The sequence below is a fragment of the Liolophura sinensis genome, chromosome 6 (genome assembly GCF_032854445.1).
Source record: "Liolophura sinensis isolate JHLJ2023 chromosome 6, CUHK_Ljap_v2, whole genome shotgun sequence".
Lineage (NCBI taxonomy): Eukaryota > Metazoa > Mollusca > Polyplacophora > Chitonida > Chitonidae > Liolophura > Liolophura sinensis.
In genome coordinates this window covers 60054091-60180452 of record NC_088300.1, presented here as the reverse complement: position 1 = coordinate 60180452, position 126362 = coordinate 60054091, and the positions used below count along the sequence as shown (strand labels likewise).

General features: G+C 37.5%; 6 protein-coding genes across 9 annotated transcripts; 3 read left to right on the top strand and 3 right to left on the bottom strand.

The window, feature by feature from the left end:
- Positions 1-6913: 6913 nt before the first annotated feature.
- LOC135468317 (retinoic acid receptor alpha-B-like) lies at positions 6914-26738 on the top strand. 2 transcript variants are annotated; one of them, XM_064746502.1, is made up of 7 exons: positions 6914-7038; positions 19410-19577; positions 20019-20160; positions 21231-21496; positions 23328-23556; positions 24717-24941; positions 25331-26738. In XM_064746502.1, exons 2-7 carry the CDS (start codon positions 19440-19442, stop codon positions 25570-25572), a joined length of 1242 nt encoding a protein of 413 aa, XP_064602572.1. In that variant the 5' UTR covers positions 6914-7038; positions 19410-19439; the 3' UTR covers positions 25573-26738. The 2 variants fall into 2 exon arrangements, with proteins under 2 accessions (XP_064602572.1, XP_064602571.1); XM_064746501.1 differs by lacking the exon at positions 6914-7038 and adding an exon at positions 12716-12781.
- A 9826-nt stretch (positions 26739-36564) lies between these two features.
- Positions 36565-46967, bottom strand: LOC135467448 (retinol dehydrogenase 7-like). The gene is made up of 6 exons (XM_064745221.1): positions 46617-46967; positions 45603-45729; positions 44732-44817; positions 43957-44139; positions 41545-41682; positions 36565-40970 (listed from the first exon to the last, which is right to left on the bottom strand). The coding sequence occupies exons 1-6, from the start codon at positions 46909-46911 to the stop codon at positions 40621-40623; spliced, it is 1179 nt and encodes a 392-aa protein (XP_064601291.1). The 5' UTR covers positions 46912-46967; the 3' UTR covers positions 36565-40620.
- Positions 46968-47124: 157 nt separating this feature from the next.
- LOC135468920 (ER membrane protein complex subunit 10-like) lies at positions 47125-52801 on the top strand. Its single transcript, XM_064747411.1, has 7 exons — positions 47125-47207; positions 48289-48346; positions 49017-49132; positions 50059-50157; positions 51004-51185; positions 51499-51595; positions 52239-52801. Exons 1-7 carry the CDS (start codon positions 47127-47129, stop codon positions 52311-52313), a joined length of 708 nt encoding a protein of 235 aa, XP_064603481.1. The 5' UTR covers positions 47125-47126; the 3' UTR covers positions 52314-52801.
- Positions 52802-58165: 5364 nt separating this feature from the next.
- Positions 58166-62957, bottom strand: LOC135466720 (FGFR1 oncogene partner 2 homolog). Of its 3 annotated transcripts, none has more exons than XM_064744370.1 (4): positions 62655-62957; positions 61288-61438; positions 60351-60599; positions 58166-59347 (listed from the first exon to the last, which is right to left on the bottom strand). In XM_064744370.1, exons 2-4 carry the CDS (start codon positions 61420-61422, stop codon positions 59000-59002), a joined length of 732 nt encoding a protein of 243 aa, XP_064600440.1. In that variant the 5' UTR covers positions 61423-61438; positions 62655-62957; the 3' UTR covers positions 58166-58999. The 3 variants fall into 3 exon arrangements, with proteins under 3 accessions (XP_064600440.1, XP_064600439.1, XP_064600442.1); XM_064744369.1 differs by lacking the exon at positions 62655-62957 and adding an exon at positions 62342-62593; XM_064744372.1 differs by lacking the exon at positions 62655-62957 and adding an exon at positions 62066-62095.
- A 2264-nt stretch (positions 62958-65221) lies between these two features.
- Positions 65222-99760, top strand: LOC135467402 (prolyl 3-hydroxylase 1-like). The gene is given in 18 exon segments (XM_064745176.1): positions 65222-65737; positions 68749-68901; positions 77485-77665; positions 78900-79025; positions 87016-87149; positions 87698-87790; positions 88362-88586; positions 89242-89307; positions 89739-89883; positions 90546-90633; positions 92912-92984; positions 93278-93375; positions 93377-93632; positions 96529-96645; positions 97277-97424; positions 97637-97751; positions 98626-98698; positions 99149-99760. Coding segments are annotated over 18 exon segments (3219 nt in total).
- Positions 99761-117151: 17391 nt separating this feature from the next.
- LOC135467401 (probable formaldehyde dehydrogenase AdhA) lies at positions 117152-121108 on the bottom strand. Its single transcript, XM_064745175.1, is given in 11 exon segments — positions 117152-118618; positions 118824-118973; positions 119195-119209; positions 119211-119288; positions 119290-119379; positions 119628-119678; positions 119680-119747; positions 120001-120157; positions 120159-120223; positions 120226-120271; positions 121052-121108. Coding segments are annotated over 11 exon segments (912 nt in total). The 3' UTR covers positions 117152-118483.
- Positions 121109-126362: the final 5254 nt, after the last annotated feature.

Genomic DNA, 126362 nt, shown 5'->3' with positions numbered 1-126362 from the left:
GCGTTTGTATCGCATATGCTTTTCATTGTAATATTATATGTTTTAGGTGAATACCCGTGCTTGAAGTTATGGGAAAGTGGTTGAGTGCATGTACACCTATGTTGTTATGTTGTATACGTATACATATATACAAGGTCAAATGTTCTTGAGGTGCAGCCATACATAACATATATACACAAATTCACTGGAAGCATTGCATAGGAATTCGGCCTTGTCGATCTTTCGCTGGTGATTCGCGTAAACCGAAGCTCTCGTTGTTTGAAAACGTCCTGTCCCCTATACCCCCGGCTGTGTAAAGTATACTATTCCTGTCTAAATTTTAATAGGACACCGGCTATTGTCAGGGTAGGGCCGAAGTGGTTAGCGTGCGGCCAGCGCGGCACAATGATCCAGGAGCCTCTCACCAATGCGGTCGTTGTGAGTTCAAGTCCAGTTCATGCTCTCTTCTCCGGCGGTACGTGGAAAGGTCTGGCAGCAACCTGCCCAGGGTCATGGGTTTCTCCGGGGCTATGTCCGGTTTCCTCTCACCATAATACTGGCCGTCGACATGTAAATGAAACATTCTTGAGTACGGCGTAAACACATCAATCAAATAATAAATAAACAAATTATCCGTCTATACCTCAGGTGGTATGTATTTTGCTTTATTCAGAATCTTCCAGGCCTCCTCCATCCATACGTAAACCATAAAGCTGTCGTATAAAAAAAAATTCACCCATGGCGTTACACCCCAACAATTCAACTAAATAGATAAATTCGGCATTATCAAAACTCGGCCTGAAACATTTAATAATTATCACATAGAGTGTACATGGGAGCGCTATTATATAGCATTTATATAGGTTCTCGGCTGTTTTGTTAGTGTTTCTGTACACTAGTCAACATTTTAGTGTATTTACCTAGCTTAAGTATAGCCATTATAGATATACATAATGCATTGCGGTTCAATGTATATACGCGACCATGCAGTCAAAAACTTATACAGTGCGAAGTTGTAACAGAGGTTAAAAAAAAAGTATACGATTTATTGAATTCTTACTGTTCAATGGTATGACGTACAGCTGGCAAGTTTCGTATTTGGCCACTTTCGCGAACGCGCTGCATGGTTGGTTATATATAATTGTGTCGTTTTTCTGTTTACAATCAGGCTATAGGCTTGTGTGTGCTTAGTGTGTCATTATTATGCGTAATTATTTTGCGTAATTATTTTAATGATATCTGTACACATGCACATAGCTGTATAACTGATTGACGCATTATGTTCCTGTCGTTTCAACAACTGTGTACAAAAACATATACAAATGTGTACAGCATGCAGGTACAGATTAATGGTAGCATGTACAGGCACATTTATGTGTACGTTGCATACCACTTCTTTGTATACCTGCATCTTAAATGTGTATCATATTCTACGACTGTGTGGTACACATATCTGCTGACATTGCGAGCCATACACAAAAACAAAGACATGCACGTGTTCCAAAGAGTTGGCTACAAATTTGCATTTGATGATATCAAAAATACCCAGGTCGATTGTATAGACACTATCCAATTTCCACGAGCACAGATTGAATAGAAGCCTCGCTTGCCCCTCGAATTTCGTGTCAGAAGCCTGCATGTAACTGCCAATATAATTAAATGCTTATATATTTAATAGTCTTCCATCTTTTGAGTCTAAATGCAGAACCATGTGAGAGTATGGCTGGTAATTATAAGCATACATCCATATTGTAAACAGCCTTTAATGCCATTTCTGGTCAATTGCGTTTAGAATCATCAACGGAATATTCGTGTTCAAATGAATCCATGCATGTCCATTAAAGAATCGATCGTTCCAGCATAAATTCTACATGTATTCTGTAAGGTCTATCTATATATGAGAAACGTGCGTTGCATGTATATATGCATATAGTCAAACATATGGACGCCATGAACGTATAGACCCAGCAGACAACGTCGTGCAATCTGATAAATTTACAAATATGTCTTGGTAAGTTTCAGCATAACGTATATGAATTCAGGTTTACCGACACCCTCTGGCCCAATGCACAGCTGTATACTCGGAATCTTTCTGTACCAGTATAAATTCATTTAGGTTGGAGAAATTTCATTGTCAACATATAATCAGGTTTATTGGGAAGACTTCTGTTGCTATAATTTAAATTCAGATTCTTTCTGTTAGTATAAACTCCGATTGGCTGAAATCTTTCCGACCTAGTGTAAACGCAGGTTCGCACACTGGGGAATCATGGGTGGCATTTTAAAATTCATTTTCACTGAGAAACCTTTGATGTCAGTGCAAATTCATTTCAACTCAAAAACATTGGATGTCACTGAAAATTCATTTACACTGAGAAACCTTTGGTGTAACTGTAAATTCCTTACCACTGAGAAGCCTTTAAAGTCGAATTTTCGTTTCCCTAAAAAAACCTTTGGTGTCACCGTAAGTTCAAGTTCAACGGAAAACCAATGGTGTCATTAAAATCCAGGTTGACATGAAAACATTATGTGTCCATTTCCCGAAAAAAAACTTTCTTGCTACATATTTAATCTTTTTATAGCACCAAATATCAATATTTTATTGATGTTGTATTATAAAATCTACAAAAGCATCAATTTGAAAACAGCTGCAGTCGAGGAGATCCGCTCACAAGACGGAGACACGTTGGTATACTGGCAACCTTTACACTGTGGCAAAATCCGTCCGCACAGCGGAGAAAAGGTTTGGCTACAATGTTTTAAAGATGTTCAGGTCATTTTATCAGTTAGCTGAAGATCATTGCTGATTTTGTGGAAAAAAAAGACAGCGAACTGTTAGATTTTCCACTATTATAGTCTTCAGATTTCGATTATTTATTTATGTTAGATACTCAAGAATATTTCACTAACACTACTGCGGCCATCATTATGGTGGGAGGAAACGGGCCAAAGGGGGAAACAAACGAACATCCATAGGTTGCTAACAGACCTTCCCACGGCTGGAAAGGAAGCCAGCATAGGCTGGACTTAACTCAAAGCGAATGCATTGGTGAGAGGCTCCTGGCTGATTGCGCCGCGCTGGCGTACTAACAACCTCGGCCACCTCGGCCCAGATTTCTGAAAATGCTTTAGTGCTCAGTCATATGATAACGTCAACTTCTACCAGAAAAAAAAAAACAAACAAAAAAACAAAAAAAAAACCATTGCATAGGCTAATACATGGCCTATAATTTGTAACAACACAGTCAGCATTCATCATTAACATCACTGACAAGTTGATCTCGGTGAAGTCACTTGATATATTCGTTAACAATGAACAACACAGAAAAGTTGCAATTCTGAGAGTTTATTCTGTAGTGAATATGCAGCATGCCCTCCTCCAACATACACACACAAAAAGAGGGGACATGGGAGATAACCGCATCCCTCGAAATATTGTCAGTTTTGGTAGGAGCTGCTTCCCTTGAGTTGTCAATTGCTGAGCGGCATGTGTTTGTAAAAAGGGGAGTTACTTTAAGTTGTGTTTATGAAAAATTGGTGTCTTCACGCAGTCTGTGGTTGTTGAAATATTTAATGGGGGGAGGGGGGCGACATGTGATGTTTTTTTGTGACCGACGTTTGTTTAATGAGGTTCAGACGTAGTAAGTTTAAAGGTGAAGAAAACTTAAAAACATGACACCACAGGCTGAAAAGAGCACATTTTTTTCTATCCGGTGGTGCCTGCTGCATAATTTTGCGACTTTTCCTCGCCATACACGTAAAACCTGAAATTGGCAAAGCTGGCATAAATAGCTGAGTCCATCGCGTCCGCCATCGTTAACACCCTGTAATTTATGCTGGGTATGTGTTGCCTCTCAGCCAATCAGAGTCGTTAAAACTGCCGGCTTGTTCGTGTACACTCGGAACCTACGTTCAACATTCCGGATTCCCGATCGTCAAGCGGAAAACGAACTGTACTGTTTGCAACCCTCTGGGAAGAAGCGTTCTACCGGAAATGTGCGAACTGCACTTCGGCGGTTTCCGACAGCAATTCTCCTCCTAACACAGAAGACTTTAGAACTAGGCCTAGTTCTTAGGCAAAATGGAGTCGCCCACAGCGGATTTTGGCGCTGACTTTATTTATAATTTATCAACTTGTGGTACATATTAGAATTTTTTTATGGCATGCACATGCGAGGAAATACATACTCTTTTCAATGGTTTTGATTGATACTTAAATTTTCTTCTCATTTAAATATGCGACTGCATGCCAAAATGACCTCGGAATCAGTACGGGGAAAATATGAAGTCCTGCAAGCTTCCTAGTATAATTACATTTCGTGAAAAAAACTATGTAATTCAGAAATTAACAACTATAAGGCCTTAACAAATGTATATTTGCAAATACCCGTGTTCGGATACAGTATATATCGGGTGGACATAAAAAAAAAATGGGCCGTACTTTGATGCTGCATTGCTCCATTATCCTTTGTTCAATTTTTCAAGGTCATAGCTTGAGTAGTCTGTACACAGGGTTAAAATGAAAACATAGCCTCAAAAACGCACGTTCCGGTGACCACATTGCATCACCTGTCAGATGTCACGAGATACATGTCTCTTGAATAAATACTAATATATAAAATAACAGTAAATAATTCAACCAATAAATAAATCAATCAATTTTAAATCAATCGAATTAAAATCTTTATTGTACTTCAGGATGCTTGGGGGTAAGAAAATTTATTTTCTCATTATTTTTTTGTACATATACATATTTTTTGAACACATGTATACAGATTGGGAAGAATTCTGTTCGTGTTTGGTGATCACTGAATCATTTAGGCCTAAGTTGTATATGCTATTTGTGACAAGCTTTGTAAAGACAGTATCTCTTGACGTCTGTAAACAATTTTCATCATTCTTTACTAAATGTGTGTCTGATTACTAGTATGTAATCTACATTAGTTTCTTACTGAGCTGGACATTTCTCCAGTAGCTCAGGGGAGGCGGAGGCTGATCTGGCCAGCAGGTGTCTCCTGGGTCTATAGCTTCGGGGAATCCCCGCTTTTGCCATGAGTCATAATAGACACAAAAAATAAATAAATAAATAAAAGTTTAACTTAAACGGCGTGGGTGAAGAAAACGATCCTCCCAACGTTCCTGCATAGGAAAATGCCTGTTTTTGAATCGCTGTCAGCGATATTGTATCCGTTGGATTTGTATAATGTTCAGTTTCCCAGATTGTATAAGTATTTCTGCAAAGTTTTCGTGATGCTGTTTTGTACGAGGCCATACTGGTTGCTAGCGAAGTAGCAAAAAGTGACTTTTCCCCCAGTGCATTGGGCGACCATTTTGTTTTTGACAAAAAAAATGTCACGTGACCCCCTACTTCCGACCCGTTTTACAGAATGCATATTTAGGCTACAGGAATGCAGAATATGGGATTAAATGGATTTGCTAAATTATTTTTAGTGAATGGAGCACATAGTGATTTCATGCACTGAACAAATGTATAAGCTGAGCAAACGCACATAACTTGTCAGCAGCCGTTTATCGAAGGGTTTGTCATTCAAGGGGAGTAACTCGTGTATTTAATTGTCACAACAAACGGAAATACGCGCCTATTTTCTTTCAATTTTGCCGAGCTGAATCCAAAATAATTATGCCTTTAGCTTTTGCATCCCATTAACAAAATGTTTAAACATTATGAAATGATAAGTCGATAATGAGAATGATTAAAGAGATGATAACTATGGGCATTTTAAAACCTCTGTTTAAATTTTTTTCCAAAATTTCTAAATTAATTAATTTTAAAACATGCAAGCAGGATTAAAATGTTCTGTTGACACATCAAGCAAGATACTCCCTGAAGCTATCTTCCCAGTGGATATATTTCTGATAGGCTAATTTGCACCATCTTGCGTGCATTTGTTAAAATACAAAATCCAGGAAAGATAGTCTCGGTTACCACGGCAACCGACAATGTGAACAAGTTGTTGTTGGTCAGGTCTATCTTATATCATTACTACAAAGCTATTGGGCAAGTTTTATGCAAATTGCAGACGATTTTGTAAACTGGTCTAGACGACGGAATTGAGCTGTTGGAGTTTGTTTAGGGGTGGTATAGGTCTTTGCTTGCCTCCGTCATTACCTTGTCAACAGCCTCTCTCTGTAGCGTTTGTTATATTTATTTATTTATTTGTTTGATTGGCGTTTTACGCCGTACTCCAGAATATTTTACTTATATGACGGCGACCAGCATTATATGGTGAGAGGAAACCGGACAAAGCCTTTGGGGAACCCACGACCATCCGCAGGTTGCTGATAGACTTTCCCAATTAACTCTGGGGAGGAACCCAGCAAGAGCTGGACTTGAACTCACATGCAGTGACCGCATTGGTAAGAGGCTCGTGGTTCATTACGCCGCGCCGCGCCGCGCCGAGCCGGAACACTACTTGCGGAGGCCCGGCTTAGCCAGGTGCTTACACCAACTTCAATGTGTATGAGTACATCTATATTCGCATATGTCTACAACTTTTAAGTATAGGTCATGATATGTCATTTCAGTGCGGAAGCCCCGATGCTGTTACCCGCACTTCTATTTATGCAAAGCGTCTGAAATTAAACCTATATGTATGCTATCCTGTGCACATACCACCTTAGGCAAGAGCAGGAATCGCATGCTTTTGTTGACATAAAAGTGTGTCGGGCGTCACGTGGACCAAGAAGCCAATCAGATTAGAGGTGACACCTGTTCACGTGAGATGAGAAGGTGTGACGCAAGGCTCGAGCGAATGACAGCAGAACGAAAGTTTACGGGAAAGTCCACCTCAAATTACCGAAGTTTGTTCCCCTGAGGTAAGTAGATGACGAAATTTCAATAAAAAGAACTTTGTTTTGCGATGTCATCGCCACTAACACACTGCATTCTGGGCACTCACTAAGGGTTTGGTGGGTCACGGAAACTGAACATCCGACAATAAGCTGTGTTTGATCAGACACACTGAGGTGAAGAAATCTTGCTGCCGCCTACGCGCTGTGTCAGGTTGCACGACATGAACAACTCGACCTGATGTGTGTGTATGTGTTCTTTTTAATCTTATATGATTGTGTAAAATTAATATCTCCCTATTCAGTGGATATTGTCCATCATTGTTAACTTTGCAAAATTTACATGCATGAAAGTTCCATGCTGACAGTGAAATGATTGTAGGCCTACACAGTTCAAGTGATAATGATACACTTAAAAGAAAAGGCAACCCTGGACCAAATGGAAATGTGCATCAATGAAGGATCTTGCTTAAGGGTTAGATAGCATACCCATTCATTCTTGTGATGTTGCATAACAGTTAACCAAGATATTACTGTTCGAAGTAACAAAATCATTCGTATAGAGAAAATCAAAAGCGTCACAGTGTTACCAGTTTTAGCCAATGAAGTGAGAGTTATCTATAGCTTGAAAATGCACCTGTTTCAGAACAAAATGGTTAAGGTTGTTTGGGTCTGTTTCCAACTCTACTATGAAGCAAATATGATTATGTTATATGTTGTCTTTTAAGGCTGTACCTGTAATTGTATGTACAGGCTGTTTCACCCAACATACTCCGTCATAGCCTACTGTAGAAGGGGATAGGGGATGGTGCTAACATTGTTAAAATAAAAAACCAGCGCTGGGCCTTTCAAACTGCACACAGATGCTTTCATGTTTCCTGAATCAATTCTGATTGTTTGAAACATTGATAACGGAAGAAAAACGGTAGAATTTAGTGATCAAACATCAGAAAAAATCTGCTCCACTATGATCGAACCACTGTTGACCATGTGATGTCATGGCGATACATTTCCTGGAAGCCTGTGAGGCTTCTTTATGTGTACAACACAGACAACAGGAGACAATCACTATACTTTCACAGCCTATTTTGAGATTATTCTATGGCCCAGTGTTTCTTTGTGACAGCAGTAACACAATTAATGCAGGGTACTGTAAAGTTACATACTTGGCCTAAAAATGTCACAAATTGAGAAAATATCGACCACGTTTCTTCAAAAACACCCTTTGATTACGGTGGTCTCCATCACATAGTCGTATGGGTTTTGCTAATTTAGCCTTGCCTACTAAAATGAAAGTCCAAACGACCAGTCTTTATACCCTCTCAACAAATCCAAAAGAAGAAATTCAGGATTTTCACTGCCGACATGCAGAAGTTGTTGTGTTACTTGCTTTTTTGAAACAGCAGGCTGTGATGCATACTGTGGGGAGCCGCTGGCCTTTGCCCGACAATGGCCACTAGGTGACAGGGCGGCCCTCCAGCTTAGTCCAAACCTCGCCTACATGCCGTTGTGCACACATAACACCCCACATCATGCTGTATCTTGAAACCCATAACGGGAACTCAGGCAAAATTTAAATTGGCATTTCTATGTGTTGCCAATTACTGTTTCCGTTCAGTATAATTAGAGCCTTATTTATGTTTGCAGATGAATCTAAAGATTAGCTTGATAGTTATATATATTAAGCGGTTTTGAGCGTCAGATTGTTCTTGTCATTGCAACTCTCAATCAGCTGTAGCCAGTAGGCCTACCGCACATCTTAACAATAAAAATGTACGGTCTGTGGACTGTGAAACCACGGCAAATTCTCCATGGGTATTACCGTAAGTCCATGGATGTCTAAATCATGTCAGACAAACCAAACAGGAGCTCGTATGTGTCATCTACAGTGGCCGGTATGTGATTGAAAATAGGTCATTGTATCGCCCAGATGGTTTGATGTACACGTTTTTCCAGGACCTAATACAACTCCAATATCTTTAAAAATATTTGTTGTAAAACTCGTATATGATTTTCATGGTGCTAATTGAGAGGTGTACACGTAGAGGTAATTATAGGTTTAGTCATACGATAGCTCCAGGAAAAGCACACAGTGGGTAGGCCTAATGCATGGATTTGTCAGTGCTTTGCAGGGCTTTTCAATACATAATCCCGGCAGATCTTTACGGCATAACGTCACTCCACCAGGGCTCCATGGCTGATATGATAGGCAGATGGTCCAACTTTAACTTGTTTTAAGTGGAACTAGTTAAAATAATATTTTTTTAAATGCAGTTTAACAGGGTGTGCACAGTCCTTGAAACTCCTTGAAAGTGCTTGAAAAATACAATTTCATTTTCAAGTACTTGAAAGTCCTTAAAAAAGACAAATACTCCTGGAAACTCTTTGAAAATCTGTGTTTGTCCGGAACTTAAATATTGTCTGCTGACCGCCGAGTTTGTACATCGGGAGCTCGCCGATAATTTTCCCATAATCAGGGCTTCCGCTTGCACTCGCCATTGTCGTAAATTTAAAACCGTTTTTTGAAATAGCGATAAAATTTGAAAAAATGCGAATGTTTTTGGCGACAAATGTACTTACTTGAGAAAAAAACGTTATACAAACTCTACGATGAGAGTTTTCCGGGATTTTTAGCAGATTTTCACAACACAGTTTTATTACTTGTCATGGTTACTTAACAGAAATCTACAAAGGGTGTTCAGCATTGTCGCAAGTTGACTTACATTAAATAACGCTTGAAATCAAAGAATGAGAATCATGGCATTTTGGGGAATGCCTTTCATCGCCAATTGTAAAAAAAAAAAAAAAAATTGTCAAGGGAAATAAATCAGGGTAGCGTTACACCTGTAAATGAAGTTACCTCCCATGAAAAATGTAAACTTTTCCACTTAGTAAACTATTTTTTGGTTGGATCCGAAGTAAATTAAATGTTTCAGAAAATGTCCTTTTACATAAATGTGTACGCCGTCTGGTTTTCTCCTGTCAGACTGTGTTACACCAGTGTACTGATCATAATGTTGTATTTAAATAAACTGAATGTACAAATTAATTTCGTAACAAATTTTGCTGATTGAGGAAATTACATTTTACTAGGATCCTACAGATAGGTTGAAAAAAGGATTGATTTTTGTTTTCAAAAAACAAAAACATGCTGCCAAGCATTGGTCCATTATTTTGAAGGCAATTGTTCTAAATGTAAGGTTTGATAAACTCCAGATATAGCTGGAAGGGACAAAACTGATTCTAGCAGCTACACCAGTGCAGATAAAAACGAATTACAGAAGGAGACCTACAAGAGTCATGGCCACTAAGGAAGTATTGCTAAAGAAAAATAGTATTTACTGCAAACTCTGATAAGTGGCTAAAGTGACTGGCTAAAAAAGTGACTGAACCAGGGGAAGCCCTGCTTAATGATATCTGGCGTTGATTTTTTTGACTGAGCCAAGGCCGGGTCTAAGAATGTGTGGCATTACAGCAGTGAAGGGCAGATATTTCCTGCAAAAGCAAGCGCACTATTTAATATACATGCATGCAAATTAAAGCATCTATAATTCAGCCTTAAAATATAGCCTATAATTTGCACCATGGTATGGTTAAACTAACCTTGAGAATGACAAAAAACTCCTGGAAAACTTCTTGAATTTCATTTTCATATACCTGTACGAACCCTGTTTAATACTAACATGGCAAACATATTGTGTCTGGGGAACATTTGGTAAGAAAATGTAGGTGTTGGGGTTCTCCTTGATCGTTTTGTCAAACGTTCATACCATGCAGTAGTGGCTGCATGTTTTGTGCTCAGATATCACAGTGTAGACTGGCAGATATATAGTATATACTACTATAGTTTGTATATACTTTTGTCAGGTTAACAGAAACATCTGTAAGATTAAAGATTGACCTGATGTCTGTATAAGTCCAGTGACATTTGAGTCCTTTTTTCTCGTCAGAACATTCTCAAAAATTGGCATTGGCATTGGCATTGGAACAATTCTAATTTTTCATTATCATTATTATATTTCAGCATTCTGAAATTATAATTTTGCCTTTTGTGACCATCTCAGGCAAAAAAAAAAAAAAGAAGAAGAAATAATGAAATAATTAACAAAGGGTAAAATGGCAAGCAGGTTTTGATAGGAAACTAGGAATCTAGTGTAATTGGCCTTGATTGACAGTGGCATCTGGTGGCTTTGACTAATTGTTGTTTTAGCGAGTCAGCAATAGAAATATATACATCCTTATTGGGGTTAGTTAAAACGACACACCCATGAATCATTCATGTAATGCCATTCTTCATTCATATTGTTCCCGCTTTTTGAAATTCAAGCGACTTAGGGGAATTGAATCTCACACTTACATAATTATAAACAAGCATTTTCGTTGCCAAACTGCTATGCACTGAGACTGACGTTCAGTGCACAATTTGTACATTCCATAATATTAGATCAGAGTAGTCATGTGACAAGGAGGTAACACAGTACACTCGTTGACAGCTGATACACGATAATTCCTGTCATGTACGGGTGTGCATAGTTGTCAAGTTGACATATGTACCTTAATTCCAATGAAGGGATATACTGCAGGGTACAAATTTATACAGAGGATTTCATGATCTACTACTGGCAATTTGCTGCTGTATTTGAGTAGCGAATGTTGCTTTGTGCACAACCCATGTTTTCCATATGCTGGCATGTCTTCCATCTTCTCATTGAATGTCAGGACATCCACATGTACATGTATACACCATGTGACATTAATTACCATATACACCATGTGATGTTAATAACCATAGTAACAATTATTCATTTCAGAAAAAAAGACATGTCTTCCTTGGGCACCTAAATTAATCAGGGACCCATGCAATTGTGAATAATAATGAAACTTGCACCAAACCAATTTATTGGCCACATTTGGGTGATTGCTCAGAAAACATGTTGCAAACAGAACAATCTCAACAGCTGACAAAATTCCATGGCTCAGATAGAAGCGGCTAGCATCTTAAATGTATCAAAGAATTTTTTTTTTTTTGCTAGTTTAAGCACCATCTGTTATAAATTGTGTACAAACATTTGTCGTCTTTTCAAATTATGCAAGTTTCAGTTGAGTTGGACGGCATACAGGTTGCAGGGCGAGACAAAATCTGACACTTATTCATAGTTTCAAGAATCCACCTTATTAGCAAGGAGCTGCAAGTAATAAATTAAAATAACATGGAGCTAAATGGGTGAAATGCTGATTTTTTTTGCCATTTTCTAAAGTTTAATGCGCTACAGGGAACTGAATCTACATTGTATCATATTTGAAGTATAGATATTTCAGATTACTTTTACAGAAAGAATTTCACACCAAAAATCTTTTCAAGACATATGTCACCTGAGTTAAGCTGGCTTTGGTTTCACATTCAGTAATGACATGTGCCACATGGGTGGAAGCCAAGAAGTTTTAACAGCAAACATTCGACTGTGCAACTGGACACATTATCAAAACCCCCTGCTTACTGCTGCCGAGATCCTTCAAAAAGCGAGAGCAGGCGAATCTACAAATTCCCTGTCCAAGGTTGGGCTTGAACCCTCATCTTGTGTGCCCTAGAGACTGAGCAAGCTGCACTGTATTAAACCACTCGGCCACAGCCTTCTCCATAGTTTAAGATAAGATGCCGTTAAATTGTAATTGTCTGAAGTTACAAATATTCTAATACATATGAATGTAGTTGAATTTTTTTATGGTGTAACTTGACAAAACTGACCATTAGAGTTTGATGAAACAGTAAACTTTGAGTACTCTTCCACTGAACAGTACATACATAGCCCTTTGATCATGTCCTTGTTCATGACCAGGATCTAATTGTAACACATTTTAATTACAGCCGTGCCATGGGCCACCATCCAGATACTCTACACTTCCATGTGTGATGTCATCATCATTTTAGTCATCCACTTTAAATACACATGTAGCATTTTGTGAAAACAGGACTTTACACTGATAACTTACCGTAAGTATAAATGCACTCAAGTTCATGTATATTTGTAATTAATGTACATATAACATTATATACATAATGGTCTGTATTTATTTATTTCATTGAAGTTTTATGCCCTACTCAGAATATCGGTGTATACATTTTACATGTGGTGGAGCTTTTGATCCAAGTACATGCTTGCTCATTGTGTGTGTATATAGACAGTTTTGCTGGCTTCATCTGTGGACCGGCCATACTTGGGAAGGTCAGAAACATGTAGAAGGCTGTGAGTTTCCCACAGGCCTGATCTGCCTGGTTTACCTGCCACCAAAATACTGGTTTCCATTGTACAAGTGAAATATTCTTGAGTACGGTGTAAAGTGTACATGTATTTTGTTTTGCCTGTTGCTTGCTTGTACATGTACATGTATGTATAATGTTGTCATAAATTTTATATTTGTCAGGTTTCTTATTTTTGGCCTATTGAGTCATGTGTGACCTAAATGCTGTCTATCTGTATATCAGATATGGCACACACCCTAATTCCTCCACCTTTTCGGATATGAAAGAGTAACTTTCAGTGTAATTTGTACACATTTTTAAGTTGTTTTTTGGAAACTACATTGGTTGGATTGGGCAATTTCAAGGGTTTACAAAAAGTGTAATTTTATCAGTCTTACACAGAATAATGCCTTCGAAATATGCTTGAATAAACTTCTAGCAAAGATACGAAAAGTTTGAAGAATTACAGTATGTATACATTAAATGTGACATTGTGGCACCTTCATGGCACACTGTAGGTATCAGATGAGACACATGGCAACTGCCAGGGCTCCGTCAGGTGTGGTGCATTGCGACACATATGGCAAGACAAGAAGCATTCATGCAGCAAGCCTGTGACTACATTGTGAAGGTTGACATACTGGATTAATTAAGTCATGCTTGCTTAAGTAATTTGAACAGAATACAAAATAAAAAAGATGAAACAATTTCCTTTGAGAGCAGCAATGTGAGAAAGAATAGATTAAAGGACAAGTTCTGTTGCAATCCACTTCATGTTCATGCATACAGGATATTGTGTGTGAAATAATTTTGACTTACATATACCTAAATAATGTTACATTAAGTGATGAAAGAGCAACTAGGTCAGGGCTACAGCTTGACGTAGGTTATGCAGGTATTATTCACGCTGGTAGAACCTTTCTCTCTTGCAGCATGTATTTTTACAAAATACAGTTCAGATTTACCCCGGTGGATACCTTCCAACAGTTCAGTGAAAAGTATTTTATATAAAATTTTGTAGATGACTGAAAGTTTTTGGTTTTTCATTTTACTTGATTATGTGAGGTCTACTGATCATAAAAAAGGTGTTTCAAGGTTTGTTTGGAAGTTTTAGTACCAAAGGTTATATTTTCTGACCTTCACTTTATTTGCCTCCAAAAGTGCACTTCTTTCTAGATCTAATACAGTACACTTGAGATTTTCTGTTTTGTTAGCATGCTTTCAGAGGCAAGCTTGGTTGTGCATTTATTTGTTCAAACCCATTGATCACTAGGGCTAATTCCTGCGTTCTAATGTACTGTCTCACTGTAAGCAACCTTGCAATGATCCAGACAGGTCTTATACAAAGAGCATCACTTAAAACATAGGCCAGTGTAATTATCTGTCCCACATACTGATTTGAAATATAAATGTACATGTGCCATATATGGTACCAGTTCTTTTAATTGCTTTTAATTTGTTGAATTGCTAATAAGTAGACAGACATACATGTACATGTAAATCTACCAAATCAAGTCACGTTAAAATGATCCAATGAAGGCAATGTGCTCACATGTGTATATAACTAAAACAGTTTTTGCTGCTAATGTATTCCACCCATGACATTTAGACAGCCACAGAGGAAACTTGAGTATTCAATTAGGACATGTGTATGTACCCACTAGTAGACCTTGTTATTTTAGCTGGTACCTTGTCCAAATACAAACTTCCATGCCTGTAAATAAGGTCTGTAGTTTGTACATCCAGAATCTACTGGCTGTTGTAATGACATTTGTTTGGAATTTGGGATATGTGTACAGTGTGAGATGGACAGATTTTAAAATAACTCTATAACATGGCGATAACATGTCGCAGCATTCACCTGATAGAAATTGCATAAAATGCACAAAACACTGTGTTTTAAATGTGTATATACAGTTGCATATTGTTGACATGAATTGTTCACTGAAGTGTATAGTTTGAGCATTTATTTATTTATTTATTTAGTTTATTAATGCGGTTGTTATTTTATGGCTAGACAAAATGAAGCGCCAGAAGAATAACACTTTTACGTTCTATGCTTAGTACATGAACCTGACAAATTTCCTGACCTAAGGCTGCAGTCAATCCAGCGAGACCTAGCCAAGGTTATGTTGTTGACCTTGATCAGTAGTCAGGACCTGGTAGGTATTGGCCAGAACAGTATTAATTCTACAAGGTACTGAAACTCCCTTGAACACAGCTTGATAATCTTTATGGAGAAATGCATGCATGGACAGTTTCCTGTTTTTATGGCTAATTGCCGTACTTAGAAATCTACATGTATACACACATCTTAGAAGTGAAAAGGGGTCTCCGTGGCTCAGTTGGTTAGCGCGCTAGCGCAGCGTAATGACCCAGGAGTGTCTCACCAATGCGGTCGCTGTGAGTTCAAGTCCAGTTCATGCTGGCTTCCTCTCCGGCCGTACGTGAGAAGGTCTGCCAGCAACCTGCGGATGGTCGTGGGTTTCCCCCGGGCTGTGCCCGGTTTCCACCCACCATAATGCTGGCCGCCGTCGTATAAGTGAAATATTCTTGAGTACGGCGTAAAACACCAATCAAATAAATATAAGTGAAAATGTTTTGAGTAAGGTGTGAATTTAATAACAGTTGACTGAAAGTTAATAAGAAAAAAAAATCATGTATGAAAACACTAAATGAAATCAGATATCCTTCAAGTGTATGCCTAAATATGATGTTTACAATGATATACATGAAAGTACTTTTAGATTTGTTTTATGTAATCTTACATGTATTTCATACATTTGATAACAGATATGATAGTTTAATTGATCTACACTTTTTACATCAGAGAGCGTGGCATCAGTCAAGTGGTTAGAGGTGCTTACTTTTCGGTCTCTAGGACACATGTTGTGCAGGTTCAAACCTGGCCTTGGACAGGAAGTTTGCTGATTCTCCTGTCCTCACAGCTTGTGGGTCCTTGGTGACAATAATAGGTCAGCAATGCTTGTGTGGTCGTTTGCGGAGGAAAGTTTGTTGAAGAAAGGTGAAAGTTTTGTTTGATTCTTTCTGATTTTCATCAGTTTTCTTTTTTTTTTTTTTATTGGTATAGCGAGACCATATATAGAACACTTTACATGTACCTTGTTGTATATGAATATCCAGGCATCGGGTATAAATGGTTGTAGAGTTTACGACTCACATAGATCTCACATGTGTATGGTTAACCGTTTACCTTGTACCACCAGCTACCTGTACATGGTAAATGGGTCAACCCACAGGTAGAGTCTCTGAAGGGTTGATATACACTACCAGTATGTATTGAAGCTGTGTAGGTCATGACATACATACATACTTAACATTGAGTTTGGCCTGGTATATATACATGTAGCTCTGTCATTATGTATACAGGCTGGGCAGTGAATGTCCATTAAGTAAACTGTCAGTCTTGTAGACACATATGCAGCCTGTATTGAGATCCTTGCTCCCATTGGACATAGTGCCCATGTATAAGCTTGGGACGGGGTGACAAGATAGCTAGTGTTAACGGCAACTGTATGCCCATGATGACAAGGCTAATTTGCTAGAGCCCCATTGTTAAAGGTAGGCTTATTACTTTAAGTGTAAATAGACTACATCTGCTTGATTGAAGACATTATAGTACAACTTTTAGACAGACTTTTACAGTTTTACATGTATAGGCCCTTTAAAAATTGTCTTCTACTGCAGTTTTTGTTTTCTGTAGCCCTAGTTTACCTATTTAATGTTCTGTTTTAGTACCTAAAGCTACATCTCTGCAGTTGTTTGCCTAACCTAGTTGTGAATATAGCTCATGCACTGACCATAATTGAAGCCTGCCATGTTGGATGCACGAAATACAATCATTGTTGTGCACTGAGCTGATACAAAAGATTAACTGGTGGAAAATTGCTGTGAAGGTTTAGTGCTAAAGAAAAAGTGCTACTTGTGTACTTCAGCAGTAATAACAGCTGAAATGAGACGTTTCTGTATTATATATAGACGCGCAATTTACATCTCAACTATTAAAGCAAAAAAAAAGAAATGCATGATGGTAGTATAGATGCATATAATATGGTCCACTTAAGCCAAGCATACTGTTAAGAAAAACTGAAGGAAAAAACTAATACTACAACACATGCATTGAATGTAATTTGTTTACATTGAACAGAGAAAAGAACAATTTTATATTTTAAGGACCAACTTTCTTAATATCAAAAACTTATGCTATTAAACGATGAAGTTTCTTTGAAGTGGGATAATCTTACAGCAATCAGATAACATATCAGTTATTGGGATTGTTTCACTGCACTGTGATACATAGAGTCATATCAGCCTTTTTGTTTTTATCAGCTGGGTCTAAAGTGCATATATTTCATTTGGCTTCTTCAGTCATCACTTCAAGATATTGCTCAAGTATATACAGGTATAGTGGCGCATATAGAATTTTATAGAATGTAGGTGGTGATTATATGAATTGGATTTCTGAAAGTTAAAAAGTACTTCATTGTTGTAAATTTCTTAAGTTCCTAAAGCTGCCTTTTGTGAACAGGTTAATAGGGGCTGTGTTGGTCATTGTCTTGTTTGGCAATTAAAGCATGGCATCGTCATGTCCTCAATACACAGGTGATCACTGCCTGGCGGTTAAGTAACACTGACACAAATTTGCACAAGACATATTTGCATATTGGGCAGACCGTGAGAGCTGAAAGCTATGAGGCTTGTCAGGTATCTGCATGGCAAAGGACATTAATTAAATGTACAGTTACATGTATAAACTTCATGCACCACTGTTATATAAGTGAAAGTTGTTTTATACAACATTTATAAATACATACAAATGCATTAATTCGTATGCAGCCAGATTGTGTTTGTTCAGTTTAAAAGACTATATAATGTTCATTTACATAGATTTTTTTGTGATTGTCCATTTGTCATGTACATGTATATGTAAGTACTCTACTCTATGCTTCATATACTGAATTTTATAATTATGAAAAACACAAATTCATTTGCCCTTGGAAGTCACAGTCCAAAATCCTTGCTTCATTGGGCGATAAGCATTTTTCAATGGTAAAAGTTGTAACTATATACAGTATGAAGATAGGAGACTTTTACCTCAAATGACCTGCCAACTAAGGGAAAGAAAGACCACATGCAAATCAGCTACATCAAAGTCTCCCAGGCATTTTGATATAATGTAGATAACAGAAACCGTGTTTATGATAACCCAGTACTGTCATGGATGTGTATGCATATCATACACAATGTAGGCCACAAGAGGAGGACAGCCATGACTTGGCTTGCATCTGAATACATATTGTTAGATTAAACAAACCAAAAACTTTTGCATGTGTAAGTTTACATTAGCAATAAGCAGTAAAAATATAAATAATGTCCATGGAACACGTGCAAAGAATTGTTTATTAAGTCAAGTAACCGTAAATGATAAAAAATATTCTGTTTAGATTGGTTACTGTATAAGCTTTTTGTGCATGATATTGCTATTAAGTCAATTGCTCCAAAGAATGTTAGGAAACTTTGTCGAGTATTTGGCGTACAGTGTTTTACACCAGGTTGATGTATTTGATTTGTGAATTTTTTTTTAAATCAACTATTCGGTTGTACTGTGAAACACATTTCACTTGTGTGGCAGATGTTAAGCTTATGGGTGGAGTGAACTGGTCACCCTCTGCTGGGATATACTGACAAGTTTACAGTATTTATTAAATCTCACAAGTGAACCAGGAGGAAAGAATTGAATTTGAGCATGTGGAAAATGTGTATTTTCCTGACCAATGTAGGCTTCACAATGATTACAGACATGTACAGTGTCATGCCTGTAATCTGATTACTGGTTGCAATACTGTGTACTATTTTATGGCTTTTTTCTCTGAAAATGCCATTATGGACACCCTGATTTCATTGTACCTATAGAGTGAGGCATGCTCTCCATTTCCAAACAGGTTACATTGTAGGCTTTATCAAAGACAGCATATTGCATGATTTTTTGCGCTGTGCCTGAAATAAATTCCGGCTTATCATCCATTTTTACATTGATACCTGTACCTTAAATGACCTAAAATTTCACCTTTCAAGATGCATTTTTAGAGGCAAATAAATGTCACAAGATAATATTTTGGGGGCTGAAACGCACAGTTGTCCATTAGAGTATCGTCCCATTTTCTAAACAAACCTCAAAATATCCTTCTAAAATCAATAGAACTCGCAGAATCTAGAAAAATGGGCAAGTTAGTCTTGGGTGAAATTTATGATCATTTACAGTCTTAATCCTCATGTTCATGAATAAAGCTTTTCCTGTTTATACCTGAAAGCTTTATGAGTATTTAGGTGATAAAGTTGTGTTTGCTTCTGTCATCAGACTGATGTTGTGGACTGACCCTCTGTTACCATGGTTTTGACATCAGACAGCGCCAATCTGGTGCCAAGCCCAGAATCTTCTGCCACACCATTATTACCTCCATGCCGCATTTGTGAGGAGAAGGCTTCAGGCCTTCACTATGGGGTGAACACATGCGAGGCATGTAAGGTAGGTGTATGTTGGGAAGGCTGAATTCCTTGGTACAGATATTTACTGCCATATGCTAGGAATAAAACCAGTGTGTCTATTAATTAATCATATGATAGTGTCAATATTCCCTGCCTTGTATCTGAAATATAAATGTATAGTGAAAATAGTGTTTTTAATTTAATACTGGCCACACTGTACTAGTGTAAGTGAGAATTGACCTTTTTTTATCAGCAACACACGTGTACAAAACACAAAACCAGTTTAATATCATTTGATATTTCCATTTCATGATGCATTTGAAAACAGAAATTTGATCATTCTCTGGAGTATGATGTCAAATGTGAAATATATTTCTGGTGACTTGGAAGATAAAAAAACATACATCATTTTTTTCTGCAATGAAATTTGCATTTTCATATGAATTTATGTGTTTATGATGAAACCATTTTGTTTCAACAGGGCTTTTTCAGAAGAAGTTTGAACAGGAAAGTGCCGTACCGATGCTCAGGCAGCAAAACCTGTAATATAGGACCTGGCAAAAGAAATAGTTGTGCTTACTGTAGGTTTCAAAAATGTCTGGATTGTGGTATGTCCAAAGATGGTGAGTTTGTGTTTTCTTTCTGTTGTGGTGAGCTTGTATTTAGACTGACATTTCACACCTTTTTGTTCATTTGATTTATTTAAATGGCGATAAACACCATGCTCCAGAACAGTTCAGTACATGACAACAGTCCATGTTATGTGTGGCGGAATTGCTGTGCCTATTTCCATGGTTACTTATCCATGTTATGATAATAATGGTAACACAGGGTAACAATGGGTATGATAATAATGGTAATACATGGTAACAATGGGTGTGATAATAATGGTAACACATGGTGACAGTGGGTATGATAATAATGGTAACACGTGGTAACAATGGGTATGATAATAATGGTAACACGTGGTAACAATGGGTATGATAATAATGGTAACACACGCTGACAGTGAGTATGATAATAATGGTAATACATGGTAACAATGGGTGTGATAATAATGCTAACATACGGTGACAGTGGGTATGATAATGGTAATACATGGTGACAGTGGGTATGATAATAATGGTAACACATGGTGACAGTGGGTATGATAATAATGGTAACACATGGTAACAATGGGTATGATAATAATGGTAACACACAGTGACAGTGGGTATGATAATAATGGTAACACATGGTAACAATGGGTATGATGGTAACACGGTGACAGTGGGTATGATAATAATGGTAACACACGGTGACAGTGGGTATGATAATAATGGTAACATTGGGTATGATAATAATGGTAACAATGGGTATGATAATAATGGTAACACACGGTAACAGTGGGTTTGATAATAATGGTAACAGATGGTAACAATGGGTATGATAATAATGGTAACACACGGTAACAATGGGTATGATAATAATGGTAACACATGGTAACAATGGGTATGATAATGGTAACACGGTGACCGTGGCTATGATAATAATGGTAACAATGGGTATGATAATAATGGTAACACATGGTAACAATGGGTATGATAACAATGGTAACACGGTGACAGTGGGTATGATAATGGTAACAATGGGTATGATAATAATGGTAACACCATTGATCTTTCAAATCATGTAAAATTCCTTTAATATCCAGCCATTAAGACCGGGCGATACACACACGAGAAAAGAACCCGCGACATAGAGGAAGTAAAGAGGCTGATGGGAAAGGAGGACAAAGAACCTATGTGTATAGACACGCCCATGTCTGACTCTCCGTGTTGTAAGTCCATTGTCAGAGAGGAAGACATTGAGGTGGAGAGTATTGTGGAGCTAGTGGTGAAGGCCAGTACACAGTTTGATATCCATGCCAAGCTCGTGGAGTCCAAGGAGGATTTATTCCTCAAACAACAAGAATATTATGTGAGTAATTGTGTGAATTAAATGCCGTTAACTGGTTTTGGTTGGGGTTTCTTGTGCATGTGTGTGTTAAGGGGGGGGGAGAGGAGACGATTTTACTCTGTTCAACCTTGATATACATAATACATAATCATAATAATCTAATACAGGGGCTCCATTTAGATGGAGGCGTTAGCACATCAACATGGCAAAATGACCCAGGAGCCTCTTACCAATGTTTTTGCTTTGAGTTCAAGACCAATGCTTGCTGGCTTCCTCTCCGGCCGTACAGAGGAAGGTCTCCCAACAACCTGTGGTTTCGCGAATTTCTCCCAAACTGTGCCTGGTTTCCTTCCACCATAATACTGGCTGCAGTCGTATATGTTAAATATTCTTGAGTACGGCGTAAAACACCAGTCAAATAAATATTACTTTAAAGGAGAAGAAAACATAAAAATGATGCCAAAATCAGATGAAAGAGTGTCAAAAGCTTTTTGCAAATATGATTGTTAATATTTTTGGGGAATTTTTTTCCCAGAGAAAATGGTATTTGAAACTATTTTTGTATGGTGGGTTTTGGGACCAACTTTTGGTATTTATTGTTGTTGCTTAATAATGTTCTAACTAAGGATGTGATGCTTATGTAATAAATTTATTTGAATGTAAATTTGTAGCGTATATTAAAACATATGCATTTAAGCTAAATTTTGATAATATTTATGAACATATTAAAAATATAAGTATGATCCAAATCGAGGTTTAATACATGGGTTAGCTGAAAAGAACAAATTCTAGTGCAATAATATTTGTTAAACCTGTCTCACATCCTCACTGATGACATTATTAAACAAAGGCTATAAATACCAAAAGATGGTCCCAAATACCCACCGTACAAAAATTATTTTCAAGCGCCTTTTTCTCCTTAAGGAAAAATCGGAAAAAATATTGAAGGCCACATTTAGGAATAACACTTTTCAATACCATTTAGGAATAACTTTTCACACTCTTTCATCTGAACTTTGATCACAGAGTAACACAAGACATATGTTTATTACCATTCTTGAACAGGGAATTTTAAGGTTTCTAAATGTTCTCAGAACCTTAATACCACCTCCCTGAGACTTGCATTTCACAGTGTGGGAACAGTTCACCATTAACTCACCATATGTCTGTTGATTACTTTGCCCCACCCCCCAAATACTGAACGCGATATAATTTGAAGCCCGTTAAATTATATGTGCCTTGACCTAGGCTAAATTGTGAGGAGGATATATTTTCATGTAAATTACAAGGCAGGTAAAATGCCAACATGTTGGCTACGGGGTGGGTGGGTGGGGGGGGGGGGGGACTTCAGTAGACTTTTTGGTGAAACCACACACAGTTTCAGACATAGATTTTTTCTTAAAAACATGTTTACATCAGCTGTCAGATTCAACTGCGTGCATGTGGTGCATGCTTCAACAATGAGATGGCTACACGCACCATCATAATTTCACATGCATTTGTGCATTCAGAAATTTGCACCCCAAGTAGTGTGTGTCTATTTCCCAGATGTCTACTCTATACAGTCTGAAAGTGTTGACATTGGGCACTTTTGAATTCTGAAACTGGTGTTATAAGCATGTAGTAAAGCTCTTATACAAAGACAAAATTGAAACTGTAAAAGTTTATACTGTAAAAGAATTATTAAGATGTTTTCTCATTGGTCATTTAGCAAATACTGTCCTTACTGTATGAATGATGTTAATGGAGAACAGTCTGCTGGAAAGTATGGTATTAAGTAAGAGTTGTCTCCCTTTAATTTTACCTGACCCTATTGACATGTTGATAAACTTCTGACTGTTCATGTTCACAGGAACATTATAAACTGAAGGGTCAGATATTTGGCACACTGAACACTTTATCAAAGCAAGAATACCGAGCATTTTACGAAGCAACAGGGATTGATCTTGATGACAGACGGCAGATGGTGAAAGGGTTGACAGTGGTCATGGAACAAGGCATCATGAGATATATACAGTTTGCCAAGGCCATTCCCGAGTTTGAGACCCTGACACTGGATGACCAGGCCTCCCTTATCAAAAGTAAGATCATTCCGGCAATCCTGGTAAAAACTGCTTGTAAGATCATTTAGCTCACTGGTATGAGATACACACAGTTTTTACATTGTGAGACAAAATTGCGAACATAGATTTAATTTCCAAGACTAACACAACACCAGGCACTTCACAATTCTCTCCACTCAGAGCTGAAACCAAAATCATGAAGAGCTGGATTTTAACATGCTTCCATTTCTGTCAAGATTATAATAGTTGCAGTAAGCCAGGGCTGAGGGTCAAGAAGTGTTTGCTTATATGACAGTGGTGAGCTATATGGTTGGAGAAGTGTCGAAAGTAAACTGCCAGTCTTACCAAGGTATCTGACAATCCTTAAGATCAATCCACTTGGACACTTAAGGTGAAACAGCAAGAACTGGATTTGTACACACGCCGTCTTTAGCCAGTGGCAGAATAGTTGCTGTGAGCCGGCTTTAAGCCATCTGCGCCAGGGACAAATGTAAGATGTAAAGATGAGATCTTACAGAAGTTATATCTGCATACTGCTCAGACTGTTCATCAAAGTTTTGAATGGAAAACCTGTGAGCCATTTTAAAGGAAAAGACCTCTAAAAATTGAAGTAGGCATCACTAAATAAACCACATAAAACCATGCATAAATATGTTTTCATTTATTCGTTTACATTTTTGTGAAGAGAATTAAAGGCGTTCAAAAATTTGCATTATAAGATGGGCTTTATGGACTATACTATCAGAGGTTGGGAACTCTTGAAGTAACAGGAACCTTTTCCAACTCTGAATGTCGTAGTAACTCTTTTTACCCATGAGTAAAAGATTACTGAAATAATGTTAAAAAAAAATTCCCTCCTTGTGGTGAACATCAGGAAAAATGGTGATGTGACGTCAGAGTTCCTAGATACTGTCAGTATAGCTCATAAAGCCCCCCATAGAATTGAAATATTTGAATGCCTTTCAATACTCTTCAAAAATCTTTAAAAAAAAATTTAAAAAAAGCAAATGAAAGTATTTTTACACATAGTTTTCAGTTGTCTGTATGATGAAACTTACGTCATGTTTTAGCTTTTTATTACTTTAAGTGCTTTGTCAAGGAACACACATATTGTATAGTTTTCTGCCTTGTAAAATCAGCCTGCATAATTTCCCATGTGTGATATTGATGTGTTGTAGGTTCCCGGTTTGAGTACTGGTTCTTGTGTACGTACAGGTGGATGAACTCTGACCTCCAGGTTGGCATCTCTCCCACGGGCCAGTGTTACCATGTACAGGAGATCGCCCGTGTCTGGGAGATAGACTTTGTCACAGAGGTGTTTGCCATGTCAAAACGATTTCAGAACCTGAAACTCTCCCTGGAGGAAACATCATTACTTAAGGCTATTGTCATCACATTTACTGGTGAGATCAAAGTAAAGTTTTAGTGGGTGTTTAATTATGCTATATGGTTTTATTATGATCCATATCTATAACTTCACAAAAAACTCCTCTAATTGGTCTTCTCAGGTGGATGAATCAATCAGAAACAAGTAAAAACAAGTGACTCTTGAAAAATGCTTATATAGTATTTATCATATATTGTGAAGTGTATTGCAAATAATCTTAGTTGTTAATTTTCCAAGTCACAAAAATGGTGCACAAATTTCTCTGTTGTTCACTATATATATGTATATAAAAGGATAATTTGAACAATAGAGAAATTTGTGCAGCATTTTTGTGAGAGAACAATGAATATGATCATTAATGACAGTCATGAAGAGTAAAATTAATGAGGGTGTTCACTGTTTTAGACCGATGTACCTTGGGGAATGACAAACAGGTGGAGGAAATCCAGTGGAAATTAGTGCTGTGTTTGAAACACTATGTAGAGAAGGTACACCCGGAGGAGAAGCTGAGGTTTGCTCGTATCATCGACCGCATCACAGCTCTGAGGGACTTGACTGAGTGGAACTATAAGCTGGCAAACAGTCTCAAAATGGAGTGGCCAGAAATTCAGGGATCACCTCTGTTGTATGAAATCCTGACCTTGTAATGACAGGTGCAGAGAGAGAATCAGAGATAGGTCAGAAATACAAGGAGCACCTTTCTTGTTAGAAATGCTGACATTTGTAGTTATGGGTCTGTATAGTGAATCCAAGATCAGGGATCACTTCATTTGTACAAGATCCTGACCTTGTAATACTGGGTCTGGAAAGTGAATCGGACAGTGGCCAGAAATGCAGGGATCACCTCACTTGTCCAAAATCCAGACCTTGTAGTGATTGGTCTGGAGGGTGAATCGAACAGTGGCCAGAAATACGGGGATCACTTGTCGTGTATCGAATCCTGGCCTTGTATGTCCAGGGCTGCGAAGTGAATCAGAGATGTTTAAATGTACGCCAATTTGACAGCTACAGAACCAGTTTAAAATGTGCTTGATTGGCTAAGACCCAGTTCTGACCCTGCTCAAAGGAAAGCTCAACATGGGCATGACAATTGTTATCGGTGACTGACATCTGTGTGAACGAGAACCAGATGTGAATGTAATTGTTGGGAACAAGAAAGCGAATGTTCTTGTGCTGACGAAATGGATATTATTACAGGGTTTTTTACACTACATGGTGCCTTTTGAGAAAAAAGCCGTTAAAATATATTTTCACAACATGTATGTATACATGTACAGATGTAGATGACAGCTGTGTGTAGATTCAATTGTCGTAGGTACTGGAACATATCTATACATATATGCACACACATGTATTCCCAGAGCTGTGATTTTATGTATTTTCTGTGTGTATTTGGCGAGTGATGTTAGTATGATGAACCAGGTAAACAGTGACAATCACTCACCAAATACAAAGTAATGACAGCTGAAATTGCAAGACTTCAGAAGCCTGGTGAAGTGATGTATGTGTATTGTGGCTGGCTTGGAATGGTGCTCTATAGTATGTGTGATTATTTGCTTATTCACTGCAAAGGAGTTTGTCCAGAAGTATTCCAACACAAGGCAGGTTCTGAACTAGGTGTGAACCGCAATGATGTCCAATATTATGATTCTGCACGACAGACGAAAGAACTGCCCTGAACTGAACTTCAGGGTAAAATGTAGGGGTGGTCCAGTGCTGGTCTGGACATGCTGTTACAAACCTGGTCTGCACATGCTGTTACAAACCTGTGCTGAATATGCTGTTGCAGGCCTGTGCTGGATATGCTGTTGTAGGCCTTGCTGGATATGCTGTTGCAGGCCTGTGCTGGATATGCTGTTGCAGGCCTGTGCTGGACACGCTGATGCAGGCCTGTGCTGGACACGCTGATGCAGGCCTGTGCTGGACACGCTGATGCAGGCCTGTGCTGGACACACTGATGCAGGCCTGTGCTGGATATGCTGTTGCAGGCCTGTGCTGAATATGCTGTTGCAGGCTTGTGCTGGACACACTGATGCAGGCCTGTGCTGGATATGCTGTTGCAGGCCTGTGCTGGGCACGCTGATGCAGGCCTGTGTTGGATATGCTGTGTCAAACCTGTGTTGGATATGCTGTGTCAAGCCTGTGTTGGATATGCTGTTTCAGGCGTAAGCTGGATATGCTGTCACTTACCTGTGCTAGAGATGCTGTTGCAGCCGGTGCTGGATACGATGTCATATGCCAATGGAAAAATGATGGGCTGTGGGTTGAGAGTTGATTACATATTATTCCTGAATCCATAAATTCCCTCCATTATTTTCACTTTTTTCATGATTGGAAAAAGCTGATTAGAGGAAGACCTGTCTACAGTAAATGTACATGTATATCATATTCTTGTATTCTATGTTATAATGATCAAGTAGGTAAATCCATCATATATGTATCACATTGTAATTGTATGCTTGATTGGCTAAGACCCAATCAACATTACATGTGAACATGTGGCAATTTGACTAGGCCTAATTTGACTAGGACCAGATTTCATATACTGGTATCCCTGTTTTTATGAAGTTTTCCAACTATGTATTAGGTTGTACAAGCAGATCTACTCATCATGGCTGTCGGTGTAAATGGTGTGTTTGCTTAGATTTGTTTGTTGTGGGTTGGGGATTCAGTAAGAGTTGAAGTAACAATGACTGTCAGGGGAAATAACTCTCAGAGACTGGGTAGAAGCCACTCCAGCCAGGCCATATCCAAAGTAATTGACAATTATACATGTACCAAACACGTGTACAAGTTTACATGTACTTCAGAATCAAATCTGGCAATGGCCAGGCTTGTTAGACCAATCAGTGACCTGTGTCAGTAAGTGACAGCATTGACAGAAAAGTACATGTAGCTTAGAAATTTGTCTGATGCAGTGTGCATGACTGGCTGTTCAAGAAAATGTGATTTTTTTTTATACCATACTGTATTCTGTTGCTATAATCAGCTGTAAAATCATAGTATCTTAAAATCATTGCATCTTCAAAGTGCTAAACATACATGTGCAAATGCATAAGTCAGCTGAATTCATTCACATATGCACAATTCTAGGTGCTCAGGACTGACCTTTGTTATGAGCATGAAGTCTTCATAGTGCAAAGGTAATACACATGTACTGTTACAAATTCCTTAACAACACTTCTTTAAACTTACACTTTGATAAGTCTAGATTGTTCTCTGTCACATGTTTTCATATATCTTTATTTCTAAGTTGTTATTTGTTATATATATATACATATATATATGCATGTAGACAGAGACCAAGTTTCAATTATAGAAATCAGGATTTAGTGTAAATGTTCAAGATGAATTTCATTCAGCCATAATCATTCATTCATTCATTCATTTATTCATTCGTTCTGGATGAAATCAGATTTTAAATCATGAAAAATGAATCAGATAGATGTACTGTACATATATGTGCAAGTATTGTTTACATTTAGTTGGCAGCTGTTTCCCTATTTTCTTTTGTGTAAGTACATACAGCACCTAGCAGTTCAAGTTAAATTGTCAATACTAAGAAAACCCATCTGTATTTGTACATCATATTACCAAAACTAGAATTGAATAGAGATATGTTGTGTTCCTTTTGAAGACTAGTTCAGGTAATCAAGACCATAGCCGTTCCTTTAATTAAACATAATTATGGCCAGTTTTCTACCCTTGTAATAGGCATGGGAACCCTTTAGTAGGTCAGTTGACATTAACATGTATGTGTTGTCAGAATCATTTTGACAGTATTAGTTAATCAAAAAAACATTTTGACATTCAGAATAATTGAACAAGAAAAATGTTTTTCCTGAATAAAATACGGAATACTGATTTAGTTTCATGAGAATCCAGTCTTGTATACCGTTGCTAAAATCATAGCCATTAACACAGTCCATAAAATGATAATGTGTATTGTAGAAGTTCTTAGCCTCGAAACAGGCATAGAAACAAAAAAACATGGTTTCTTTTCTAGCGACACTTTAGTCGTTCAGTTCGAATGGGTCTGCCAGCAGCATTATATTACATGTACATTACATTAACAAACACAATCCTGTATAGTCATATCTACTTGCAATCAGACATTTGCATTTGTTGACACTTAGCTCTGTCTCCAGGAAAAACAGCCATTTCATTGAATGTCCTTTGCTCAAAGATTAATTTGTAAGGATGGTGAATTTTGAAACTGGTATTTTTTGAGGAAATGAGGAAAAGTTGTAGCAAGGAATCTCTCTCATTGATTCATGTACAACTATGTGATCAAATTTTTTATAATACCGGTTCATTTAAATTCTTGCTATGATGGCCTTAACATGAACATAGAATAATATTGTTTAAATTTTGTTTCCAATCTTAAATATCCTTCTGGGCTGGTTACCCATTGTTGTTTTTGTTTTGTTTTGTTTTGTTTACTTTCTATTAGATACAGTGGAAATTCCATAATAAAAACAGATTTGTGCTGTTTGTACCGTATGTGAGTGATTATGTAAATACTGGTATAGTTGGGTGTAGATTTATGCCGTATGTGCTTTGATAGATCGAGCTACAGTAGCAGAACTCTTAGTTTAAAAAGGCTTATTTTGTATATGAATTAGAAGTGACAGCAAGGATTTACACAGCATTAAATAACATAATTTGAAAATAAAACTAAATTTCTTACGTTTTGATAAGTCCTGCTAGTAAAAATCAAACTTTTGTCAACATTTTTAAGTTTTAATGCCTTTTGTCTTGTATGCATATATGGACTGTTATACATGTATTTAACAAAAACCAAAAAAAAAGATTATACATGTACAAGTCAGATAAAACCTAAATTGCATATAATATTTTCTGATAGTAGTTAAATGTTGTATTTAACAAAGTGAAGACTGTTGTTTATACCCAGAGATTTCTATCTTCCTCTGCTACATGTATGCATGTGATTAATAATGTCCTTTGACAGGAATAGTATTTATTTATTTATTTGATTGGTGTTTTACACCATACTCAAGAATATTTCACTTTTGTGAAGGAGGGCAGCATTATGGTGGGAGGAAACCAGGCAGAGCCGGGAGAAATCCATGACCATCCGCAGGTTGCTGCAGACCTTCCCAGCATGAGCTGGACTTGAACTCACAGCAACCGCATTGGTGAGAGGCTCCTGGGTCATTTTGCTATGACAGGAATAATAAACAACAATAATAGAGACCTAATCATAAATAAGAATCAATACCTTTGATGGTCTTTCGGGATTTCCCAAAGAAAACTTTTTCAAAACCCATTCTTTTCACATGAAATAATTTGTGTGCATGTTTGATTGTTTCTTGGAGAAAATTTTTATGTGATAACTTTGATGTATATTTGTATAGCAAAGGCATTTTAGTACCTCTTTCACTATTATATCCAATGTAATAGTCAAGATTAATGGACAAAAACATGCATTTTGAGAGATGACATTTTTCAATTTTCTGTGAGGTGCATGAATGGTGGGTGTCGAAGGCCGGATGGTTGACATACAATGGTTGAATCCCAGCCCTGGGCAGGGAACATTAGAGATTCTCCTACACTCGTTTTATGAGGGTTCCCCACGAGCAGAGCCTGGTTCTCTTCCACCATAACATTGGCTGCCTTTGCATAAGTGGAACATTCTGGAGTATAACAAGCAATCAGATGAATAAAGCTATAAATTGTGGGAGTCTTGGGATAATAAAGGGAGCATAATATATGCGTGCTGTAAAATATACCTCGCATGCCTGGGTTTTCAGATATGTCGATTTGTTTTTTAAAAAAATTGTTGCTGTATAAATAAAAATTTCTGTCATTTATATGGGTTTTTTTTTATTTGAAATAATAACTGGCTTGGATAAGTATGCATGTTTTGGTGTGTGCAATGTGTCCTGTGACATACATCTACATAAGTAAAGTTTATATATTTTAGTTTGCCCTAGATAATTAAGGACTATTACATGTACTTGTACATGTGTAATGTACAATTGAGAATGTAGCTACAATTATTACTAAAATTGTTATTATTGTTAGTCTAAAACACGTCCATTAATGTCAAACATTATTGTTAAGAATAAAACAAATACCTAATATTGGTAGGGTGTGAATATCATTTTCTGAAAATCAGGTTGTTTACATACCTTCATGTGCCTTGATTTGAAGAGATCCTAAAACAGATCATGCAAGAAGTTTCATTGGTGTGTAAAGATCTGTTGTCTTAATTTTAAATAAAAGGTTAATTTATGTGAGTATATTTGAGCAAGATTGTTGTGAAGGTAATTGTTTTCTTCTTTTCTCATGGGAATTTGTAAGCAAACTATCAAAACTGGAAAAAGAAAATGTAGGAGCCACAACAATGTACATGTGGCATGATGTTAGGAGATTGTTTTGTTATACTTCATACTATATCAAAAGATATATCCTTGTTTCCTGTGATCTATTTTGCAAATATGAAACACATACAGATTTACACATTTATGCAGATATTGTTGGTTGATATACATTTCCATGTAATATTCATGTGGTAGCCTAATGCCACGTCATTTTGATATCTTGTTATATGCAGGAAAAAAAATCATGTTTTGTCATTTAACATAGACTTTACACCAGTTATGTTTCACAACATTTGTTGAATTTGTTTTTCTGATTGTTTTGTATTGACTGGATTTTATAAGTATCGTAGGAAAGTGTTATCAGATGTGGGTGCATAATTTAGCCGTATATACATGAGATCAAGGACTTGAATAAAAAATATATTAATTGGATGACAGCTCAGATTAGCTTTAATGTTGTAGTTGTTGTCAACTAACAATGTATTTATTTTTAAATTGATGATTAACACGATGTTCAGTTATTTATCACTTACCCTAATTTTTCAACTGCTTGTGGAACCAATATTTTGAAACATTCTGAGAGAACTAAAGTATATAAAACCAATTGGCGCAGCTTTATGAAGCTTGCATGTTTAGTGTCATAAATTAATCATTTTAACATCATTTTGATAGTAATTGTAGGCTTAAATTCCCCTGAAAATAGCTAATGCTTAGTGGTTGAAAAGGTTCAAGATTTACAGTATATGACAGGAGGCAGGTTTGTGGGTGGAGGAAACCAGACTGTCCTGAATCAATCTATGCCATTCACCAGGTACTGGTACTTAGCAAAGCTGGGAAAAGTCATTCATCAGGAGGTGAAAAAAAAGACACCAAATTAGTAGATCACAAAGCTGAGCTGAATAATTTAGCTAACCTCAGAACTGATGAGAACAGTACCCACCTCTGTTTACCGAGATGTAAGTCAAAAGGTCGAAATGTCGCGTATTTTGGAGGTAGGATTTTGACAACTGCTGAACCATTTCAAAAAACTGTGGAAACAAACATTTGGTGGAGGAAGCTGGCGTGCCAGGAGTACACCATCAATCCTTCCCCAGGAACAGGACAAATGTTCTGACAAAAAGCTGTTGCCAAACCATCATACAAGTTGTGTTCTTAGTCAGTACATACAAGTACCAGTATATCAGGTACCCAAAATCAGCTGATACATTTGACATGTAGGAGACCATGATCAACGTAGAATCAACTTGTTGATCTTCAGTGGATTTAAATTTATGCCTCATCAGTCTCAGAATGGAAAGACTCAGTTCGCCAAAGAACTATGCCACATGAGGTCAGAGGTTTAAATCCCGATGGTTCAGTTGCACTTTCAATCAAGAGATTTCTAAAGTACCCAGCGAGTCTCTTAATGCTTGGATTTTGACACAGAAATATTCTTGATCAGTAGGGCAACACACCCCAGTCAAATGAACAAAATGTATGGCACAAAAGTATGGTACACTGTAATTTTTGAAACAATGTAACAAGTTATTTTTGCTTTTATGCCAGTTTGAAACAATGAACACTTTGTTGACTGATTTCCTACTCCATTCCCTAGCTCTAAACTCAACCAAATGTGATTTATTTTGAATAAACCAACAATACAAATACAATCATTAACTTTTATTTTACAGTACCAAATATTACATTTTGTTCACATTATTTTGTGAGATGACTGGTAAACAAAACTTGATTCACCATTTTTATTTTTAAGACACTTGACAATGATGTGTGCCATAGGTATCCATGCTGATTTTTGTTTGAAAACACAACTTATAAAATGTAGTTTAAATTCATGAAATGCTTGATCTGTACATCATTTGTAAACCACCCAGGATAAATATTCAACAGTTACATAAGCTTAAAACAAAGTAAATAACATGTTTATTGTAGCTGAACTTTCACATACAGATACATAGCTGTTCTCAATTTCCAGGCTTTTCAAAGCCTGGAAAAGTTCAATTCATTTCCAGGCTTTTCAAGGCCTGGGGAAAGCTAAATTCAATTTCCAGGCTTGAATGCCTGGGAAAGTTACCTTCAATTTTCAGGCTTTTCAAGGTTTTGGGAAAGTTAAATTCAATTTCAGCCTTTTCATGGTTTTTATTATTTCATGTTAATTAAACTACATCACTGAAAATCTGCATTTTTCTCCTACAAAGGAGCTACAATTCTGCAAAACAAATGCAAATCAAACACCATATGGTTGGTTAAATATGAAATCGTTTTTGTATCTTTTTTTATTAAATTTTTGAATAATATATCAGTATTTTGGAAGTTCCTAAAGTTTTTAATTTTTGCAAAACTCATTTCCTGGCATAATTATATCACAATTACACCTTAAAAACTCAGTGGCTTAAGTGATAAATTTTGTTTTTCATAAAAATCAATGTACATTTAGCCTGTATAACACATGAAGACAATGTGACATTGTTATCAAATGCTTCACCCAAATTGCTATCATTTAGAAAATTTGAACAAGAAAATGTTTACTGACAACATATTTATTCATTGGGATTTAGCACTGTTATATTTCATTTAAACACACAATGAAATAAACCACTTGCTTGAGCGAGTAACTGTCAAGCTTTCCCACAAGTGGCACACAGACGGTAGAGTCATGTCATAAAAGTAGACCTTGCTACGTTCACAGACTGAATTTTATTCACAACCGGTACTCAGAAATTTTTCCACTCACATGAACAGTATACCATCTACGAAAAGCCAATTAGGGTTGTAAGTAATTTAATTTCAACCTGAAGATTGACAAACAAACAAAGTAAATGAATAAAACTACTAGTGTCCATGTCTGAAATCGGGTGTATTATTACACGTACATGTATAAACTACAGGTCAGGTAGGGCATTTCCCAAATGGCAATAATACAACTTGTCAATGGCTAGTTTTGTGGCTGATTAAATGTCAAATACTGTACAAAAACCTGACAAACATCCCACACATCTAACATGCGAGTACTGTCCCAGATTAAGACAGGGTTAGGGAAACACAAACATTGGGCATGCATGCCACACAGTGCTAGATTTGCGAGATCAAGTGGAAAGTGCACTGTAAATACATGGCATGCAAACCAACAAGAAAGAAAGAAAAACAAAACATCCATAAAACAAAATCAATTATACACATAAAATAGAATATGCAAACAAAGCCATATTCAATATAAATTGCACATACATTAACACAGGCATTAATTTTAATTATAATAAAAATGCAAAAGAATAAAGCCATCAAAAAGTTTTGAACAAATATGTCATAAAAAGCAGAGGGTTTTAGCACTGTCGATGATCCTGCGTAACTCATTTTTAGTTTTATTTTTATTTTATGAAGAGAATTCAAAACATGAAGCTTAAATTCCTAGAAATGTTGTGTATTTGGTTCACAAATGAATATAATCCATTTATTCATGTGTACATTTTTACCTCATAAACATGATGCTTACATGTGCAAGCCATGGTCAAAACATGGTTTTATTTTAGAACTGAAGATGATTTCATGCTTGCATCTTTTCAGTGACAAAATGTTAAATACTAAGATATGATTTGCTCAGGTGCTTTTACAAATTAGTTCAAATGCCAGTTGGTGTCATGATTATTAGTACATAAGTTTAAATGTAACTTCACTGACACTGTCAATTGCTACTACTTGATGGGGAACACAAAAATAGTACACACAACGTAATATAAATGCTATAAACAAACAATAACTGTTACCTAATTCCTCAAACTTTTCACATATGAACAAGCACCTTTCAGTGTAATTTATGCACACTTATAATTTGATTTTGGATACAAAACTACATTGGTTGGATTGGCCATTTTCAACGCTTCATAAGAAGCAAAATTTTACAGACCTTTAACACACAGAACAATGCCTGCAGAATATGCATGAAGGAACACTTTGCAAACGTGTGAGAGGGTTGAAGAATTACAGTCAGCAAAACTAAGCAGCAAATTTTACACTAGCACAATAATGACAGTCATAATGAGACAGAGCGCCATTTAAGGGTGCTACATTAAAATATGCCGTTTATTAAACCTGAAAATTAGTTTAGTTTCGCTCCCTCCCCTTCTTATCCACACCCAAAAATGTGGGATCAATGAGGCATCACATGGGGTACCTTTTTTTATTATAGAATCACAGCATGTTATAATCTCAGAATTGTGTGGGCTCTGAGTGCTAAATACATGTACCCGGTACAATGACTAGGGTTACATGGGACTGAGATTATAACTGAACAGGGACTGTTTACCCTCATTCTGAATCCTCTGTATCCCTACACTGCTACCTTCCTCTTGAGATCAGGTGCTACAGAGTGGGGCATGTGGTAAATTCTGTACAGCCACAGAGACAGAGGAGAAGACAGTACAGCTGCACCTGTACTGTTGATCTTAAGGATTTGTAAACAGCAGCGGAGGTATTAGTGTAAGCTTCTTTGACCAGAAACAGAATGGCTCTGATTATTTGTGACACTAAGTCACTATGCTATTGTGATGTGTGTGCATACCTGCCCATAAATAAAGAAGAAAAAAAACAAAGAAAAAACAGTTACAAATGAATTTCTAACAAAAAATGAAAAGGTGATGCTTACATATTTAATGAAGTATGTCACATAAGTGTTAAAAAAATCATGGAGCAAACATTTTACTGATGGGTTTTCATCAACACACTGAAATCCTCTCTTTCTATACTAAAAGATGATACAAACATGTATAGTTTTTTCTGTCTGCAATTTTACATTTGTTTGTTCCTTTCAAAAATAATTCCTTTGCAATATTTCACCAGCCGCATATTTTAAAAATAACTGGTGCGTTATATATAATTTAAGCAAAACACAACTGTTTTCGTTTCTCTCATTATAAATTCAGCTAATTCAGTATGTGTGTAGTATACATGCCTGACCAAACTGCAAGCATGTATTCAGTGCTTCTCTCAGTTTACAATACACACTGATTTTCTGACCGAACATTTTGAGTGAGTGCTTGGGGTTTAACGTCGTACTCAACAATTTTTCAGTCATATGTGACGACGATCGAACATTTTGACTGTACTTGTTTCTGCAAACATCCACCACATGTAAGTGTGCCAAATATTTTATTTGTATTTCTACACACATATTAACAATGAATTTACATATATATATATATATATATACATATATATATATATATATATATATATATATATATATACATATACATATATATATATATACATATATATATATATATGGGGACACTGGAGAAATTCAGAATCTGACAATCATTTTCTAACACAACCCTAACACACTCAAACAGCAAACATAGTGAAATCATCCAACCTGTGTCAATGCAATGTAATACATACAGTATCCTATGTCCTTCAATAAAAAAAAAAGTTACCCTAAATTAACTAAAATTTTGTTCATGACTAAGTTGCTCTTTTTTCCGGATTCTTGGAGTTCTGTTAATTTTAGAAAGATGCTTCCAGAGGATGATATCCTACTGGGAAATGTAAATTTTAGCACCAGAGATAATATCTCATGACATTTATTTGCCTCAAAAAATACTCTTTTGTGGTCGCATTTGTAAGATTTCAAAATTTTTGCTTTCTCCTAAAATGATTATCTACATCACCCCTTTTGTTAGCTGTGCTGAAGATCAAAAAGGAGAAAAGGCTATTTATAGTCAGAAAACACTCAGTCTTAATCAGTGCAGGCAGTGCTTTCCTGTTTTTACTTGACTGATACAATCATTAGAAGCCTAAGCTTCCTTTAAGTATTATAATATAGTAGAATAATGTCTGCTTGAACGGAACCCTGTTTCAAAATAAAAACGGGTGTCTATCTCTTCCTGAAAGGAACTGTGTTTCAAAATAAAAACCGATGTCTATCTCTTCTTGAACGGAAATGTGTTTCAGAATAAAAACTGGTGTCTATCTGACAGTCTGTCAGATATGTCCTTATCTTGACTACACCATGCGACTTAGGAAGGAAATGGCAAAGTAGCAGAGGAGACATGTTTGTTCACCGTTTGAATCTAAGGGCAAACAATGGAAGATTAGAAGTAGAGGAACATGCACAATAATAGGGTAAAAACTAAAAAATTTAAGTAAATTTTGGCCTGTATAGCTTTAAACAATTTGGCCTGTATAGCTTTAAACAATCCTGTATTGGCCTGTATAGCTTTAAACAATTTGGCCTGTATAGCTTTAAACAATCTCACTTTCTCATGAAATATATACAACTAGCCAATCTAATGATGTCAAAGGTAAATCTGTGAAAATAATACCTCCATTTCAAAAAGTTTAAAACCACTGATAATACCTTAAAAAATACTTTGCAGCAAACAAATTAGGAAAAATAAATGGGAGATCCGAAATAAAAGAACAAGCATGTACAATCATGTAATAAAAAATGAACGCATATTAAGTAAATTTGAACTGTGGAGTTGTAACGACAGATACCTGCAGAACTGAAAATTGAAATAAGTGATGATTGTACAGAAATGACACAATTCATGGAAATATTGCGAATAACGTAAAGAGGTTGTACACAATACCACTTAGAGTCTATTGTAAAACAGTTTCAAAAGTGAAGTGACAGGCTAAGCTGTAATCACTGCATGTCAAGAGGGGACTAGTACTGGTTTCAGCACTGTTTTCTGAGTGTAATGTGAACACACAGGCTCTAATTAAAACCTACCTAGGTACATAGCCTTGGAAGAAAATAAGTGTATTATACATGAATCAAAAGGAGGATAATCCATTGCACGCTGATATTTCTAACAACAGTATCTTAATACACCTGTACAAATGTGAATGAATTAAGGGGTTTTAAGTTCATGGCATGTCGTGCTAATCATCAAAACCCATCAATAACGTGATCTCGGGCAAATTCCACAAAGCCATATCTAACATAAGTCAAAATCTGAAATATGATCTTAAAGTTTATATTTGGGCTTTAGAAGTTAAAAAAATTTCGGTCTTTGCACGGCAGGCAAGTGCATGGGAATCAGGATGAGGTGCACTTCAAATTTTGCATTCACATTTGTTCATCATTTTTGATCCATTTGACTCATTAAAATCTTAATCTTAAGTCTGTATGTTGTTTCTTTCCCCACAGGTCTCGAATCTGTAACGGATAATTTTTTTTGTTATTAATCTATATTGAATTTGCATTCACATTTGTTCATCATTTTTGATCCATTTGACTCATTAAAATCTTAATCTTAGTCTGTATGTTGTTTCTTTCCCCACAGGTCTCGGATCTGTAACGGATAATTTTTTTTGTTATTAATCTATATTAAATTTGCATTCACATTTGTTCATCATTTTTGATCCATTTGACTCATTAAAATCTTAATCTTAGTCTGTATGTTCTTTCTTTCCCCACAGGTCTCGGATCTGTAACGGATTATTTGTTATTAATCTATATTGAATTGAAGGTGAATATGCCCTACTTTTTTCAATAGTTTGATTTAATTAGTTTTCTGTGTTACTGAATACGCAAAGATACCAAGTACATGAGTTCATGTATTTCTTGGGTGATGATAAAATTAAGAGTTACTCCAGTGTCAAAATGTGTACATCTTAGGGTGATCTTTTATGGATCGAGATCTGACTTCATGTGAACACAATATCAGAAAAACTAAGCATCTGGCTTCTGTCAGTGTGTACTTGGCACATTGTAACATGTACTACAGTGTATCAAAATTGTTTACACTTCATTAAGGGCTCATACATACTGAATAAAAGGTTCAAAAAGGTTAAACAATGTGCTATAAGGCTAGCATTAAAATGTTAATTATCTGGACAGTCAAAATTTAATCAAAACACCTCAACTTGCAATGGCCTTGGACTACAATGCTCAGCTCCTAAGATTCACACAAATGTTATCTGGAAATGTTTGCACATTACTTGAAACTCCTCAGTGTGTGACGCTCTCAATTGTACAGCTAGTTAGCTCAGGTCACACAAAGTTATCATGACACTTTCCACCTCTCAAACAACATAATGAGCTTATTAGCAGAAACGTGGTGTCTGGAAATTGTGGCACATTGTCATAAATCAAAAACAACATGTGAGCCTCTCCAATGTTATGCTGAAAACTGTTCCACATCACTTAAACACACCTTGATACATGATGCTCTCAAACCAAATGTTCAGCTAATTAACTGTAGTTACACAAATGTTATATGGACGTTTTAAAGTACAAAACATATGATAAAGCACGTGTTTGATTATAAAACATATTGTAAAGATGATTTGAAGCATAAAATTGTGACACAGTCAATGAGATTTTGATTTTGTGACACACATAAATATAATATGCGACACAAGCACTGTGGTATCCATATGAAAACCTGTGACACATGGCACATTTTACCTGGAGATTTACATGTAATAACGTACATGTATAATATGGCTAGCCCAGCATAATGACCCAGGAGCCTTTCACCAATGCAGTCGCTGTGAGTTCAAGTCCAGCTCTTGCTGACTTCCTCTCTGGCCATAAGTGGGAAAGTCTGCAGCAACCTGCGGATGGTCGTGATTTCCTCTGGGCTCTGCCCGGTTTCCTCCCACCATAATGCTGGCTGCTGTTGTATAAGTGAAATATTCTTGAGTACAGTGTAAAACACTAATCAAATACATAAAAATACATAAATATAGTATGCAAATACAATACAGCATTGTTTGATGTAAAACTCTCCTAGTACAGCACATGATATCGTGAAGTACATATACAATGCACACATGTACAATACAGCACTGTTTGATGTAAAACTCTCCTAGTACTGCACATGATACTGTGAAGTACATATACAATGCACATATGTGTAGATGTACTACATAGACCCCTATGGGAGCATTTTACAGTGACACTTCTACTACTTTTCAAAGCACAATACTTAAATAGCTTATAATTCACACACTGTATGTCATAATGATGACCCAAGTTGAAAAATGATTTGTGTTACCATTGTGTTACAGGTAACTGACAAAAACTGTCACAAAGATAACTGTTGTATCTTTACTTAACATCATCTTTCCCAAGTGTGTCAATTGTTGATGACTTTGTAATCTATTATTCCTTTTCCCTTGTGGCCTTCTGAAAATACTCATTTTTGACTTAGCACTAAAACTAGGTAATACATCCTTTCAACATGTAATGTATGAAACATTAATAAACATATTATTGTTAACAAATATGCATCAAAGTATCTTACTTAACTTACAATTATATACAAAAGGATACCTTATTAATATACAGTGTCAATGTACACAATCAAAACACACCTGTGTTTTTCCCTTTACTGTAGATCACACTCTGTTCTGGCTTCGCAGAGTTTTTGGCAGGAGCATTTTGGGAATGAAGCCGATAGCTACGGACAGTTTATCGCCCAGCCAGATGGGCAGTAGTGGATACAGGCATATCACGATCTCTGCACCCATCCCACAAGGGTAGCGCTCTCGCGGGCGTTTAGAGAGCAGCGCGCTGCGCATAGAGCGGATGACTGGACTGAGATCTTTAGGGAAGCGTGGCACGGCACTGATAATGTTTGAGTAAGTGGAGTCTAAATATTCTCTACCATAGGTGAGCTGAGTGGCCTCGCCCAGCGAATTCCATATCTCCTCTTTTCTGCTGCGTAAAATGTAATCCTTCATATTGCCTAAAAACAAGACGAATTTACACAAAAGGAGATGAGGTATTTGGCAGGAAAAACAATTCAGCGGAATGTACAATTCATGAGGAAAAGAGACCCATGTATGAAAGACTGAGACTCTTAACAGAATAGAATCTAACTCATGTGTAGTTAGATAAAAACAATGTTTGTAACCAAAACCAAAACATACAATTACAGAGTGTTTGGAATATGTACGTCATTAGGGTGAAATCTGCATAATGGACATTTATCTGTTTATCAATATGATCACTGTTTAACCAGTAGTATTTTTTACTTCTACAATTTTCACTTCACTTCTTTTATTGGTGGAGGAAACTGGAGTTGCCCGGGCAAACCACCTTTGACCTTTGACAAGTTACTGACAAACTTTCTCACAAGTGATGTACTTATGTGCACAACACACTATGTTGATGGCAGACAAGGCTGGGCACCAGTCCACACCTTTTGTGTCCCAGCAAGTGAAAAGCACCATAATAGTCATACAGTACCTGCAGATGTTACAGACTGATGACAAATCTGCTCTCCGCAGCAAAAGTACAAGATCAGACTGTAAACTAACCAGTGGAGAATCCTGTAGGTTCTATCAGGGCCACATGCACCCCCCATTTCCTCATCTCCAGTCGCAAGGTATCAGAGAAAGCCACCAGCCCATGTTTGGACATAGCATAGGCACCATTACCTTCTACTGGAACACGCCCTGTAACAGTGATGCAAATGCCATGGGTGCAAATATTAAACTAAGTGCACAGAATAATGACAATGGCTCCAAAATACATATATGAGAAAATATCTGTGTATTCAGAACAGTTTAAGAAAAAATATACAAAATCTTTGTTAAAAAAGTTGTTCAATTAATCATTCTTTAAATAACATGATGACACAATCCAAATGCTCGGACTCTTTGTAGCACAGTACCTGCTCTTTTCTCGTCCTACAACCTGGAAGATGGCACTGGATGCTAAGTACTTGGCAAATTGAACCATTTACCTTTCTGATCTCTAAGAGTTTGGCATTAAGAGGCACAAATCAGATGACATTTTTTAACTTATTTATCTATTTTATTATTATCTTTTTATTTCTTTCATTATTTGATGTTTAATGTCATACTCAAATTTTCTTTACTGGCGTGAAGGTGTGCAGCTTTATGTGTCGAGGAGACCAGCCTGCCACCTACCTTTGGAGAGCTACAGATGAACTCTGATGTACTATCAATGACCATAAATTTCCTCCTTAACTAACTTGCCATTTTTCCTGAATCTCAGAGTTCTACAGATTTTAGAAAGGTGTTGTGAGGTTTGCTTGGAACATTCAATGATATTCTGCTGTGTTAGCACCAAAAATAATATTTTGTGACAGTTAATTTGTTGTAAAAATCCACTTTTGTGGGCAAAATTTTAGGTCATTTTGGGTACATATTGGTGGAAGACAAGTGGTTCTTAATGCATGTAAAACTGCACAAACAGCAAAATCTGCAGCTTATTGTCACTATGGCCCACAAACAGTCACACCAGCAAAATCTGTAGCTTATTGTCACTATGCCCAACAAACAGTCACACCAGCAAAATCTGTAGCTTATTGTCACTACGGCCCACAAACAGTCACACCAGCAAAATCTGCAGCTTATTGTCACTATGGCCCACAAACAGTCACACCAGCAAGATCTGTAGCTTATTGTCACCATGCCCCACAAACAGTCACACCAGCAAAATCTGCAGCTTATTGTCACTATGGCCCACAAACAGTCACACCAGCAAAATCTGCAGCTTATTGTCACTATGGCCCACAAACAGTCACACCAGCAAAATCTGTAGCTTATTGTCACTATGGCCCACAAACAGTCACACCAGCAAAATCTGCAGCTTATTGTCACTATGCCCCACAAACAGTCACACCAGCAAAAATCTGCAGCCTATTGTCACTATGGCCCACAAACAGTCACACCAGCAAAATCTGCAGCTTACTGTCACTATGGCCCACAAAAAGTCAAACCAGCAAAAATCTGCAGCTGATTGTCACTATGGCCCACAAACAGTCACACCAGCAAAATCTGCAGCTTACTGTCACTATGGCCCACAAACAGTCACACCAGCAAAATCTGCAGCTTATTGTCACTATGGCCCACAAACAGTCACACCAGCAAAATCTGCAGCTTATTGTCACTATGGCCCACAAACAGTCACGCCAGCAAAATCTGCAGCTTATTGTCACTATGACCCACAAACAGTCACACCAGCAAAATCTGCAGCTTATTGTGACTATGGCCCACAAACAGTCACACCAGCAAAATCTGCAGCTTATTGTCACCATGACCCACAAACAGTCACACCAGCAAAATCTGCAGCTTACTGTCACTATGGCCCACAAACAGTGAGAATAGAGAATATACTTTTTCAACTAAAGACCTTTACAATAATGTAATATAGAGCTAACCTTTTCCTTCTAATTTCTGGTTTCTCCATGGCTCAGCTGGTTAGCGCGCTAGCGCAGCGTAATGACCCAGGAACCCCTTACCAAAGCAGTCGCTGTGAGTTCAAGTCCAGCTCATGCTGGCTTCCTCTTCAGCCGTAAGTGGGAAGGTCTGCCAGAGACCTATGGATGGTCATGGGCTTTCTCCCACCATAATGCTGGCCACATTATATAAGTGAAATATTCTTGAGTACTGCATAAAACACTGATCAAATAAATAAGTAAATTTTATTTGAATTCACATCAATACATATGTAACTGTAGCAGGAAAATTGAGTTTCTTTTTTCTCACCTAGTTACACCATCAAATGAACAAAATATTCACATCTTTACTTTTCCAAAAAGCTGGTAAAGAAATGTAATGATCTACTTTCACCACTACTGACATCTGTCCCAAAAATTAGAAAAATTATGGTATCATAAATGTACAGACAAGGACATAACTATTTGACTGGTACATGATCAGTCTTGCTTTCATAACCACTGAGGAGTTAATAAGGCTCACCTGTCAGACTGGAGACATTTACAATTCTACCCTTGGCTTTTCTGATCAGAGGTAGACAAGCCTTAGTTACCCGTACAGCTCCCAGCAGGTTTACATCCAGCACTTTTTGTAAGACTTTCTCAGACGTCATCTCCAGCTCAGCAAAATACCACACCCCAGCGTTGTTCACCAGTCCCCATAAACCTCAAAATCAATACAAATACCCATGTACATTATGGCACCGGAGAAAAAAAACAGAATTTTCTCTCAAGTTTCTTCAATCTATCACATTCTGAAAATAACTAGTGAAATTCCATTCCATGAAACTATACACACCGATGCATGAATGCTTTACTTTACATTTTGTAGCAAAAGTTTAATGTACACCACTTTCAGTACAAATCAGGCTTCATTCTCAGTGTCTTGCCACCAGCACACCTTTGGTAGGTTGGTAGGTTTATCCATGTCACGTTCTACCACCAGTCCACAAGATCAACTCAGACAAATCCCTGACTGATTAATGGCCTACTATCTGCTTTCATGTCACTCCTAACAACCATCTCTGAATGAGACCTGGCCCATTCTATCAAGTGTCTAGCAGTTAACATTTCAAAAACAACTACAAATACAATGTTCTTATCTAGGATGTTTAAGATGACAACGTACCAACAACAAATTCACCTTGTTCCTGTTATTAGTTTGCATTTTTAAGCACTTGCAACTGATGCCTTAACTCTGAAGTTGCTTGATAAACACGAGCCCTAGTACCATTGTGCTTACAGGTTGTCATGCTTACCTTCCTCACCAAGGTGCTGAGACACACATGTGACAGCATCACTGACCTCGTCAGGCTTTGTGATGTCCAGCTGTAATATCTTCATCCTGACCACAGAAACACATACAGTTATCAGATCAATAGTTAAATGCTGGTGTAGTAACTGGGTCCCAAAACACTAACTACTTGTTTATTCATCTGTTTGTTTTCTTGGGAAAAGAATCACAACATTATTGACATTACTGGGTCCGGAAACACTAACTACTTGTTTATTCAACTGTTTGTTTTTTTGGGAAGAGTATCACATTCAACATTATTGTGGTCATATCTCTAGCAGGTTGGTCTCCCAAATAAACCCAGTAGATCCCTGTTTTGCACCAATCGAAAAAGCAATCATATCCTGTTCTTTGATGTTTTCATAATGTATACATCACCATGAGCAAAATATGAAGAATGAACATCATGTAGGCCAAAGTAGCATAATGCATTACATTATATTTATTTATTTGATTAGTGTTTCACACCATACTCAAGAATATTTCCCTGAAACGACAGCAGCCAGAATTATGGTAAGAAGAAACCAGACAGAGCATGGGTTAAACCCACAACTACCCACAGGTTGCTGGCAGGCCTTTCTACATATGGTCGGAGAGGAAGCCAGCATGGGCTGGACTTAAACTCACAGCGATCACACTGGGGAGAGGCTCTTCGGTCATTGCATCCACACTACCATCATTTCATTACATGAATACATGGCTTAACATTAAAAAATTTAAATAATGTCAAATAACACAATACAATCATGTGACCATATTGACAAGCAGAGAGAGAAAAATATAATACTTCAATGCAAAAAGAAATATAAAATAAATGTAAGATGATAATAACTTACCTGTCCGAGCATGAATTTGTTAGATCTATAGCACCAGGGCCATCACTATAGAGGCAACCAGCAAACACCTTCATCCCAATACTGTCTAGCTTCTTGACCAGTGCATTTCCAAACCCACTATCACAGCCTTGAACAAAACACAAATGAATATCATAATTCAGAATTAATTTCAGGCGTCAAGTTTAATGTGAAAGAGTGAATACAACTCTCAGTTTATTTACTGTTTTCATGTACTTCCATCAACATCTTTCTATTTCTTTGGATATTGTAATATATTATGGCGGTTCATCCAGTAACAATTACATACATACTGTCTCCTACTGGATTATTAAACCCATCTCATATTATTATGACTATGATAATAATTCTATGTCTACTCGATTTAAAATGTACACTGCATAATACTGATTTACACATCAAATAATTACATCAATTGACAAGTTTGATCTGCAGATTAATGACTCTTTCTAAAAGAAGTTTAACTTGGCACTTTCCTGAAATGTCTTGAATGTATATTGTTCTTAGCTGCTTAGATACTGGTACCGTATGACCTTAAAAGCCAAGCAGTTTCAGTCCATGCAAGTATTTTTGAGATGGCTTGACATAAGTTGTTATGTGATTTTGTGTTTAGTCAAAATAAAATAGAGGGTAATATCACACACATACCACCCTGCTATAAGTTGAAATTATTTGACATACTGTGATGACAGTTATTCCGACAAATATCATTAAGTGTACAAACAGCTAAATTTATTACCAAGTATGCATGACATGTCATTATCTGAATATCTAACATTACAATGAATGTCAGAATTTTTAAAATAACACACCGAATCCAGCTGGAAGGGCTATCCCAACTGATGCCACCTGATTCCACACAATGTTTTATATCACTGGAGGACAGTCATAATATTATTCAACTCGACTTCAATTCAACTTCGAATGCTGCACTAAAATTTCCTCTCAAGTTTTGGAGTTCGAGCCAACCTGTTACACGCACAACAGTCAATTTACCTGTTACAAGCACAACTTTATCGCCCGCTGGAAGATGACTAGCTGGCAAAATGGAATAAATACATAAACAACCGAATCCGAACACAAGCAATCCACCAGGACCTTGTACAAAGAACTGACAAAGTGGTTCGCCGATGAACAAGACAACCAGGCTGAGGAAAGAGCGAAATCCGAATCTGAATTCGTTCGTCAGGAATTTTGATAACACAGCCATTGCAAACACAACGGTTATGCTCGAGTACAACAGCGAAAACACAATGATGTCGTCCTCTCGAATTTCCTGTCGGAAATCCATGCTGACACGGACACGCTAGAGATGATTAGACAACAGAAGAAGAGATTATTTTTTGATTTGCTTCAAGGCGTGACAGGTGCCATCTTCTTTCCTACATCCCACAGAGAACCCAGCGTGTTTGTTATGGTCGTTTCCATTGGTTATTGGTCGATAGGAAAATATAAAGACAACCGTCATTGGTAGTTTTTTTCCCACAATGCTCTGTGTCAAACAACATGGCAGCCCACGTGCGAGTGGAAGTCGGTGTTTGTTGTCTGTTGATTTTGTCTTTTTTATCAATATCCGCGGATGTTTTGGTTAGTATGTTTCATGTGATTGACGCTGTAATGGTTAAGCAATGTATTGCAAGGGAGGAAATTGTTGCTATTTTTCCAGTATTCAGAATTCTTTTCGATTAAATTGCGATCCACATCGAATTCCGTTTTTGTAAATAGACCTACTGAAAACTGCATTGAAATGATCGGTCTAGACTCAACGAGGCGTCAAATTTTATGTGGGACTAGTCGTGTAAACCCACATTGTGCATTTCATAAGACTACTTGACAGGAGGAAGACGTTTCGTTGTTGAAATCTTAATTTAAAGACTGCGTCGTGTCAATCACGTCAGCAACAGCGCTAGTGTCACTGTCAGAAAGTGTTGATGAGGTTGGGTGGGGTGGGATGGGCTTGGGGGGCGGGGGCGAAGAGGCCTTTAAGCGCAGGATTTGTGATTGATGAACTACACAAAGGTGACCATGAAACAGAAAAAACATGATGGGATAAGCTTCATGTAATCCAGTATCCGCAAGGTTGTAGAACTGAGCTGGTGTTATACCTGCCATGTTTTCCCCCAGACGTAAAAAAATAAAGGAGAATGTCGTGCCATGCACAGAACATACCAGGGATCAAACGCATTTGAAAGATGGCAGAGACTAGCTTGTAGTGACCACTTTATGAAGGTTTCTTGCCATGGGAATTAGGGGTAGACATTACTGTCAACACGGAGGAAACCTGTAGGTTCTGTGACTGAAATGGTAACATTACTGTCAACACGGAGGAAACCTGTAGGTTCTGTGACTTAAATGGTAGTATTGGTTATACAGAGCTCTAGACACATCTTCCAGGTTTAAATGAGTTTACTGCCCTTAATATATGCATCAGGTCAACAAAAAGCTCACAAGACCTGCAAAATTCACATGAAAACATAAATCATCCAAACAACTCTACAATGTGCAAGTGATGTGATGCAAACCTCCTCCTGCTAGAACTTCAGAAGAACATATGTACTTTGCTGGAAGACAGCCATATTCTATCCACCTCTATCCAAATTGTATGTTGGCTGGATATATTGCATATTTGAACAAATTAACAATAGTAAAAAAATCTTTTTGTTTTCAGGTAGACGATGAATTTGAAGGAGTTACAACTTTCACCGTAGAGCACTCCTTTGATCTGGGTACAGTAGAATTTACTAATTTAGATGTTCATGCCTAAGTTTAACACTTTCAAAAGTTGCTAAAGAAAGTCTTCAGACTTACTTTTTTAGGGGATAGTTTAGTGGTGATTTACATGTACTTTAACTTACGTTGATATCAAAACAGTTGTTACAGGATAATACTGTCATCTGAATGACCTTTTTAAATAATGTACACAGCCGGAAGATTTTCCATTATGTACTGCACCAACTCCAGACACGACAATGATGAAAATAATAATAAGCATTAATGGTCAGTTAAGATTCAGTGTTACATGCAGAATTGTGGTCATTAAAAAAAAAAAACATTGATTTGTATGGCATGGTATTAATTGATTGTGATTTTTTTCATCAAGAACTTTGGAAAGTTACTGACAAAGTTTGTTATGTGTGATACACAAGTACAGACTTAGACAACATTTTTGTGGAAGATTAATGGTCTTAAGACTTTGGAAATGGACCCACAATCACCAACTTTCCCAGTTTCCTGCTCCTTAGTATAAATGTAAACATGCCAGGTTTAGCAATCAGTTGAAGGGTATCATCATTCAGTGTTAACATATTTCACTATTGTATTAAATAGGAAACCTGGATTCAGTCTTTGTTGTTAGTGATTTTATAGTACATGTAAATAAGTGATTTCATGTTCTAGGACCCAACCCAGAATTCACAAAGCGTGGCTCAGTGACAGTGAAGTCTTTGAAAGGAGGCAGAGCACAGTTTTCCAAACCAGTCAGTCTGTCTTCAGAAGAAAGGTCTAGATTACGGGTATGTTATTGATATGTGTAGTTTTGTTTGTTCATTATTGGTCACTAAGCAACAGTTAGGTGTTCAAGTGTAACACCTGATTCTGCTGTCCAACCTGATTAAAGCCTGGGATTAGTCATTACATCTACATGTATGTTAATACTCGTCAATGGGCATGATACTAGTAATCTTTTTCTGTGACTCCTCATCATCAGAATTTCAAACAGAAATACATGCTTTCTTTGGTATGTCATTTGTTAAAAATTTTGATGAGGAAATATATAGCAACTGAAATTTATCCTACTAACTCTGATATTATGAACAAATCTTTTAAGCTTTTGCCAGCATGGTGCAATGACCCAGGAGCCCTCCTCACCAATGCAGTTGATGTGAATTCAAGTCTATCTCATGCTGGCTTCCTCTACTGCCATTGTGGGAAGGTCTGTCAGCAACATGGTCGTGGGTTTTCCGCAGGTTCTGCTGGGTTTCCTCCCATCACAAGGCTGGCCGCTGTCATATAAGTGAAATATTCTTGAGTACGGCATAAAACACCAGTGAAACATAGACTGATGCATGCATTATTGATTTTCTTACATGGTTGCTATGTTACTCTTCATATACTTGTATATGTTGTATTATGTATTCCATGAAAACCCAAAAGATCAGCCTGGTGATAATATCTGGCCAAAATCATCAGCTAGTCACAAGAAAATGCTGCAGGTACATAGATCATAGATCCAAAGAGATCATACTGACACTTGGATCTGGTGTCTGATGTCTGAAGTAATGCTGAAAATCAAAGCAAATGGATAAATCTATATTGAAGGTCACATCAGATCACATTAAGACTCTGAGGTTTGGCCCTGACAAATACCTGAACTTGAGCATTGTGCTTAAATTGCAAAACTTTAATATATATTGTACATGCAAATGCATTTTTCTTACAGGATTCAGTGAGTAAAAACGGCTTGTACAGAATCCGGATTCCACTGAGAAAACCAGATCCTTCACTTTCAATACAACATGTGTCTACAGCAACAAAAGCTGTGAGTGTTAGTCTAGGCTTATTTATTGGTACAGATGTTTCCCATTCTTTTATACGGCATGTAGTTATTCAAATGCATGAAACAGGAGGTTGCATTTTCTGAGTTTCCATAAAATACTGCATTTTAGCTTTCCCCACTTTGATAGGCAACCTATAATTTGTAGTGCATGCATTAAATGCGGATAATGAATTTAAACATTTCTGAGGGCCTCAGTGGTCAAGGTGGTTAGCATGCCAGTGAGGCGCGGCCCAGGAGCCTCTCACCAATGCAGTCACGGTGAGTAAAAGTCCAGCTCATGCTGGCTTCTCCTTCGGCCGTAAGTGGAACGGTCTACCAGCAACCTGAGGATGCTCATGGCTTTCTCCATGAGCACTTCCCTATTTTCTCCCTCCTTAATGCTTACCGCCGTCATATAACTAAAATATTCTTGAGACGGCGCAAGACAACAATCAAATAAACAAACATTACTGTCAACTGCTTTTGTTTTGTTTCTGGAGCCCTTATTTATCAAACCCCTTAAAACAGTAAAAGTGTTTTGCACTAGGTAGTATGGAGTTTGGACACTGATTTTTTACTGCAGAATAATGTACACGTACTTAACACAATTCCAGTTATTTCTTTTTCTGGGTTTGGTTTTTAAAGTGCTTGAAATTTATGACTCAAGTTGTAAGTGGCTTTATAATACAAGCCCAGAAAGTACATGTACTATGATATCCTACTTGAACAATGTAAGTCTCAGCACCAAAGGTAATATTTAATGACACATATTTGCTTCTAAGAATGCATTTTTTAAATTTCAAGTCATTTACCATAGATTACTTATATTTTTAAATGTTCTCCTTTCAGTGTGCACTTTTTGAATCTCGGCTGTCTGACCACTTGACCATTAACGTTGATCAGGCAGGGGAGATATTAGGGGTATCCATGGTAACTTACCCTGGTCTGTGCACTGGTCAAGCGGTCAATGATAGTGGACTGGAGCAGTTCAACAGTACTGTGGAAATAGTACAGCCTGTGAATGGACCTACGTATGTATAAATGTGTCCATGCTTTCAAATTTTGGGATAAAATAAGAAGAACATCATTTTCTCAGGAAAGGCCAAATATTACCAAGCCTTTTGTGAGGCCTGTTTTATTGTGTCAGCTTACTTTAAAAACTTTTGATAGATTGCAAGAATATAAGTGTTATTTTTTTGTTTGAATGTGTTAAAATATTTACAAATTTTTTTTCTGCCATAATTTTGTCTTCAAATTTGATACAATGTATGTAATTTGCAAATGAATCACGAATATTTTGCCCCAAACTTGGCTATGACATTCCACGTTTGTTAATGTTAACAGGCCAGATACTCAAAACTACATAGAAAAAATGAAGAAGGAAGAGCAGGAAAAAATAAAAGGAGCCCAAGGAGATAATAGATCTTTCTTTGCTAAATATGTAAGTAAATGAATTCCTTTTTTAAAGTGAAAGACGAGTCAAATTCATCTACATTAATTGAACACCCTTTGTGTGCAATAAATCAAGCTTTCATGCAATTTGTACATTTTGTGACAGAATTCTCAACCTCACCATGATAGTTGTACTGTTATCTGCTTTCACACTATGGCTTCCTGTCGTTCACTTGTTAGAAATTATTGAAACAAGAATGGTTGCGGTCTAGTTGGCAAGTACAGATGCCATGCATCCAAATCATTATGATTCCCTATTCTACACTATTTGCAGGACCTTCATAGTATTGCATGGTTGTCATATATTTAGACAGCTTTGTGGGTGGAAGTCTTTATATCACATGTGCGTGAGCTTGTCAGTTACTTGCAAAAGGCTGATGGTTCACTCCAGTTACTACAGTTTTCCATACCCACAAAACAGACACAGCCATTCTTCTCAAGTAAGGCGTTCAAAAAGTAAATACAATTGTGATGTTGAAGTAGAAGCAAGATGAGGAAAAGTGTCAAAGGTAGTCTGCTTAATCTTCACTGTGTTAAAAGTGAAATGGCCTGGAGTACTGCATAAAACACTTGTTAAATTAGTAAATAGATAAAAAAAAAAAGAAATTATTCACTTTTGTTTTGTGTTTCAGTGGATGTACATAGTACCAGTGTTTATCTTCATGCTTATAGCCTCTGGAACAGAACAGAATGCAGGAGGAAGATGATGTTACTCTAACAGAACACATCTAGATGTACATTACTGTTGTTTTTCTTTTCAACTCTTTTCTACATGAAAGCCATGTGGACAGGTCATTTATGCTCTTTATATTGATATTGCAATTAATGTGGAAAAGTCAAGCTTAGGTGTCAAGATTGGTCAAAATTAACTATGGCTCATATTCATCTATTCCAGAGGGAAAAACTAGAGATACAGGTTACAAAGATTGAAGGGGAAAAAAATAATAATATGTATAAATATTGTAGATGTGCATAATTTTGTGACGTATATATTGTGAATTTTTTGTTAAACTATAAATTTTAAATATGTACGATAGCAGTGTTATGCGTTGTACATTTTTGCTGAAAGAATACACATGTATTTGATACTTAACTATTTCAAACTAGACACTAAATTAATTGTATTCACATAACCCTGAAATTTGAAAGTGTTGTAAATAGTTAAACATAAACATTTAATAAAATTATTGGTTGATGTGACAACACATTTTGTCTGGTGTTTCTCAGTACGTGCAACTTTGATGCCAATAAAAGTAAAAAGTCTTAAGACAATGATTGTTTAGAGTGAGCCAGAATATCCTACATTAGTACACAATGAGCCACGTGGCTGTTTATGTTGTAAGGCAATGACTTTTCATTCTACTTGTATGAATAGATTAAGGTTTTGGTGAGGACTCCCAAAACTCTCATTTAACTTATAGGTAAAAGTAAATCCTTGCTGCAAGTGGCTGTGCAGTTCATGTAAGGTTAGATTATGCTTTATAGCCAGATTTACATGTTATCTGATAGACCCGTGCTCATGTGGAAGTCCTGTCATTTTGATGAAAATTCACAAAGAGAAGAAGTGTTCTGCTTTACATAAGCCAGAGCAGTATCTTGAGTCTAAATAGGGTCAGATTGCAGAATGAAATAGGTCTCCCAGCAACCTGTGGATGGTTGTGAGTTTTCCCCGGGCTATGCTTGATTTCCTTCCAATATAATGCTGGCCGCTGTCAAATAAGTGCAACATTATTGATTATTATACCTCGATGGCTTATTTTCAATTTCCATTGGACGAGAGACCCTCGCAGGATATTCCGCAAATCATGATGTACAACGATCATGCTAACAAGTAATATAACATGTTCCCGAGACAAAGAACCAAACAATCTTGCACTAATATCCCATGACCATCTGCTTGCATGAAAAGAAGTACACAACAAATCCCACCATGTCATGCTGTTATACTGCAGATCATTTCACATATATACAATAGCGATAAGCTTTATATCAGATTATAGGTGCTCGGAACCAATCCGCAAACCTTATGCCATATACCAGCCTCCTACATATATACAAGAAGTACAGGTATGAAACGATTTTCGACTGGCACCACCCCATGTCTCAGAAATTATAGAAATAAAGCTTTCAACCTCGAACTTTTCCCCTCGTTTCCCCGACCTGAGGCTATTATCTTCAGGGTTCGTACGCTGCCTTAATTTCCTCAAAAGTCTTTAATATTCGTTGTGTTTAATTAAGGGCCTTAAAAACCTTAAAATATGATAAAAGTGAGATCAGGGTCTTTAAAAGTCTTTAAAAATTATAAACTGCAACCAGTGAAAAAAATTATTGCTGAGTAATTAATATTACAAGCTAACAATTAAGAATCATCCACGAAAATCATACGGTTAGACACCATATTTCAGAAACCCCATTTGAGCCCCTTCACACGAAAATTGCCGAGTGTTGCAGATTGTAATATCGGAAACAGAACCACATCATAAGTAGTCATTGAAAAAGCTGGTTTCCGAAACCGGAAATTGCGCGGGTTCTCAGGAAAGTTTTCTGACGGGATTGGTTTGAATCGAGGAAGCCGTAGTATGTGAACTTGCTAACAATGTTAAACATGCCTGGCTATTGTTTGTTCCACGAAATATGGCTGGAAAACAGTGAATATGTCGGGTGGTTGGAAAAAGATCCAGATAAACACAAGGCGAGATGTAAAGTTTGTTGCTAGGCACCCCCCCCAGCTGCCGGCATGTAAAGGTCCAGATTTTGACGGTCAACCTATGTCAAGATTTTTACAGCTTCTTTCTCTCAGGCTGGGCCAGGTATGCACCAAAGCTTATTGGCCTCGGAATGTTTGGGAGCTGAGACTGAGCTGTGGCCACATGCTGGTTATATTTCGAATCAGGGGGGACAACTTATGACAAACTTGATGTAAATACATGAGTAGTCCCCCCTTAATAATACAGTTTCACATAACAACTATACGTTAATATTATAAACAGTTCTGGGTTCTGCATGCCCTGTATTTGTGCACAGTAGCAAATTTGTATTATTCAGGGAAGACACCATCAAATTAAGTTTGTCAATAGTTGTTCCCTTCCTCTTTTTTGTTTTTCAGTATTTATCTAATATTTCAGATTTTAATGGAAGAGAAACAAAATCATTAACAGGTTGTAATTATTTTTAAATTCATGTTTTTCAGATCGACCAATCAGCTCAACATTAACATCATTTGTGGAGAGAGAGGAGACTGTCAAAGCAGAGATCATATGGACGCTTCACACTGCACAACATCACCATTCCTACAAATCCAACGAAGGGATTCAAGCTGTTTTCAAAACCATGTTTCCAGATAGTGAAATTGCGAAACGATTTACATGTGGTGAGAAGAAAACAGCATATTTGTGTTGTTTTGGACTTGCTCCACATTTCAAATCCTTGTTGGAAAGTCGTGTAAAACAAGAACAATTTGTGCTCTGCTTCGATGAAAGCCTCAATAAGGTAACGAAGAATGAGCAGCTTGACCTACATGTAAGATTTTGGGACACAAATTGTGTTTCCACTAGATATCTGGGATCACAGTTCTTGGGCCATACAAATGCTGAAGCCCTACTTGAGAGTGTGTGTGAAGATCTTGAGAGGATGAATCTTTCAAATTTACAACAGGTATCAATGGATGGGCCATCCGTAAATTGGAAACTTTTTGATATGCTCCAAGACAAGGTCGAAAAAGACACTGGAAACAAATTTCTGAACATTGGCAGTTGTGGACTTCATGTTATCCACGGTGCCCTGAAAGATGGGTTCTTTAAATCTGACAATGGTGTTCACAATTTCCTTTCATCTTTGTACTGGCTGTTTAAAGATTCCCCTGCACGACGAGAAGACTTCTCAAAACTGACAGGTTCCAACACATTTCCGTTGATGTTTTGTAAGCACAGGTGGGTGGAAAATGTCCCTGTTGCTGAAAGAGCATTGGAGATGTTCGACAATGTGAAAATGTTTGTTAAGGCTGTTCAAGACAAAAAAGTGAAAGACCCTGGGACAAAGTCATTTCAAACTGTGCAGGAAGGATGTCAGAATGTTTTACTTTATGCAAATATCCATATGTTCCTGACAGTAAGCAAACTGCTGACACCATTCCTGACCATGTATCAAGCAGAAAGACCACTGCTGCCCTTCATGTCAGATGACCTCTCCTACTTGCTAAAAAGCCTGCTTCAGTCAGTGATCAAAGCAGATGTTCTAAAAGAAATTGATACCCCACTTAAACTAATTAAGCTTGACGTAAGAGACAAAAAGCTGTGGAAAGAAGTATCAGCAGTAGATCTTGGGTTTTCAGCAGAAAATGAAGTAAAGCGGTTGCATTCAAAGAAGAAAATTTCAGATCGTCAACTCATTGAGCTGCAACAGGGTCACCGTGAAGCATTACTTCGCGTTGTCAAGAAACTTCAAAACAAATCACCATTGAGTTACACTCTTGTTCGTAACATGAAGTGTTTAGATCCGAGACAGATGGTTCTGGACAAATCTGGCTGTGTAGCAAAGATGAAGAGACTGTTAAAGTGTCTGGTGGACAGTAAGAAAATCATTGAGTCAAATTGTGATGATGTGATTAGAGAGTACCAAGAGTTCTTGGATCAAGAAGTTCCAATGGCAGAGGCAAGCTTTAGTGAATTTAATCCAAAGCTTGATACCCAGAGAGTTGATGTTTTTTTGCATGACCATCTTGCCCACAAAGCCAAAAAGTTATGGCGAGTTGTCAAAAGCCTTCTTATTTTGTCACATGGCCAGGCAAGTGTGGAGCGGGGATTCTCTGTGAATAAAGAAGTTGCAACAGACAACTTGCAAGAAAGATCTTTCGTGGCTCAGAGAATAGTCCTTGATCACCTCTCAGCAGTTGGTGGTATTTCAGGTGTAAACCTTACAAAGCCTCTAGTGCTTGCTGTAGGCAGTGCAAGGCAGAAGTATATGGCCCACCTAGATGATGTGAAAAGACAGAAAGAATCACATAAACAAGCACAGAAAAGAAAGTCAACAATGGACCAGTTAGAGGGATTGAAAATGAAGAAAAAGAGAATCGAACAGAACATAGCAGGTTTATACAAGTCATCAGAAGAGTTTTCAGAGAGGGCAGAGGCAACAGGGGACATTACCTATGTGGCAAGAGCCAACAGCCTCAGGAGAAGTGCTAAGGAGAAATCCAACAGTATTACAGATATTGACAGAGAAATAGAGGAAATCCTGAAAAATCTTAAGAATTAGGCTACAGGCATCTGAAATTTTAGAGACTTTAGTGAGTTATCTAAACTGAGTGAGACCTAATGGACCTCATTAAAACTGTGCTCTAAACCATTATCTGAACACGTACTGTGTGATTGAACTTCTTGTTTTATTGCCTGTTACCTTAATGTGTGTTTGCCTGAATTGGCATTTGAGATTTGAAATGTGTTCAGTTATCTTAACTGACTCATTCAACATTAAAATCTGTGTCTGCTGGAATTTGTCCCAATTAAAAGTGTTTAATTTAACAGAGAGCCAGAGGGTTAATTTAACAATTTAACTCTCTGGCTTGCTTCGTATTCAGTATGGTCGCTGATGGTGTAGCTATCTCAAATATAGGTGCTTGTCCATCAACCTGAGGCTGCACGAGCGTGGTTTCAATACCTGTGTCAAGGGATTTTCATGATTCTCATGCTTTCACTGTGTGAGGCCTTGATCGCAATATGCAGTCGGTGTTGCTATTTATATGGCTTTACATGGAAGTTGTGACTTCCGTTCGCATTAAGTTCATTACAGATCGCATGCAGTTCATCAATATGTCGAGTCAGTCATACAAGTTCAGCTGGTATAACTCACCAAAGGTCGCTGGTTTACCACGGGTACTCTGCCTTCCTCCAGCCGCAATACACTAGTCGCCATCATAGAAGTGAAAAATTCTTTGTGTGGTGTAAGACAACGATTAAATGAATAGATCTTTACAAACAACTTGATGAAATTGGTCTTTAATTTTGGAGAATGACAGCCTTAAAAGTCTTTAAAAAGTCTTTAATTTTCATAATACCTAAGGTGTACGAACCCTGTATCTTCTCAAATCCACCGGTAGTATTTACAAAAAGTATTTTGTCCCAGTTGCACTCATATGTGCTAATTAAGCCCATAAGACATCAATGGTGTCCACTCACCATCTTACTCTACTCTAGGTTATCTCACTTCTAAAGGGAGATAGCCACAATAGAGACAAATTCCTAGTCTTAGCAAAATTGCATGTAGACACCGCCGATGTTTTATGGGCTCAATTAGCACACTGAAACTGGGACAAAATTCAACTGATTTGGAAATACTAATGGTGGATTCAAGAACATAATAGCCCCCGGTAGGGACAAGTGGAAAAGGAAGCTTTATTTCTTGAATTTTGGAAACACTGGATGGTGGTGGTTGCCAAAAGCCGTTTCATACCTTTATACATATGTAGGTGGCTGGTATATGGCATAAGTGTTACGGACTGGTTTTGAGCCCCTATCTGCCCGATAAAGCAAGTCGGATTCCGCAGACAGCTCAAAAGCAGCTCTGATAATCTAGTGCCTTTTATTTCTACAAATACACAGTATACAAATACATATATTAATATGTACGGACAGATATGTAAATTGTTACTGGCATATTTTCAGTACTGAGTGTGTGTACGTGTATGTACAAACATGCTGAAATTGTTACAGTTTCAGCATAGTACAGAGATTTCTTTATACGTCCATACCATTCATCTACCTTCACTCAATACCACTGTCACATACACTCTGGTCCCGGCCAAGTCACACTGTACAAAATATGTCCACACAGAAAACCAGCTGTGATGGCTTCAGTATCATAAATAAATTGACTTCAAAAACAAAATCATAAACTTATTAAAATAAAAGGCAATCAGAAGTTTTCTTTAGATTGACAGAAGAATCAAAAGTTTTGTATTTAAAATTGAAATGTAACTGATACTAACAGGATTTCTCATCACATGAAGATGATGTACAATTAAATATGATTCTCTATTATTTAATAATAAATATTTAACTGAAAGGTCATAAATATGCAGGAAGGATGTTGAAAAGATTCAGATACAGGTGCCACTTTCACAAAAGTTCATGAAATGATTTCTTCTCTTAAATTTCACCTTGTGAGGTTTCAACACACAAATGTATATTTAATGACAATTTTCTGTGCAAATTTCTGTGAAAATGTTCCCTTATCTGACAGACTTTTGAAGGTGTAAATTTTGTGACCAGATCTGTCGATATTAAACATGTTAACGCCACGTCGTCACAGTACCAAACAAAATCAAAAAAGAAAAGAATCGCTGTGCATGCAAGGAAGTCCACATAATGTGGGTCTGTATCATGTGATCCGGGAAGTGTTAGGAGCTACCAGATCCACTTTCTGGTTTAAGGGTTTCTGTGGATTCAGTTGGTTCAGAATTTTCAGTCTTATCATTTCGAGGTGTTGTTGGTTTGGTGCTAGAGCTGGTTTCCCCAAGAGATTCATCGGTTTGTGTTTTGGCAGCAGTTGAATTTTTCTGGTTTTCACTCGCTGGCGTGCCATTTATGGAAGAACTAATACTGAGTAACTCTCTCAGTCCTTGATTTTCTCGTTTCAACCGACTCAACATTTCCATTTCATTGGCATCCAGTTTTTCATCTAAGTTTATAGCCTTCTGCATGACAGCAGCCATCTCACACACTTTATCCATCAGAGAACAAGCTTCCTGTACAAACAAGAGAGACAGATAAACCAAGCCTTTAGTAGAGGCAATACAATTTCTGAAAATTCCTTCATGCTGTTAATACCAGTTACATGACAAGAAAGTTACTTATTAGCAAATCAAGAAATTGAAGTATTTGGCTGGCTGTACCATTCTGAAGTAAAAGAAAAGATAAAAATAAAACCTATTACCATCATCATAAAAGCTTAAACTATGGGGTTACTTCCACAAATCCATTTCAGATTTTGAAATATGTTGTTAAAGATTGTTTTTTGGCTTTTGAAACTAAAATTTTGTCCACCTCATCAATGTTATCTTAGAACAAATGTGTCAGGATTTCAAATGACCATACCAAACTTAAGCATCATAACCCATTTTTAAATTTTGACTTGTCAGAAACAGCTTTGCGGAATAGGTCCCTGCACTGATAAATCTGTGTCATGATTGATTGCTTGTACCATAAATGTCTGGAAAGCTATATCGGCTTCAAACTACAAAACACAGCTTTGGATCATTAACTAGCTCCTTTTTCATTGGGCAAGGGAGGCGAATACTAAAGTTTTTACTTTCATATTGAAGAGAAAACCATTTACACACACACTATATTACTTCATACATGCAATTACTGGGTTATCTTCCTTCCCAAATTACATAAACAACAATTACAAAAAGCGAAAGAAGCGATGTACCCAACATTCCCAAAGAGAGATCAGAATCATTGTGACTCCTTTGCTTGACTTAAACATTCTTAAGTCTTAACTCTCTCAATATAACCTTGCTGGCATATAGCTAAAAACTAATTTAGACACCACTGTGACTGAAAAGATATCTGATTCTATCTCTTCAGATTTGTGTACAGCTATCTGTTGTTAAAACTTTGAGATAAAAGCAAAGGATGGTTAAAAAACCAAATTTTCAAGGAAATTATACTTCAATATAGAAAAAAAATGTTGTATTCCAGATAAATCACAACACCATGTTCATTTTCAAAAGTGATCTCACTGACCATTGTTTGATCATTATGCACAGCTCTCTGTTCAAGCTTGTTACTGGTCAGCAGTTTGAGAATCTGCTCTCTGTATTTGCTCATGATCAGCTCTAGTGCAGACTGATGTTCCTCCAGAGACAGCCGCAGCTCGCGATTCTCATGCTGAAGTTCTCGGATTTGACGGTTCTCCTGAGCAATTCCTAGGACCAATGTGGACCTGGGCCTGTGTCGGGCGATTTCGTTCAGTTCTGTGATATCGTCTTCATACTACAACATAATGCAACAACTTACTACAACTTCAAAACTTACTGTATTGTACTTGAAAATTCGCCACCAAAGGTGCATTTTGACTGCTGTAATTCTTCAACCTTTTTGCATGCTTGCAAGGTGTTTATTCAAGCATATTCTGAAGGCATTATTCTGTGTAAACTGATAAAATTATACTTTTTATGAAGCCCTGAAATTGGCTAACCCAACAAATGTAGTTTCGTCTCAAAAATCAAATTGAAAGTTTGCATAAATTACACTGAAAGTTTCTGTTTCATACTGCGAAAAGGTTTAGGAATTAGGGTAGCAAATAAAGGTCATAAAAAGTTACTTTTGGTGCTGAGACTTCTGGTGCAGGATATCAAACTACTTTAAAACACTTTTCTACGATCAAACCAGGCGATCTCTCTGAACCAAGCAAAATCAGTAATTTAGTCATGTATGAAATTCTAGGTCAACTACAATGCTCACAAAAATTTTACAGTGCATACTTAAATTCAGAGTTCAGTTCAGTGCATTTTTCTGACAAATTATATCTTATATTATATATCAATATCTCAAATTATATTATATATTTAATATATATAAATTATAAAGCACTGCAGATGGCAATCACATCACAATTCAGTTCTATCTCCAAACTAAAAAATAGTAAGCGACTTTACCCACTGTGGAACCGTTTACATACCTGTTTCATGGCATCCATTCTCTGATATAAAGTTTGAGTTTGAGTGAGGAGATTATCTGCTGTGCCGTCATGATCTTTCAGCCGTGTCACCAGAAGACGAGCATCTGTCAATATCTGTTCAATACTCAGAGCCATGTCAGATACCGAACGTCTGAAAACATGAAAGCCATAATTTCAATCATTGGTTTACTCATTTGGTTACTGCCACGAATGTTACTCAAGAATGTTAAGTGCAGATGAATAAGTCAGCTCGTTCAAAATTCAGACATTCAGTCCCTCTCAAACACAGGCCTAATTTCTCTGCACTCATGGCACCCACACCTACATCTTTCCCATTTCCAGTTCCTGGATGAATAAGACAAACTAACCACTGATACCAACAAAATCAAATATCAAATAGTTTTGGGAACACATTAGCTGCCATTTGATGGTACCAGGCTGCTTAACCTCATTCCATTGCCATTTTGAAAGCCTTCCTAAATCTAAAACAGTTCAATACCAGCAGAGTATGGCAATACCGCCTCAAAAAGATTTTCAGTTCTGTCTCAGAGTAAAACATTAATCCTCAAAATTTTACCGAAAAGTGGCATGAAAAAAATGTTATAGAAAAAGAGTTCAGACGCCATGAGTTCCCATGTACAAGCTACAGTGGAACTTATGACCATTGTAACAAATATCACTTGGTTAAAGGCAGGAACATGACCCTTTCAATTTAGCCTAGGTGGAGCTTAAACTGCCTCTGCATCAAGCGAGAAAAATACACCTGGAGAATCCCCACCTTTAATCTTTTTTTCCCACATCCAAGATGTCACTCAACTGGAACAAAGTCTGTCTGACTTTTTCACCTTCATATGAATGGCAGCATAGAAAAGCCACCGTTGACACCTGTTTTGGATTGCAGATGTTATAAAGAAAGGAGTTGATATAGCCACCAGTGGATACACTAAAGGTCAGAGGGTCATATTCCAGCTCTGTCTGTAGTGACACTAGCAACAATAGTATACACGTTAAAACATTAGTAAGTTACCATGAGAAGCAGTTGTGGCTACTCTACATACACCAACTTTTTGAGAGATACCAATGGATTCCTGGGGCTAGTTCCTTTGAGAGTTTGAACATGTACCACAGCTGTGTCATAACAGGCATCAACTGAATAAAAATGAAAGCCTGTCTTTATAAGTAGCAAATCTGAAGCTTTACAGCTATAAGTGATAAATCAGTGGTCAGGTGTAACGACAATATTCCACCACAGAACACGTACCTGACTGGTTCCCTCAGTACTCAATGGTTGTTTTGGTAGTCTGGAAAGTCCATAGTTAAATTAAACTAAATGTTGAGGTATATTTTCAAAAATTTCTGATATTTACCTGCCTGAATGTTAATCACTGAATTAAAAAACATGGTAGGCCCTTGCACTGAAGTGGGCCAGTAAATCCACTCTAAAACAGCAGAACACGTCAATTTCTGTTCAGGATTGATGGAAAATGATGCTTTCAATCACTCGTACATGTTTAAATCCATTTCAGGCCAGTGATATGCAGGAAATCTGTTAAATTGCGGACTTTTCTCTCTTCAAAATCGCAGTGTGCACGTGCAACGCATCGGGTGCATCCATAATCCGGATTGTATCCGAGGCCACAGGCAGAAAACATGGATAACAAAGCAGATGTGCACATAACGCCTTAAGCCTTGACTGGAACACTTAGAATTAATTTTTCTCGCTCCACTGACCAGACAAATTGTCATTTCTATTCTACAAACATGATAACTGATGAAATCATCACTAATGTTGTAATTTAAGAGTGGTTGTGTGGTCGTGTCTTGTTAGGTTGATTTCCATATCTTTTGGCGCGAGGTTAGGAGATTTTCTAGCCAAAAAATCTCGGCTGTGGGGTTAGGCGTAGATACCAGCCTAGGTGTCTTCCAGGGTAAAATATAGGTATTTAGGAACAGCAACAAAAATCTGTGCAAAATGAACCAATATCTACATTTACTGAGCAAAACTCCAGTAAATTACGTTCACCAGGAAATTCTCTGTTCCTCTGCCATTTTTTTCCACATTCTGTAGCCTTCATGGCCAGTGAATCCAAGATAATTCACAACTGTGGCTTATGCTCACATGTCGTGTTGACATCATGACCTAACACATCGGGCTGTTGCTCCCCACGCATGCGTGGTTGACCTTTCACCATGTCTCTATGTTCTGATCAGCTGGCTGTCAGTTTTGCCAAACAGAGAGCCATGTTACTGCAGAGGCACGAATTTGCAACTGATTGAAGGCTATGCAGCAGGATGACGGACCCCACAGTTTGTGCATACTGTCAAATTAATTTCGCAGTAAAACAAAAGGGGTTATCTTCGACATCCATTCCATTCTAAATTTCATGGAAAGGTCAACCGCTGCTACGTATGCGCGCCTCGCTGACCCAGGTTTTAACAACATGGCAGCATGGCGACCTGCTAAATAAGAGCCTATTTTCCACTTTGGCTAAGATTTACAGGAGAATGGTGATGTAAAGGCAAATAGCGATTGTGGCAAAATGTGGGTAAATAATTTTTTCGTAAACTGGCCTAGCGTCGTTGGACCTACAGACCTGCTTTTCCCACCCACCGCACTGCCACCATATGTCCTTACTCACTCTAGAATAGATTTATTATGGCCTTGAAGGTTTCTACCGTACATGCTCCTCTGCTGTGGCCGCCATGTTGAGCAGCTATGTAGGCATCTAGGCCTATGCGCATGTCCTGCTTCATAGTGTAGCAGTATGAAGATAGCAGCCACAGTCTAGGAGTGTGTGCATGGAAGCCTAAATCTATTCTAAAGCGGGTAGGGACGAATGGTGGCGGTGCTGTGGGTCCGGAAAGCAGATCTTTAGGTTGGTGTCTTTTCTTCGTACAAGACTTGTTTGCTAACAAAGCCATCGGCCTGGACCTTTGTTGAGTATGAAATTATTACTGTTAGCATGAAGACTCCAAAAACCCTAGGCCAATATAAGAAATGGAGTCTTTCGGGCTTATGGGCTACCTTAGATCAAGGTCTCCGGCTATGTCACATTGTTCAGCTTCAAGTCAGAATTTTAAACAAGAACTAGTATAGAAATTGCTCCACTGCCTGGAAATCATTTTCTTTTCGACTAGCAGATGCAGTCAATGACCATATTGTGCCAGGGCAAGGGAGCGTTAATCAACTTGCTTCAGCAGAACTACAGAATTCGAAGAACTGTCTGAAACAACAACAACATAAACAAGAACAATAAATATGATATGATACTGGTTTTCTAGTAGGGATGGTATCTCTTACTTAACATACTGGAATGGTTAATGCTGTTTATACACCATACTGCAGTACGAAGTACCAATAATTCATTCAGAATCAAACTTTGAAAGCAGACATCAACATTTCTTTACAAACCTGAACCCTTTCTAAAGGAGAGCTATTCAAGGGAGGCAAGCCTGTGTGGTATTTGACAGCAGTGAGCAGCAAATATTCTAACATCAGATTCTGAGAAGAATACATGTACATGTTCTATAGTACCATAAAAAAAACTCATGCAAGTTCCAATATCGTTCTGTTGGCCTGCGGATTCGTGTATAAAATTCATTCTTTGTTAATTTTTGTTATGCACATTTTAATGCGATTTCTTTGAACCGTTGAAAAACTTATGCGAATGAAAAAATATATAATATAATTTATTTTTGGCTAATATTACGCTTTTATATCATTATTATTATCACCATTACAACCACATTGCACAGGCCTTCCTTATTCATAATTAAAAGATACAGGTTGCTGAATCTTTCCAGAACGGCGTTAACGACATATGATACTTATCGTCAGGAACCTCACGCTTGTAAACTTTCTGCCAATCAGCGCGCGGAGTCTGCTGTTATCGCCAAGTTATCCGGAAGTTAGTTGATGTCAAGGCGTGGATGCATGGCAGATGGAGTGAAAGTGGTGAAACAAGTGGTACCTGTAACGGTAGTTTGTGTGCGTGTGACAACGATGGAGACGCTGACAGTAGCCATCGTGCTTTTCTGCAGACTTGTTTTAGCCTATGCAGTCTCAGGTGACCCGCATGCGATGAACTTTGATCGCTTGTACACGCTTGGAATCGCGTCGTACGAAGAAGAACGATGGTTTCAGTGCGTATCATTCATGAGTCGTTCAATAGAGGAGCACAAGCACTATTCTGATGTAGTGTACAAGTGCCGTTTGCATTGTAAGCAAGACGGTGCCTCAAATGTGGCCAGGGATTTTATTCATGACCATGGCGAGCAACTGTTAAATTTGTTCCTTATTCAAGATTTGGTAAAAAACGTTGAGTGTGTAAGGAGATGCAAACTAAGGAATCTTGGAGAAGGTCCTCGTGCGATGAACATATTCAGAAGTATTACACAGGCTTTTGTGGAATTAAAACCATACGATTATCTACAGATTTGTGCATTTAAGGTGAGCATATGCATGTTTGTCTTAGGAGATATAGTAAATATTTATTTTAGTTTACTTGAAATTGTTTTCACTATGCATTGTGGTTTTATAAATATTACTGTTCTGAGAGAAGATCCGTTTTAGTTTGACAGAAAGGAGGCGGGACTTGAATGAATAGACATGCATAGTGCCTCTCAGTTTGACTGTCAGCTGATGAGGAAAATTTCCCACAGACACATCATGCTTTAACCTTACTTGTTCCATTTTAAATATTGCAAACACATTTTCTAAAGTGTTAGTTAATCGTTGCATTTTACTGCAGATTAACTTCTGAAACACCTATCATTTATTGGAAATGTGATGAAAGAGATGGTTGTATAATCATTCATCCTTCAAACATTTTTATTAATGCTGAAAGACCCAGTGTGGCTTCCAGTGGAGAACTTAAATTTCATAGTCAGTTCTTCATCTAATTCAAGATTGCTCTGACTAGGTTTGGCCCCAAACCTATGTTGGAGTGTGCTCCATTTGAAAACCTGATGTAGTTACCTGCCCTTGTCAACTAGATGTATATTGGGGCTGTTTGTACAGAGGTAGGATTTGAACATCGCCAAGGCCCAGGAAATAAGCAATCACCGTCATACTTGTGATAAATCTAAAACACAGTAACATAAGTGTCTGCAAACTTAAGGCTGTGGACATGTATTAAATAGGTAATTTTTGTCTCAAACGCCCTAACAACCTGCCATGCGCCCTGACACTGGTTTGGGACCTTCCTTGGCCAAACAAAATATTTGCCAAACCTAACATCAGAGCAATCTTGGACTGTTCATCATCCTAACTCCCTGCTCTGCTACAGGCACTTAATAATTCCTTAATGGTGTCGGGCTAAAGTTCAGCAATCCAACAACATATCCATTGCAATTGATCAAATGGAGATGGGACTTGAATGAACGCGTGCTTGGAGATTTGTTTCAGTGTAACTGTCAAATGATGTTGAGAATTTCCTGCTAAATCTGTTCTGTTATTCTTTGCGAAACTGTATAATTAAAACCTGTTTTGCGGATGATTCACTGCTGCGTATTGATTCTTAATTTATCAGGCAGTCTTCAATCACTAAATGTTTCCAACCCGTTACAAGTTGTTATGAATGTGCATTTGAATTTTGAGAATACACCATACTTCCTGTTTTGCTTGACTGACTGACAGTCTATATTAATGATCAAAATTGTCCTTTTGAATGTTGCACACATCCGGGTACTTTAGGCAACACCAATATTATTTTGTGATTTACAGGCAAGAAGACTGCCTGATAATATCAGATATTATAGTGTGATATAAAAACAGAACAATCTGCACCAGTTGTGAACATTAGTAAAGCCATAGCTCTAATTGCCTTAAAGCTGTTTAACTATCACCATGCTCAGTATAATAAGGCTCTCACTGTGCAATATGTGTACATGTATGAATGGTTAGAATTAAGCTTGTTAAAGAGGTGGTTGTGGACTGTGATACACTTGGGATGTACATGTACACTACAGTCTACTGAGCTGTTAGTCTGCTACATCCATGCAGAGTAGAATACTATACTGTTAACAGATGTGGATCACTGACATCCTCCCTGTAGTACGTGCTCTCCTTCATGTACACCAGCGTCTTTAATAGTGAACTCTAATACATCCACAAGTTATTGTCAGGCATTGAACAGTGCAGTTGACTTTTGGTCTTTATTATGAAGGTACCAGCGTGTTAATGATTCATATATACTACATGAATATTTTCATCCTGCACATGTGTCTGTAAATTGTATAATAGTATAAGACATGCATACTAAACACTATGCATACAGGAGTGATAATATTTGTTCATGTATCAAAAAAGCCTTTGCAATATTCTTGAAGTCTTGTATTTCACCTAATGTTTATAACTAAGAATGCAGTTTAGAAGTGCATAAAGGTTTTAAATGGTACTTGTAATGCCACCTCTCAATTTTTTCTGATAAGAAATTAATCAGACTCCACAAAAGTGGTCCTGTTAGGTGGATGCATCAATCAGAAGCAAGCAAAATGTGTCACTTGATAACAGCTAAACTTTACGTGAAATGCAGTAGTTTACAATGGGGACTATGGCAAGCCATGGGATCAAATCCGGCCGATGGCACTTTTACATTTCATAAAGTAGCACATTTTAGTGAAATCTGTATTATGTACGTGTAATTTCCATAAGAATAGCTTCATGTTGGTTCTGCAAAGTTGGTATGTTTATGTGTGGGTATATGTCCGTGAAATTCGTTTTTTATATACAATATGTACCATGTACAATTGTGCACACTTGTACATTACGCCAGCTACAAGGAAATAATTCTCAACCTCTCATATCTGTAACTAGAACATCATAGGTTTGGAAGGAAAGGAAGAAGGGGAAGTTGCCATCAAGTTTGAAACAAAACAGATTGCCTTTCTTAATAAATCTGTTACTCTGCTATGAATTTTGGGCGTTGTTTGCTGCAATGTGCTACAAATTAAAGCCTTTATGTTCTGATTACTGTATTTTACCTAAAGTTTAGCATTTTGTAAATGACACATTTTGCTTGATTTTTATTGATTTATCTACTTTATAGGCATACTTGAGACTTTTTTGGGAAGTGTGATTAATTTTTTATCAGGAAACCTAAAGTGTTGGCAACAAAATTATCATTTTAAGGCCTGTTTTGTGGTTTTCGAGTTTTAATTAAGGTTTGGTTCTTTTTAGCTGTTTTTAGACATGTTCATCTATTTTTGTTTCATTTTTGGTGTTCTCATCCAATCGAAAACCATTTACTGGCTCCTGTTTTGAACTTGTTCTCGCCACAGTATGGTTGAAAGATTGCCAATATGGCGTTAAGCCATAATTATTCATTCATTCATTCATTTTAAGGCCTTTAGGTATTTCTGAAATTACATTGTTACATATCAAACTTTAGGGGAAATACTGTACTCTAGCTGTTATGATATTGGGTAAATATTGTTTTCTTTTCTTTCTTTTTTTTTCAGACAAATGATGTTAAGCAGGCAGTTGCAGCGGCGTACACCTATTTTTTGGCTAACCCAAACCACACAGTGATGCTTAACAACCTGCAGTATTACAGGAAGATGCCAAATATCCATCCTGATGACTTTGTTAATCTGGAAGAGAAAGATTATCAGGTTTGTTGTCTGTTTGTTTCATGGTTTTTGGATTTATTGTTTTGTTAATTAATTACATATGAGTATGGTGTATGACACCAGCACACACCACCATTGAAGTAACTTTTGTTATTTTTTTTTTTAGCTGGATCATGTTTCCTTTTTGATTTATGTTCCTGGCTGGTTGCATAACCTTGTCAGAGCTGTGAATAGCAGACATGGCCAATGCATGCAGTACCAGAAATACCCCGGGGTTATGTAACCATGGCTTACAGTGTATTAGGTTATTAGCAGTACAGTACATGTACACATACTTTGTAACTGACTAGCTCTCTATAGAGTGGGATGAATTAGTAGTTCTCTGAAGAATTACTATTGTTCAGATTATAACGGCACGAAGGTCTGTCTGAACGATAGTTGAGACAGATTTGGAAGATTTAACACTGCAAGCTTTTGTTGGACATTAAGACGGTAAAATAGTTGGACAGTAACAGCATGATCAGTTGCATGCTTTTATGGAATATTTCTCTCTCGCCCTGCGGCACCCCCAGGGGCCTGTGGGGGGTAGCATGCCAGGGCAAACCATTCACCCCGGAGCATCTCACCAAAAAACAAATCAAAAAATACATCCACTCAGTACAATGACAAGGTACAGGAAAACATTATTTGTCTCATGATTTTTAACATGGTTTCCCCAGTTTACGCCTCCGTTAAACTATGTCCTTCAAATTTCCCATGCTTTCAAGAGCGTCAGGTCAGAGTTTTCGCAATTTTCAGTTTACTTCCTCTCCAAACATATATAGTCATTTTTTAATTTTAAATTCCTGTCACTCCGCACAAAATGTGACTGAGACCCCAGCTTGCATATGCCACACTGGATGGATTATAACAAGGGGTAGAAATGCAGTATAAAACCTCCCTGTGCATGTGTATATGTTTCAGGTTGCTAGAGTTGGCATACATGAGTCTAGAATAGATGCCATATGGCGGTACTGAACCATACTACACACCCAGATGAACAGGTTCTCTAGTTGGCAGGAAATTAGAATTTTATTGGGCAGGAGATACTCTGCAGGTTCAAAAGGGAGTTTACAGGCTGGTTAATCACAGGTTGATGGATGCGTCCTGTGGAACATGCTGTATTGTTTAGGAATGCTTCAAGTGCTTCCAGACATCTTGATCAAGCCAGAACACAAATTACATGTACCTCAGTGGGGTGTACAGAGAGATGCTGGGTATAGAAAGAGGATGCGCTTAAAATAGAGAGTTTTTTAAAAAGGCTTATACAAAACTTCATAAAATTTACACATAAATATGGGACTTTTGAGTGTTCGGGAAACATTTGTGTATGTTAAGTTTTGCTTTGATTAGTCAAGTACAGACATTAGCAATCTTTTAATCTGTGCAAAAAACTTTTATTACGGAAGCAGCTTGTTGAGGTTAAGAGAATTGAATGAATGTGTCTTCCATGTCTTCCATACTAATCCTTAAGCAAATTTTTATTACATTGGAGGCAAATGCAACAGTTGTCCAAACAAAGTCTCACAATTTTCAATCCTTTGAAAATGTCTGTCCGTGTACATGTATGTATTTCTTGGTTTGCTTGGTGTTTTAGACCCTACCCTAATATTTATTCTTGAGTATACATTATGGTGTGGGGAAACCGTAAATACATGTATAGTGCTTTTGAAAATTTGCTAAAGACCTTAATGACCTTGCTAGTTTCAGGCAGGGTATGTCCATGTAACATGCTGTGTTTGTGCATTTAGGAGTAGAAGACCTCTGTGATAAGTTTGTGAATGCATGCATACACAAACTTGTCAGCTGAAAAAGAGATAATTTTCAGTGGAAATATTTAAGTGGATAAATCTGATGATGTACATTATGTTTATGATCAGCGCTCAAGACATATGTTAAAGTAGATTTTCTATTAATATTGATGTCACAAAACATGGGTTGTATTAATGATATTTGGTTGGGAATTTCATTACAGGAATATGAAGTCAAATCATCCACAACAGTACTTATTTATCTTGAAGGCTGAGCTGAAAGGTGAACAGTTCAAGAATGTGTCATTGTTTTTTTTTAAATGTGTATATTTTTTTCCATCCTGCCATGGTTTTATGGACTTCTCTGTTTATACTAAATTTACACACAAACCTACATGTACATATAGTTCAGCCCTAGTCCCATTATACTTAACATTTGGTGACCTCATGGGGAGTGTGAAGATAGTACTGGTCAGCCCTGACTGGTCACTAACAAACCCTCCAACTCTTCATCAGCTCATCAGAGAGAAGTGAGAACAGATTTATAATCAGATCTTATTTCAAGGGAATGATTCTGAATACCCTGGGTGTGTGTTTGAGGCTGAAGTGTGCATGTGATTGTGAGGGGTGGGGGATGGGTGTTACTGTCTTAAATCGTCCTACATGTTTGGAAGGTTTTCATTCAAGCATATTTTGAAGGAATTATTCTGTGTAGTCTAATAAAACTCCACTTTTGGTAAAGCCCAGAAATGAGCCCATTCCATCAATGTACTTTTGTTTTCAAAATCAACTTCAAAATGTGCACAAATTGCATTGAAAGTTCCTCTTTCATATAAGAAAAGATTGAGGAATTAGGGTAGTGTTTGTGGGTGTGGCCAGAACCAGTGGTTTGACCATCTGGTCCCCTCTGATTAGGACACTTCTTAACTGCCACATGTGGGTGTCAGTGCCAGTCAAGGATCTAAACAGCCCTCCCTTCAAATTTAGTTTGAAGCCTTTGAATGAATAAACATTGTTTGCAGGATTGCCACAGTCTAAAGTGTGACAATTTATTGCCTCTACTATGTGAAAACCTCAGATAAGCACTGGCAAATGGGCTTATCCTGAACTAAGTGATGTGAAACTTTCAGGGAAACAGTAATGTGCATTTTTAAATTCAAATTTGAATAGGAGAGGCCCTGTTTGGCTTAGACAGTGAAAGTGCTGGCTCGCTGTGACAATCTGGCAATTGACCATTGATGTTGTGTGTTCAAATCCAGTTCTCGCTGTTTCTTCTGTGGCTTTTTTGGGTCCAAGGGTCTGTCTGGTACCTCATGAAGCGCATAGTTTATTTCAGGTTCTTGTTTCCTTCAGCCATGAACCTGAATGCGATCGTATGAATTTTTTGAGTACGATGCTGAATGCTAGTCAGATAAAAAAGCAAATATTAGAGAAAGAAAAGTGTAGTGTTTCATGATTTTTATTTGATTGCCATGGAAAACATGGAAAACAAACAGATATTAATTTTTGAGCTTGGAAATTTAATACATGCACTTGTACCAGGTTTATTTCTCTGTATACATATCATGTATTTGACACATGGTGCATCACAACAATACATAATAATTTAGCAGACTTATAATTCTTTAATTTAAATGTCACTTCTTTACAAATGGATTAAGTTAGCCACATATCTGGTGTATGTTTGTTTATCATCTGTAGTGCTGTGTTTTCTTGGTTTAATTGAAGATGCCTGGTGTTTGTGGATCTCCACAGACATTACACGACACCTGTTTTAAATGGAACTATATTTCACTGGAAGCTGTTATTGGAGCAGGCAGTTAGGTATTCTGAGCATGTTCCTATCCTTCCCCTCTCCCTGATAAAACACCCCCTCTGGCTCCATGTTTGTATTGGTTTACAGTGTAAATTAGGGATAGATTTCCATCCTCAATCCCAGCATGTGTGAGGGAACCCCAGAGCAACCCCACCCCCTCACACGGCCCTGGGGATAGCCTGTTAGTTGAGGTGTTGTGCAGATAGATCCCTGTAGGTGATTTGTGCCATTAGGGAAATGGTGGCCTCAAAGAAAACAAAGACTAGGAGCAAGATTCCTTACATGAATCCATTTACTTTCCCGGTCTTGTGCTCGCTCTATTTTCAGTGATAAGGCCAGCTTTCCCTCATTTTGATAATATGGTTAACATTTTTTCTTGCACCTGTAGCAGACTATAGGACATATAATCATGTATACCCTATAAATCAAACTTTTTTGACATACATGTTTGAGGGTGGGTGTTACTGGCTGTCTTTGTGTGTCAATCTTGTGAACAAAAAGAGCAGTCTTTAAATTTGGTGCGTACACACTCTCTCCCCACTGTCAGTGTAATTAGATACAGAAACAAAACAAATGAAAACCACGAAATCTGCAGATTTTATGCTTTTACACATACATTTACACATACATTTACAAGCTTCATTTTGTTTTTGTCCTTACCATAGCCTGGAAATAAGCAGCTGGGCAAGCACCAAATATTATTTTGACATGGACCCAGTGTTTTGTACAGGACAAACTGACAGGTTAATATTAAACTATGTTAACTTTTTAGAAGATGTGAACAGCTGGAAAATTTGCTATTATATCCTGCACCAGCTTAAAAATTATTTCCAGACCTGTAACCTGGTTCTAATTTTTACTATGGCCCTGATCTGATCAATATGGGGGAAAAATTTTGCTTCGTTTGTTTTCTGTTTTACCGGATTTTACATATTTGCAAACTTGATTATGGTGTTGAACTTTGAACTAGTTTGAATTACCCAGTGTATGTGGGTATATTTCTTAATAGTCTTAGTAGCTACTAATTGCAGGGAAGCTCACGTGAACAATATCTAGTGGTTGGCCAAGTGATAGTTCAGTCTTCAAAGCTATGTATTCATAGCTATTTAGTTCTGCACTATAAGGTACATTTATTTGTGGAATCAGTTTCATTTACAAAGAAGTAGGCTAATTCAGTTGTAAAAATAGATACACATAAATATGACATGAAGTTGTGAGAGCGAGTAGATAAAACAAAATTCTAAAATAACACGTTTCACATTTCAAACAAATTTGTGGGAAGAAACTTCGCATTCTTTAATACATTGATGTATTACCCTTGCAAGAAAACTTGATTGGATCAGCATGGCCTTGTTGAACACCTGTTCCAAGCCAAGTCTAAGATATGTACATATACGCTATAGTCTGGGTTTACCACTTTTCTCCCTTATCTAACAGTCTGGTTAAACAAGAGATGCCATTGCCCTGGCTTCCAGAACTATCATCTGTAGCAATTCAATATCATAATGACTTCTGCAGTCATATACATGTACTTAGTTCATGCTGCTAAGTTGTATAGATTTCTACTGTCTGGCTCATAGTCCTCTGACACCATGTATTTACACAGTTATGTTGACATAAGAAAAATGTGCCCTCTACCCATGTTTCTTTGGCAAATGAACTTTGACCATAATGTTTGCCATGGGATGTCACTTAATACATACGCTGAGGTTATTTGTCATTTACTTTCTGTAATAACGATTTGAGGTTTTAATTATAGGGTTCTGGTTATAGTCTGGACTGACTTAGTGTAGGGTCCCGTTGTACAAAGCTGTCCCAACTTTGCATTAGGCACTATACTACGCTCTTCACAATGTATTTGTTACTAAGAAGCAGATTACACTAGGTGCAAGTTACATATGTTTTGTAAAATAGGCTCCTCACCACTTTTCCTCTCCTAAAGCTGCAGCATTAAGTCAGGAGATATGAACAGGTGCTGCTGTTTCTCCATGGCTCTCCCAAACTTTCACCACCACTGACCCAGAACGCCATCATATTTTAAGTGAAATATACCTGAATAAAACAGTTATATGTAGACCTACATGTCTCTGCTGGCTACAGTTTCCACCATATACAGTTACTTATTTGTCTGATTCTGAGAATTGTACTAATCTTAGACGAAGATGTATTGAAGTTTCTGTGGAAGACATGATGATATCCTAAGTACTGGGAGATGTAAGTTTCAGCACCAAAAGTAATAATTTATGGTGTTCATTACCATCAAATTTTTTTCCATCAAAAATCAAAAGTCAGTAGATCATTTATGGTGTATCTAGATGTGTACTTTATTTATGCACGTATGTGTGAAGGTAAGAATAATTTATAGTGTTTCTCGACTAAAGTGGATTAAGCTATTTGTACATGTAATCAGAATTATGTGAAGTGTTGGGCAGCATGCATGTATGTCTCATTTTCCACCTTAAAGCCATTGTATTTGTGCAGTACATTTACTTTACATCAAATGATTTGTTTATTTTATGTATTTGATTGATGTTTTACGCCATACTCAAGAATATTTAACTTATACGACGGCGACCAGCATTATGGTGGGAGGAAACCAGGCAGAGCCCAGGGGGAAACCCAGGACTATCTGCAGGTTGGTGGCAGACCTTCCAATGTACAGCCAGAGATGTGCTGGACTTAACTCACAACGACCGCATTGGTGAGAGTCTCCTGGGACATTAAGCTGACCAACTGAGCCACGGAGGCCCCCCCACCCAATCCGATTATGATAATATGTTTTTGAATCATGCCAATATTTTAGATATGTTATTATACATGTATGAGGAAGTGACAAACCTGTATGAAGTTTATTGGACATTTGCCAGGAAGGTTGCCAGATTTGCGGCTCATATTTACAAAGCCAGCGTTCTGATCAGTAAAGACTGTTTGGGCTTACCTGACTCAGAATGTAAAACTCCTCATCAACATTTCTCACTCACCAAAAAAAGTCTCCCGAAGTTTTGGTGGTGGACTGTTAAAGACATCAGATGAAGGAAAACTGTTATTTACCTTAAAACCTGTCAACTTTTTTTGCAAAGAATTAGGCGTGTTTTTGCAGAGAACGTAATGTGTGTTCTCACCTCACTGCAATCAGTGGATAAGCTTGTACTGCATGTATTGAAATTACATATCAAAAATATCCTTTAATCTGATTCAGATGTTAATAAACTTAAATCTGATAAAACATGGGGACACTATTAATGCCAGTGACAAAGTGTAGTAAAGAAAACTGACAGTTCAGTCAAAATATGACAAAAGGCAAATTGATCATCAAAATGTTAGTTTGTGAATCCTTCTTAAGTTTATATGCTCATGATATGTCTAATGTATTGCCATTGTGGCAATAAGCCTTAATCATTCCTATTAAAGTTATAAATAAAGTATTTGAAGTGACTGTTTATAAACTCAGTGTTGACAGTATGCGTAAATAAAGTCACTAAATTCAGAAATTACATGATAAGTCTTGTGCAAGATGGAACTAATTTTACAGCTTTATCTATATACATACTGTAGGTGTTACCACAAAATGTGCTAAAACCCATTGAACCAAGACACCACCTACAATGATTCTGCCCCAGAAGGCTGACACATAGTAAGGGCACATTTTGTTTCCATAGAATTTGAATGCAAATTTTTCTTCTGAATCCTCGTTATCTCAACCGATAAAGTAATTATATAATCATATTTCTTAAAAGCTCAATTGGCATTAGCTAATCACATATTTTTTTTATTCGCATATATGTAGATTCAAGCATATTACTTGGAAATGGATCACTTCAGCATCTTGGCTGAAAGACTTTATTTTAGGTACATACCTTTCTGATTTCATTATCATCCGGTTCTCAGTTGATCATTGACAGTATCAGTGTAATGCAAATGGCATGTCTATATACTTAGCCTCAGTGTGTATCTCTAGTCTTCACAGTACTACAGTCTGAGTTGAAGTGCTTTTCAACACCTAATTCCGAATATGTCTGGCATATTAAGATTAGCTCTGTCATTAAAGATTTATAGTTTAGATATGGTGGAACTACTGCAGATGATCCTGGATGGGCCAGCTTTGGTTCCTCACTTTAGAATACTCAATAGATTAGCCCTGTTTCATACATGTATGAGTGCCTCGGCTTGGCACAGCTGGTATATCTGTGCTAGATTCAGTTGCTGTTGACAGACTGTTTGTTTTAATGAGCCACAAACCTCTATAGACCTGTAACTGATAGTGTACCAATGCACAGAGGAATATCTCCCTGACAACATACTGAGGAGCTTTGATGATCAGTCTGGCAGCTACCTGTCCCCACATTATATCCCAAAAGTTGCTTGTCTCTAGCTGGAGTCTACAAACAAACAACACAGCATTTCCTCAAGCAGAGCCATATCTTTTGGTAACTTCCAAACATACTATATACATGAATGCTAACCTGTAGAATAAATATACTTTGTAGTTAACAAGTATCAGTATTTTCTGTCGATGTATAGCGTCACAATTTCAATCAAACAAACGTGTACAGGTTCCAGATTTTTTTGTAACCATGATTCTGTGTTGTTGAAGATATACATTTTGATGTAAAATTTTTGATTTCAGGAACAAATGTCTGTGGTAAATTTAATAACATAATTTAATAATCATAACATCATTCTAATCATGAAAAAACTGAGAAACTCCCATCTGGAATGAACACCCAAGCATGACATTAACTGAATGACTGAAAAATTACTTTCTTTTTAGTGTTTCAAAGTTGGACACACAAAAGTACATCATTCTGAACTTGATGGCAGTCATATTTGATTACAGCTGAGAATGGACTTCATGTGAAGGCATAACAGAATGTACAGAACAATTTTGTACCTCATTTCTATGTATCTACTTATTTTACAAGCTGGTTTTAGTCTCATGCAGTGGCCGCTAAAGAAGATAAGGAAATGTAGTTTATTACATGTAAACCAGTAACCAATAAATCAGTGTTGATGTTACAGACTCACTACATTGATGGGTCACATGCGTACACCGAGGATGACTGGCCAACAGTTGTGGAGGAAATGGAGTCTGCATTGGAGGCGTTTTTCCCCGCAGAGGAGCGATGTCGTTTTGAGTGTGAGGGTCTCCTGGACACCGGACAGATTGGGGATGTGACTGATGTTCTCTCTACAATAGCAGGTTAGTTTAGTGGAGCAAGCATATTTACCCATCTGTCAAAGATTGAATGAAGGATATTGTCATCATCACATAATGTCTGTTTGTCTGTTAATGAAATATCCTGAGAAGCATTTCATGTATTGTTATAATACTTGGAGAACTTAATTATCTCTGGTCCTGTAGGAAGCCTGTTGAAAAACTTGTAACTGGACAATGTTTTACCATCCTGTTGGTATAATAGCAGCAAATCTCCAAAACTACAGAGCCAAATTCATTGAAAGTTCATCATGGCCATATCGTGAGAAAACTTGAATGTTCTTGAATGCAACAAACACTATAGGTAACATTGTGACTATGCATAAAGAAATTTCATAAAGTGCAACTCAAAATGATGGGTTTTTGAGATTTTTCAGCTGTGAATGAAAGGCATTTGAAGGAAATTTTATTTTTATTGGTAAAGCATTTTTAATTTCTTTCAAGTGGTATGTCTTCAAAACGGTTGAGCCAAATGCAATACTTCTGATCTTTGTGGTTGGGAGACCCTATTGTGAAGGGCTGCAGAAGTTTTCGGTGAATAGAGCAGCGTCGTGTTCAGCAACGCCAATATACTGGTGGAGTTTGGTCTGGGTATAAGCCACGTTCACATTTCAGGAGGCACACCAGTACACTCGCCATAACAGAGCAGCTGTGGTCAAATTAGCACATATATGGGGGCAGTGGCCTTTGAAGTTTGAAGTTGCAGCTGCTTTTCATGGGCAATAAAACGGCAGCATTTCACAGTTACACTTTCTGCTTGACATTGTCAGTTTCCCCATTGGTCCGGCGAAAAGGGGCACAATTTCCAATGCAGAATTACATTGAATAAGATATTTAATATAGTAAGCATGCCGTCGCTAGGTTAAAGCATAGGCTGTCGAGTGAAATTAGCACCCAGCTCCCTTGTATTGCGAGATCTCACGACGTCTCTGTTTAAAAAATGGCCACCGTCTGAAATGCGAAAGTGATTTATTGGCAGTCTTGCATATATAATCCCAGTCCAAATGAAATGTAAACGTCAAATCCTGCTCTTGTTGGCTTGTATTATGTAGGATTGTATCTGCTTCAAAGCTCATATAAACTACTGTTTTAAACTACTTCATGAAATTCTATTGCAAGAGGTAACTGAGGACATGTCAAGTGTATTTAGTAATGTCATTTACCAAACAATTTTAAATCCTGTCTGTCAACTTCTCTTGTACTTTTTTTGTATTGTCAGGTCTTTATGTGGAGATGATAAAATGTCAGTTGGGATGTGAGAGAAAACTTGGGGTTATCCACAGTCAAGTTATCCATGATTATGTGGCCGACCATTACCATTACCTGCAGTATGCTTATTTCAAGTGTAAGTATGTGACTAGTCATTATCATTACTTGTAGTATACCTACATTATGTATAAATATGTGGCTGACCATTACCTGCAGTATGCTTATTTCAAGTGTAAGTATGTAACTAGTCATTATCATTACTTGTAGTATACCTACTTAATGTATAAATATGTGGCTGACCATTACCATTACCTGCAGTATGCTTTTTGCATGTGTAAGTATGTGACTAGTCATTATCATTACTTGTAGTATACCTACTGTATGTATAAGTATGTGGCTGACCATTATCATTACCTGCAGTATGCTTATTTCAAGTGTAAGTATGTGACTAGTCATTATCATTACTTGTAGTGTACCTACTTTATGTATAAATATGTGGCTAACCATTACCATTACCTGCAGTGTGCTTTTTGCAGGTGTAAGTATGTGACTAGTCATTATCATTACTTGTAGTATACCTACTTTATGTATAAATATGTGGCTAACCATTACCATTACCTGCAGTGTGCTTTTTGCAGGTGTAAGTATGTGACTAGTCATTATCATTACTTGTAGTATACCTACTTTATGTATAATATGTTTTTTTGCAGGGTGACATACACAGATACTGCATGGCTTCTTCGGGCCAGCTTAATGCCCCTACACCAGCCTCCCCCCAATTAGTCTGTTCCTCACACCTCCCACCCTCATTCGGTCTGTTTCCCACACCTTCGCCCCCATTAGGCCAGACTTGCCCACACAGTTCTTTATAAACAGGGATCATCGTTGACATCACCACTGCAAGATACTTAATTTCCAGGTTAACTACTGGGGCCTTAAGAAAACTGTAACTTGAAGCCATATTTACCCCTCAGAGTGAAAGATAAAATATTGGTGTGTAAAGTTATTACACATGATAATCTGCGCATTAGAAATAAAACCAGAAATTATGTGCACAATCTAATTCTTGTCCTGCCTGAGGCCTACTTAACTTTAGGTCTTGCAAGCTCTATTTGCTGAATACAGCGGGCTTAAATTGATTGCAACATTATTAAACAACCCTTAAACATGTTACTTTCATATTTGACATACATTGTACATATATGTCTAAAAACCCATGGTGTTTCTTCTTGTACCTCTGATGTATCTACAGCTTGTCTACTCTTATTTTTGAAACTTGTCAGTCATTTTACAGGAGGCATATTAGCCCTCTGTGATGAGAGATAGCTAATGGAATTTGGAGCTCTCAGACATTAGGAGTGAACAAATCATTAAAGGTTTCATATGAATCAGTAGGTTAAGCAAACATAGCAAGTAAGTTAAATTAAGTGAATAATATTTGATTTAAAAAAAAGGGTGAAAGTATTAATTTAGGTACAAAACTTATTTGCTCAGTCATGGTTTATATTTTGAAAATAAAACTGGCAAACAACAGTTTCACAGTGATTATGGCAACACCTGGTGGCGCTGGCCTACCACCTTATATGAGCTGTGGTTGCCTGTGGCTTGCCGCCTACAAGATAAGCTTGTTTTAGAACCCCTGCCTAGTGTTTTGTGGGTGTGCAATCTTTATTATGATGGAGCCGGTCTGGTTATCCTCCAGCATGGCCATGTCATATGAAGCTGTTGTTCAGTTAGGAATGGGGTGAGGTGTGATAGCAGGCTGACAGTGAAGTTTATGACTCTGATGACACCCAGATTCCCAGTCAGGGCTGCGCTAGACAGTAATGTGCTTTATAGTTTCCTACAACACACAATTAAATTCATATCTTAATTCTCTAACATGGTTGTCTGACATCTTTATGTGTAGTGTAATGATTTAACTTTAAACACAGAACTAAATGTGTGTTTCTCAAACACAGAGATTGCAAGCTTTAATCGAGTTCCTGCTGGTTTCACTCGCAGCCTTATGTCATGGGGTTTGTCAGGTTAGACCAAGTAAGTAGTAAGTGAGTGAAAAGTGGGATATAAGTTATGTGAATGAATGAATAATTATATAGGTAAAAAGAGTAACAAAGTATTGATATTAGCTTCAAAAATTATTGGCTTAATCACTGTTTATATTTTGAAAAAAAATCACTGGCAATCAACAGTTTCGTAGTGACTAGGGCAATGCCTGCCTTACACCGTCTGTTAGCTGTGTTGCCTGTCATGTGGTGGTTTCCTCCTTTCTTGTAGATTCTTTTAGACTCATTGTGGTTACCTCTAGGCTCAGTTTAGTTTCCTCTAGACTCACTGTGGTTTTTTATAGTCTCATTGTTGTTTCCCTCAGATTCATTGGTAAGAAGAGAAAACAAAGAAAGCTGTATATGGACAATGTGAAATGGCTGTATAATGTAATCCAGTGTACACATTCAAAAGTCATTCTGTACTTAAATGACTTTGAGTACTTTTTTGACTTAAAAAAAAGCAAAAAAAAAAACCCATGATGGACCTGGTGTACATGTATTAACCAGTCTGGGTATAATAAATGATCTGCTGGAATGGTTTTATCTTTTATGTATACATGGTTTTTGTTTTGGCATATGTTAAAACTATAAATTTATCTTTAGTCTTTCACTTTTTTTAATATCCGTGTGCTAGCCAACTCAGTAACATTATATGATTGAACCTTGAGCACAAATAAATAATTCAAATGCTTGCAGTTAACAGTTAGCTCATGATTCACCGAAGCTTTAACATGAACTGCTCATTTGTTGTCAGTTATTCATTTCTGTCATTGTAAAAAAAAATTAACCTTGCCATTGTCTGAAGTGTTAACAAAACGTGTTCATATGTAATTGGATACATTTACCCTCTGTGTTATTCATGATTTTATTTGCTTAGTCCAATTATGTGTGTAATTATATGAGGAAAGCATGATAGTGTAGCTGTCATGTTAACAAGGCTGTAATGGATTTATAGGGTTATCTGGATTGCCCTTTACACCACAGGGGTGGGGGGGGCTCCTGAACTGTGACATTTATATACCCACATATGTGTGCTAAACCTTCCAGAATCTTCTCCAAGCTTTATAGTTCCATAAGACAAGGAGATTTGAAAAAAACTCTGCGACTGATAAAAATTGTTTAGACAGCTTTAGTGGGTTTTAAAACAGGATGTGACTACCCGTCTATCTTTTCCTGCTGGGCATTAAACCCTGGTGGTTGTGACTGATTTATATGGACACCTGGCTGTCTGTAAAGCCAGATCAGTTGACACCATACATTGGTATTTCAACCTTAAGGAGAATATACCTTTACAAAGTGGTTTTAAATGTAAGATTAATCAGTAAATGTGGGGTTGATAAATTTGTCTTTTTTTTTTTGTTTTTTTTTTTTTTTTTTGGCTGTTTGGTTGGTAGATATCAGAAATTAAATAATCCTTCAATGTACAGACTTCCCATGTGGTCCCCCTCAAATCTAACGGGATCTGTACTTATAAACACTTACATTGATACGTAGGATAAGGGTTTTGAGTGAATTTATTATGAAAAAAGACAGCGTTCCATCAGAATCATGTTTATATTACTGCATAACAGAAAATTAGACAATTTATAAGGTATCATGTCCTGATCCTTTTAAATAAGACTCAGAAAACCAAACAAAAAATATGGATGTAAGCAGCTATATGTCAGATCTTTTGTGCTTCAGGGTATGTTTATTTCACATCTATAACTTCAAACTATTTTTTTTTCTTTCTTTTTTTTTTCCCCTCGTGACTTTAATGTAGAAAAGGGGCATAAACACTTGATGTATTATGTGTCAGTCTGTCAGATATGCAAAAGAGTCTTTTTAAGAGAGTTCTGTCTTATCAACCATAGCATCAGGAATCAGGGTTAGCTTTACCAGATTTTTCTGTAAACACCGTGGAAATTAATATTGTATTGTCACTGTGTTGTATGTGTGCATTTACCAGATGTTGGTAAAAGTAGTTTTATTTCAACAACTGCACGTAAAATCGGTATATCAGTGAAAAACACTGAACACAACATTTAACAGTGCAACTAAATTGAATGAACTTCTATATTCATTCTTCAAAAAGTGGCACATATGACACTTGTTTATGTTTTTTCCTTGAAAATTGCTGTTAAAATTTTAATTCATAAACACAGGTACTGTAATTCTTCAAACTTTTTGCATATTGGCAAGGTGTTTATTCAAGCATATTCTGAAGGCATTATTCTGTGTGGACTGATAAAATTATACTTTTTGTGAAGCCCTGAAATTGGCCATTCCAATCAATGTAGTTTAGTGCATTTCATATGTAAAAAGGTTGAATAATTAGAGTAGCAGTTTAATTTATGGAAATACATAAAAATCCAGATAATTTAAAACTACATATGCATTCATGTAGCTCTTGGTGTGAATCAGGTCAAAAAATAGGAAATCGATGAAAATTTAAAGATCTTAAATCTTGAGCTTGAAGAAAACTATTTGAAAAATAAAATTGTATTTGAATCTACATGGTATTTGAAGTAAATCAATTGGGATTCTGCAGTGAAGTCAGTTTTCTTTGTTGATCGTGTTGTAAGGAAAGAAGAAGCTTTTTATCTGAGCTTGTCACATGCCGGCACCTTCCTCATGTAGACAGGTGCCAAGGGCTTTAGGTAACTGGTAATGCAGTTAGACAAACCTGACTTCACTAATCTCACCTTAATGAGATGTAATTAGTAAAGCTTGGTCATACTTTTTCCTTGGCTAGCAGTGCAAAAAGGCAGAAAAGAATCTGTCGAAACCTTGAAATTTGTGAAGTATTTTTCTGCCACATTTTGCGTCAATCTTCTCGCAATCAGTTGTCAGTCAGCAGCAGTTTTTATTACCAGTCGGAAATGATTTAAAGAAGGGAGCAGGAATCTGTTTTTTGTAAAGTACTCAAACTGGTAAATAGAGGGGTTTTGTAACTATAAATATCCTGATTGCCAAACACAATGTTAGGTCCATGAGCAGAGCCAAATCAAGAACAAAATGCCCATTCCAGTAGTAAATACATCTACCTCTTGAATACTTGAATTTTATTGTGTGCTGTTTATATGTAAGTATTACATACCAGGATGTATATATGCACTGAGCATTACACATAAGTGGGAAAAGTCATTGTTGACGCTTGAAAGAATAGTTCATTATATAGGTCTGACTAGAAAGGTAATTTTGGTAAAAACTTTCTTCCTAAAATACTGGTAAAACTTACATGTAATTGTGCCTTTCAGTACAAGTATGTTTTAGGAATCCTTCAGAGGGTGACAGGTACATGTACCAGAGGTCCCAGAGGTCCCAGTGGTCCGTGAAATCCTTGAAAGTAGCAGAATTTTGTTGAAAGGTTTTGAAGACCTTGAAAATCATTAGAAAATATGAGTCCTTGAAAAGTAAAGTATTTCATTGTTAAATATCAGTGCATTATGTACGAAATGGACAGATAAATACACAACCAAAATACATCCATTAATTGCCAGGTGGAGGCTAGCACCTCATCTGATAGGCTCTTCAAAGGACTTGAGAACATAGCATGTTACATGTAAGTCTTTGAGAAACATTTTCTTTTGTAAGTGGCAACCCTGTTTTACGAAGCTGTTCCAGGCTGGAGATTTATCAGACGAAGGACAAAAGTTTTCTTATGGCATTATCCTGGGTTTTTCCACCCATAAACTTAATTAAAAAAATTATTGAGAGCTTCTTATACATTCTGGTGCACTGTCACAATAAACCTTCAGACAACCTGTGTATTTGGTTGTTGTTTATTTGAAATGTAGACATCTACATGCAATGTTTTCATTAAAGGGACATACTGCCAATGTCAAAAATATCGAGCTGTTATTTTAGACATCATCTACATAAAGTTGAAACTTCCAGATGTCTACTGACAGGTATCTGACCGTGAGTGAACGATTGAATGTTCATTTTTATCCGGGGGTTTCCCTTCGACCATTAACTGACTGAAATCGCTGTATTAAGAAAGTCTGATCTTTTTTGGAAATGTCAGACACAGTACTGTGTTGCAATTATGCAGTCTACCGTGTAACTTCAGGTCTGCCATTAACAATTACGAGTACTTTATAAAACATTATCAATAGAAAGGAAGATCATATTTGATTTACTAGACTTCTAATCTGCTTTTAATCTATCATGTTGTTTACATGTGCGGTCCACGGGTGAACATTGCATTGTGGGAATCTTTACTCTCCCTCATTTACATGTTATCTCATCGGGCGGACAGTTTAGAGGACTGACGGATTTCCTCTTAGAGTTCTCTTAATTAACATTTTGCAGAAAATATACGCCCAGAAGGTTGAGTTAGGAGTTAAATGCAACTCATTTTTGTTCTTAGGTAATCCAAATTCTCAATTTCTTTCAGCAGTTAATACATTAGTGAATAGAATAGAAATACATGTACAGGTTTTACAAAAGGAGAGCTGTTGACAAAAATGAACACTGCATGCTTAAATCCAGCTCTCACTGCCTTGGCCCCAGCCTTAAAACAAGTTTGCAAAGGGCACTCCAATATTTTTATCCATCCATAAACACCAATGAAAAAATTCAAACAATATCGGGTAAGTACATGTATAATATTACACAAGTACATGTAGATGGCTACAGGCACAAGAAGAGGTACCTTTATGCAACCTCTTTCAGCTTTTGGAATAACCCTGTACATGAGTAGCTGGAAGACTATGAAATGTGCAGTCACTTGTGTTGTTATTTGATTGCTCATACATGTACTTTCTGTAGTTCCCTAAATGTATTACGGTAAATTTAAGGTCATTTACGGTAATTGTACATGAACACTCCAATACCAGCTCTCTTTTATCGGTTTGACATGCGCACCCCACCCATCTACACCCTACGTACTCTATCTTCTGCGTAACCTTGTCAGTTACGGTACATGTAATAGTGAGTTCATTTTCTTGTACATGTCAATTGTTACTTCACTTAGAATAGTACCCTTGACACTGCCTTCCCCAGGGAAGATAAACAACTGACAACCCTTGGCTGCTGCTCCTTATTCTCAAACTCAAGGAGGGATGTTTGCCAACAACAACACACTGTGTTTACTATCAATCTGATACTCCAGTAGCTCTGCTTCATTTTGGAAGTTCCTTTTTCCTGGGCCAAAACGTAATTGTACCTCCTTACATTTCATAATAATGTTTGGGTGTAAAGAGTCTGGTTTACTTTTAACGGTGCTACAAGTATGTGTTTGAACAGGTCGGTTTGTAGAGCTCTTGACAAACAAGTACGCATACTTATGTACAATTGTTATATTTTTGCCCACCAAAAAGCTACCATTACATACTTGTATATGAAGTGCATGGACAATTTTCTGCATTCTACCATCAGAATACTTGAAATATAATTTATAGTTAATGTTTTCCTTGATGTTTTTATTGCAGTTGTCTGTTTTAGTATTCTGGGAAAATTGCGCTGTCTAAATTTTCAATATGTGTTAAATACTGAAGGCATGTACTTGTACACATTTAGACCAGTCTATGTTAATGTAATTTTGTACATGTTCAAAGGCTTACCCTGTCTAGATTACCCATCATTCTTTGCAAGGAGACATTCCTGTTTGCCAGTTGCTACATATAGCATATCTACTCTTTAATATTCCGTGATGTTCTCTTTCTTGTTGACTGCAGTAATCATTTGTCTTATGTTGCATATTTTTGTGCGCAAGGTTAAGGAAAATGCCACAATAAAAAGGGAGGATGTTTTTGCTCATTTATGAGTTTACAAAAATTGATCTAAATCCCTGGCTTTATTTGCTGGAGTTTTTGATTTTTCGTTCAGTGAAAGCATTATTCTAACAACCACTGACCAGCTCTTGACCAATATAAAGGGTTCCTTGCTCTAATTGAGCCGGTTAAGTGTTGTGTCAGGTACGTTAGAAAGACAGGCGATTACTCCAAGCAGTCCATTTTTCAGTTCCCATGAACATAATTGGCATAGCATGAATTAAAAATTCTTTAGTACAGCAGTGAACAGCTGTCGAGGAAGGTAATAAATGTAATGTTTACCATGTATGTGATGTGTCGTTTTGTTTGGTCTGAACAGTGAAGAACTATGAGCAGGCTGCCCAGGCTGCGGAGTCATACCTGCTGTTTAAACCTCACGATGACATCATGCTAAACAACAAACTCTACTACCTGAAGAGAGGCTACGGAGAAAGTTTCTTTGTAGCCAGACAGGTAAAGAGTTCACTGAAATGTTCCTCCATTTTGTAATAAAGAACATGGAATATTATGAACAGGTTGTATATTTTAATGTTTTTAATATCACAATGGCACATATCACAACTGGGATAAATGCTATCAAATTTAACGTATTAGAAAAGAATATATAGGGCTGTTGTTTCAAAAAATAATTGTGACTTAATTACCAGTCATGTGAAGATCACTTTCTAGACAAGCAACAAAGAAAATGTTATTTGTCTATTCTACATGTCACTTACCAATTACCATAGACCCCCTTCATACTTTCAGTTTCGTTCCACAAAAGCCGACATTCTGCAGCATCATGACGTCAGCAATGTCACATTAGATGCATTCCAATCCATACGTGATGACGTTAAACTCTTCATGATGTCACCTTGAATGGACATTTCAATGCAATCCATTCAGATACCATATTATTATTTCCATATATTAATGATGTCATATGACTTTACCTTAGGCCATTTAAAATATGAAGGCGGCCTTTTGTAGGCAGAAATCATTATGTTGTTTCCTTTATACAGGATGCCCTGGAGTACTCAAAGCGTAAAAAGATGTTGAGGGAAGTGGTCCGCCTGGCTGAGGAAACTCCACAGGAAGAAGATGATACTTACAATGTAAGCAAGCAAGTCAGCAGTGTACCACGTAAAGGACATCTTAGAGTATCAGGATGTTGTATGGAATACACTTCTGACCCTCTGTCTGATATTGTGATGCAGTGATACAGATGACTATGTTGTTACATTGATCACAAGAGTTGCTTCCCTTGGTTCAGGATGGTAAACCTCAAGCTCAGTAGTTTAGGAACGCTTTTCAGTGCGTTTTTTGCTTGCATATTGCAAGTCTATTTAGTTCAAGATGTGGAAATAAAGACAGTGCTTTTAGTTTCTATTTAATTACATATGATTAACAAGATCAATATGTGAGGGTTTTTTTCACCAATATCTGACCATAAATTCATAAGTGAAATTTTCTTTCAAAAGTGATGTCTGGCTAAAAACTTCAATCAAATAAATGCTTTGTACCAGTACGTATTAGATTTTGATATACTTACATCAGATGTACATGAGAACATCTGCCAGCAAAATGTGCATGGACATGGACTGGATTTTCTAGAGCGTATTTGTGAAATATTCTCGAATGAAGCACCAATCAAATAAATAAATAATTAAAATTGTCTTACATCAGGTGTTTCTCAAGAGGAATTACATCTCCATGGGTGACTTCCGCGCCAACCCCGGCACGTTTGAGGAGAATAACGTCGAAACTCCGGCTAATCCCTTCATCCAGCATTTTGCCAGAATAGGCATCAAGGTGTTTGCTGATGAGAAGGTGTTACATGGCCCCAAGCGGTTTGCTGCTGATGGGCTCATGAGACCTGAGCAGTGTCAAGAACTCATCTACCTCGCACAGGTCTGACTTTGCGTGTGATCAGGGATTTATTGATTTACTTACTTTATGGTATCACTAGGGGTCTCAATGACCGAGGGGGTTAGCACACCAGCACGACATAATGACCTAGGGGCCTCGGACCAATGCAGTCGCTGTGAGTTAAGTCCAGCACATGCTGGCTTCCTCTCTGAACTTACATGGGAAGGTCTGCCATCAGCGTGTGGATGGTCGTGGATTTCCCCTGGCCTCTGCCCGGTTTCCTCTCGCCATAATGCTTACCGCCATTGTATAAATGAAATATTCCTGAGTATGGCGTAAAATAACAATCAGATAAATAAATATGTTAACACCATAAAAGGTGTCAAGTTCATTGAATGGTCCAAAAACATGCACAGACATTTTCTGTGAAGATCTTTAGTTTAAATTATAGAAGTTGTTTTGCTGATAATATTTGGGTTTAGGTGAAAGATGAATGGAGAAGTAAATAATTAAAATATTATATGTTTACAGGTTAGTTATATTTTCCATGGATTAAGAAAACATCACTGTTTATTCCCAATCACAAAGAAATCTTAAATGGTCCTGCTCTGTTTTGTTCCATGCACCTTTGCCTTTCCTCCTTGAAAATATAGTTTGTTCAACATATACAAGCTGGTTTGGTTTCTGTTCATTTCAGGCTCAATATGACAACTGGGAAAAACCTCCCACAATGCAGCAAATCAACATTCCACAAGCTGTAGAGGTATTTATTGGTTATTGAATGTGGTACATAAACTAATGTTTAAATTTTGACACCCAAATTCAGAATCTGGTTCACCAACAGGCTGCAGCACTTATCTCCCTTGTTAATTATGTTGCCTGCAGTAGGGTGTTTAATGGGAATTTCTACCATGTACATGTGTTTGCCAGCAGCCTATAAAATCTCTCTATGTTGTTATCATTTTTACAGTAATTATTTTTATCTAGAATGATGGCTCAAGAATTACATGTTGTAAAGCAGGTAAGGATATGTGTAAAGTAATTTTTTCGTGGAGATATTTTAAGTAGACTTTGCAGAAATAAATACATCTAATAATATGAAGAAGATCAAATATTTCTCTAGGCCTTCATCATTAGTCATGTTGAGACTTTTTGTACATGTACACATCCTCAAACTTATTTTTATATTCACAGCTGCTGAAGCGTGAGCAGGTGAGCGACCTGTCGTTACGAATCCTCCTGCGGGCCAGTGAGGTGAGCAGGTTTTTCCTCCAGCAATACCTCAACCTGACCAAAGTATACCTTCAGGACACCAAGCTCATCTGTAGAGACCACACAGGTATATTGCCACATCCCTAAGCATTTGCTGACATAAACTCACCCTGCCACGAGACACTTCGTTGTTATATGACTGAAAAATTGTTAAGCACTGCCTTAAACCTCAGGGATATATGCACATATCTAAACAAGGGTCCTATGCAGTGCTCCTTGAAATCTTTATTTAGGGACTTTGTAAAGAGTGGATAGTAAAGAAAGCTAATGATTCTTTGTGAAACCTTTGGTCCTATATATGCTTAATTGAACAAAAGAGGGAGAATATGATAGCTTCTGTAAAAACCTATTGACTTGTACTTAACTTAATGAGTTCTGAAATTCAGGTAGATAACCCTGGGAAATTTGTGGAAAATTGTTTTTTTCTTTTATCCAGGTTAAAGGTTTTGGTAGCTTCTTAAATATTCGGCTTATTTGGGCCACTGTTAGGCCAAACAACAGGTGCTTGTCTAAGTGAGAGATGCCATACTGTTCATGTTAACTCCAAAAACAGTGAGCAGTCTGGAAGGAATGGCCTTTGCCTGGAGTACAGTGCTTGCCAATCATGTTATAATACTTTGTATGTCATCAGTAGTAGTATGTAGCAGTGTCTGTATATATTGAGATCTTGGCCATTCATTTCTAACATAACTTTTGTGGATCGTTAATACTTGTTGCCATGATTGTCAGACCCTGATTCTGGTGAGAAGAACTGTTACATCCAGGAAGACGGCAGCTGTGTCAAATGGTTTCCTACCAATGACAAGGCTGATTATGTGTAAGTATTTCTGACATGAAACATGTTCGTCTGCAGGGGATTTTGTGTGGATTTCTTGTGGTTTATTTCAGGCCACTAACCTTCGATGCATGTTTCTGAGTGTTCAAATCCAGCCAGCACGAGTTAGCTCGTCTAAGGTTTATGTCAGCTAGACCATGTACCTGGCAAAGTATGATGGACTCTCGCCTTCCCCCCCTCCCCCTCCCAAGATTCTGCCTACTACCCTCACCCCCACCCCCTGGCTTTCATAAACATGACCATCATCATAAAATATACTAATCACAACATAACAGAACAACAGGATAAATACAGTATAAATACAGGATAAATACAGTATAAATACAGTATAAAATAAATGATAGCTGTTATGTTCCTCGCAGCGATACCAGTGGCCAAGCATCAAGGCCCAATTGAATGTCAAATAAGAAAAACACTAGGAAAGTAATGCTCTAATTTGCTATGATTGAAAAAATTAAGCTTTGGAAAACAGATGCTAACACACATGAAGACAAATAGCTTTATTCAGCTGCGGAAGTACATAGACAATGGAAAATTCCACACATTCCATCTGCATGTACAAATTGTAACAGTTTTTACAAAAACAGACAACATGGGGGAAAAGAGCATGACAAAAATGAAATATAATCAACTGGGATTGAGCCCGACACTACCAGATATCATGTACAATGCATCTAGTGCTGAAACCCACCTCAGCGTCTTGATCGAGTTAGGCCTTGGCGATCACTGGTTAAGTATGTACATTTCAGAATGCTCAACACATGGTTTGAAATCACCCCACTCTAGTGTCCCATCTGGTTTGCCTGGGCTCGGTTCAGTTTTGATAGCGGACGAGGACAGAGTGCATGTAGGTAACAGGAAATGTTAGGAGACAATAAAGATTTGAAATTTTGGTCAAAATAGTCAGAAGGAATAAGCAGTCTTGTGTATTGTTTCTTTAAAAGGATCCTTAGTCAAGAGCCATAGGTGCGGTGTCATAGTTACGTTTCTGTGTGGCATCCTAAAGCCTGTCTCTTCCTCACGGGCATGTAAGGTCTAGACCTGAATAAAAACTGGAAACTGCGATATTTCTTTAATTGTTGAATGTAGCCAAATCAGAGTAACATGTTTTGGACTCAAGGTGCATGTGTGGATAAACATTTTTCGTATACTTTGCCGCAGCTTTGAGCTTATATTCCTGATAGCAAGGGGGTATGGGGGAATGCTGCAGGGTTGTTGAGAATTACCAGTGATGCATTGCGAACAGGGCTGGCTTTACGTTTAAACATTGAAAATTGTCCATTGATAGCTGTGGAGAGGAGGGAGAGTTGTCCAATTCTCAGTTTGTGACAGGTGGCCGACCTATCCGTTGGCATGCACCAAAAACTACATGTCTTGGGCTACAATTTGGTGCAAGTCTCAGATTTGTAGCTTTCGTAGTTCTTGAGTTACAGGCCATTGAAATTACATGACTGAAAAAGTTTTTATATCTCAAAAAGTTACAAAGATAGGCAAAATCCGAAAGCAGATTCAGAATCAGCATTGCCTAATATACCTGATTAGGTGAAAACATTATCAAACTTATACACTTTTATGACATCATACGTTCGACCAACCATTCAAGTTCCAATAAAAACTTTTTGTTTTCAAACTCTCAAGGCTTTCAAAAAACAGAAGCAAAAAAATAAAAATCGATTGCCAGAGGTGTCCCAGCACAGAGTGCTTGGCCTAATAATGAAGTAAAGGAAGATATTTGAAAAAAAGGCTTCTAATGTGATTAGTTCTTTGTGTCTGTGTCTGAAATGAAGACCAGTTTATTGTTATTGGTTGAATCAGTGGTTATTCTATAGCTAACGGTCATATGGAATCTCAGTATTATTGGTCGTCAGTTAACGACATATAGACTTGATACAAACGTGTATTGTTTTTATCTCCATTTACAACTGGAATGTCTTCAACTTACTGTCACAAAGCTTTTCAGATCTAGGACATAAATCAAACAGATTTTGTGATTTCTTTCTTAAGATTTCCATTCACACCCCAGTCCTGGTATTTTTACATGAAATAATATCACAGATGCACCATTGAAATAAAAAGAAAAGAACTGTTTATAAAGATGGAAAGAATATTAAAAAGTATTAAATGATGAATAAAATTCCCACAGGGTAGGCTGTATGTCATGTTCCCAAAGTTTGTCTTTTTATATGATCAGTTGTCCACATGGCAATGTTACAACTTGAAGGCATGTGATCCAGTAGCCATCTGTTCATTGTGTTGACAGAGCAGCCATCCATCTGAACAAAGTGATGACAGGTGGAGAAATCTATGTGGCTGATGAGAGTTTAAATGGCCAGGTGAGGATGTTATTTTTTTTTTAGTTTATAAACCTCCATTTGTCATGACTGATTGAGGATTCTAATATGTTCTCGCCATGATATTGCTGAAATATTGCCAAGGTAGCGTTAAGCCATAATCATTCATTCATTCATTCTATTTGTCATATTACACATATATATGGTATCAAAGTTAGTCCAGAGACACCTGCATGGAAGTGAAATCATCATGAGCTTAAACATACATGTAAGTATATTTGATGTCAATCAAATCAACAAATAAATAAATGTGATTTGATCTGTTTTACCTTTAGGGCATGATGTTATCCCCAAAGTGTGGTAGAATGGTGGGTTTCCCTGCATCTACCCCACATGGGGTGTTACCCTTCCCTTCGGGAGTCAGGTGTGTCCTTGTGTAACTACTCCAAAAACCGTTCCTACGATGAGAAAGCACACTCGCATGCCTTCAGATATTTGGCCAAACTGGAGGACAGCAAACAAGAGGAGCACCTGGAGAGACTGCGTAACAGGAAGGCTGTGTTACAGGGGATAAAGGAGTCGGGGATAACCATTACTATGACTGACGAGGATTTAGCAGGAGAGGAGCGTGTCATTGCTGATGATCTGCTGTCACAAGAGGAGTGCAAGGTGTTGAGAGAATTGGCCAAGGTAGAGAATGCTGATGAATGTAGCTCTGTGAACGATGCAGATGTGGTTATGCCATAGATGGTGCATGTGGATTAAAAAGTATTTATTTGATGTATTCTTTTTTTATGAACTGTGCTCTAAATTGAGTAATCGATTCAGAAAAGACTGTGCCCTGCATAAAAGTACGATAAGAAACTAAAAGTGGAAATCTGTTTCGGCCGGTGTCTATCTCATTCGTTGTCATACATATCATTGTACTCTGTCAAATGGGAGAAAGGTTTTTTATAACTTAACGCATACCGGCTTTGGGAAGTCGAGCAAGTCAACATATTATATATCTGTCTAGATGCCGTCTAACTCAATGTTAAAGCCATAGAATAAAACAGGTATTTCTAAAAAAAAAAAAAAAAAAAAAAGTGGTGGTGTCATTTAAACCCATCTAGCTAGAAAACTATTAATTGTACCTCAAATCTGCATGCTACGGAAAGAGCATGTCTTGAGCTACTATTTAGTGCAAGTTTTACATTTCTACCTCCAGTAGTTCTCGGGTTACAGGTTATTAAGATTATGTAACTAAAGTTTAGTTTTTTGACTATATCTCAAAAAGTTACAAAGATAAGCAAAAAATAAAAGCAGATTCAGAATGAGCAGCTTAAAATACACCAGAATACATGACAAAAAATCGAAATTTCAAAACTAGTTGTCATTCACAACTTCAACCAATGGCGAGCTTCCAAAGTTTTTACCAGAAATCAACAATTTTCTCAAACTTTTTGTAACTAATGCAAATATAGGCATAATGCATATCATATTTCAAAACAACTGGTTAATTATGCTAGTAATTATGAAGTAGTAAAAATATAAATATGATCAAACTCCTGGTTGAACACATTTATTACCTGAAAAGACCCATTTCTAGTGCAAATGTAGTTATTAAACATCAAACAAAAGTTATTTTTAATTGTGTTTTTCCCTTTGAAGAAAAGTCAAAAAAAATATATGTATATATACATAGATATTGAAAACCACATATACAAACTGACTTTTCACACTCTTCCATGTCAACTTCATGTCATTTTTTTTTTTTCTGCTTTTAACAACTTTTGCAATTTTTAGTCAGGTGGACTTGGAGGGGATGGATATGGCACAGAAGGTGTGTCACCTCACACGAAGAACGAGCAATTTATAGGTTTGAATGTAAAGAGAGCAGCCCAGGTACCATAGTCACACTAAGGCTCTCAGTTCACCTCCAATCCCACAGCATTTCTACATCTATTACCTCCTGGCTTTTTAGGGATCCATTAGCTGTTGATTGCTTTGATTGCTTTTATGGTGACAGTTGATCATGTAATATGAAAATATTGTGACATGTCTGCAATAAGCTAGATCAGAGTCTCAGATGCTCTATCACTCTTCCTGTTGTCCCACCCACCTTTTCTCTTGTATGTGGGTGTTGATTAACATGTGAGAGATGAAAAAGACTTTCTTAAGAAAAACAAAAAGTGAATAAAGTGCTCAGAATTTTTCAAAATATGGGTTCCAGACAAGAATTTGGCCATATGTCTCCCCCAAGCCCAATATTTTTCAGTTCAAAAGACATAGATTGTCTTTATGATTGTGTTGCAAATAACATATTACGTGAACTGCTGAACCTTTGAATATGCTGGTGGTCTCTGTCAAGATGAGATTGTCTTTCTCCTTTTAGAATGTGTAAATGTAATAAAACATGCAGCCCCATTTCTGTTGGTGGTTGTGGTGGTTGGTTGTTTATGGCTAAGAGGAGGTATAACATTCTCCATGCGGATGAAGGGGGATAACTCTGAAACTTGTTTATAGGTCAGTTGTACAGGAAAAAAGGGTTTCTTTTTGAAGTTTCAGAATGAGGGACTTACAGTTTTAATATAATGTGCTCTACTGATAATGAGTAAAATCACGTACTGTTCTACTGCTTCACATTTACCTTTGGTAAAAAAAATTTATTTATGTTTACGCAAATGTTGAATAGTTTGTGGAAAGACAATGTCCTCTGTAGAATGGTGGTTTTCTGTTGTTGTACCTGATGCTGAGGTGTGCCAGGGTTTTCCAGGAAAATGATCTTTGTGATTACTATTAATGAACTGAAGTCTTGCTCCAATATGAATAATTCGGAAGCACAGTGCATGAAAGAAAATAATACTTTTGGTGCTGAAGCTTGCACTTTTCAAGTAGTTTCAGTCTACATTTCAAAGAAACTCCATATCACCTTTTTACTGTCGATAGAACAGAATGCCAGAGCAACTTGGTCAGGACAAAATTTTTGGTCATTTACAGAATAGTTTAAGTTATTACTGTGTAAATGTTTTTTTCCTGCTTGTCTGGTGATGGATTCATGTGGTCTCAAAAGACGTCTATAAAGGCTTTAAATTCTGTACTACATGGGTATATGGAGTAACTTAAAGACAAAGCATGTAAATAACTGTAACTGTAGTTTAATATGGTTTGAAAGGGAAGAGCTAAGAAAAACAGAAGACATCAGCGGATTATCATGTGTCCTCAAAGACGTGTAAATAGCTGTATATTTTGTGTTCTGGCTTCTTAGCTCTTTCCTAATTTTACATTCCATTGTTGGATTTGAAATGTGGTGAGAAGGAAACTATGAACATGATGATATCCTTCAGGTTGGAAATGACAGAGGCAGACTGCAGTTTTGACGAGAATGACAATTTACCCTCTACATAAAGCATTCCAGCATTTTTTTCAATACTCACACCACTAAAAATCCCACAATGCACATCATGGGTAGTTAATGACTTCATTTTCCAGGGTAGCTCTTGGGATATCTGGTGCTGGTGGTGTTGATTACCTCCCCTTTCTTGTGCTGAGTTATCTCCCCTTAGACCCCACATCCTGTGCTTACAACCTGCTTTTTCATCTTTAGAAAGGTTCTCTGACTGGTGATGGTTATGGGGATAAGCGCTACAACACCCACTCCTCTATTTCCCCTCATACTAAACACGAGATGTTCCAGGGGCTTACAGTTCTTAGAGCTGCTCAGGTTTGTCTGTACCCTCAGTCTTAACTGGCAACACTCACGCAATTGTTCCCAGTGGAAGTCAGATCCCACTTCATAGATTGGGAATTTCATTACATTATCACTATATGGTTATCTAGCACATTGTCAGAAAGCTACAATAAACTTTGTTGACTATACTGGAAAATTGTGCACATATTAAACATTGGTGAAGAATCATAGTAATATGCCCATTTGTAATAATACACTGGCAATAACGTTCTTAGCAATGTGGATGGGGTTTCACAGCTGTAGTGCTCTTGCTTTACCCAATAATTGGTTCTGGGTTTGTTTTCTGTGACTGCCTTTTATTATACTCCGTAATGGCTTATTCGTAATAGTTTCAAAAGTAAGTTTTCATTGTTTAGTATACTGCAATAAGTCATCGAACTACCATTAGTTATTAAGTGATTGAGTGTATTTATGAAGAATTTCATTAGTCTGTTAAAAAGTTGGTATATGCACAAAGTTTGACCAAAGTTCGATGCCATACCAGTAGGATTAGTGCTGCAAAGAAGGATGGTTTTTTTTTTCATTTTTAAACAAAAAAGTTTTTTTTCAAACTTTCGTTCATTATATGTCAGTGTGATATCTTAATCTCTGTTTTTGTCATCAGTTGGCCAATTTGGCTGCTGTAGATGAGAGATCTGTTCAGATGTACCTCAACATGAGTGAGAAGTCCCGTGACTTCGTGGAGAAATATTTCAACCTGGAGTCACCGCTGTATTTTGACTTCACTCATCTGGTGTGTAGAATGGCAATAGGTGGGTTGTCTCCCTACGGTATATGATAATCTTTTCATGTGTCATTAGGTTTGGCCATATCAAGGTTAAAGGAAAAGGCAATGAGAGATGTGATAATGTTTTTATGTAGAATTATTGTGCATGAAATCGGGATGTTTGCATTCCTAAACATTTTATTCATGACATTGTGCAAACAGTTATGTGTAGCTTGCACTACTGGTTCCGGTTTTCAGAGATGAATGGGAAGAGAGATGACTTAAGCCACCCTGTCCATGCTGACAACTGTATACTACAAGAGGATGAGACCTGTGTGCGACAGTTTCCTGCCTACACACAGAGAGATTACAGGTATGCATTGGGTTGGAAAGTGGGGTGGGCATTGGTGGATGGGTGAGAGATAGGATTGACAGTTCATTTTCGAAGTGTCCTAATTTCATCACAGTGAAGTAGGCTATATATGCGTATAGTACTGAAATGATTTTCAGGAACATCAGGGCATTGTGAAGTAGCATGGCATGTTTCTTCATGGTACAGGTACTATATTGCTAAAACCATTTTTGGGGGGCCTCTGTGGCTCGGTTAGTGCGTTAGCGCAGTGTAATGACCCAGGAGTCTCTCATCAATGCGGTCGCTGTGAGTTCAAATCCAGCTCGTGCTGGCTTCCTCTCCGGCCGTGCGTGGGAAGGTCGGCCAGCAACCTGCGGATGGTCGTGGGTTGCCCCCAGGCTCTACCCGTTTTCTACCCACCATAATGATGGTCGTCGTCGTATAAGTGAAATATTCTTGAGTATGGCGTAAAACACCTATCAAATAAATAAATAAATAAAACCATGTTTGTATTTAGCTCTAATGACTGGCTCTATTGTACTGGGCAGTTCATCACCTTGTGAAATTGTAATATGGAATATTGTGGAGGAATCCTTGCTGGCCAAGTTGTTAAAGGTTATCTGCTTGAGTCCACTAACTCCATTAAAGGAAGATGGAACATATATTCATGGCTTTTGTTTGCTGGTACTCACTTTATGTGAAGAAGTTTGTCAGTTCCATATTAGCCCTAGGATCATCATTGCCACACTTGCATTTCCATACTGATGCATATTCATAAAATACCATCAATGAAAGATGTAAAATTATGTGATCACATGGTGTTAAATACAGAATCGTATAACATCCAACATTACAAATAGATTTTCCAAAACGGTTTGTTCTTCTTCCCTTACAGTGCCCTTCTGTATTTGAATGATGATTTTGAAGGAGGAAACTTCTTTTTTGCTCATGCTAATAAGTCTGAGCAGGTGAGCACATAAAAATAAAAAACATATCATTTGTTTTCCAAAGCAACTGTGTGTATACTTTTTGACATAAAATGATATTTGTATGCAGACTAAAAGACGAGTTTTGGTTAGCAAGTTTGTTCTTTGCTTATTCTACATGGGTGTGAGTTACTGTTCTTGTAGTTACAGCTTTCCCTTGCCTCCAGTTTTCTCTTGAAAAGTGCTCTACAGTTATCAGGGAAGTTCAGTGAAGATCACCTCTGTCAGTTCGACATTTTTAGGAAAAGTTTGTCAGTATTGTGCCAGAGGTCTGTGGTTTATTCCAGGTTTCTTCCAAGTGTGGAACTGACAGGTTATCATATAAGGGAATTATTCTGGAGTATGACCTTAGGCATTATCAATAAATCAATCAGTCAATCAGTCAGTGTAGTCACACTTTATGAATGTTAGATGCATTTCCTTGTGCTTCAGGTGTCAGTTAGACCAAAGTGTGGTCGTCTTGCAGCGTTTAACGCAGCAGCATATCACGGGGTGAAGGCTGTCACTAAGGGGGAGCGCTGTGCTCTGGCGCTCTGGTTTACTCTCGACCCAGACTTCAAAGAGATCGCTCACATCCAAGCGAAAAAAATGTTGAGGGACAGGAAGAATGATCCTAACTACAATCTGCCTTCTTCCTCGCCTCTCTTCACAATGCCAGGGATACCTGAAAAGGAAACAGATTCTTCCTTCCCAGGGCGACCAGTGAAATCAAAACTACTAAATGATGATGAAGACACATCTGATGAAAAAACAAATGAATCTCAAAAGAATGACATGTCTGATGAATCTGTTGATGAGGATGATGACAAATCTGACAATGATGAATCTCTTGATGATGATGATGAATCTGATGACAATGATAGTGATGAAAACTCTGTAGAAAAATCTCAGAATGAGAAGAAATCAAATGAAAAAGAAACTTTCTTGAAAGAGACAGATGAATCTGTGGAGGAAGATGAAACCAAAGACTTACACAGTTCCGAATCAGATTCTGTTGATTCAGATGCTGATGAGGATCTGTTTTCATATCGAAATGAACTCTAAAATTGTGTCTCTGCATAATTTTTTTTATCCAGAGAACTCAGAGCTGTGATCCAGCCTCCAGTATTGGTTGCTGCAGTCTTGTGTTTCCATATCGACAGAGATGTATTTTTTTGCATAATTCACAAGAGTCGCTGTTACAATTGATCATGTGCTTAATTTTAATGAGAGTCTTCCATTTTAAGTATGCTAATATTGAGAAATGAGGTGAGATGCTGTCTGTTTTTTTTTTTTTTTTGTTTTGTTTTGTTTGTTTTCTTTTTTCTTGTTTCATTGTCATGTTGTTGTTGCACCTCCTTGTCACACCACTTAGTGCTTGAATTGCATACACAATATGTTCAACACAATTTACATACTTGTACATCAGCTGTTTTCTTACTCCTGGAGAAGTCCTTACAGCTTTTCCTGTTGTTTTAATCTTTGTATACACATTTGTGAAAGTCATTATAAATCAACCTTACTTCACAGAAAGCCTCAGTTTTAACCTGCCTGTTTGTCCTAGTTAATTTGAGGAGGTTTACCATGGGGATCAAAGCCTGCCCTAAAACCATGCCTTGGCCCGACTCATAATGAAGGAATATGAAATTGCTGTGATAGTGAAATGTAGGCTGGTTTAATGTTTCGTGTAATTTCGCTTTTAGCTGATAGATAACTAGAGCACCTGGAATACTTCTCTCATTTAACAGCATTTAATTTCCTGCAAGAATGGATATCTTTGTTTCATTTCACCCAGACTTATTACATAGATAGCCACATGACTAAAACACAAAGGTAATGATGTGCTGCATTTTATGAATCAGGAGGAATCCATCTCATACATGTTATACATATTTATATTTGACATGTCTAAAACTAATCAACTTCTCAAAACATGTAGGAAGTTTTAAAAACAAGTGTCATTATGATACCATAGTTGACAAAAGGTTTGTTCGTTGTATTGTGACCATTAGAGTGATCTCCCCTTGAATGTCTCAAACTTTAAACAGTTCACATATACGTGAACCTGGAGACTGTGAGGCCACTTACCAATGCGACATAAATAGCCACGGTTCATTCAGGTTTTCAAATATGCAGAACAAGTTTTTTATTATATATAATTCTGTGTTTTATGCTTTGTTCTATATGTGTTGCAAATGACACAAATAGCAAACCATTAGGCTACCAAAAGCTGCCGTGTAACAGCGAATATTGCTTTAGCAGAGAAGTTGTGTACAGCTTCATGGTGCTCCTTAAGTATAGCAAAATTTTGTCTCGACAGAGTTGTGCTTTCACCATCCTTCACCAAGAAAAAATGTGTGTACTGTTGCGCGCAATGAATGATTCTTGCGATTTTCTCAAGTCATGTTCGTTTCTGTTAGTCATGCATGTTTTATTCATTTTCACAAGGTGCAGGTCATCTTTTTATTTTACATGTTGTCATGGTTTTACGTTCTATACCACAGGGCATGCTTAATGTCTTTCTGTGTGGTTGTCAGGGCTGCCAATGCTCAGATCAGTCATTCAGGGTATAAGATTTTCAAGTGGAAAGAGAACTGAAATTGAAATTTATCACAGACAACTGAAAACTGTGAAGATATATACAGTCAAGCCTGGCCAGTTAAGGGAAACGAAACAAGTGGTCACATATGACAGGTGGACACGTACAACAGGTTGAGTAAAAGATCAAGTCAACACACAACTGAATAACGTACACATACATGTATTTATTTCATACATAAAAGTCTTAAAGCACTAAGGCCAACACACAGTAATATAACAAGTGGTAGTGGCATAGCAAAATGCATATTGTGCATTTGTCGAAAAAATTTTAAAAAAAATAACACATGGATAAATATAAACAGCACGCTTGTAGAGACTGAAGCAATCATAAACAGGCCTGTATATGCACAGAAAAAGTTGCTTATTTGGGTCTGTGTTGGTCTTGACACCATAGCAATGGAATTTACTTTGACCTCTAATCCCATTGCGAGGTGCAGCATATCCATTTGTCCTTGCTGTACAGAGAACACCTTTAACTTCATGCTGTAGACTTGAGCATCAACAAGGGAACAAGTCTGTGCTGCAGGTGTGCTTTTGTCATCATCCTCGTCACTGCACACACTAGCAGCGATGTTTCTGAGAAGTTCTGTGGCAGAACTGTTCCAGTCACAAATTTCAGTGTCATGAGTGTGCACATTGATGTCTATATCCACTAGTTCTCCAAAGGTGCAACCAAAGAGATCATGAGCTAGCTTCACGAGAGCCAGGGCAACGTCGTCGTCATTGTCGTTGTTGTCATCCTCTGACATTGACACACTTTCATCATTGCGAAGCCCACATGTAGTAAAACATTTCTGAATTGTGGACTTGTCCACTTCCTTCCAGGCACTTGCTATCCAGTGTGTAGCATTGAGAGTTGAAATTGAATTCAAGAAGTCCGTACCGATTGGAAGCTCATCATTATCCATAGATTTCTGCACATACTGGAGTTGTCAGCGACGGAACTTCAGTTTAGCGGCTTGAATAATTCCCTGGTCCATTGGCTGAGATTTGCTGATCGTGTTTGCTGAATGAAAACATCAGCTTGACGTCCTGCAAATTCACTTGTGGGTGAGATGGGGCATCGTCAAGAAACAGCAGCACGTGTCTACCTTTCCTTTTCATCTGCCGATCATAGTCCAAAAGCCAATTCTCAAAAAACGCAGACGTCATCCAGACTTTTTTGTTGTCCTCGGGCTTTTAGTCCTTCCAGAGCTCTGGCAATTTGGCTTTCCAGTCTTCCACTGGGGCGTTATTCACATCCCCTTCTCTCCGCTCATCTTGCCGAACACTGTGTGAGTGCACAGAAAACTTTGTAGCCATCCATTCGAAGCCTTGAAGCCCTTTATAAAAATACAGCTGAAACTTTCTTCATGGATTAATAGCGTGCCACATATTGGTACTTTTTTTATTGACTGAACTGTTCAGAATTTACAGCATTTGTGCTTTACCACACAGGGTAATGGTAGAACTGAACTGTTTTATTGTGGCATTTTCTGCTGCTCCAAATGTCCTGAACTGGAGCAATGAAGAAGGCTATTAACTGGCTGACTAGACAAGCATTTTCATAACAGCAGGACACATTATGGTCAATATACCACTCAAAGATATTTACTTTTTATTCAAAGAAAAGGTTAAAATCTGATGGTAGTATATTCAGATATAATTTTAGTCAATGTAATGATGCCTTCTTCATTTTCAAGTTTTCTTTCCTTTTATAGTAATCCATGTTTTAAATCATTTTATTGAGACATTCAATGACTACCTACAAAAAAGGAGCACAGTTTAAATGCCGTTTTAATTAATTGTACTCATTATACATGAACATCCTGATTCAATGTTTGGATTTGAAAGAAGAAAAGAAATCTGTAGCTGTCCCATTTTCCCAATTTAGACGAAAGATCCTTAGTCATCTTGATCATGGATACATGTATGTTTTCATTTTATGTGTTTTATCTGTATCTTAAGCTAATTGCTTGCTACATGGTATTCTTAAAAGAAATTCTGTTGGTTTCCCCCAGGCCCTTTCCCTTCTTTCCACCCACCAAAATGCTGGCCGCCGTCGTATAAGTGAAATATTCTTGAGTAAAACACCAATCAAATAAATAAATAAATAAAAGAAATTCCCCAGCTGAATGTCCAGTAAAAGACTCGAGGTGATCTGGTTAAATGTTTGCAAACTTACTTTTGTATATTCTGGCTCGATATCTGCAATGATGATGGGTTGTTTCCGTACTACTTATTATTTAAGTTATGGCCAATATGTAACAAATACATTGATATGATCATTCAGCTACCAAGCCAAGGTTTTACCGAAGTGCATTTGAGGCACATGCAGAGGATTACTGATCTTGCATCTATTCGATTGTTCAATATTATCACATATTTAGCCTTGTGATATGCCCTGAAAATTGACAGAATGGCTCTTAATTTTTATGACTGTGAAATAATAAAATGTGGATGAGGTATATTTTTTTTCAAGATATATTTTTAAAACTGTAGTCAAGTGTTTGAGAAAGTTTGATGGAAAAAGTTTTAAAATTGGGAAAAGTTACATACATGTGTGGTAGTAAAGGTTATGTGACAAGACACTTTCCTTGATAGTGCTCTGATTACAAAATTGGCATGGCAACAGCATGAACGACTTCATGGAGTAGAAGTAAGATTTCTACCGTTAGCTTAATATCCAGTCAATCAATCCACCAGTCAAAGACTTAGCAATGATTCTGCGATCACCAGTACCTGTGCAAAGCACATCTGTAGCAAAAGCTGTATTAAGATCCTATTTTGTCAAGGCAGTTCATAAAGGTGATCAAAGCATGTTAACAAGTTTTTATTACCTCAGACTGCAAGCTTAGCAGGAAAGGAAAAAAACCTGAACACCTCTTATGATGTTATTGTAATTTACATACTAATTAGCACATATCTGCAATAAGACAAGTAGTGTTGAGATGAAACTTTGTTTGATATCTATGGTCATTGATGTATTCCATTAACTATGTTGGGGGGCCTGCTGTGTAGGCTACTTGTACCTGTATTAGCATACAAATACTCATTTCATGTTACATGAAGTTATTGAAATTGTGACCATACATATATTGTAGATGTGTGTATTTTGGGTGGTTTTTGCCTCTAACAAAAGAAAAGCTGAGACGTTGCGTTTTGACCTCCCAGGTGTAGGTTTGAAAGAAGCTGCAAAAGTCTTTCTACATATTAATGATTGCTAGACTAATAATTAAGAGCCCACATGTAAGAATTTTTATTGTTTTACAGACTGAATGGTTAAGACATGTTATCCTATTATCTGCACTCAATCAAAAATGTTCCCCTTATAAAAAATTGTTGATACTTGAAGTATATTTGTGTGATGAAAAGGTATCTTCTTTATCTACTCATGTTGTTGTTGTGAGGACATCATGCTTTCTGTTTTCATAAAATTACACCTTTGTGAAACCTTCAAGCTGACATGCCCAACCAAAATGATAATCAAAAATATGTATTGGCATACATGGTTATGAAACCAATATTAGATCCCTGTGTGTGCCACAATTATTAAGTGTTCATAAAAAAAAAATAGCAATTCATTTAAAATCTTCATGGTTTTTCATGTTTTCTTCTTTGTTATTGTGTACATGGAATAAAATCTTGTCATCAATTTTCACCGCTTGTCATAATTTTTTGCTGCCATCTGGACTTCATAAATATATTGATTGGAAAAACCTCAGCATGATTTTGCCCAAAGGAGGAAAGGTGGTAGTGTGGGGATTTATATATGTTATAAGCAGCTGAAAATGCTCCTATGTTCATTTCGATCAATTTGATGCCGTTTTAGAACCCTTTCATTTCTTGATTTAGAGATGAAAAAGTTGTGCCTCAGAACAGTATTTGCTAAGGATTTGTGTATTAATATTTATAATATCAAAAATGACACTGGCAAGGCACGACTTCCTTGTTGGTTAAAGCATGGTTCTCACAGAACCGGCGGTATAAAGACCTCTCTTTATACCTTGAAAATGATGAAAAAATTATCACTGCTTGGATATAGTGAATAATGGGGGCTGTTTTATATTGAAAAGCGAGAAGTGAGTTTTTGTCCTAAATGTCTTACCGGTAATTTGACATACTACAAAATAATTTTAATTTTATTCACCATGTACGTAATGTATAGCTTGCATGTGTAAATATATCTGTAGTTAGCCATGCGGAACGCATGGCCACAAAAGGCCAGAGGAGTGAACAGCACTGAAGTGGCCTTCTGTCAGAATAACATGAAGACCCTGTTTGCGCTTAATTGATGACAGTTGTCACAGGTTTCTTTATCCTAAAACTCTAAAATCCATGTGTTGGAAACTCCAGGAAATAAGGCATCCTTAGTGCATCTCTTAACAACGTGAAAAGAAGAGAGAGAATTTATACCAGTATGCCATAGGTTAGACATTGTTCTGTACACGGCAAAAATTGTCAATTCAATAAGAAAAAAAAATTGCGGCTTTTAATCACGTGAAAATTTGAAAACAAGTTTTACACCTCATACCAAAAATGATCTGTTAATGGACAGAGAATTTGCAGATCCTTTGCCCTCTTGTTTGTGGGGATCTTGGTGGTGGTAAGCTCTCGATGGCGATCGTGGAAGTCCATTTGTCTTTCACTTTCCGCCATGACCTTGAACTATAGAACTATACATGGCGTCTCTACCGGTATACATCTTGTCGAGAGAATGGAATTTCTGATGGTCATCAAAATAGCTAATCGGTGTTATCAGCTCTTGATCATACTTAATGTCAAATTGCAATTAAGTAATGTACGTAGAGTCCTACATGTATCACAGGCAGTGCTTCTGGTATACGGAATGTCTGGAACGACCACCTTGTGAGAAAAACAGGCTGCTAATGTTACCGTAAAAACATATACCGGTAATCTATCGGGATACAATACACGCTATACCTAGTGCCAGGAACGGCGCAATTACAGAAAAGATCAAGGCCATGAGGGTTTATATGGGTACAAGACCATGAGCTGTACATACATGTTCAGAACAACTGATACCACGGTTCTGTTAGCTAACGGGGGGTAGGGCCAGGCATTACCAGCCCATTCCCCTTCGATATAGTCGTCTATAGATAGGAATAACGTCAATGGGCAGATTGTGCATATTCCGTGCCCGTACTATATAAACCCTTGGTACTTGTGTTCTTGCCAATTCGACCATCTCGCCACCACATCGGCTGACAGACAGCGGATCCAATCATTTTACAGGAATATACGTCTATACACGTGCACGAGACAATGATGAGAACATCTTGGAGTGAATCACATAGCTTACGGATAGATTTAAATACCATTAAAAACTTTACCATTAAAAAAGGTATTTTTAAATAACATTAAGAAATATAAAGGAGTGTGGTAATATATGTTCTGCTACAGGCATATACAGTAAATTAGATCGATATTATCAAATAGGAATGAATGAATGAATGAATGATTATGGCTTAACGCCACATCGGCAATATTTCAGCCATATCGTGGCGAGAACAAGGTGAAAACGCGACACGGTTAAGGTTTTCGATATGATAATATGAACATCAAAAGTAAAACAAAAAGTACAGACATGTTTGAAATCGTATAAAAGAAAAATAAGAGTTAAAACTCGAAAACCAGGGTTATAGTACATGTATAAATCTATATGTATATAACTGTTTATCTATAGATATTTATGACAATTAAAATTTATATTTTATGATATAGGCCAATGGCCTTCAAATAATTTATGACAACATCGCTAGCGATGCAGTGAAATAAATCATATATAGAGTTGACCGTGTAGAACCTTTGCCGAACATGGGCAAAGTCTACACAGTCAACCAAAATATGTTTGATGCCGTATTCAGCATCACATCCAACACACTCGGGAGCACTGCTCCCATCTAAGATGAAATTGTGTGTCAGATGAGAATGCCCAACACGACACCTCGTTAAAACTACTTGGTCTCTACGAGACATTAGATAAGTATAGGCATTGTAGCCAATGACAGGATGAATGGCATGCAGTTTATTATGGATCTGCAAGTCCCATTCACCCTGCCAAAGGCGACGAATATATTTAAGAATATTAGACTTCACGTCAGTATAAGGGATTTTAACCCGAGATACAGGTTTATATAGGGCAGCTTTCGCTTCCCTGTCCACGACTGTGTTTCCATGGATACCAGTGTGACTTGGTATCCAACAGAATATAATATCTTTACCTCTTTTAATTAGTTTTCGGTGTTTGGCTATTATCTCAAGTATCAATGGATTTTTAAATTTATTATTCTGAATCGCCAAAAGACAAGACAGCGAGTCGCTACATATCACTGCCCTCTGGGCATGCCCAGAGGAAACATATGATAAGGCCAGGAGTATAGCCCTGGCCTCTGCAGAAAAGATGAAGTTGAAGGTGGCAGACGAAGACAAGTGACCCGCTGCTCTAAGACAGCCGCAGCCGCAACCCTGTCCCCATCCTTTGACCCGTCAGTATATATAAATTTATAATCCATATAATCAGCCTTGATTTCAGCAAAACTTTGCTGAATTATAAGAGGATTTGCATTTGATTTATTATATTTACGTAGATCAAATATTAGTTTAGTTTGCGAAAGAAGCCATGCAGGAGACTCCGGAAAAGATACCGGAGCTATATTCTCCAGCTTGATGTTAGCTCCCACAATATGGTCCCGTATGCGAAGACCGAACGAAGGGATCTTGATAAGACATTTAATATATTTGTCTATATATAATGGATTGAAAACACAGTCGTAGGCAGGGTTTGTTGGATGAGCTTTAAGCTTTGTGGCATATTGAAGGCTAAGTTTAATACGTCGGTTATATAAAGAAGGTTCATTAGCATTAGAATGCTGCCCTGGGGTACACCCATTACCTGCTCATAAGAGTCAGAAAGAGTGGAACACACCCGTACCTTAAACTGACGATCAGATAAAAATTGAGATATAAATATAGGTAATCGACCTTTAAGTCCCATATCCGCGAGGTCTTTTTAAAATACCATATTTCCATGTGGTGTCGTAGACCTTTTCAAGGTCAAAAAATATGGACACCACATGTTCGTTACTGATGAAGCCATCGCGAATAAAGGTTTCAAATCGAACAAGGTGATCCATAGTGGATCTACCTTGACGAAAACCGCATTGAATATTAGAAAGTAACTTGTTGGTTTCAAGAAACCAAACAAGTCTATCATTAATCATCCGTTCCATAGTCTTACAAACACAGCTGGTAAGAGCTATGGGACGGTAATTATTTGGATCAGTATGATCCTTACCTGGTTTGGGAACCGGGATAATACACGCCTCTCTCCATGACGGTGAAAAATTACCAGTTATCCAAATATCATTAAGCAAGTGCAAGAGAGTCTCCAGTGGCTCAGGTGGTAAATTGCTCAGAAACTTATAATATACATTATCAGGACCACAGGCAGTATCATGGTCCTTTTTTAATGCAGTCTTAAGTTCCTCGATATTAAAAGGACAATTATAATCTTCTAAATTTTTAGAAGAAAAGGGCAATTTAATTTTCTCCTTCTGGTTTTTAATATATTGGAATTTTTTAGTATAATTCTCAGAAGAAGATTTCTTGGAAATGGTCTCATCTAATTTATTGGCTATATCAGAAGGAGAGGTTAATATATTATCTCCATCTTTCAAATGCTGGACTTTGGCTTTATTATTTTTGCCCTTAAGTTTCTGAACCATGTTCCAGACCTTACGCATGGGTGTTTTTGACGTAATGCCCGAAACAAAGTTCCGCCAACAAGATCGTCTCTTGGATTTGAGTAATCGACGAGCCTTAGCTGTAAAATTACGAACCTGGTTTAAATTATTATCAGTAGGACAATGATTAAATCTGCGTTCAGCCTTTTTACGGTCCTTTATGGCTTTACGACAGTCATTGTCGTACCAGGGTTTACTTTTGGATTTGGGATTTGTCGAGGTCTTTGGTATAGTTCTATCTGTAGCTCGTAATACAAGCTCGTTAAATTTTAACACAGGATCATCTGCTGCTTTGAGGATCTCTGGAGAGATATCAGCCTCACAGAACATCTCAAATGCGATCCAGTCTGCTTTATCGAATTTCCACCTAGCTACACGTTCTATAGGGGGTATGGGAATTAAAATCTCCCATAATTATAAAAGGTTTTGGCAATTGTTCTTTTAAATTATGTAACTGCAAATCTGACAAAGAAATGTTAGGAGGAATATAAACGGAACATAATGTGATTGTTTCAGACAACGAAACACGGACGGCCACAGCCCGAAGCTCTGTATCCAGAGGAACAGGGCTGTGGATAATACTGTTATTTATGAATATTGAGGAGCCGCCTGCAGCTCGCTCTTCTTCATTTGAATAAGTACTATATAAAGAATAATTTTTAAGAGTTATTTTATCTTTGTCAGATGTCTTCAGGTGAGTTTCCTGAAGACAAAGGGCAATAGGATTTAGTAATTGAACTAGCTGTGTTATTTCAATAAAATTTACTTTAAGACTTCGACAATTCCACTGTATAATTTTATCATATATCGCCATTATTGAGGGAGACGTATAGGACATTTCTCTTTGTGTTTGGACCGGGGGCGACCCTTGCGTGGAGATCAGCTGTTAGATGTCCCTGGTACGGGTGATGTATCCATCACCTCCGCATCTGATGTTGAAGGACCAACGTCCTCCAACGATCCAAACTTATTAAAAGTTTGGATAGGATCCCTAGTGGCCTTAGAGGGACGCTCTGTTGGGCCACTAGGTTTATCAGTTGTTTGTTTATTATTATTTTGAGATTTGTTTCTGGACTTGCTTTTGTCATTATTTTTAGAGGAATTGGGCTCAGCTGGTTTACCAGGATGCTCTGTATTGTTTACTGTTTTTATTTGGTGTGTTGAAGTAGTCTGAGTTGAGGAAGAATTTAACGAAGGTTGAGACGAAAGTTGCGCAGAAACATAACTAGGTTTGTCGTTTCCAGTGGGCCAAGTCCAAGAGGTTTGAGTAGCAACAGTTGCTACTCGCTTGACCACATTGGCAAACGAAGTCTGTAGAGAAGTATTAGTAAGTGAGGCTAATTTCCGGGCTTCCTGATATGATATGTTGTTTTTAACGTGTAGGATTAGGGATATATAAATCCACATTAACCCTATACGGGCCAACGTAGATATGCGACGGAAGGGAGGTAGTGTTAAAGGTCAGCAGGTAAGTATTAAGTTTAAGGATGTTACCAGATTTCTTCGTAATGAAGCGTTTTACTCTGATAACACCCTGTAAATTTAGTTCTTGGCAGATTTCTTCCTCAGTTAGATCAGTTATATCGCCATCCCTGTCACGAATGATTCCCTGACAGCTGTTCAGGGAATGGTGAGGGGACGTGAAAACAGATATATCAGATATTTTATTTAAGTTAAGTAAATTTTTTGATTGTTGTTGCCGGAAACATTCAATGAGAATGTCTCCGGATCTAAGTTTTTTAACGTTTTTAAGAGTTCCAGCTGCACCCTGGAGAGCCCTTTGCAACAAAAACGGATGAATTTTTGAAGCCGGCTTTTGTTCACTCTTAGTTGAGAGAACAATGAAAGCCGGCAAACTGTTCTGTTCATTATCAAGCAAGTCTGATAACTTCCTCTTTTTATCAGCACTTGAAGACAAAGTCGGCTGAGAGGAAGACCGGTTACATATATTTGAAGCATTTAAAGGAAGTTTTAAAGTAGACATGGCGTATATTTATAAATTTCACCCAATATGTTCCCCACCCACCGCGGAGTGCCAACAAGGGCGATGCCTGAACCTGGGAATACCCAGCAGGAAAGACACCAAGGACTCCATATGAGGTATACTCGAACAAATTGATTTATACCAACAGGTTAAATTCAATCTACTCGATTGACCCATGACCCACCGCCTAAAAACGTAGTCCCGCAAACGATATTTCAAAAATAACATTTGTTCTCTAAATGATGTGCTGACATAGAGGCAACTGGGACCACGCAGAGGCAAGACATGACCAAGCCGATTGATCGGATCGGGCCCATCCGATATTATTCTATGCTCATTTATATGCTGCCTGTTCTTTGTTCGTGGTATATATGTCTTCATCATAAATACACATTTTCTAGACTACTCTGAAATAAGGAAGCTCTGGTCGGTGTGAACAACGTATTTTAGGTGCAACAAATTCGAGGTGAACCGTTGAAAGTTTGAGACATTCAAGGGGAGATCACTCTAATGGACACAAAAACGCCACTGCCATGGTTGCGCACGACAGCGTTGTCATTGGACTTATACCATTTACTTACCGAGTTTACTTAGTTCCGTTTGCTGGCCAGATAAATGACAATGCTACATTTAACCTTAAACATCGGAGGAATAGATTAGTTCACTGATTAACTTATTTACTGAGAATATATCATTTATATGCAGAATAGCTGTCAGATCTGTGGGTCAAGGAATGAATTTAGTAACGTGCTCATCAGTATGGTTTGCCTCAAAATCATACATGTACCTAGTTCCTTCATCCTGTAAAAATTGTGTATGTCGCTGGTAATTATGAATACTGTATTTAATTACTCATATTATCGTTATACTATAAGCCACTCCAACAACTACCTATATACGATCCGCGTTACTGGTTAGAGACCATTTGTATAAACACAAGCTGCGCATATGGATTGTAGGTACAATTTAATTCATATTCTTACATGCATCAGCCGCATATATATGCAATGTTACATGTAAACCAATGTCTGAAAATAATATGATAGGGAATGTATATGCACCATATGTACACTGTTGAATCACCATCATGTAAGTGAGAACGTCTTCAGCATGACGATAAGAACCAAATAAAGATATGTTTCATTCATCCAGGTTAATATCTTGAAGAACGCAGGCAGATCTGTACATAACACTGAGGGTTTTTTTTTAGTGTTTTCGCGGATCTGTACATAATGCATCCCCTACCCTGGATCTCGGTCTTTTTGCGTGTGCTGTCCTCGACACCCCTCCCCTTTGTTGCTTATTATAGGCTAATTCTTGACGCTGTGTTGTTTGCTTATCACTAAGACTCGGGACATGGTCACCGGATGTACATATAGGCATGCAGGCGGACTCTGATAATAATAGCAGCAATAGTAATATGACAACATTTTGTCTTCTGTATACATGTTTTCTTTGACTTCCTCTAGCTGTACCTGTATATGGTGGCAATGCAAAATATTCTGAGATGTTTAAAGGAGGTCAGACTTAAATCACATTCTGCCCTTTGTTTGAACTACAAGCTTTATAAACAGAGATATATGAATGGAAAATTATTGAATACGGCGTTTAACGTCAATGATGCGAATGTGTATATATAAAAATTTATAATAACAAGAATTCTGAATCTTTCGCAATATATGTAGCTATTTACCCACGTTTGGGTCGTTAGTAGGGTATAATCAGAATTCAGCTACGTGCGTATGTCAAAGTCCACAACAGAGCAAAGCAGACGGAATTTTTTATCGAAAATGGATAAAACGTTCCACAATTAAGTCAAACTTTCCCTATAACTCATAATTCCTTCACAAAAATTGTGTTACATCCGTTCCTTCAGGTATGACGGATTATATTACATTTTCGTCGATCAAACGGATTAATCCTTTTCAGGCTACGGAACAACTCGTTATAAGGAACAGATTATTCCGTTATCAGGAACTGTTTACGATCGACGAAATGCAGTCAATCATCACCCCGGGAACGGATTTAGTCGAAAAGTATTTTTGTGGGCTGTATCATTGAAACAATATACCAGTTCAGTTTCACTTCAGAATAACGAACGGTTTTGGATTCATTGCTCTTTATAAAATCGCGCTCATGAATTTTTCACTCATACATGACAGTCAAACCTGGATCCGGTGATACCAAAGATTTGTTGCTACCTCGCTTGTCGCTCAGCACTGAGCGGCGAGAGCAAGGAAACAGGACTGGTTGGTCCGGTGTCAGTAGAACTGGGTGGGGTGTCATGTCTGGTGCCTTCGGTATGTTACTTCAGTGATGGCAGGACTTTGGTGCCATGCAGACTTGCCAACAAAGTATCAGTACACACACATGAGGACTACTCGTCATATGACGAAAAACTCCAAACATACATACACGTATGTGACAGCGGAGGGCCGTTTTCAACGAAGGTATGGAAAATTGTTTCGTGATGGAAGTACTGACACGCATGGACAGACGGACTGACGAACCCCTGACCCCACTCCCCTTCGATATAGTCAAAAAAAGGAAAACACCTTGGAGATGCCACGTTAAACATTCTACCTTTTTATAAAGAGATTAATGACAAATGTCATCGATGTAAACATCAACGTCATAATATCCATACATTATTGATCAGAAACGAATTAATCCGTTAAATCATATTACAATTCGTCTTCACTCAGGAAACGGATTTAACGGAATATTTTGTGAAGGCAGGATGAGATACGTGTGTATATACTGTAAATGTAAAATGAGGTGAGAAATTATATATGTCTTGTGAATATCTTGACCCGTATATATAGCTACATCCGTTCACCCAGTTCACGACTGTACATACAATGTTACCATAACCGCAGTAATTAAGACAGATCTCAGAGCGGACTTCCTTTGTGTAGGCTGTCATTGACACTGATATGAACTCAAAATAACCGGGTTAGTAGAGTTAAGTTGAAGTTGAAGCTGATAACATATAGCCAGCTCAGGTCAGTATGAATATAGGCACATGTATACATAAAAATTTAATTTTTTTGGCCGATTTTAAATTTTAGTTCTTGTTAAATGTTATATGCGTGTATATATGTATGTACGCATGTGGAGATCTCAAATTAAGAGCTTTTTAACTCTTCAAATAAAAGCAACTAACTTTCCATTTAATGGTAATTTCCATTTCATATTTTATTTTAAAGTATGGGTCCATCTTATGTACAGTTCTGTAATATAACACAAATTAGCTATTACATATATGTAGGCTATACCTGAATATGTGCCAGCATGCATTCAGGTCCTAACAGTATATAGTACATCATGTAGCCCGTATATTAAATATTTTGATATTCCTGATTTATCTAAATAAACTTAATTCTTGGCTCTCCCATGATATCTCTATACGTTACCATGTTTTGTGGCATAATTTTTTAAAGGTAAATCAGCGTGCTAGCGCAATGAGCCAGGCCCCTCTCACCAACGCTCAATAAATTAATCTATTAGTTTTGAAACAAAGTCTGTTGTCTGAGTGATGCTAGAATGTATTCTGTTATCATAACAAAATACTGTTTTATATTCAACATAATATGGTGTTAGAGTCTTTATGTTGAAATAACAGAATGTTTGTGTTTTAACAGAACAATCTGCTGCAATAGCAGAATACATTCTGGCACCACTTACACAACAAACTTTCTGTTAAAGTTAACAGATTTTCTGAGTGAATGCGATCGCTTTGTGTTCAAATCCAGCTCATGCTGGCTTCATCGTTAATTGGCTGCACGTGGGAAAGCCTTCCAGCAACCTGCAGATAGTCACGGGCATTCTCCTACAGTAATGTAATAAAAGTGAAATATTCTTGAGTATGAGGTAAAACATCAATTAAATTCGATAACAAGATAAAGTACTGAAATGCCCAGGAATTACATGCCAACATGAGAACAGAATAATCGCGGTTTCTGTGCCCTAATGGTCACACAGTGCGTGCATATCAGTTTTATATCTGCACACAGACTTGTCTACATGGATATAAGTTCTCAGAAGAGGATAACCTTAAAAGGCTTAGCGGTGTCTAATGCTATGTGAGAAACAGTAAGAGTGGCCACATTATACTGATAGCTATATTTACCCCCTTTTCAATATCCTTGCAAGGATGACTGTCATTTCGTTCTTGATCATGTAACATGTAAAGTCTGTTATGTGGGCGGATTGCAGTTAGAAATTGTTTGACCTGCCAATCATCAGCGCCTTGCCACCATTATTTTAATGTAGAGCACCTGCAGCATACCCAGTCCATACTCCTCCCCCTTTGCCTATGTATGTATCTCAATATTCTATTTACGGCAACAGGCCGCCTCTGAAAACGTCGGTCACACTGCGGTTAGACAGCTGCGGGCTGACATCTAGGTTGAGGTCAAGGGTTACACAGGAGCAATCAATCAACCCCAAAACCAGCCAATCCACAAGGGTGTTATTAGCCCTACGACCCGGGGGCGACATTTATCTCCACGTGTAGGTATAGAAACTTATATGTACGATGTCAAGGTTATGAATATCAACGGATAAACTTCTATGTAAAAAGTTTTAACATGCTCTTGACCGGAATCTTGGTGCTTCGGATGGATTTATGGAACTTAGCATGTAATGCTGATTTCATCAAGTAAAACCTTTAGGCTAAGCTGGGATTAAAAACAGAGACGGGCGTCTATCTTAATCCCAGGCCCAATCTATATAATCCATAGGTAAAATATAAAACCTCACAACAGGCTTAAATTTTGGTGCTTGAATTTCATAGCTCTGATTCCATCAAACTAGTAATTAAAACCATGGGCTGATTCAACCATATCTGTCAAAATTTGAAACCTCGTCCAGTGCTTATGCCTTTGAAGTTGAAATTTTGATATATCTTCAAGTAACATTTCTGTTATGCAGAGGTCAAAACTTTACTTTCCTAGGGCCCAAAAAGAAGCCCCAAAATCTTTTTTTGTTTTTACTAGAATTTTGATTTATACAGGCATATATATATATATATATATATATAATATATATATATATATATACATGTCAGAAATGGCGTAAACTCCATAGATACATGTGTTTCCACACTGAGCTCTGGAGATTGGGCAGGACTTTTTAACGTTGCTACATGTAAACATGTTCAGTATTTGTAAGGTAAACGTTAGTCAAAATCTACCGACTTTAGTAACGACTAAAGTTACATGTAATGGCTGCAGTTGCAAGTAATTATCATCACACGTATATGTGTAATGTAATATAGGCATATGGCAATCCCACTGACTTAATACCTTTTGGTCTAAGCATTGAAAATGTAGCTGAAATTTCCCATTTATGTACAAATATGCACTCCTGGATTACTTGTTACTTGTTGCAAGTTTGTTGCCTTGGTAACTTGCATGCTTGGTCTAATTAAGTAGAACGAATTCCGTAAATTGAAGGCAGACGAACAGCTCTGATACCAGGTGTCCCACTAGCAGTTCATAAATCGCGGAAGGTAAAGGTGGACTGAGTATTGCAGACTTATCAAGCGTAAGGCACCTCGTACGTTTCTTGTTCACTTTCTGGTACATGTGCAGAGAGAGAAAACGACATGTCGCAGTCTGGACTCAGCCTCATTTCACAACCTTGCTGAGTATGTCAGTATCATATTTTGCCTAGTAGGAAACCAACAATCATGGAGGAACAAGCAATATCCCCCGTCATAAATATCACCCACAGAAAATGACATTTTGCTCTATAGGAGACCAGTGATGATGAGTAAACTACATATTATACCCACTGAAAAACACCATCCACGAAATAACAGCATCATATCTTGCCCTGTTGGAAACCAGTGGCGAGTAGGAAACCACTGAAAAACACCATCCACGAAGTAACAGCATCATATCTTGCCCTGTTGGAAACCAGTGGCGAGTAGGAAACCACTGAAAAACACCATCCACGAAATAACAGCATCATATCTTGCCCTGTTGGAAACGAGTGGCGAGTAGAAAACCACTGAAAAATACCACTTCCAAAGTATCACCGAGTATTGCCGGTTTTGTGGAGAGGTTTTCTTCCAAGAATACTCCTCCATCAAGAGAAATTCAACCCAACACAATAAAATACAATATGAAATTCATGTTTTATTTATGACAATCTTCATTAATTCCATATGAAAGGTAGAAAAGCATGATGTGTCTTTTGAACAACTAGTATTTAGTATTCAGTAAAGACATTTAAATCTTCTCAGTAATCCCTCAACATTTAAGACTAAACAAATGTTGTTTCTCCCCAAACACCCCCTTCCTCCAATAAGCATACCATGATGTGCGCATTGAATTACATTACATGCAGTGTTCATACGGCAGCAATCCTTGCACACTACATTAACAGCTTTTCTCGTTTCTTAAATTATTCACACTTGCATCCAACATCATATGAAGCAAAATGTCTTTTTTCCAACCATTTCTTGGTCTAAAGAATAACATTCGCTTCTGGAGATTCAATAACTGTGTCCTTCATGTCGGCTAACGCCAACATCAACATACACTTATCACCCATACAAGAATTCATTGGAACATTTATCCAAGTCCAGAAAACAGCTCACTTAAGACAACTCCGACATAAATGTACACTTCCAACATTTCATGGGCAAGACTGTTTCTGCATATTGTATAATACAACACAGAAGTTAAACACTTCAACAAAAGGGGATACACTATACACTTATATATTTATAAATGTAATAAACATCACCGGAGACAAGTTATGAGATCTTACAGCTGTTATGTCATACAAAAACATCAAAACTAAGACTACAGGTCATAGTAAAACCACCTCACTATGCTTTGGATGTCAAAATCACTAATAATAAACCTGGCGCTCAAAAATACACAACCACTGGCACTGTATACAGCGTTCTTTATATGAGGAATGAATCTGTGACATGTTACACCAAGTTCCAACTGACACGCAGGAACAGTTGTACTGTAGTGAGCGTGAAAGACTTAGTACAAATACAATCGCCACCTCTTTTTCTCTGTGGCAGGGGTGTGTGGTCTGATCAAAAGTCAGCTTCCTGGCTGGGTTTTATCACCACCACTTCCAATGGACACCCCACCTGGCTGAATCAGGGTACACACCGCATTGTCCCACACAAATGCACCATTTTCTTCTCCGAAGCCGCTCCGTGGGTTACTCAACCAGTTCAAGATACTGGTGGACACTTCGGTAATGATCATTCTGACCAGAAGCTGTGGCAATGCAGATGATGCAGAGTTACAGCCATTTGCAGACAACAAAGGGTGCCCCAGGCATCACTCGAGCAGCGTAGACGAGAATTCTGCATCTCATCCCCCTGGCATCACATGGCCTATCACAGCTAAGTCAGGGTAGGGGGCGTGCCACGCTCCCACTCGACAAGTTATCAGCATACAAAGTTTGCATAAATAAGAGTTACAGGGTCATGCCATTTGTCGTGGAAGAGGCAAACCGGAAAATGGCCCGTCCTGTTATCCGGCATTGACTTAAATCATCAAAAACTTGTGTCGCATCTTCTACAGGAAAGACAGCATAACACGGAGGAGTTACCTGAAAAGACACAAAGCACAACAAAAATATAAGTTTTGCTTTTCACATAAAACAAATTTCAAAAGTAATGTGTAAGGATTTAAAGTCTACAAGATTCTTTTTTTTTTTTTTGTTAGATTTGCATTTTAGCAGCCAACCACTGCCAATTTTAATTGCATTCGTTTATGCTGCAAATTGGTGATAAAGAAGTTTGATTAACACTGACCTTTTCCTCAGCCACCGCATCAACAAGCTCTCTCAATTGTTCTACTGTTCCCTTGGGCACACCCACAATACTCTGTTGTTTGGCTGACAGTGAGTTGAGATTAATACTGACTTCGGACATTGTGTTACCTCCCACTAAGACTAGTCCCTCCTGTAAACACACAAGATAAAAAACAACCATAACTATCTGTTTTTTCAATGACTTAACATGATCTTACAACATTAAAAAGGAAAATCGAAATGTTAACAAAGAACTGAATGAATAATAAATAGCTGTTCATACTACCTTTAGAGCTTCCTTAAACTTATTCACGATACCATAAAGTAGATTTCATTTTTAGACTACCACACATCAATAAATAAGTAGCTTACTCTGTTGAGAACTTTTGAGTGCCCTCTTCATTGTGCGAGGGGAACTGACAAAGTCAATCACCACATCGACTCCGCCCCTGCATGTGTCAAGCGTTTCTCTCAATGATGTACTGTTCATGGTCTTCCTCATTCCAGTGAATAATGTCCCAGCAGCCATGATCCTGGGCTGTTAATAACTTATCAATCTGTTAAAGAGAAGACACAACAAATAACTACCCACTTCAAATGAGAAACTTGTCCAAAATAATTACATATATCAACACAATACTGACTAGATTCCAAACCAACAATGTCCAAATTAATCATAAAAAAACTGCTCTACGCATATTGACTGTACATGTATTTCAGGAAATTTTAAACCATATTTTTCAAATTAAATATTTCTTTTACTGTTGTTTTGAGTAAATCTGTCAGTATCTTTATATCTACTTACACTGTTATCTGCCACAGCTGACTCTGACTTTGTTGCCGTGTGTCCAATGAGGGGCCTGAGCTACTTTGACAGTCCCATAAGCCTAACCACCAGCACCCACAATCAGAACATTAACTGTTGCTGAAATAAGAAAGAACACTCATAAATATCCACTTCCAAATGTCATGACATTTTTGAGGTTTTTATAAGAATTAATGATACAATCATATCTTTTGATCCCCAAAAAACATACAAAAAAAAAACCAGAATGGAATGTTATGGGTATCTCGAGATAAACTTCTCTGCTGAAGTCTTGAAAGTAACAAACTCTAGCAATTACATTCAATATGTAGATAAGAAGACAATTGCTTTGGGGTTTTGCTGTTAAACTTACGTTTGACTTTGAGAAGTTTTTCTACATGGGGCTTTGCCTTCTGCACTGCACTGTAAGCTGTCAGACCTCCGCCAGGCAGCATTGCAGCTACTTCCATCGACACACTGTCAGGAATCTGGATGACATTTACAGGGTCTTCTACAGGGATGTATTCTGCAATAGCCAGAGTCACAGAGATCATCATCTGGGTAGATAATAACACGATCTCCTACAGTGAGGTTTGATTAGGCAATTCAGAGCTGACCTCGTGCAAAACCTGAAATCTCGTACCCTGGAAAAAACAAATCACAAGACAAATGTTGAGATATCATGCATGACATGATGTATATTAGGCAAATTTGGCCACAAAAAAAAAAGCATAAGTTTGGAGAGCTGTAAAAAGCAGAATTGTAACTAGTGAACGGTATGCCACAGCAATCCTGGATAGTATAAAAAAAATACGGAATTCTCACAGCTACAGGAATACATTCTACATGAAAAAACTTATACTGACAACAAAAACCATGTGGCACATCTTGAGGGGGTTTATGAATCAAGCATTACAAGCAGAGATTCGTAGCATTTTATCATTTCTACAAAGCCAACAATGCAAGTTCCCTGGTCAACAGAATGGAGCTCTTTCAGCCATAGTCAAGAATTATGAGAGGTTATCTTTGGTTTTAGGAAGTCAAATAAACAGAAGTGATTGTGGGGGTGGGGCATCTTAAAGCAGATCCAAGATGTGCACACCTGGAAAGAGTGAAGTGTCTCTAATACCTGGTAGTCTGGGGCGAATTCCTTGTCTCTTCAAGTGACCCTCTGAGTAACATGCCCCGGCGTAACACACCTGTCAATCAAAATGTGTACCTTTGTTAGAAATGTACTAATTTACAACACAATAAATGAATGGTCAGTACACAAAAATCAATGACCCAAATAGTACGGTTCAACAGTTAAAGATACGGTTAAATGTATTCACAGTTCTACAGTGTTTAAGGTTTGAATTTTTCTACATCATTTTTTTTTAAAATTACTTTCAATTGTTACAGTATGACAAATATTCAACACATACCTGCACGACAGCACCACCTTTTGGCACGTCTGGTAACTGTAAACTAGTGGACACCATTGGCTGGGGCCAACTGATTCTTGTTCAACTCAATGTCCAACATTTTCTTTTTCTGCAAGTGGATGGGAAAAAATCACAAAATTTAAATAAACTAATCTGAACCGGCGACGGATTGTGTAATGTGTCGGTAATTAAAATGTTCAAAGTTAAACCAAACATCAGACCACCTATCCTAGAAATAAATTAACTAAGTAAGTAGCATGACGTAAGCACGTGGCTTTACACCTTGTGTGGAAATCCAAGAGCAAAGGCATAGGTTACACCTTAGGAGTACAGCGACATGGCTAGGCAGACACGTTTGGATCACGCACGGTCAAAGGGGATATATCGATCTGAGAACTCTAAATATAGAATTTCCACGCCCAGTAGGCAGTGTCTGGGTGAACTGCGGTTGAGCTTCCCAGTACCCAGACACAGACTGACAAAGGCCGTTGAGCCTAGACCCCGCCTCCTACCACCTTGATTGACGTAACCCAGATTCTGATCATGCACAAAGCACGAAGACTCACACAGCGATCAGCTGACGACGTCGTGGTAACTCGAACTCTGCAACTCGTCCTTAGTAGATTACGCTGATGGTGTAAAGGATAAGCTATTTACCCCAGAAAAAATCCTGCTTTAACCAACGCTTATCCGATTTTAAGCATTATAAAATACATTAGATACACGGCACTCAAACCTGACATCGTAAGAATGAAAAACCCGCAGCCAAGAAAAGCTGTTACCGAAGAAAGCCTGCAAGCCATTATTGAAAAACAAATAAAAACCGACAGTAAAATTTCACACTACACGACATTTTTTGACTGAGAAAGGCATATCGCACAAAATCCTTGAGTGCTTCTTAATTTCGTTTTGGAAAAACAGCCATTCTTTCCACAACTGTAAAACTGACTAAACTGATTTCAACAAACAGACAAAACATGGCAATGCAAGCTGCCTAGTTTCCTACCTTCGAATGAATGAAAAATGTTCCAATATATCAAACAATACTGCTATACTTCCAGTAAAATCCGTTAGCACAATAATACACGCGTTGTAACCGCTCTGAAATTCACAGCAAACTAACGTGAGCGGCGATGCGCCTTCCGATTTTATACTTCAACGCCGAGCAATCACTCCGAGTTCACGTGCTCAGCTGTTGTCAACAATTCAACATTGCGGTCAAGGCACGCTGTGAAAGCCTGATGAGAACCGTAAGTCTCACAACCGGAAACCGAATCTCGGTCAGCTAACCCACTTCAAAGTTATCTTCCTATGTTTTAAGGATTGTCTGTTGCATCACAGTTTAGTTTTATTATGTAGGTGTTATAAAATATATACCCGGAAAGATCTCTAGCTGAAGGGAAGTTAAGGTAAAGCGCTGTATGTCTGTTTTCGTTCGGACCTTGAGCTCGACTATTTTTCCTGCCGGAGCTCAAATGTAAATAACCTCTCAGCTGTTGGGATATACCAGCCTGTATGAAATCAGCTGTGAGCCACTCGTCGGATGAGACACAATGAGTTAGATATCCACCTTAGTAACGCGTGGTTTGCACGGTCTGGTCTTACTTCTTCTGTTCGGTTGTGAGATCAGTAGGAAGGGATGGTGTCACATCCATTAAAACATCGACGGTATAGATATTTGATACGCACGTGGGTTTGGGAGTAGACCAACATGTAAAGGCCTACACGTGCATGTATGTAGATAAGACGCTCCTTAAATTTGCACGACTGGGGCATTCGACTTGAAATCGTGCACAAGAAGGATAAATGTGTGTGGCAGATGTAGTGGTTCACGAAATCGTCATCATCTAGAAAAATACGATTATAAACTATAGACCTACATGCATGTATATGAGCACATGGCTTATAGCCTATGTACATTTATTGTGCACACACAGTGATTAATTAAATATGAGAATTTTGGTGTTTCCATCAGATTCGAACTCTATAGATGATGAATTATTTATGATGGGGTGTTTTTTTTTGTTTTGTTTTTTTAACTGTAGGCCTACAGCAGATGTTTATTCGTGTGGAGATGTCCCTCTCCCTTGTCTAAGCCGGTTAGTGATTTCTCCACACGGTGATATCCTTTAATAGTCACGTATAGGCATGCATGGGCTATATATGGATACACATACTGTGCGAGGATGGGCACAAAAGTGTTAAATCTGATGCCCTCATTCTAGTCTCGTCCGTTACCACTTCACAGCCACATGATTTAAGCAGCTTTGTGCAAATGATACTGAGCCTGAAACAAGTAGGCCTATTATATTTAGAAAAAGAAGTGACCATCTTCAGTAAGTCACTTAAATAAATGTGTAGGCCTATTACTACCTATAAGCTATTCTTGTTACCGTGCGCAATAGAAGTGTGCGCTATGCACAATACAAGTATACCCCCTCCCCTCGTATTCTAATGGAAAAACAATTTCACACCATATAACAGGACTCTCCCAGAGAAATTAAAAACCTTAGTAAGTTAAGATATACGCCTATAGACCAACCCCTGTTGGTATATATGTAAATGGTTGTTAAGTTCATAATGTATATAATACAAACTTGCCAAATGAACATATCTCCATGTATCTCTCAACCGAATTAACAGCTATAGATTTTCAAATACATGTACATTCAGTTATTAACTAATAAAAAAGATATGGTTAAAAATGGGTAGTACTATTTATAGTTTTGAACGTGTGTTTTGTATCTTTTCTTGTCTATATTATGAGTTATTCATGATGACGATAACCTATATGTCTTGTCAGAGCCGAAATGTATGTTTTTACACAGCATTTCTATATCGCAATATACATACATGTATAGTCAAGTAAAATAACAGCATGTATTTTGTCTACATATGAAGGCCTGGCTTCCTCTCCGGTCGCACGTGGGAAGGTCTGCCACCACCCTGCGGATGGTCGAGGGTTTCCACCGGGCTCTACCCGGTTTCCTCCCACCATAATGCTGGCCGCCGTCGTATAAGTGAAATATTCTTGAGAACGGCGTAAAACGCCAATCAAATAAATATATATAAAGGCACAAAAATAAGGTGCATATCACATCATGTTGTCGATGTTTGAGAGGTGAGAAGTGGGGTGTTATCTTTTCAATTGTCTTTTCCATATGACAAACATGTCTATACTGTTGACATATTCTTTTTGTTTTACTATTTTGTGGATATTTAATATACAACAAAATCATCCTCATTAGTAGCTAAGTCCTTATACTTGTAACGTTCAGTAATGTCAAAATCTCTTTTAAAAAAAAATCACCATGAACCATTTTGGATGTGCTTTACCGATTAGTACATGTTATAATATACATCATATCTCGGATCTACATGAAATTGTGCTGCATGTGTAGGCCTAGCCCTTTGTCGAGGACCGTACATGGCACGTACAGGGCCCAGTTGTTCGAAAGTGTGTAAGTTAATACTGGTATTAAGTTATATTTTATGTTTAAATTTTTATTTATTTGCTTATTTGATTGGTGTTTTACGCCATACTCAAGAATATTTCACTTATATGACGGCGGCCAGCATTTTGGTGAGAGGAAACCGGACAGAGCCCGGGAGAAATCACGACCAACCACAGGTTGCTGAAGACCTTCCCACGTACGGCCGGAGAGTTTAAATTTTTAACCTAACTCTTCAGTAAGTGAGGTTATCTAAAGACAAAGTAAAACAACGGCAGCTTTAGTCAATATTTAATACAATGTAACACAATTTTTTTTAGGCTAATCGCCAAATTGATGATCTGGCTTGAAGTTAAATCTGGTATTAAGTTGTAAACCAGTTTTGAACAATCGGGGCGCAGGTCAAAATCAGTATGACGTTTATATCTGTTGCTACACATGCATGTACGCGTACATACGTGCCTACTTGGTTCTTGTATCTGCACCGGTTTTTGGTCAGTCAACTCTTATTGAAGTCTAACCTTCAGACAGGAAACGGCTGTTTATCAGCTGATATCCATTCCGTTTCACGTAAGTCGGAGCATTCCCACATGCCCACTCACGTCACGTTTGCTGTCAATCACTGGGCCATGTTACCCCACGAATGAGTAATGTATTTCCACGTGAAATGCTCGGTGTTACCACGTGTTAGTGGGTGTCTGCATGCATGCGACTGAGCGAGTGGGCATTACGGAGGTATTTCCACTGCATGCATGAACATATAACCTATATATACATATACAGACAGGTTTTTTACTCGAATTGGTATCAGCTTCCCTCGGTACAGGTGCTACCTGAAATGTGATATAAAATGTGTGCACCTTTTTCCAGTATTTTTTTTTTTTTTTTGGAAGAGGAAAAAATTCTGACGATGTTTAAACCGCGGACTTTCTGACCGATCGAATTCTTCCATATTAGAATCACAAACATTCACATGACTATACCGGTATCTATATATTGATGTATAAAATGGTCACAAACATTCACACGACTCTCTCATTTTCTATAGATATTGGTGTATGGAATGGTCACAAACATTCACACGACTGTCTCATTTTCTATAGATATTGGTGTATGGAATGGTCACAAACATTCGCACGACTGTCTCATTTTCTGTAGATATTGGTGTTTGAAATGGCCACTAACATTCACACGACTATCTCACTTTCCATAGATATTGATGTATGGAATGGTCATAAACATTCACACGACTATATCAGTATTATGTATAAATATTTGTGCATGAAATGATCACAAATATACTTAAGTAATTAAAGACAGTATATATTGCTTACCTTTTGGGGAACGCGTTTTCTTTCAAGACCAAAAAGACCACGGTTGTTTCTAAAACTTTACACACATGGAGGAACAGTAAACAGTTTATCTGATTTGTTTATTGGATTATCCGAAGCGAGATAACGCGAGTAGGTTAATCTATAACAAGCCTATCGACATTCATGACAGAAATATTAGTTTCCTGGCCACTAATTTTCAAAAATGTACCATGGGACATGGCCTTTTGGCCACAAAAGGATTAGAATCTTCCTAACCTTCCTATCCTCATTTTCTCAAGTTCGTGTTCTCCAGTAAAATCACGAACCCTGTATAGTTGGGGATCAACATTTTTTCTGACATGAAGATGAATCCTTTCTGGTTTCCTCATCCATAAAAAAATCGGAATCTTTTCATCCTCACTTAAATCAAGTTTCCGTTCTCCAACAAAATCACGAAGTCGCTGTATAGTGGATGATCAACCCTTATTCTGACTAGAAGCTGTTTTCCTCATCCATAAAAAAAAATCCGAATCTTTCCATCCTAAA

What these genes read in the sequence shown, in the direction of transcription:
- LOC135468920 (XM_064747411.1), top strand. Translation starts at nt 47,127, where the DNA reads ATGGCAGCCCACGTGCGAGTGGAAGTCGGTGTTTGTTGTCTGTTGATT. An exon ending in CAATATCCGCGGATGTTTTG is followed by an intron (nt 47,208 to 48,288) that starts GTTAGTATGTTT and finishes TTTTGTTTTCAG; the next exon opens with GTAGACGATGAATTTGAAGG. An exon ending in AAGAAAGGTCTAGATTACGG is followed by an intron (nt 49,133 to 50,058) that starts GTATGTTATTGA and finishes TTTTTCTTACAG; the next exon opens with GATTCAGTGAGTAAAAACGG.
- LOC135466720 (XM_064744369.1), bottom strand. Translation starts at nt 62,433, where the DNA reads ATGCCTGTTATGACACAGCTGTGGTACATGTTCAAACTCTCAAAGGAA. An exon ending in GAATGGATGCCATGAAACAG is followed by an intron (nt 60,600 to 61,287) that starts GTATGTAAACGG and finishes ATTATGTTGTAG; the next exon opens with TATGAAGACGATATCACAGA. An exon ending in TGCATAATGATCAAACAATG is followed by an intron (nt 59,348 to 60,350) that starts GTCAGTGAGATC and finishes TTGTTTGTACAG; the next exon opens with GAAGCTTGTTCTCTGATGGA.
- LOC135467448 (XM_064745221.1), bottom strand. Translation starts at nt 46,911, where the DNA reads ATGGATTTCCGACAGGAAATTCGAGAGGACGACATCATTGTGTTTTCG. An exon ending in ACAAATTCATGCTCGGACAG is followed by an intron (nt 44,818 to 45,602) that starts GTAAGTTATTAT and finishes TTCTGTGGTCAG; the next exon opens with GATGAAGATATTACAGCTGG. An exon ending in TCAGCACCTTGGTGAGGAAG is followed by an intron (nt 44,140 to 44,731) that starts GTAAGCATGACA and finishes ATTGATTTTGAG; the next exon opens with GTTTATGGGGACTGGTGAAC.
- LOC135468317 (XM_064746502.1), top strand. Translation starts at nt 19,440, where the DNA reads ATGGTTTTGACATCAGACAGCGCCAATCTGGTGCCAAGCCCAGAATCT. An exon ending in ACACATGCGAGGCATGTAAG is followed by an intron (nt 19,578 to 20,018) that starts GTAGGTGTATGT and finishes TTGTTTCAACAG; the next exon opens with GGCTTTTTCAGAAGAAGTTT. An exon ending in CCAGGCCTCCCTTATCAAAA is followed by an intron (nt 23,557 to 24,716) that starts GTAAGATCATTC and finishes GATGTGTTGTAG; the next exon opens with GTTCCCGGTTTGAGTACTGG.